Here is a 128,720-nt window from a genome sequence, read left to right as displayed (position 1 = left end):
TAGATTTTTGGCCGGTTGTACAAAAATTCCCCTAGGAAAGGAGGCTTTCGAACTTCACTCGTTTACTGGAACGCCGGTCTTGGCTACGAGGGCGACTCTTTGTGAACGAAGCTTGCGGAGCCCGAGCCTCTGGTACCCCGGGGTATACAAAAATGAACAGCAGAACAAAATTACTTTAAAAAACATGCATCAAAGGTTTTGACTACAGCCCATGGAAATAGAAGAAAATGGCGTAAATAAACTTTATCAAAATCATGTGAAATAAACTCTCACGAGTGTATTCTGATAATTAGGTATCACATTTTAGAATTTTTAGTGAATAATTATAAGTTGTAATAACGATGAGTAAATCTACAGGAAACCATGCATCTTATGTTTTATCAATGTAATTGGTTTGATAATCACAAACTTCTCAAATGGGCCATTTTCCAACGACTTTGTCTCATAACAAATTTATAGTAGCTAGTCCTTTATTGATATCCATAAAAGAATCGAAAAAGAAGCTTACCTCCATATTTTAAATCATACATCAGGGGAAACTTTAGTTTTGGACCGGGGAAACGGAAGAAGTTCGTTAGAACTCAGACAGTAAAACGACAAGCGATTAAAGCAAACGCCCTACTTATCATAAACACCAGGAGCTTGTGAATATATTCAGATATTTGTTTTCCTGTGTCAATATAAGATAGAAGCGCTGCTTCGATTGCAATGGGGATGATAGTCATTAACAAAAAAGCTTAAAGATTCAAGAATTTGCGAAAAACGTTTGAATAGTTTGGATTGTCCATGTTGTATTCATTTTTATATATTTTTTTTAATCTACACCTACACCAGAAGGCAAAGAAAGCGCTGTATTTGCCATTATTTTATTGCGCGGGGAATTGGGTCGAGTTGGGACGTTGGGGACGCAATATGGGACGTGAGTGATCACGTGACTGTTTAGGTGGCAAAATAGCCCGCGCTCAGGCTTTTACCCGTAAAATAACAGCAACAAAAAGCCAAAATTATATTTTTACAGAAAGGGTTTAGTTTCATTTCAAGATTTCATTTTTTCTCTGGTGTGACGGGCGCAGTCATTTCTGCTTTTTTGTTTGTTTGAATATTTTGTTTTGAATTTGCCTCTCAGAAAGGTCACGTGATCTCTTAGCGCAAGTCCCCTATAAGCACAGAATGTGGCAAAAACATCACAGATGGTCTATGGAGATCCTTTCGCCATGGCACTCCATCGAGGCAGAGTCGATTTCCAGTTTTTAATGTATTGTATTCATTGTTCTGGTACGAGATCGCGACAGTTTGGGCTTTTTGATTCTATAGGCCTACTTGCAGGCATATTCTTGGGTTGCAAATGACGTCACATCCGCCTCATTAGATAAACCAAAGTTGAAGTGGTGGTCAAAACAGACACGCGAAGATTGTCTAATAGTTCGAACAAGTGCCGTGCACCTGTTAAAATGTCATATATTTACGCTGTTCTCGATTGTACAAAGCTATGTATCCAAAAAGGAGAAAGTTTCTTCGGGAAAAAATTTACAGAAAAAAATTACAGAACGTGGTGAAAAGCTGCGAAATTCGTCTCTCCAAATGAAAAGTAGCCGAGTCGAAAATCGCAAGATTTTCCAGTTATTAGTTTTTGTAAGGTATGAAAACCATCCCAATGCCGTCATTGGTGTTGTTATTAATTCTGAAATGTGTAGTTACGCTGTAAATATAGAAATTCTGTTTTGTCACAGGTAGCCCAAGGCTACTGTCAGTGGTTTATAAAGGAATGTATGGGAGGATTACTATAAGTAACTTAACTTTGTTAGGAAGGATAACTATGTTAGCGAAAAAAATACATTTTCGGGGAAAAATAAAACTATAGACTTTGTAATACTGTGTTTAAGTCTCCCTTTATTTCGCTTTTGCCGATAGAATGTCAGTACAGCGAGTTTGAAACCCGCAACGAATTTAATTTTTTATAATTTTACTGTAAAAAAGATAGCATTCAGAATGAGACTACAAACATATCGGGCGTTGAACATGGTGTCGTTGAAGAAAGAGAAGGTTGTTTATTTCCCTTTTATATACCGAAATGATTACGTTTTTGTAATTAACTCATACATTGAAATTCACTCACTTTGACAGAGGTAACAGAGGTATCCTTCCAAACAGACATGACTTGTGATGACATTTTGTCCAGTGGATTAGGAACTCAGATGAATTGAGATAAGAGCTTTCTTCACATTATCCGAATTGTCGGCGACTGTTTCACCGTGAGAGGAAAGACCCTTGAGATTGAGATAAACTTGAGAAACACTGCGAGCTAGGAAGCCTTACCCAAGGAGAAATTGTTTACACTTAAATGATAGACACCCCCCCCCCCCCCCCCCCCACACACACACACACACTCAATCCTGGCTATGCACCTGTTTGGGGAAGTTCTAACAGCTGATATTACTAGTCCTAATGCAACTTTGTTTAAACTTTTCTTACTGTCACAGTGAACTGAATTTAGGCATATGAGGCTTCAATGTGATGCATAAAAAATGCATTTTCTCATTGAGTGGCCCCGAAGGGATATGCCAAGACCAACACTGCCCTTGGATTTTCGACTTGCATTTGGATCTGGAGTTTCTTGATGCTCATCAATTATGTCTAATTTCTAATCTCTTTCTACTTCATGGCTAGTATACAGCTCTTTCCTTGAATATAATAACAGATAAGAAAGGGCTTAAAAATGCTTTGTTGATAATGGGCAAATTGAATAGGTATTCTGGAATAACACTAATCCTTTAGATGTTAAGTGCATTGATAATTGGCTTTTTAAATATACTTGCTATAATGATATGCAGTTTCTAAAAAAAATATTAGACTAAAGAACAATAATGTTCTAAACAGAATATTGCATTATGAAAATATTGCTGTGTTCCAACAACATCACAAAACTGATCTCTACAATAAGTAGCTGAGCTTGGATTTTGTTAGAAGTAGACATGATCCCTACTGAGTTTTATGTCACCATCATCATCTTTTACCAGAAAGGAAAAGCCCGTTTGTCACTTGGTACTAAGGTGTTGACTAGTGCTGCAAACTGAGAAATTATCATATGCTTCACTCATGAGTTTTCTCTTGCATGTGTACAGGAGGGTGTACAGGATGCATGCTCACCCCCTTTGGCCACAAAAAAAAAAAAAAAATGGGTGATTTCTTATCCTTTTTCAATATACCTATGACTGCACATGCCCCCCTCAGTCAATCCTTGGTACATGCCTGTATATCATGCTTACAACCATTTCCACATTGACAGGACAACAATGTAAAAATATAGAAGGTAATCCTTTTTCTAGAATACTGCAATACTGTCACATTTAGCAGAAAGTGGAATTATACAGCACCATAGCAGGGGGTGGCGGGACATGTTACCCCCTCCCGCTTCAATAACTTTTGAAAGCCGTATAATTTCAGCTTGTAAAAAAAGACAATGGCGTACCCCCAATATTCATGACTGGACCGGATATATTAAAAATATGTGTGATTGATTATAAATATTGTAACAATCATATCTTGGTTTATTTTTATGACAGAAGGTGAAATTTATTATACCCAGGTTTCAGCAACCAGTGCATGTATATTCTGAGAAAATGGACTTTACTTACAGTTAATAACAGTGCCTCAGTTGAAAGTCAGAGATGACTATGGTTAATAAAAATCCTCGAAGTGTATATGTTATAAGAAATTTTAAATCTAGAAAGCAAATGTACCGACAAAATAAGCCCATCGGGTAAGATATGTACTTAATATAATTAAATCTAGGGATTAAAAATAACCTTATAACTGATAAAGAAAAGCGATGGGCTTCAGCATACTTAATAGCCTTAATAAAGCTTTTTTTTAGTAATAATGCTGGTCCTTGCAATTTATTTAACTGTGAATCTGCCATCTTTCCCCTGCTGCTTTGCAGGGCAAAGTAGAGAAATCACATTTCATCCTTTTGCAAAATAATCGCGTTTTTCGCCGAACAAAACATAATAAATACACTTACCAGAAGACAATCATTTTTCATCCGTTTAATACCGAGGTTTTCAATCATCCACAAACCAAAATTTGTAGGCAAAACATTGTATAACTGCATGTTTTATCGGGTATTTATATTTTCCTTTACCCGATAACCTGATAACGCTTTACCGGGAATTTATATTTTAAATAACTTTTACCCGATGAAATGTTACCGGGTATTATGCTTTTAATCTACTCCAGATTCATCGGGTATTAATAACCTTTACCAGATACCTTTTATTTATACCTGGTGGCCCTAAAGCTCAATTGATCCGTTTGAAGAATAGAAAGAGGACTGCAAGCGAAAGACGAGTGAAGGATAAATGTTGAAAATCTTTTGAAAAATCTACCTTTTTAGAATGCAGGGGTCAACTCTGTTACAATGACACATCTTTTGAAAGTAATGCTATCAAATATCTAGAGCGAAAATAATTGGAAAATACGGGAGTAACCCGGTTTTCGCCTACAGTTGCCGTTTTGTGCGTTGTGTTTTTGACCACCACTTCATCACCGGAAGTAAATTCACACGCCAAAAGTCACGTGACTGAAACCGAAGAATACCCGGTGTAGCTGTGGTGGAGGTTCCCTGCAAGCAGAGGCCTCTTTTCTCTGTATTTCGCTGTGCTGGCGTTCGCGAGGAAAAGAGACCTCTGCATTGGGTCGAAACTGTTTTTGTTGCGCATGCGTGAGCGTTAATAAGCGACCGACGAGCCAAAACCCGTACCATCGCGCGAAAGCTGTCAATATGCTAATATGCTTTGTATGGGTTTAGTCGGAAATCATGAGTCAAACTCCGGTTAGTTCTCCTCTTCGAAAAAAGAAAACAACTGTTCAATTTCAATCACCTAAAACGTCACTAAAAAGATTGAACAACAAACGCAGCAAAGACGAGTTTTGTCTTGTTTGTGGGATTAATTTCAAGACATCTGGGCAGGCGAGTTTCTTCAATGTAAATATCGCACAGTTGGACTCGAAGAAAATGTTACAAAACTTTTTGGTAAACTTAGATCAGCTATTTCCAGAAGAATATGCAAAACCTGTAAACCGAAGATTGACTCGTTAGTCAAAAGAGAGAAAATTCTGAATGAAGATAAGGCATTGAATGGCTTCTTTTATAGTTCGTCGCATGATATTTCTACGGAGGACGCCGTTTCGAATGCGGGTTTATTATCCCGCAGCGGATACAGTATACGTTTCACGCATGCGCTAGTCATTGTGGGCTCAAATAGTGGCCAGTAATTAATGAACGGAGCATGTGCTCTGGATCTCCCGTTCACGATCGTGGCAGGGGTTTGATCAAACGAACTTGCGACCCATGGCAGAGGTATCTTTTCCTCGCGAACTCCAGCCTAGCGAAATATGACAGAGAAAAGAGGCCTCTGCTAACAGGGAAGGGTGGAGGAGGAGATGGTGGTCAACTCCTGAACCCGGCGCATAGCGAAAAACACAGAATTAAACGCCTACAAGCAAGCTAGCAAAATGACTGAGCAATGTCGTGTAGCAGGGGTATGGGGCATGCTCTGAAACCCAGTGGCCTTTGCGGGTGCTCCTCTGCCGCAGGGTTTTGCGAAGCCTGAGTAGCAATCCTACCCTGGTTCCAGAGTCTCCTTTTCCTCTTCTCTCTGTTTAATGGCTCGAACGCTTTGCTCAGTGGTTGTCGCCGTTTCGCGGCTTCTTGTCGCGGCGCGTGAGTAGTGAAACTTGGAGCCTCTGGAACCAGGGTATAGCAATTTAAAAGGGTTGTCAAAAAAGAGAGACGGAGACGAGGCGCGCCCTCCATCCTTCTCTCCAGACGCGCGTTGTCTAGCCCTCGTTTTTCTCAGACCTCAGCTCTTTGCAAATGATTCGCAAGCTAGGACGAGAAAGCGCTGCTATCCTCGGCTGTGTACACGTGACCGTGAAAGTCGTTTATGTTTGACACGAACTAACAAAGCGCGAAGTCACGCGATTGTTTCTAAAAATCCGAACGAAACAGAAAGCACAAAGATTTTCTCTTAATATTCTGCAATTCATTCTGACGGCATTAGTTACTGAAAGGGTTCTCGTCAATTCGGTGGGTAAATGCAAACCTGCGCTTATGACCTTCTCTCATCAAAGTTATAGAATACTGAATTTTTTATAGTCGGCTTTCCTGTTGGTGAGATATTAAGATACCGATATGACTGGCGGAGGACTTCTTCGGTGACGATAAAACTGAAGCCATGTATTTCATTTCGGAGTTCTTGACTGACAAGCTTCTGGCGCAAATTTGACCTATTTGAACCTTTGGAATTTTTTTTCCATTTTTTTTTTTTGCCTTTGAAGTAGCGCCACGTTCACAAAAATCATGGCTCAAAGCCCAGTGCGTAGGACCTCACGTACAAGGTTAGTGTGTTTAGAATTATAAATTTTCGATACGATTTGAAAAGATTCTTAAAAAACATTCCATGAAACCCAGTGACCTGACTGTACCTGCCCATACTATCACGGGAACGTATTACGGGAGCGGTAAAAGGGAGAGACAAACGAAACCAAAGTCAATATAAGATAAATCTCTTTTTTTTTTTTAAAGAAAACTAATTCTATTCCATTTCATTTTAAAATAAAAATCAGACCAGCAGAGTGCACATTTTCATCCTGATCCTCTCTGGGCTCCTCTATATCGCACGCCCACACAAACCAGAAATGTTTAAATTTAAAATTAAAATTATCATCTTTCATACAATAATAAAGGATGTAAAGATTTCCCTTAGAATCCTAGAGAGTCATATGTGTATTTCTAGGTTTGTTTTGGATAATTATGTGATCGAAGGGAGTGCCAAGGAGTGCCGCCGTTAGAGTTCACTTTGTAGATGACTAAATATACTCAATAATTTCGTCATATCTAGAGAAAGAAATTTAATTTTAAACTTCAAGGGGAAACCACCCATTGGAAACTTAATTCAAGCTCTCATACTTAACAAAATAAGAAGAAGAATCACGCGAAATTTTATTACGTGATGCATATTATAGCGTGTTTTTTTCATTACTTGGCTATCACGAAAACGTTCGGTTGCGAACGTTTCCCGCGTTTGTTCATTCACTGTTCACGTGCGCCCCATATATAGACATGTAAATAAACAAAAGCCTGTCCTTGATAGCGCAAAGGTCATTTTTAGGTCTCCACTACACGTGTGTAGGGAAAAGCTACACGAAGTGTTCACATGTTACATCGATGCTGATTGGCTATTCTTTCCGGAAGTGCTCGCTGATTGGTTAAACCCTCGTATACGCCCCCTTTGGTGCATGATCATGGCGCTGATCTAAGTTCAACTTTACTAGCACGCACATCAACAAACTCGCTTTGCTTTCAGAATACACAAAATTTTCATAGATCATGAACGCATTGCCTCTGTCTCCACCCTCAACACCCTCCCCGACTCAAATCGAGATGGAAGTAAGTGCTCCGAGCCTGAATATCTCATAACTTTAATATCATACAACCCTTAAACCGGTAATTGAAGTTCCATTTCTGTAACATTCAATTGTTTACATCGTATTTTTAGGACGAAGTAAATTCGGAAATGGATTCCGTTAGCGAAACAAGTGAAAATGTCGACCTTGATGCTGTACAGTCTTTGCTTGCGATGAGTCAGTGGTCTCCGCCGACTCCCGAGAGAAATACAGCGAGTCCCGTGTCTTCGATAAGCAGAAATTCCTCCAGTGCCTCGCTAAGCAGTAACGTTTCTGCCGCTAGTTGTACCAGCTCGGATGATTCGCAGTGTGACTATGCGGAGAATCATTACAAAGAAAAGGTATGCGATTGCTATAAACTAAACCCTTTCACCATATACACTATTCGTTTATTAAAAAAATGTTACAGTATTTAGAACTTATGAGAGTTTCCGTCGGTTTGCTTTCAGATTACCAATGTGGACCCGAATGTAACGCGATCCACAGTAATCAAAACAGTATCCTCATTGGGAAAATGCAGCCCTACCTTGCCAACCAAATTCATACCAAATGCCGTTGGATACAGCCCTGTTCTTCTAGCTGGGGGATCAAACCTTCCCGCGGGAGCAGTCATGATTTTTTGCCCGGTTAACAGTTCTGGGATGGCACAACAAAGAGGTCTCGTCATCCCTCAGGCGAACATGTTCGCTTTGAGCCAGCAACAAACACAGACTGAAGGGACCAAGAGTAACGTAAACAGGAGAAGAAATCACATCTGTACCTACGAGAACTGTGGAAAAACCTACTTCAAAAGCTCCCATCTAAAGGCCCATCTTCGAACACATACAGGTACGAAATCTTTAACAATAACAAAGGGCCATGAGGATAGTGCACTTTGTACCCTAACCGTAACAGCGCTTATTCTAGCATTCTAAAATCATTTTTAAGGCACAATTATTAATTATGTTGTTGGGGTTTCCGATTCTCGCTTCGCGGTTGCGTTATCTTGTATATCCACTTGAGGCGAATCGGGGAAATTTATGTTATTTTTCGCATTTGACACAACCTCTCGCACTCCTACGACACACACCCCTCTGTTATTGTGACGTCTCGTCACGGTCAAGGCCAACACGTGAACACAGTGTGTTGATCAAGTATTCGATTTGCATACGCTATGATCTTTTGAATCATTGATAGCTAGCCTTGGCTATGTTTATCATCTAACGATCGGTCGAGTATTCTCAAGTGTAGCAATTCTTGCTCCTAATTAAATCAAAAATCGAGTTTTGCTCTTTATTTTCGCTGCTTTGGTTTTTATAGAAAATAGTACCAAAAACATTGGAACCAAAAACAGGGGAAACATCCCGGTGTCGCTCAAATTATTTTTTTTAAAGCAAATTAATTGCCATAATTAATTCTAAACGAATGTGATCGCTTTAGACAATTATTATGAAGATATAATTTGTGAATGAATTGTGGAATCTATTTAAATTTCTAAACATTGCACAAGTCTGTTTACTAGATTTGCCTGATTAACCTAACACAAATATGGTAATTACAATAGAATAATATTCTCATGGATTGTCATTTTCTCTTGCAGGTGAAAAGCCATTCCCTTGCACTTGGGAAGGCTGTGATAGACGTTTTGCCAGATCTGATGAGCTTGCTAGGCACAAGCGGACACACACAGGCGAAAAACGATTTGCATGTCCACTTTGCGGTCGACGGTTTATGAGATCAGATCACCTGACCAAGCATGCCCGTCGTCACATGACAGCCAAGAAAGTGCCAGGGTGGCAACTGGAGATGAGTAAACTGAATCAAGTCGCAGCAATGCAGTCGAACCAGATGCAAAATACTGTGAAATGTGCGGTGCCAGCTGGGCTTCCATCCATGGCTGTCCCCATGAGTACATTCAGCAGGTTGCCACCAGCTAAGGAGGTGCCCTAAAGCAATGAGGTGATCACATGGTGGTGGAACTTGAAGGGTATGCATTACCCTATTAGTGCACATTCTCCAGCTCCAAGCTAGCGGGGGTACCAAACTGGCATTTACTGCCTTACCCAGCCTTATGGCCCATGCCAGCGTTATTAGCATTACACTGATGTGTGAGAAGAGTTCCACTCTTCAAAAGACATACACAATAATGGAAATACACAAAACAGGCATCTGTTATTAAAATGATGACAACCATTTAGAAATCGCCATCTTGTAAGCATGTCCTGTCTGTACAGTAGCATAAATCTTTTTTTATATCTGCTTTATATCAAAATACAAAACAAACCATACGCAGTTGCTCTTTAAATGTAAGTAGTAAAAAACAAGCAGGAAAATATTACACATTTCATAGTAAACTGAACAAGTTTGGCAATTAGTCTTGCCTTGTGCTCAAATTCTTGTCCTGATTCAGTAAAACCAAGTTGTAAGTAATTAAAGTAAACATTGTACATAAGTTGTAATATATAAAGTGAGCGCCATTTAACTATATTAAAGCTACAAGCTGCTCATGTACTCAAGGATTTGCTTGGGACATCTCAGTAATGATTGTTTGAAATGAATGCATGTAGGCAAAACAAATTATCAGAAACAGTAAAGTTTTTTCTGGAAATATATATTTATTTATACAATAATTTTTATACAATGCATTGCAAAATACCATAGATTAAACCTTGACAGATGCCTAAAGAAATATATGATTAAAACATAGTGTGAAATAAATGAGTCGAGAAACTTGAAATTGGTCTTGTGATAAGATATCCTTTGCTTGAAAGGAATTTGTATACTCAGGGGCACGGCATCACAACTATCAAATCTGGGGGAGGTGGAGTCAAGACCTCTTCTCTTATTTATCTCTAGCTGCTTGTTCCCAGTGTTGCTTCGTTTCTAGGACCTAAAGATGTGTATAAGTAAGATGTACCGTGGTTAAATGGGAAAAATGTGTCCTTTATACCCAAACATGTGTTTAAGTGCATTTTTGCAATGGAACCGTTCTCAGATGGGATGCCATGTTTTGTTGTTTCCAAATCTTGAGTGCAATAATTTAAAGCTTGTTTCCATGCTTCTACACTAAGATACATTGATAGTGAAAGAAAATTGATCAGGCATTCATGGCAATCTCCATCAGCTGTTGGTCATCTACCTCATCATCAATGGCCATTTCCTGTGAAAACAAAAACACCATCTTTGAGGGTGTAGCCAGGTTGATCCCCCACCCCTTTCTATTACACCCCCTGATTGAACGTTATGGTAGATCCACCACTTGGCATGGAAGGTTTGACACATTCCAAACAGTCTTGTATTCTTGTTAACCCTTGGCACACAATTCTAGTGGACTGGTTAGGGTTAATTCATGTTTGATGCATTAAAAGATGGGTTCTTATTTTAAAATTCAGACATAAGCTCTAGGATCTCTTTTTAAACTCAGTATCCCACCCTCTCCCTCAATCACGGATGTTGAATGACCAGCTGGACACTGACCTCATTTGACTGGGTAGTGGAAGATGTTGATTCTCTTTTTACACCCTGTGATAAGGGGGTACTCTGTAACCCACTCAAGTTGGGTGTGGCACCTTTTCTGCTCTCCTCAAAGTACTGGTTAGGATGGTTGAAAGCAGACAAACCAGACACCTTAAATAAAAATACATAAATAATACATAACACACAATATTCGCTAATTACCATCATTAGTCTTTTCAGTTGAAATAATAGACCCTTTTTGACCCATTGTTATATTATTACTGTCAACAGTCCCATTTTGAAAAGCTGTATCAATTCCTTTAAATAGTGCAAAAATAAAATGATTTTGATATAATTGAGATCTTGACTTACATTATGAGTGACTTCAAAGAACCTGGTGCAAGCCAACTGATAATGTGTCTCCTTCACAAGTTTCATAATCTGAAAATAATATACCAGTTTGATGATGTAGATAGCTAGGGCCATAGCTACAGTAGCAAGTGGTCAGCTACCCTCCTTTACCAATAGAGTTGTAATTTTACAAAGGACATACGATAAAATAGTGTGTGCATACCATGGCACCTGGGTGGAGAAGGAAATAAAAGGGAGGGATGGGGTAGCGGCAGAAAACAAGAAAGGCTGATAAGTGGTTAGGACTGCGAGCTAGTGAAGCAACAAAAAGTTGAGAAAACAGCACATAAATAGATATATATGACAGTGAATCATGAATGGGGTATTTCATAGAGCTCTTTGAAATGTAATGATTGTATTCTAGTACAAGGTTTATAATTTAGAGAACAGGTACTAGTCAAATGCGAAGGAAAACATTCTATAAAAAGGGAAATGTTTGCATTTTAGATGTGTTTTAAAGTGATTGAGTGACTAGGCAATTCACCTTACACCTATATGTTATATTACTCAAAACAATACATGGGTACCTGAACAAGTACACCATACCTCATCCAGCCCTTCCTTGCCCAGCTTATGTCTGGCAAGATGCTGTCGTAGCAGGTCAGGGTCTGTGTGTCGGTATGGGCAGCCATGACAATCTCCCGGGCCAGGCTGGTTTGACATGATTATTTTCATGCAGCTGTATGGTGTGTAGTCTGCACGCTTGCCTTCTTTGCCGTAATTATGGCGAATATTGTAAGCATACTGCTTGTCAAACTGAAAATATTGAATGATCCTCTTGTAGTGGTAATCAGAGGAATAGAATGGGTTGAAAGGTTGTCTTGGCAACCCTGGGACATAGGAAGTACTTTTTTAAAAGCCTAATAAAAATATTGATGGTGCATCATCTCAGCAAAAAATATAATGGCATGCCATGGTGTATTGGGGTTCAAAAAGCTACAGAATGCCCTCGGAACCATACACAGTGTGTGACAAGAGAGAAAAAGAAGCATGAAACACTTTAGAAGGAAATTTAATTGTCATCATCATGTCCGTAAAAAAATTCACAGAGGAGCAATAAATCTGCTTCCATTATGCCATTGAGCATTTCTGTTTGATCCAGGCATCCTAGACAACCTACCTTGTCCAAGTCCATTATCCTTATGAACTCTGTTCTCCAGAATGCCAGAGACTCCTCCAGGGTTAAACCAATACCCTGAGATGAAAATAGAAAACAGATGACTCTGACATAAGATGGAAATTATACATTTTGTTTGAAATTCCGGCATAATGAAAATCCAATGGCCCAGATCTCATTGCTCAATCCAGACATGGCTGCTGAAATGATCCCAGACAGTCACTGGGATGATAACAGGTAGGTGTTGGAATGATTGAAAAAAAAAAATGGATGATGCGGTCCAGCAATAATTATCTGAAAACACAATTGTTTTAAAATGGCAATAAATTTAAGCCATTTCTGAGCTCTTTTTAATACTTTAGGTCAATTGACCTATATCTAGAACTAAACATTTTCTATCCAAATACATAGAAAAGTCATCTGATGTAACTATTCAATTAGTCAATCTATTAGCCTAGTGAATTCTTTATCTCTTCAAATAAACAGGGTGGGGCCACACCTCTTGTCACCCCACCCCCTCTAGCATGCACCCATTACCCAAATCTCAATACGGTAAATACCTTCGGGAAGGACTCCATATCAATACAACTCAATTCCATCAAAGCCAATACCCATATGGAAAAATTAAGCACTTCAATAAACAAAAAAGGCAGCACAACCTTCCTTTGGCATACTGTACCTTGAGAAAGAGTCCATATTGCATACGACCACCATGCTTTAAGTGATGGTTCTCTCTCAAATTCTGGTGAAGCTGACGCATACACAGGGGGAAGGATTTCTGGGAAACCTGAAATACAATAAAATAGATTATAAACAAATTAGAATCTTTATTTCTAGATCATTGTCATCGCAAGGAACACAGTACTTACAGCGTCAATCTGATCTAAGGTGATTTTTCCCCCTGCAATGTTTTTCTTTTGGCTATAATCTTGACCTAAGTACTGCCGGCTGAAATAAGGAAAAAATTGGTCATACATAGGCAAAGTGAATTTTGATTTTCAATATTTGGTATTTTGGTATTATTTGTGCAGGTTACTGTATGTGATGAAGATCTGCTGTCACAGAAAAAAACCCTGTAATGCAATTTTCCCTAACCCCCCCTCTCTCTCTTTCTTACCTCAAATTACTGAGTCTTGGAAGAAGTCTGTCATCCTCTTCAAGATAAGGCAAAGCGCGGGCCGTCACCTTGAGGATAATAAAACAGTCAAATCAATTCTCTTGAACACTTCACAATAATTCGCATTTTTTTGACCAGCTTAGAATCATAACCATGTAAAATATAGTGAGGGAAATGTAAATAAAAGAATTATGCTTTATAAAAGCATTGTCTGTGGAACCACAAGCATTTTTTGTCCTCTCTTGTTTTGAGAGGAACCTTTGTCCTCTCCATGGTTACAAGGAGTCTCTATAATTGCATGGAATCCCCCTTGGTCTGTACTAGGGCCATTAAATGGAAGACACAAGACTATTATACTTACAGCCAGAGCATGGGATAGCTGAGTCCTGAAGACATTGGTAATGATGGACACTAAACTCTGATGAGGAATGTATGCAGATCCCTGGTGTTGTAAAACACACACAAAAAATAACAATTCACTTAAGATCAGTTGGAGCATTTCACAGTTAGGGATATCAAGGGCAAGATTACGCTTTATCATACAAGATATTATTGCTCACCTCTCTCAAAAAAACCTTCCTAGATCGAACCAGATCAAGAGCTTCAGTAAAATGCACCTGTAGTTATAAAATCTTTGTAAGACAAGATTAGTCTACAAAAAAAAACAGGAATTTAGGAAAACTTCATTAGCTGTCATCTGTAACACCCATTTTGGCATCATCATCACCTTTCTGTCATCTCATCTATTTCAAGTAAGAGTTAGTTCAGGGCTTTCTGCTAATAAAAGTGTCTGTATAACCGTGTTTTCATTATCTTCTGCATATAGAGAACAAACCTTATAATACTTCGAGGCTAACACTGCTGCATCTGTCAAATTGTAACCAGAATCTCTGAGTTTTTCGAGGAATGTTGTCTTCTCCTCTTCTCCTATCTGTGTGGTAAACAAAACATACAGTAAAGCCGAAGCAGAAGAATGGATGGAAAAAGTTACTGGGTTGGGATGGAGTAGCGTGGCAATACAAGGAAGGCGAAGCTTTGAAGCTGGGATAGCAACTTACAGGGGTATACGAAAGGCTGTTGTGTTGTAAAAATTCCTCAACTCCCTTCCCTTCTTCTTCTGTGACAAAACGAAATCTGAAACACAGTGAGTCACAAACATAGTCAGGAGTCAACTATAAACATATTAAGGCCTAAAAATTTATAACTCCCTTTATATATCACCATATATTTTTTTCTCTGGGGCCTAGCCCAGCCTGTTGGCGATACCCTGTAAAGATTGATTTAAAGTTCAGGATAAGGGCAGAGTGGTTTACCGGAAAAGTTCAGATTCTTGGAGAAGAAACCATCTTCGCAAGTCCTCTCTGAAAAAAAATATATATATATACAATGAGAACGTGGGGCTGCACATGATCTCTGGCGTATGTGGTTAAGGAACTTTATAAACTTTTTCTCTTTAAAATAACTCCCAAAATTCGGGTAAGTCTTATACACTAAACAATCTCTTTAATTCACAGTTTTTTGACCAAGAAACCAAACATCACAATCTCCTTTAGTGATAGTACTGTATGAAGAACACCCCAAAAATGAAAAAAAACAAGTGGTGCTTCTATTACAAATTACAGCACCATTGAGTTATCACATGAAGCATAATGCACTTACGATCTACAGTATGCAAGGCGAAGAATGAAATGTGAAATGTGGTCCTTCCTCTTATCATCGTATTCATCATTTGCTGTACTCTAAAGGCAGCCAATAATAAAATTAATCAAACCTACTAGTGCAATATTCCAGTGAAAGATTTCAAGTATCAATACAGTTCTAACTAACAACTGTGAGAGAATTAATACTGCACAGAGTGAGTAATTAAGAAGCCCATTTTCCTTCAGTCATGCATTTATCTAAAATTTTAATCATGGCATAAGTTCTAGTTGCGTATTAGATATGACACCAACAGGTGATAATGTTAAGTCCAGCACAATCAGGTGTTACCATTGCTGACAAAGCCTTGCTACCCATCATGAGCAGCAGCTTCCAACAAGGTTCCGAACAGAAATCTTAGCGCTATTTGAGCATGCATGAATGACAGACTGTGATCTTTTCTGGAGGAGACTCTGTCTTACCTTTGAAGAATACATATTTGATATGTACAAATGTGGTAAAAAGTCACTCAGGTGTTTTGACATCTTTTCCTTGTATTCTTTACTTTCTCTCTTGAAACGAATGCCCAGAGTTTCCACTTCGCGTAAAACTGATCAAGGGAACAACAAATTAAGAATAGCATGGATAAAGAGCTGACTTATCCATGTGTTTCTAAACCATCTAATGTCTCAACTTCTTGTCAAGTCAGTATGATGGTAGCCAGGATTTTTCCATTGACAAAAAACAAGGTGGACACAATCCCAAACCAAACATATGACAGGAGGTAAACTTGTGAATTTAGCTTACATACATTCCTTGTAAGAATTTCAGTCCCACCAGGGGGGAGGGGGGGGGCTGGTGACAGGCAAGAAAGAATAAATAACGTGTATTTAATTATAGTCTTAATTAATAGCGATAGAGTTGAAATAATAACAAGTTCAATTATATTCAATGTTTATTACTTAAGGCTTGAGAGAAAAAGAATTTCAGCAGATTATAAACAAACATGCACTGTGTTAAACTGTTATAATAACAAAACAAAAAATTAATCCTACTAGTTGCGTCCTCTAATTTCTCCGTATCTTTCTCACCTTTCAGTCGCTCGATTGCTAGTTCCTCGAACTCTTCTAGCGAGATGTTGTCTGTCGGGGGGATCTTGTACATTTGAAGTCGATCAGGATATCGGCTCTCCTCTCTTCCTCCCGATAAAACAGGCTTCTTGACCAAATTTCCTCTTGCACTCCCCGAAAACTGCATGGTAGATCTATTTCCAGCCAATTAGAAAGAAAATCGTCGAGGAAGACGGTCAATGTCGTGAGGAAAGAAAGACTTCGTGATTTGTATAGGATCTCCCGCCAAATTTTACAAAATAGCTTAGTAACCATGCTATATATAGGGGCTGAAACCACAGGTAGCCCATGCAATTTCGAAGTCCGGGTTTTTCTAACAAGTACACATATACTTTATTGGCGACAGTGTGTTAAAGCAGGGACACTTCCCTGGTTAAAGTTACATAAAGTTTTTTAAGGTTATTCCTGTGAATTCCATGCCACAAGCTCCGCGCACGAGTACACGCTATTTTTGCCATATTAGGCCCCCTAAAATCGTCCCAGCATGCTGTTCGCTATCAACTGACGATCCTTTAATCCTCCTCCCCCTTTCTATTGCCACGCAACTGTGGTGCCACACAAATACAGAAAAGGTTGCAACACATGGTGTAAAGGCGGGTTTCCATGGCTTCCATATTGTCGATACGACCAATGTATTTAAGTTCCTGTCTGCTTCGATGAACCGGCACCCTACCGATTACATGGAAAACAGCCAGAAATTAGATAATAGCTTTATTATCCTAGTACAAGTTTATTTTCTATGCTTTTAACAGAAAAAAAAAATAAGTAGGGTAGAAATTAACGCGAAGCAAAGATCATAAGGCGATTACGTGCTGTCTTCGTGACAGCTTTCTAAAAATTAAGAATAGTGAATTAACGATCTCACGGAAGGCTTATTAAAATGCCGAAAAGCGACGAACTATCCAGCAGATCATACCACAAGCCTGACCAAGAGATCAAGAGCCCGGGTGTCAGAGTCTCGCCAAAAGCGTCCATCTCTGGCACCAGGGGTGGTCATCAATATATACGGGGGATGTAACTGCGCTAACAAGCTGGTAAATATAGTAAGACATTATGATTGCAATTATTATTTTTTTTAGTGTAGGACTTTTGCAAGCATCTGATATGCAAAAATGACGCAAAATTTAAATTTAAATTTAAATTTAAAGCTGTATTCTATTTTATTTTTTTTGGTGTTTGGTTGATTTCCATACACCAGTACACGAGATTTATACCAAAAGCTTCAAACCTGTTTGAACTTGATATTTCGCCTCTCATGGAAACTATACGATTACTGAATATTCACAATTGGGCATGATGGTCGATTAGAGAGTAGTGGTTAATTTATCAGGAGGCCATTCAGATGCTGTTCTTATTAATTCATCTATTAAAAAAGAGCGTTAGCTTGGAAATGGCGAATGCCAGATCTCAACGCAGTGTTACTCAAATGAAGGGGCTAAAGGCGGATTAGAATATTTGTATGACTCCACACCTTTGTTATTCCTTTTCAAGGTTGCCGCAAAAGGGAAAACACGTGATTCACAAACGATTGAAACGTGATACCCCTACTCTCTACAGTTGGAAAACGTTCTCAAAAGTCATAAAGATACTTCAAGTCTGGCTAAAACCAAACCTCACTTATTTCCTACTCAAAGTTCTAGCAGAAGTGACTCTCATCTCTTCTAATAAAACTAAGCGTGACCTGATAATCCCAAACGCTAAGTGGAAAAAAGTTATCGAGCAGAACTAAGTCATCAATAGAGCAGAGATTGCGATGCTTAAAGTAGATGTTTAGCGCATAGAAGACTTAAGGGAGCAACTGGGAGAAAACAGCCCTTTTCTATCGACACACATCAAGGCCCGCTTGACGGCGGGCGGGCCTATCACGCTCTACATGGCTATGACGTAACTGGCCCTTTATGCTCAGCATGAAGCGTCCGCCATATTGGAAAGTGTGAGTCTGCGCGCAAAGCATCATGGAGCTGACATCAAGGGAGTAGCCTGGGGACGAGGCTAGACCTTAATACTGAGGGTTTTAACGTCTCTTCTGATTGGAAAATCCAGTCTACAGTATCTGGCAAGAACAGAACAACATTGACAAGACACATGTTGATATTGTTGTACGAACTGTAACAATGCTGACTCAAGTTTATGGTGGTAAAATGTGCTTGCGAAATTGCCGTGCACCAGAATACGCCATGGTCCGTGACGAACAGGGTTGTTTGTACTAACAAACAACCACAGTCAAATAAAAGCACTAACCAGCCATATGACAAAAGTATTAACCAATAATGATTCAAAGTTGCAAGAATTGAAAGCACGGTAACAAATGCGATCAAAATTCTAACCAAACACAACATACTAACCAATCACAGCACATTGTAACATACTAACCAATTACAGCACATTGTAACATACTAACCAATTACAGCACATTGTAACATACTAACCAATCACAGCACATTGTAACATACTAACCAATCACAGCACATTGTAACATACTAACCAATCACAGCACATTGTAACATACTAACCAATCACAGCACATTGTAACATACTAACCAATCACAGCACATTGTAACATACTAACCAATCACAGCACATTGTAACATACTAACCAATCTCAGCCTATCATAAATTACTAACCAATCACAGCGTACCATAACATACTAAAAAATCACAGTGTACCATAAAATACAAACCAATTACGTACTAAGCCATCACAGCATGCTATAACATACTAACCAATCACAGCGTACGCTAACCTACTTAACAATACCTGCGTTCCATAATATACTAACCAATCACAGCGAACACTAACATACTAAATAATCACAGTGTACCCTAAAATACTAACCAATAACAGCGTACCCTTAGATACTAACCAATCACAGTGCACCATAACATACTAACCAATCACAGCGTACCATAACATACTATCCAATCACATCATAACATAACATGATAACTAATCACAGCGTCACTAACATGCTAACTAATCACAACGTGCTATTACATACTAACCAATAACAGCGTACCCTAATATACTAACCAATCACAGCGTATAATTACGTACTAACCAATCACAGCGTACCATAACATACTAATCAATCACTGCTTACCAAAAAAAATTCTAACCAATCACAGTGTACCCTACCATACTAACCAATTACTGTTCACCATAATATACTAACCAATCACAGCGTACCCTAACATACTAACCAATCACAGCGTACTCTAACATACTAACCAGTCACAGCGTATAATTACGTACTAACCAATCACAGTATACCATAACATACTAACCAATCACAGCGTACCCTAACATACTAACCAGTCACAGCGTATACTTACGTACTAACCAATCACAGTATACCATAACATACTAACCAATCACAGAGTACCCTAACATACTAACCAGTCACAGCGTATAATTACGTACTAACCAATCACAGTATACCATAACATACTAACCAATCACAGCGTACCCTAACATACTAACCAGTCACAGCGTATAATTACGTACTAACCAATCACAGTATACCATAACATACTAACCAATCACAGCGTACTCTAACATACTAACCAGTCACAGCGTATAATTACGTACTGACCAATCACAGTATACCATAACATACTAACCAATCACAGCGTACCCTAACATACTAATCAGTCACAGCGTATAATTACGTACTAACCAATCACAGCGTACCATAACATACTAACCAATCACAGTGTACCCTAACATACAAACCAATCACAGCTTACCCTTATATACTAACCAGTCACAGCGTATAATTACGTACTAACCAATCACAGCTTACCCTAACATACCAACCAATCACAGTATACCATAACATACTAACCAATCACAGCGAACCCTAACATACTAACCAGTCACAGCGTATAATTACGTACAAACCAATCACAGTATACCATAACATACTAACCAATCACAGCGTACCCTAACATACTAACCAGTCACAGCGTATAATTACGTACTAACCAATCACAGTATACCATAACATACTAACCAATCACAGCGTACCCTAACATACTAACCAGTCACAGCGTATAATTACGTACTAACCAATCACAGTATACCATAACATACTAACCAATCACAGCGTATAATTGCGTACTAACCAATCACAGCGTACCATAACATACTAACCAATCACAGTGTACCCTAACATACAAACCAATCACAGCTTACCCTTATATACTAACCAGTCACAGCGTATAATTACGTACTAACCAATCACAGCGTACCCTAACATACCAACCAGTCACAGCGTACCTTAACATACTAACCGATCACAGCGTATCCTAACATACTAAGCAAGTCACTGCATTCCATAACATAATAACCAATCACAATGTGGCCTATCATTCTAACCAATCACAGTGTACCATGACATACTGACCAATCACTGCGTTCCATAAATTACTAACCAGTCACAGTGTACCCTAAAATACTAACCAATCACAGTGTACCCTAACATAATAACCAGTCACAGCGTACCCTAACATACTAACCAATCACAGAGTATCCTAACATACTATAACAAATATCTGCGTTCAATAATATACTAACCAATCACAGCATGCTATAACATAATAACCAATCAGAGCGTATCCTAATATACTAACCAATCACAGTGTGCCCTAAAATTCTAACCAATCACAATGTATCCTAACTTCAAAACTAATCACAGCGTACCCTAACATACTAACCAATCACTGCGTACCTTAACATAATAACCAATCACAGTGTACCTTAAGATATTAACCAATCACAGCGTGCTAAAACATACTAACCAATCATTGCGTTCCATAATATACTAACCAATGACTGCGTTCCATAATATACAAACCAATCACAGTGTACCCTAACATACACTAACCAATCTATCATGTACAAACCAATCACAGCGTGCCTCAAAATAGCAACGAATAACATACACTAGCATACTAACCAACCACAGCCTGTCTTGACAAATTAACCAACCATAGCGCCTCATAACATACTAGCCAATCACAACGTGCCATACAGGGCCGTAGCAGGCGGTGGGGCACTGGGGGTACGTTACCCCCCAATTTTTTGAAAAATTCTAAGGAAACGACCAGTAGGGGCGTGGCTGTGCCCCCAAAATTTTCTTATTGTTTCTGTATTGTGCCCCCAAATATTTCGAGGCCTGCTACAGCACTGCAAATCACAGCGTACTATAACATACTAGCCAATCACAACATACCATATCATACAAGCCAATCACAACGTACCACAACATACTAACCAATCACAGTGAAAAAATAGAATACATGGCCGTAAGTAGTTGGGGTGGAGGTAGAGAGCCTCTCCCGTGTCCCTCCCAGAAGAGTCAAAATCTTACGAAATACATAAGGAAAGAGGGAGTGTCTGTCCCCTAACAAAAGGAAGGCCTGAATGAGGCTTACAAAATACTCTAGCTACGGCCTACGCAAACTACCTGACGCTCTTAAAGTTCCTTTTATTCACATGATAATATCACGTTATCAAAATAAAGATGTATATCATAAGGACAATCAAAATTACATCCAATGTTTATTTGAAAAAAAAAAAAAGAAATAAGTTTAGTCCTTAGCCATGAGTGTATCGTAGTTGACGCTCAGTTTAGCTTTCTCTTGCTGCCTAATTGTGTTCAAATAAATGTACGACGCCTTGTGCTGCTCGCTGGTGATATTCAGAGCAGAGAAGACCTCCGCGAGACCCGTGTTACGAGCATTCTCTACTTTCACGAGGGTATCGGCCTCGGTCTGAGCCGTGATGATAGCCGCGATGGACGTGGCATTTTGCGCGATTTCTGCAGCCTCGTTTAGGATCTCATTCTTCTGCCGTTCCGTCTCCTTGCGGACAACCTGTGCGATGTAATAGTAATTATCTTTGGATTTCCTTTCAAAAGAGCCTTTAGAGGCATCTGCGTCTGCTTTGAGAGTTTGACCAAACAGTAATAGGAGATCATAGATTGAATAAATAAATTAATGATCCATGCAAATTTGTAATATTTACGGATATTTTTTATAAAAATCTTTTTATAAGATTGATCAGCCTGAAATTTCAAGAAATTCTAAGGACATGCTAAGAACATGTATTGTTGTGTTAGTGTGATGAACTCTGTTATACAGAATCACACTGTGTTCATTTGTTGGTCTGTGTGTAATTATAATATCTAGTTTTTTTTTATATAAAATCATATATACGGAAATTTAGGGACGTTCAGAACATTTACAGCCTTTACATTGCTCCAAAAATAAAAGCGTCCCAATCTCAACTGAAAATTCGACGTTCTAGCCAAAAAAAGAGAAGGTGTATTGACTAAATAATTGAAAAATCAAGAGTTCCCAAGTCGTTACTGCTTAGTCCCATACCTTCTCCTGTAGCTCAAAATTGGCTTGTTCTTCTTGCTCTTTCTCCGTGACTTGACGTAAGTAGCGACTCTTTATATCTTCGTTGATGTCGAAGGCAAGGAGCTGAAAGTAGCGGACCTCCACGAACAGACCTTTGTCCGAGCGCTTGCACTGACTCCATGCGATGCAGTCCTTACAGGCGTCACCCGCACAGTTTTTGCGGCAACACTTGCCGCCGAGTCGGTCCGCAAGGTTCTTAAACAGCGCTGTTTCCACTGTGTCACGGTCCCTGTCATTAATCAAAATCAAAGTTTACGTTATTCTAAAAATAGCGTCCGCGACCGCTTCACCAATAAACTCTGCAACACCAGAAATTGTTGCCTGGGGAAAGTACGCTTAGGTGTGTCAGAAAAGTGTATCGTATTGATATTTTTCTGCCGACACTGCCCTCGTTGCGTTTGTTGGTCCCTATGTGTTGATGATGATGACGACGACGTTCGAGACAATATGTAACGATTATTATGATGATAATGACGTTTGTGAAGTATGGAGTATAATGATGATGTTGATACTGATGTTGTTTGACGACGGCGAGGATGGTGTTGGTGAGTGAGTGTTAAACCTTACATAGAGTTGTTCGGGTATGCTATCAACATCATCGTAATCAGATGATGATAAAATTGATGATGATAATATTGATGACGATAATATTGATGATGATGGTGATTATGATGATGATGGTGATATTGGTGATAATGATGATTACTATGATTATGATGATGTTGATAGCATACCCGAACAACTCTATGTAAGGTTTAACCCTCACCGTATAAACTGCGCAACCGATATCTGCGAGGCGCGAGACTTGACGGCCGCGTTAGCAGTTGTTCGTATGACCGGTTTGTAGTAGATGTCATACTCTGCGTGCAAATCTGCCAAATCTTCCTCCTTCAAGAAATACTGGAAAGAGCACGAGATGGTCACCTCCACTTTGTCCGTAGAGTAGGTCGTGATCTTGGACAGGGTCTCAAAATGGGCGTCGGCCCTGAAGGGTTTGAAAGCGTAGTCCGGTCCGATGAGGTGTAGGCCGGACGTGTACACCTTGGATAGGTCTACCTCGCCCGTGGACTTTTGCCGCTTGAACGACATCTATTGTAGTGATAGAAAAGTTAGCTACTGCAGAAGACGGTGACAGAGAATCAGAATGATGTCCATGTCCCCCCAGTCATGTTAAGACAAAGAATTTCAAACAAAATTTTGATTTGTGTACCCTGGTAACCATAGTAACCAAGTTTTGAGACAGGTTTAATGAAAATTAGGCAAAACGCTTTAAGTCGTTAAGATCAACTATTAATACGCCGTGCTCAACGTAAATCCATTTCATATAAACGTTTTATACCAAGTTTTGAAAAAACACAATAAAAATTTACATCTCTATTTTAGGGGGGGAGGGGTGGTGTTTTTTTGTGTCAATTTTTGACCTTCTTGAAATAGTGCTTGTAGAAATAGCAAAAAACATTCATATCCACCTGAAATCATTAATACAACTTGAAACGTAGATGAAATGTTGTCAAAAAGCTTTAGATTTTGCCACCCAGTTTTTATTGATTAAAATAAATAACTTTCATTAAATCCAAGATGGCGAATCCAAGATGGCGGATACTGATGTCACATAATTATCTAGAATGCGCTGTTTTTTTTTTTTTAAATAACATCTAAATTTGGCAAAATCCCTTTTATATTCCTCTATTTTAAATAAAAAGTAGAAAAAAACATTTTTTGGGAAAGATATTTAAATCATTACTTTAATTAAAAGTCCAGTTGCAAACTTATGCTCTATTCAAGGTACCATGCCAATCAATGACGTCACAGGTGTAATATATTGTTGTCATAGCAACAGTGTCACTAATAATTTAAGTCTACTGCAAGATTATCGAAAAGACATACAGAAATACACATCTAACAAAAACAGAAATATTGCTCGTTTCTGCTCACTTAAATGACGTCATCGTGACGTCACAAAGATAATTTTTTTGAAGAATATCGGTCGTTTTTTGAATAAGAACTGAATATGATAACCTATTTGGATTTTGGATGTTCTATGCAAAGGTTTCGAAAGGTAGGCTATTTATAACATTATGTCCTTAAATGACGCCATAATGACGTCATATTGTGTTGCTATGGCAACACAATATATCATTTTGTTCCTCTTTGTCAGATAATGATTCTTTGAAAATTTGGTCATAATAGCTCCAATGGTTCCAAGGTTACGGATGGGGGGGCCGAAAGAGCTCCCCCCGGTCAGAGGACTCCTCAAAAAGCCCGGTCTGTATAGGGTTAATAAGAAATGACCCGCTTGAGGGGGGTGTGCACTTGCCCTGCGCACCTCTCAGTGTACGCGCATGGTACGATTGTTATTTTTTACGTCGAGCTCTTGTAATAGGTTTAAAAGCACGTTCTCACAGTTTCTCTAAAGGACGGGGCATCTGGTTATCCTGTGGCTGAGATATGTCCTTATTACATATTGGTTTTGGTTTTTGTAGCTACTGTGCATGTGCGAGTAGCTACTATGTCATCACGTCGAAAAAAAAAGAGAAAAAAGTAATATTTGCCGCGGTGTTTGCTGGGAAAATTTGACTTCGGGATATGAACGTTACGAAGCGCCAGCCTAGAATCACTTTATAAAGAAGAAAATATCTAAATAAACAAAAGATTTTGGGGTTTGTTAAACAATTCTTACATATTCGCTTCTATGGAAGCTTGGTTTGATTAACTCGAACGCGGCTGGATTCCATTCACATTCCGAGTTATGATCGTTAAAACTTTACGTCAAGTTATTGATTTATAAAGAGTTTGCAATACGTGCCGAAACACACGAGCTCATGCAAACACGCTATCATTTGGTCATTTCGAGTATTTAAAGCCGCATTGTCATCAGTTTACTTCCGGAGGTCCGACGGAAACCTCAACCGTTAAAAGACAAAAGAATCTATTAGAATCCGAGATATTTAACAGGCAATCCGCTCTAAATTACCGATCACATCCTCGAAGAAACTTCCAATAGACACACTGCTTTCAATATTTTGAAATATTTTTCCCGTTTTCCGTTAAAAATAATCGGAAATTGTTACGTAATCGACCGGAAGTAAACTGGTGATAATGCGGCTTTAAGCTCAGGTTTTTTCGCCCGTCGTATCCGATTCCTTTTGACATAATCTAGTTGCAAAGCTTTATTGAGGTTATCTGTAGGTTTAAACATATTATCTCGTACAAAAACATGCCCCCGCAAATTTACTTATCGAATGATGATTTTGCAATTTTTATATATTATTATGCAAAATACATATTGTACAACAGTTATGTGATCAATTGTAGCAGATATTTCATCTTTGTGAAAGAAAAAGTAACTGGAATTCGACTTGCTCGACGTGTCTTTTCGAACAGCTCAATACAAACACTAATAAGATTATTTTTAGAATAAACATTTTATGATGTTGGCTTCGTGGCTAAGTGGTTTAGGTCAGTGATCTGAGTCCGTAGGTCACATAAGGCCACGGATTCGAGTCCTACCTATTGCATTTTGTTTTCTTTTTTCTTTCTTTTTTTTTAATCCTTGGGAGTCTACCGTTCATCAATACTTTTTATAGTATGATTATACTTAGAAATAACCGAGAGATATATGATAACATTACAGTTGTAAATACTTGCTGCAGACTACATGCACGAAACGGGCCTATTTTTTTGTATTCTGATCGCTGGACGCGTGGAGGGCAACAAGCCTTGGCAGCTGCCCTTGTGCACATCGTACATTCATCAAGTTCATACATACACATTTCATTATCAACACAAAGTAGAGATGAGGTACTTTATATCACCCATCAAGTTTGACTTCACCTTTTTGTTATGTTAGTTATCAAATGACAAACAGAATCGCTTGCATCTGTCAACTGAACCGTGACACTAAGGTATTTAGTACGAGGAGGTGAAAAAAAAAAAAAAACCGGGTATTTTTGCGGGACTGGGACTGGAATAATTTCGCTTCTACTCACATTTTGTGCTGGAAAACGTTTACAAAATACTTCAAGTATTGTGATAGACACACACATCGCATCAAATTACCTGCGGCTTGATATTATGAATGGATTACTTAGTAAAGAAAAAATAGGGGGGGGGGGGGGGTAAGTGGCTACTAGACACATAGCCAGTTTACGAACAACCATACATTCAAGTATCCTAAAACGATCGACCCAAGGCCTCCGGAGAAATAATTATTCAATACAGCTTTATTTAGATCAACGTAGTATATATTCAATTAACTGAATCAAGTACTGTAGCTGCCATCGTGTGGATAGGGGGCACACACTCGACACAGGTCCAGCCACCATCACACAATTAGTCACGCACCTAGCCGAGTGCAACAACAAGTCACGCACCTCACCGAGTCCAACAATCAGTCACGCACCTAGCCGAGTCCAACAATCAGTCACGCACCTAGCCGAGTCCAACAATCAGTCACGCCCTAGCCGAGTCCAACAATCAGTCACGCACCTCACCGAGTCCAACAATCAGTCACGCACCTAGCCGAGTCCAACAATCAGTCACGCACCTAGCCGAGTCCAAGAACAAGTCACGCACCTCACCGAGTCCAACAATCAGTCACGCACCTAGCCGAGTCCAACAATCAGTCACGCACCTAGCCGAGTCCAATCAGTCACGCACCTAGCCGAGTCCAATAATCAGTCACGCACCTAGCCGAGTGCAATAATCAGTCACGCACCTAGCCGGGTGCGCATAGTTCCCCCCCCCCCCCCCACACACACACACACGCGCAAACACCCTCGACACACATCCAGCTATCGCCACACAATCATCAGTTATGATTTGATGCTCCTAGCCCAACCATTTCTGATATGGAAACCTTTTTTCGTAGACCGATCGCCAAGTCGTCCATCTATGACGTGTGTAGCAGGTTCAATACTAGCCAATTCCAGTCCCAGCGTGCCTCCTTCCAGGAGAATGTACTGACCACCATGTCAAAGAGATTCGAGACGGTCCACGCCGACCTCACGGATCTACAAGTCAGCAACATCCAGCGACCCAAGTCCTACGAGACAGTGGTTCGTAACAAAGAGGCCGCAAAAGAGAACATCGCCATTGCACTGAACGAGCGTCCAAGACAACTAGTCCAGGCGAAATCCGCAAAGGAAGACGCGATCAAGAACTCGCTGATCACCAGGCAGAAGGCGGAGTCCAACGCGAAGATCCTCATCTCCAAAGCCGAGGCGAAAGTGTCGAGTATCTTGGCGGGGTACAAGGCCGAGGCGCGCGCGTTTGGCGATATGATGAAGCGTCAGAATCTGACGGTAGAAGGGCTGTTGTCATATCTGTCTACCCGTGCGATAGCCGATAGAAGCACCGAACTGAGCGTCTCCATTGATGCTCCTGCCAAGACTAAATACACATACACCTAACGCGGTACGGTGACGCCCAAATGGTGTGTTGGCATTGACTTGAGGTCAGAGCATTTTTTTAAACGTTACACAAGGTCAAACTAAATGTTCGTGTATTCTCAATAACAATAAAACACAATTGTATAAAATTGACTTTGCATATGATCCTGGTGCCGAAGCCTAAGAAAAATCAAGTGTTTAATGGGAAGCTATTTTGATAATCGAAACGTCATTATGACAAGGAACGAACTTTTTTATTTGCGCCCGTATCCATCATAGGGGAGCAAGATCTTATGGCTTTACTCCGGTGTAAGAACCATTTCCAGGAGACACCTTTCAATTTAGCGTTGTTTTCATTCGTTCCACCAATAAAAAGGTTTTGTGACGCAATTCGCAGGTTCTTACACCAGGATAGAGCCGATCTTATGAACAGCTGGGGTGTGGTCATACTGTTTCGTGTGGGCTATGAATAGCAGCCTTTTGATGAAGGGACTGCTTACCGGAGGGGGGGGGGGGAGAGAGGGGGAGGGGGGGGGGTGCTCCTTGCCAATATGTACGTTTGTCCTTTGCCAAAAATGGTCGATCTAAAGATATCCGTAGAGTTCGTGAATTCTGTAGCGACGGATTGCTCAAGATTTTAAGGTTGACTCGTAAGGCAATTCAAAGTGATTTTCACCCAATGTCCCAACCACCCTAGAAAGGCAAACACAGTAACACTTTCACACAGCAAATTTACTCAGTTTTTATCTTTCATACATGCATGTATGCCTATTTACAAACAAGGAACCACGAATTATGTACACTTTAAACAATAACTAAACGAGACTTTAACCAACTAAGAGCGAGGGTTTGCGACTAACGTTTTCACTAGAGTGGTGTCCGGCTAAAGTTTGGATCACACGATACATGACTGTCCTCATTTCTTTTTTGCTTACTTCACAAGGTTACCATGGTAACGCGCGGCCTACTGTAAGTACAGTTTAAGTGGATTTGATATTCATGTGATTTATATCTTGTGTGTATCCAATTGAGCATTTCGAGTTACAACTTGAAAGACCCTTCTAAAAGACTGTACCAATAATTACACGAATTATGGGTCCCAAAGGCAAGACAAAAGCAGTACTAGCGTTCGAGCCCCCTTCCTTGCATCTAGTTTCTTACACTGTGAACCTCGTTATGGCAATCACGTCTTTTATAACCGAACTTCCGAAAATACGCTTTTAGTAGGTTGCCCCCAAGTCAATGTTTCCCAGTTAAACTGGGGGTTTTCCGAGTATATCCTGGCTAGGATATCACATGCACTAAGGACATCTCATGACTCTTAAAACGAAGAATTTCGACCTCCCTCGACTCGCATAGTTAATTATTCGTTTCGTCTTCATCGTCGTCACTCAAAGGCTCGTAATTGTCCGACAAAATCGGCACCGGTTCGTGAGATCGAGGCAGTAACGAAGAGCTGCTTGGGGACTGGGCTCTTCCCAGGTTGAAGTGGACTGGTGACGAGCGCGCGCTGCTCGAAGCCGACCCAATGCTCAGTGACAGCGCGGAGAATGGGTAGGCTGTGTTTCGCTGGTTGGCGAGGCGAGATAGCGATAGGGTGGAGTACTGGGACGGGGAGGAGGAGCCCTGGAGGGTGTGCGAGAAGATGGACGAGCCCATAGTGTTCAAGGAATGCGATGTCGGCCAGGGGGGTGCAGGTGACACGGAATCATCTTCGGACTCCTGGTTAGGTGACTCTGGCGAGGGCGGAGAGATGGGGAATATCAGTGGTAGTGGGATATCGGTAGATGTCGCCAAGTGAGGGGAGGACGGACGGGAGTGCTGGCCCGTCTCTGTGACGTCTTCTTCGTCAGAGACGATTTCTCCATCAGATCTATCGTCTGTTGATTGGCGTGCAGAGCTGACTGCCTCACTCACTGGCGATTTAGAGCTATACCTAGATTCTTCACTCGTTGACGAACCTCTCTTTTCTACGTCACTCATGTTAAAGCCTGCTGTAGCTGTTTCACTCGTCAAAGGGTCGGAATCCGTCTTTTCCGCCTCATAGATTGAGGTGCCAGACACTACCCTAGCTGGTTCACTAGTTGACGAGTCCGAGGCTATTTTCAAAGCTTGACTCCTCGACGAGAATTCGCAAGCTGCCTCACTAGTATTAACAGCCGACTCTGAGGAAGCCTTGACCATGTCACTAGACGCAAAGTCCACCCTAAATGATTCTCTCGTTGACGTGTCAGAAGTTCTCTTGCCTACTTCACCCGTGAACGAATCAAATACTGTTTGAGGTTTTTCGCATGTGGACAAGTCTGCTCTACCAGGTTGGCTTAGCGATGACAGTTTTAAGTCTTCACTGACCATTTCGATAACTGTCGAGTGGGAACTGACCTGCCTATCAGCGTAACTGACTGTTTCGACTGCTTCACTGTCCGAGTCCACCCTGGCTTCTTCACTTGTTGAGGAGTCAGATCCTTTCCTTTGAACTTCATCCCTGGAGGAATCTACCACCAGGCTGTCAGATTCTGCTTGTGCTGGAGATACCGATTCCTCGTCTTGACTGCTTCCTTCATCGCGCGTACCCAGCTGATTCTCGAAGTTCTCAAGTCTGATCGAACTCTCCACCGTTTCTTCAGACACCCTATTACCATTTTCTTCTTCCATCTCGTTGACAACTTCGTCCCTGCCCTCTGAGGCTTGCATGGGTTCGGCCTCGCGGGTGCTGAAGATGGACTCCCTGGGTGAACTTGTAGCTGAATGCCTGCAGGTTGAGGTGACAGGATCTCTTCTGTCAGAGCTGGAAGGGATGAACTCGCCGACAAAGGTGGGGAAGACAGGCTGTTGCTCGTGCTCGCTGTCTGTGCTATCTGCCATCTCGTGATCTTGAGAGGGTGATACCACATCACCCGTGTCAGGAATAAAAGAGTCCTCATCGTCATCTTCAATGTTAATATGTGCTGATACTGCATGGTCGTCATCGGTTATCTGCTCATCATGCGAGTCCGGCTCCTCTATACTAGTGGAAGGGACTGGGGTGACCCTGGAGTCTGCTTGCGAGGTAGACACATTGCTGTTAGGCTCTTGTGATTGCGACACTGAACTATATTGGCCCTTGTCTCTCATGTCACTGCTCTCAACAGCTTCTCTGCTGCTCTCCAGCACTCCCTCCATGGGCTGTGGGATATTGCTATCACTTGAGTCGGCAGCCTTGGCACTGCTCTCCGGGGAGTGGGTCTGGGGTTGGTCCATAGCGGCAGCTACATCAGAAGGTGAGGGAGAGGCAATATCAAGAGACCTGAACCGCTCCACCGATGCACCTTCTAGTTCCTCTTGATGAGAGGAAACTGCAGACTCAGGTTGATACGATGTGGACGGCTCAGAAACATTTTCGCTCTGTCCTATCTCTGCCTCATGGTGTTGAAACCCTTGGACTGAAAGTGACGCAAATGATGGTTGGGGCTGCATGCTTTGACTAGCTGTTGGTTCAACAGCTGAGGAAGGTGGCTGGGTTAGCTCACTCGTTGACGGACATGATGGGCTCAAAGGCTGGCTCACACGGCTGCCTGAAGGCTGAGGGCTTTGAACAGAACTATGATCGGAAGCATCAGCTCTCACTTCAGATGATTCAGGCATCTGGATGACATCATCAGAGGATTCAGGACTTAACACGTTCCTCCTTGGGACGGCGGGGTGCTCATTTGGAACAGAGGGCTGTGGGGACATGGTAGTGGAACTTGAGGACTGTGCAGTAACTCTCTGACTGGAAGTCATACATGAGAGGGCATCAGCTATAGAGGGTGCTGGCTGAAGGCTGCTGCTAGATGCTAAGGGAATATCGCTGCAGGGGACAGAAGGCTGAGGACTGGACAGCACAGTATCGGTCCCTGAAGGCAGCATTTCAGAATCTATCACCTGAGAAGGTTCGTCCTGGACGGAAGGTGATAAGAGCTGCAGTGCTTCACTGGTGTCAACTTCCTGGTCTTGCTGATAGCTCATTGTGTCACGCCCTGGTATCCCAGCCACAGCCCTTTCAATGGACTCCTCGTTTTCAGACCCCGAAGCTTCGGCTATATCTGCTGTGATACCCTGTGAGCTATCCGGTATGATGTTCCCTACAGCTTGTGACCCTATGTTTTCATCTTGCATCTGTTCTGTCTGATTTGCTTCAACAGCTTGCATTTCCTGATCTTGATTGACATTGTCCTCGTAGGTGTTTTGAACGGCAGCCGATATTTCCGAGACCCTTGGTTGACTTTGTGCTGCGCGTTGCATCTCTCTCGCTTGATCCAGCGCTTGTGATAATCTGGCTAGCACTCCCTGTGCCTCGGCAGATGGATGCGTTACTCCAGAGCTCGGTAGTTGCTCCGAACTACTACTTGTAATGGCAGTCCTCTCTGGTCTTCTAGTGCTTGGTGCTACCTCTGATTCATTAATGCGACTTGTTATCGAATTATGTGGGGCCTGAGAAACTCTGCCGACGACTCTGGACGTGTCTGTGTTGCTTGGAGAACAGAAAGCTGCTGAGCTTGTGACAGAACTTGAATGAAGAGGGATATTCGCGCTTGTGCTACAAATGTTCTGTTCCACTCTACTTGACACTACCTCGAGGTTGCGTTCTCTGTTCAAATTCCCTGGATGCCGATGGTGGAAGCGGGGGAGGTTTTCTTCAACTGCCACTTGGTGCAACTGCCTCTCGGGCATAGCAGTGCTAATATACTCATCGCCACTCTCTTCCTGGAGATTTTCCGTCTCCTCCGCAGACTCGGTGTCACTATTACTCATTTCGCGATCACGACCTGGTAGATTACTAGTCTGGAAAAGACGATCTTGACTTTGCACGTCTCTCCTATTCATACTTCTACTCACTTGAAGCCTTCGCAAGTCTTGTCGTTGTTGCTCATCATCAAAATCAGGCATGTGTCTTTCAAGCTCCTGGTGTGCCGCATCTCGTCTCATTGTGACCGGTTGTTCTGGTCTAACAAGTGCTCTGTCCATAGCCTCTGCCACAGCAACAGGTACACTGCTAACATCGATCTCATCCTTTATTGGATCTGTTGACAGGCGTGAACGTTTCTTGAAAGGCACAGCTACTGACGGAACGCTTATTTCGTGAGGTCGCTTTAGAGATTGTTGTTGCTCCTTGACTTGTCTTAAAACTTCTTCAGTACGGGAAGCTGTAGGGCCTAGTAAGTACTCCGCAAATGATGGATTAGGTGCCGTGGGGACTTTGCATGTCGTGTCTTTATCAGCAGGGTTAGCACGCCAAGGCCTGATCACGGCTGCAGGTTCACCGATCTTGGTGTAGCCACTTGCTGATCTACCTTCTGATGCCTGCAAAGTTTGCGTGCTCCTGGGTGGCGAAGATTCCTTTTGTCCTTGATGAGTTCCTGGCATTACAAAATTGGACGGTCCGAGGTACGTCACAGTCTCAAAAATGTTCCGCACAACATTTTGCTGAGAAGACTGTCCATAGCCGAGTTGGTTCTTGTCCTCTTCAACGAATGGTTTTTTGTTAACATGACCTTGACTTGTTTCCGTCAATTCAATCTTCGCAGCATGCTCTTTCCCGCCATTTCTGTGCGCTGGTAGCTCACTTTCTTCCTGACTCAGATACATCTGAGTGCTCTGAATAACAGGCGATGCAGTAGCCCTAGGTATTAGAGGCGGTGGCCCGAGGGTACCTTTGCTTGCTGAGTACTGAGGTGAACTTATCACTGAAGGAATCGTGTGTGTAACCAGAGGAGGAGGACGTTCAGGGCTGGTACTTGTTCTAGATGGTTGGGATTCCTGTGGTGAGACAAGCTTTGGCGGGCTCTTGGGAGGCATTCCAGCCGTCCCGCCAGTAATGGACAGCACCGCTGGTGGCTTTGGGCTCGCTTCCTGCGAGGTTTTGGTACCTGTGATTGGCATGAGTGGGGGAGGTTTTGGTACGAGTCCTGTGGTGATACCATAGCGAGGCGAAGTGCTTGTCACAGCAGTGCATCTCACAGGAGAATCTCTCTCAACTCTTTCCTGCAACTCACGCTCCTCAGCCTCACGGCGTTCTCTCGCTACCTCTACTTTTGTTGCTGCAGCTGCGACGTCCACTAACGTAGCCAGGTTCAACATAGGATCATCAGAAACGCTCTTCTTGGGTTTGGTCTGTACAGAAATAGGTACTGCTGGTATCCTCTCTACTCTTCGTTCTTGTTCCAGTGTGATGACCGGTCTCTCTGTCCTTTCCACTTCGTTCGCTTGTTGCGGTTCAGATCTATGTCTTGAGTCAGCCACTGGAACTCCTTGGTGTAGGTCTTGCCTGGAATCATGGTGGGTGAAAGACTGGGGATCAGTGAACCTATGCTCGCTCTCTCTTATACCTTTGATAACATCCCTCCTTTGATCCCTGTGCGGCTGGGGATCAGGTCTCTGTTCTACACTCTTAACTCTTGCATCATATGGTGATATTCTACTGTCAGCAATTACCTCTGGCCTAAGCCCAGGGAACACACGCCCGTCTGGCGTTCGGTATTCAATCCACGCATCTGGACGCGGCTCAGGGTAGGGAAGTACTTGTACAGATGATCTTGGGATATCTGGCTCCATCCGTGAATCTCCAGGCCTGCTTGATCTTGAGTCTGGAAATCCATGAATTCTTCTAGGATCTACCCTTGAATCTGCTCTTTGTTCTGATTGTGGTGGCCGGTGACCGTCATGTAGAAGTTCAATTCCGGCTCGTGGCTCGTGCAGATGCATGACCCTTGTGGCATCTTTGCTGTCTGGTCTTCCTTCTCTTCTTTCCTGGGCAACCCTTATGTCATGGCGGATATCAGGCCTCAGCTCATCTGGGTGCCGAGGCCGTGTATCTCTCATTGTTTGTCTTTCTTGGCTCTCCACTCGAGATTCTTGGTATTTCGCTCGCTGGTCATGCTGAATTACTCTCTCACGAGAGTCGGGCCTGCGGTCTGTATGGACTATCACTCTACTCTCCCTAGACTCTGGTCTTGGTTCAGGTGTTCTTGAGTGTGACCTTTGAGCATCAGACATACCAGCACGCTGTGGTTCAGGGAATACCATCTCTGGTATGACTGCAGCTCTGCTCTGAAGCTCAGCCAATGAAGTTGGTCTAGTTGGACCACGACTTGCCTGGAGGTAAACCATGCCCGGCGACCTTGACCTTGGCCTGTCCGATGGGGAGTCCCGCTTACGCTCTGCTTCGGGGTAGGGTGAGTACCCTGGTTTTTGGGCTTCTCCGGGGGACAGACTATGCCCTCTGACATTTGTTATGGTGTGTGTCTGTCGAAGGTGGGGAGATGATCGCGCTAGGAACGGATGGGTCAGTTCGTGATCAGAGATATCTCCGGATCTACTGGGTACACGGTGTCCCTGTGCAAGCTTCTCTTCCGCGGCTTGGTGCGCGAAATATCTCGCTCTAGGGTTCATAGAAAGCTCTTCCAGAACTCTGTTATAACTGGATGAGGTTGATGGGAGACTGCTGTGGTATATAGGCCTTGCCTGGCTCAGGTGACTGAATGGGACGTTGAGTTTCATGTGCGAAGATGACGCTTCACCATTGTGTTGTTGCTGTTGCATCTCTTGCAGACTTAGCTGTTGGTAGCCGACAGGGGTGAGGACTGGGTACTCCAGGTGGTGGTAGGGCACACACCCACTCATGAACATTGGGTGCCCGTAGTTTGCTGCCGCCACCGCGGCTGCCGCATGTGCACGTGCTTGAGGATGTACATGCGCACCAGACAGCGCTTGTGCCTGGGCTTGGGCCTGGAGCTGCATCATGGCGGTATACTGATGATGAGACATGTACTCTGCATTAGGTGAAAACTCCCGTGGGACGGGAATGCACGATGGAAGAGCGCTGAACTTCCTAATAGCTTCGTTCTGCTCGTAAGAGTTCAACTTCGGGTCAGGATGCCTCGGTGGAATACATAGATCCTCGTGTTTCTTATGTTCTTTTTCTCGCTCTCTTTCTCTTGCTTCACGTTCATCTGGTGCTTTACCACTGGCCATTGCTGTCATAGCGATGGCTTTTAGAGCAGCCCTTGCGGAGGGCGCTTGCCCTGTACTCTTTAGATCTCCCACATGCTGCTGTTGAGACTGACCTCTCATCCCTTCCTGAATAGGTGAGCCTCCAGGACGCTCCCTGGTCAGGTCTACCATCGGTAATGCTTTGCTTTCCATTTCAACAGCATGCTGCTGGCCTTGCGAACTGGCTTTGGTATGTCCAAATACAGGCTCTGGCTTGTGGACACCACCTGGTGGTAACCTCTCTCTCTGGTCCCGCGGCGTCTCGACGATTGGGGACTTCTGTCCCAATGGTCTTGTTGGGGAAACTTGGATGAGAGGTGGTGGTGGTTTTAGACCCTCGCTATGCCCGGGGCGAGTATCAGAGCGAGGCTGGGTACCAGCAAGGGCTCCCAAGCTTGAGGGGCGTGCCGACGTGATATCCATGTGTGAATGCTTATCGTTTCCATAGGCGTTCATTCCATGGCCTAAAATTGAATGCGAGATTGCTAAGTCACCATCCAGAAGATGAGCTGTGTTACGAGTTGCAGTTTATGAACATTATATAATTATAAATAAATAATAACTCATAATTATTATCAAAAATAATAAAATAATTATCAAACAAAAGAAGCTGGGATTCTGTGCTTGTAAGTGAGCGATTGGGTTCGAAGGTGAGTGCAATGGATTGTGGGATCGTTTGACTGGACACAGGCCAAGATGTTGGTCTTCTCCAGAAAAGCGATCTAACAATCTCCTCTGGTTTGTTCAACCAAATGATGACATGATCCACTTAACAAGGTTCTTCAGCCCCAACTTGCAGGGCAAATGTCGGGTGGTGATTGATGGAGAGACTCACCAGTTTGCGAAGTCATCTGAGCCAGCATGCTAGACGTGACGTCTGCTGTTTGTTTTCTGCGCTTTCCATTGCCCTGTCGTTCTTCAAAGTCTATAACGATAACATCCTGGGCATCAGACGGATTGCTGGATGTGCCTTCAGATCCAGAAGAATACGGAACTCCACTAGGAGTCCTACGGCTACCTTCTGAATGAGGACTCTTGTATGAACCTGACAAAACATGAGTTACAATTATGGACCGAAATTTAAATGTCTGGCTTTTTTTAATCCTGTAGGTTGGGTATATTGCTTGTGGCCAGCTGTCACCTTGGGATAACGCTAAAATTTATATCTCTTCAAGGTTTGCCTATGAACTTATGTAGATATAAAGGTGCTATGCACTTCGACGAATAATACAAACTAGGAACTATGAATAAAACAAACTATGAGCGTATGTAGATATATAGATAATATGCACTTCCAGGAATAACACAAACTAGGAACTATGAATAACACAAACTATGAACTTATGTAGATATAAAGGTGCTATGCACTTCGACGAATAATACAAACTAGGAACTATGAATAAAACAAACTATGAGCGTATGTAGATATATAGATAATATGCACTTCCAGGAATAACACAAACTAGGAACTATGAATAACACAAACTATGAACGTATGTAGATATATAGGTGCTATGCACTTCCAGGAATAATACAAATAAACTCCAGCAAATAAAGCAGAGGCTGTTAGGACAACACAAACAGGGAGCTGAAAAGAATTCACCAATAGCAGAGGTGCAGTGTAAGCAGGCTCATACCTGGCTCGTGATGATGGGCCTCAGGTGCCTGGTTGCCATGCCTACTGGCCGAGTCTGGAGGGTGGTGCACCACAAACGGCGACTTCTTCATGTGAGGTGGGTACGACACTAAAGGCATTGAAGTACGAGGCATATCATGGGATGAAGTGACCTGCTGTGACGTCAAAGCGCGATCCTGATAGTGTCGAATGCCCGGATGAGAGACAGGTGGAAGCTGAGGCCCACCCGCGATACGTAGACCAGACGTTGATGACATCTGAGAGATGGGTACACCCGGGAGTCCAGTGATAGAGGTCAAAGTCGGGCGTGGCGCTTCCGATTTTGGCCCAGCCTCGACATGCGGTGAGGTTTGTCCAAAGTTCATTACCTTGCATGGTGACAAGGTTGAGCTGGTATGCATGGTTATCGGTGAGCCTGTTGTGGAAATGGAAGAAGGGCTTCCCTGGTGAACTGGTGGATGGCTTGGATTTCCCACTGGGGAGCCAGATGTCGAAGGTCTCTTGTCTGTGCTTGTTTGGGCGAGGTCTTCCTTACCATTTGGGTTATGGGTGGTGATTGCCTGAGCCCGTGCCGGACTGCTGTCTTGGCAACCGCTACTTGTTTTTTCACCAGCTAACTGGACACTTTTCATGCTAGACTGGCTATTGCTATCCTCCATCTTCTGTGCAGCGCGATTCATCTGTTAAAAATGAACAAAATAACTATTATAACAAGAAACACCTCTTAAGTGTCTACATCTTTAGCGTCGAAAGCAGCTCTTGGAAGGTTTATACATAATCAAGAGTATGAACTATAATGTACGTGTACCTTGTTAGCGTCATACTCGCATATCTTATGAGCTTCATAATTGTGTACTTATAAACTTTATACTCGTGTACCTTATTAGCGTCATAATCGCATATCTTTTTAGCTTCATAATTGTGTACTTATAAACTTTATACTCGTGTACATTATTAGCGTCATACTCGCATATCTTATTAGCTTCATAATTGTGTACTTATAAACTACATACTCGTGTACCTTATTAGCGTCATACTCGCATATCTTATGAGCTTCATAATTGTGTACTTATAAACTACATACTCGCTCACCTTATTTGCTTCATACTCGGCAACGACGTTCTCGAGATGAAACTTCTTTTTGTAATTAAAGTAAAAGTTCTTGCACTGAGCATCGGTTTTAGTCATCACCATACGAGATATTGCCGCCCAGTCACGACCGTGCTCACGCAGACCTGGAAGGACACGCAATAATATCAACAAACAAGCATATGCGCAAGCAGGAAACCCACAGCAACAATCAGGGAGGCCGCGAAATAACGACATAGGCGCGCGCTGTTTTATGTTTTCATGTTCAAGTGGGATATCACACGTAAACATCGACATGGGGCAAAGACATAACGACATACGAGAGTTTTTACTGTCATTATGTCAATATGTTATGTCACCAATGCGTTTTATAGAACGGATGGATCCTTACTAACCTTGTACGGCAATCTCCATGTCTTTTTCAGTCCAACGAGAGGTCTCAGCATGCTCTGTATGCGTCAATGGAAACAATACGGGGGGTTAGACCTTGGAAATCTTTAGTAAAACAATGAGCTACATCATACACAGCACTTTTACCGAAAAAAGGCATCAACGCCCTACTAACCTGTGCGGCGCGCAGAGGATGACGGGGCAGGCTGTATGACGGTGGGCGCAGTGGTGGCTGTAGTGGTGACCGTACTTATTGCTGGTTGGATATTTGAAGAAGAGGTCTGAGTTGTCGTGGAAGATCCGACTGCATTTGATGCGTCATCGTCATCGTCACGGTCACTCTCTTCTGCTGAATCAGTCATCTCTTCGTCAAAGTAATCAGACTCTGGTCGACTTTGCCTGTGGATAAGTGCAGTATCAGTTATTTGATAACTTTTTAACATACATATGAGCAGAGCATCAAAGAGCCTTAAAGGCCTATGAAATTAAATGAAGCACAGTTTTCCACGATTGTTCGGAAAACAAGAAAAATAGTTCCAAGCACTATTATTGGTCAGATGTTATATATGTCCTTTTTTTAATATGGCACCCAGAAGACACAACTATTTGTCATCGATGATTCGGAATCTAAATTTTTGGTGTTAACAGTCGCAAGAGTACTAAGAGCAATCGAAAGTGATACACTATATACAATCTCGCAATTAGATAAGCCACAGTCTAATAATCGATTTGTTTTTAAATTGCTGGAATCAATCAATCGATTCGAATATCATTTCATTATAATCCCTCAAAGATTACTATTATCAAGTCACTTTCGGATAGCTTTGATGATACAATGCATTCCTGAATTCTACTGAGAACTGGAATCATATAAAGATATAACAGGCTACCTCATCAGCAGCATTGCTTATTGTGCGCTTAATCACTCATGCATTTATTTACTTTTGATCCCTATGTCATTTTTAACAATTTTTTAACATTTTTTAACAAAGCATACATATAGGCTGCAGCCATGTAGCTATGACAACACCATGCACCAATGACAACACCATGCACCTATGACACCATGCACCTATGACACCATGCACCTATGATAACACCATGCACCAATGACAACACCATGCACCAATGACAACACCATGCACCAATGACAACACCATGCACCAATGACAACACCATGCACCAATGAAAACACCATGCACCAATGACAACACCATGCACCTGTGACAACACCATGCACCAATGACAACACCATGCACCAATGACAACACCATGCACCTGTGACAACACCATGCACCTGTGACAACACCATGCACCAATGACAACACCATGCACCTGTGACAACACCATGCACCTAGGCCAACGCCATGCACCTAGGCCAACGCCATGCACCTAGGCCAACGCCATGCACCTAGGCCAACGCCATGCACCAATGACAACGCCATGCACCAATGACAACGCCATGCACCAATGACAACGCCATGCACCAATGACAACGCCATGCACCAATGACAACGCCATGCACCAATGACAACGCCATGCACCAATGACAACGCCATGCACCAATGACAACGCCATACACCAATGACAACACCATGCACCTGTGACAACACCATGCACCAATGACAACACCATGCACCAATGACAACACCATGCACCTGTGACAACACCATGCACCAATGACAACACCATGCACCAATGACAACACCATGCACCTATGACAACACCATGCACCAATGACACCATGCACCAATGACACCATGCACCTATGACAACACCATGCACCTATGGCAACACCATGCACCAATGACAACACCATGCACCTGTGACACCATGCACCTAGGCCAACGCCATGCACCTATGACAACACCATGCACCTGTGACACCATGCACCAATGACAACACCATGCACCTATGGCAACACCATGCACCAATGACAACACCATGCACCTGTGACACTATGTACCTATGACAACACCATGCACCTGTGACAACACCATGCACCAATGACAACACCATGCACCTATGACAACACCATGCACCAATGACAACACCATGCACCTATGGCAACACCATGCACCAATGACAACACCATGCACCTGTGACACTATGTACCTATGACAACACCATGCACCTGTGACAACACCATGCACCAATGACAACACCATGCACCTATGGCAACACCATGCACCAATGACAACACCATGCACCTATGACAACACCATGCACCTATGACAACACCATGCACCAATGACAACACCATGCACCTGTGACACCATGCACCTGTGACAACACCATGCACCAATGACAACACCATGCACCTATGACACCATGCACCAATGACAACACCATGCACCTATGACAACACCATGCACCAATGACAACACCATGCACCTATGACAACACCATGCACCTATGACACCATGCACCTAGGCCAACGCCATGCACCTGTGACACCATGCACCTAGGCCAACGCCATGTAGCTAGGCCAACACCATGCACCTAGGCCAACGCCATGCACCTAGGCCAACGCCATGCACCTATGGCAACACCATGCACCTAGGCCAACGCCATGCACCTAGGCCAACGCCATGCACCTATGACACCATGCACCTAGGCCAACGCCATGTAGCTAGGCCAACACCATGTAGCTAGGCCAACACCATGCACCTATGGCAACACCATGCACCTAGGCCAACGCCATGCACCTAGGCCAACGCCATGCACCTAGGCCAACGCCATGCACCTGTGACACCATGCACCTATGACACCATGCATCTAGGCCAACGCCATGTAGCTAGGCCAACACCATGCACCTAGGCCAACGCCATGCACCTAGGCCAACACCATGCACCTAGGCCAACGCCATGCACCTATGGCAACACCATGCACCTAGGCCAACACCATGCACCTAGGCCAACGCCATGTACCTATGACACCATGCACCTAGGCCAACGCCATGTAGCTAGGCCAACACCATGTAGCTAGGCCAACACCATGCACCTATGGCAACACCATGCACCTAGGCCAACGCCATGCACCTATGACACCATGCACCTATGACAACACCATGCACCTATGACAACACCATGCACCTAGGCCATCATACACCTAGGCCAACGCCATGTAGCTAGGCCAGCGTTATACCCCTAGGCAGCGCCATGTAATTAGGCCAATGCCATACACCTAGGCCAGTGGCATGCATCTAAGGCCAGCACCATGTACCTAGGCAATCGCCATACACAGAGGCCAGCACCAAAGGCCAGCGCAACGAATTACTTGGCAGTCAATTCTGAATAAAAAGGGGTTGATTTTTATACCTGAACTCTAGCTGTCTTGGGCGCGGGTTGAACTCGGCCCGGCGGCTATCGGGTGCGCCATACCACTGGGGCCCAGTGGCTCTATATAGAGTTACATTAACAGTTTATCAATCATTACAGAACATTAAGATGGTCAGCTCCTTACGCATGCATGAGTTTATGGTGAATAATGCGATGAAATGTATGGCAAATTGACAATTTAACTGAGCACTGAGAAATATGATTGAGCCCTTGGGTGATGTGACAGGAGGTGTGCCACATGATAGCACTCACCCGCTGTCTGAAACATTTCCACGGGACTTGTCTCGGGAGTGAGCATCCCGCTGGTTGATATACTGCTGTGGAATGGAAAGAGGAAAGGCTTGGCACGTCTGCATCTATGAAGCACTTTTTAGACTCATAGGGGAGGCAGGGAAGGTGGGAAGAAAGATGGGGAGAGGGGGGGGGGCAGAGAAAAGGGGCAGGGAGAGAAGGTGGAGAAGGTGGAGAAGGTACGGAGAGGGGGAAAGCAAAGGGAACCCCTCATGTCCTTTTTGTTGAATTTGTAATAGAGGTGACAGCTAACCTGCTCGCCCCGGCGCCGTCTCTTAAGGGTCTGCTTTCTTGCTAGCTGCTTGTAATTCTCCTTTTTCTTTGACTGGTAGTAGAAGAGGATACACTCTGACACAGACTAGGGAGAGAAGATTTGACAAATTAACATTCTAAGTCAGGTAGAGCAAGATAAGTATCTTTGTATTTTACTGCCTGCATGTAAAATATCAACAATGACAATGAATTTCTCTATGGATCTACCCTACTTGGGTACCTTATTTTCCAAAAATGCTGCAATGAGCTCAAAGTCTTTAGGATGCTCAATGTACCTGCAAGTTCAACATTGGATTTAAAAGCAATGCATTCCATGTAAAATATAATCAGATTTGCTGATCTGGGGCTTCCATATAAAATGTCATCAGATACAGCTAATATGGGGCCAGAATAATATAGTCAAGGAACCAAGATATGCAGCACGAGATACAGGATAAATTCTTTCAAGAGGGAACTCACTTTTCTTTGAAAATCTGCTTCTCTTTTTCAGTCCAGATGTTCCGATACTTTCGCTCGTTCAGGGCAGCCAGGGGATCACGTATCAATCCTTAAGATGAAAAAAAAAAAAAATAACAAATCAGGAAAAAAAATGTCTATACATGTTTCCATACAAATTCGACCCTGCAATAAGAACATTTTCGTGTTCCATGAAATGTGATACACATATGACGACACAACAGTGTTTTGAAATTGGAATTACGAATGAATGAGATAGGGACAGAGAAGGAAGAGGAGATGCTTTAAATTTTTACACAAGTGCAAGCTGCTAGCAGTCTCTTTCACTTATTTTTATTGACAAGTAAAGCCAAACCTTGTGTGGATTTTTGCACTGATGTCCACAACACAATGATCACAATACAATTGTCAATGAAAGCCCCACTCCACAGGAATCATGTATTCCATGTTGAAAAAACATTCACAGTGAGCCCATCATTCCATAATGAAACAAAGGCACCCCAACACAGGTCCCATAATAACATGCCACAGGGAGCCCACAAAACATACAACACAGGAATCCCATGAATTACCATTTCTGTTGATAAAGACCCGGCGCCTCTCATACTCATCAAGCATCGGAGGGGGATCAACAGCCAAAGTGCGCATGTGCTTTTCATTGGCTTCCTGCTCATTCAGATTATCAACAATCTCGTTAAACTCTGCCTCACTACGGGCTACTATGCCCCAACTGCTGCGCGAGCCCATCCTGAAATGACATGACGACTGATTTAAATGACTAGGATACATTTGCGATGTCTAAAATAACTAAAACATCAGAATATAGAGGACAAAGGTAGAGGGTACATGCTCTTATGAATGTCCTCTTACTGGACGTAACGTGCTGTGTCTGACAGCTAAGAAAAGGCACATGACCAGACAATGTCATTGGCCTACAAGTGTAAGATGACTATATCAATCATTCCACTTGGTCTCAAAGCCAATTGAACAGTTATTCCTCCCACTTAAGGTTACATACATATTTTACATAATTACATATTTTATTTTCACACCTTCACACCTTCAGTTCTGGTTACAGATTTTGGGAAAAAAAGATTACAGTTAATAGTTTTTTTTTGTAAGGTGTCCAGGAGCTAAGTTAACACAAGGTTTTCTAGTTAGCTCCGGGTTATGGTTCATATTTACCCCCAAAAAAATGTTGAAAATGTTTATCAGCAAATATTATTCATTTTGGTCATTATCAAATAAAGTGGATTTGACTGATAAGCAAGATGCTATTAGGTGCGAAATTTTTGGAAAATTTTAAAGTTAATATGGGACCTTTACAGGTGCATTACAGTGAAACTAAAAGGCAACAAACTTTTCAAATGATGGTACCATAGAATTCGTCTGTTTTCCGTATACTGTACAGACATGGGTAGATGCTCGATTTTATTACAAATCAAGGTATGTGCGGTTTGCTGCTGTTACCCAAAATCTGGCATGCACATTTTATTTCTAAAGTGACACAGTCATGAAGGTGAACCATAACCTTAATTAGGTAAATGACCTCTAAGTTTATTAAGTTAATGATGATTGCAAGGATAAGGCAAGTGGGTGTTTCCTACCTTGAAAACCGTTCAGCTTGCTCTCGCTGCTTTTTAATTTCTGGGAATATCTTTTCATAAAAGTCCCTCACTCTTGCTTCCTTAGCCCTTTAAAAGGAAAGTTCAGATGACAAAACTGTCAGACTTGTCACACTTTTTCTTAATGAAATAAACATTACCAGTATTACTTATCAACCAGTATTACTTAAAACAGCAAATCAAATGTGGCAGTATTAATCACAAATCTTTCTTGATTAGTCACTGCTTTTGTGGCCTAGCTAAATACCAAGTATTGAGAAAGATTCCTTTTCCATCTGCTACTCAAAGCCATTGAATTTTCTTTTAATTCTATATAAACATAATAACAAAGGTCTGACAGACAAGGGCTCTATAATCCTGCCATCAGCACCCGACCCGCACCCGCAGACAGCAGTCAATTTAACATGGGTAGTCACAGAGTGTACCAATATAATAGCAGCCAGCATCAGACTAATGATTCATATGTCTTAATCAGCAAAGCATGATATGAACAAGACAGCGGCGTAGCCAGGATTTTTAACAGGGGGGACCAAAAGGCCCTTTTGAGGCATTTTCTCCTGTATTTTAGATAATGTCTCATACATTCACTGTATTTTTGGCTGCTAGAAGGGGGGGGGGGGGGTGGGGGCCCGGGCCCCCTTGGCTACGCCCCTGGCATCATCTTGCCCCACCTTCTCTTTGCATTGTTTTGCTGACGCTGCAGTTTCTTTAGCCAAGCTTTCTTGAGTGACTTATATTCTTTGCACAGTTGTCGATTCTGTAGAGAAACATACTGTATGGTTAGTGATGTCTTTTACTATTGCCTTTTTATCATTTATAAATAATAATAATAATCTAATAAATGGTATTTAGAATGACTAGCAAGATCAATGAAAAACTGGAAAAAAAGGCTGATGGTTCCAAGAGGGGCTGCTCCATAGCTTCTGAATTTTGGGTAAGGATGTTTTAAGAGAAGTATGTAGCCTTTGAAAAGAAAGAGGATGCCTCATGAGAAATGTATGTGTTGTACCACTGTCAGTTGACATATACCTTGATTTCTCTGGCTTGTTTTCTTAACTGGAAGTATTTCACCAGTTTGGCTTTCACAGCTGGAGCCCTATAAACCAAAAACAAAGGAAAGAATCCAGTATAATAACAGGGCTTCTGGAATTACGTGGAAAAAAACTCAAAATTACGCGGGATTCTTTTCTAAATTTTATTATTAGTCCTAGGCCTTCGCGGTTTAGCAAAGAACGCCTAGTCATTTTATTTGTTTTCGAAATTCAGTTCGAAACATTGCACTTTTACGAAGAATATCTTTCTTTTTTTACAAGTAATAGATGTAAGAACCCATCAGCTGTGCAATTAAATGTTTTGTCTTTTGAAATTTAGCCAAATTACGCGGGATTACGCGAAAATTTGTGGATTACACGGAAAAAGCCAAATTACGCGCTTCCGCACAAGTGCGTAATTCCAGAAGCCCTGTAATAAGAACTACAGTAACTTATGCACTGAAGTTTTCACGACAAAAATCCGGATACAAATTTTTTTTAGTGACCTCACCAATAGGTGGACCACCATCTAGTTTGAGCCGAAAGGAAAAAAATACAAAATGAAATTACCAAATATTCATAATTCATATAAATCCAGGATGTACTGTATTTAATTTTCATGAAATGATATTCAAATAACCATCCTCCTGGTAGCACAGCATAAAGTAGAAGCGGTAAATACAAAAACTGGACTGACCCAAAATCCAATATAAAATGGCAACATTTAACATGTTGATATATACCACAATTTTAGTTTATTTGATACATCACCTGTGTGAACATATTACCTTCTGAGGTTTTCATGGTAGATGGGTAAGTCTGATGGTTGATTATACAATGGCTAATAAAACACAATCAGAGAACCAATTAGTTAATCTTGGAATGCAATTAACCCAAATAAAACTTGCACTATAGTGTACATCACTAAACAACTTGTAACAGGTCACCTATTTCTTCATTACTTTGAGATCAATAGAATGCAAAAGCCCTCCAAAAACATTCTTGGTGACTCAAACCATACACCTCCCCCCAACTCAAATGCACCCTACAGGCCTGCATATACCCCTCCCCCCAACTCAAATGCATCCTACAGGTCTCCATATACCCCTCCCCTCAACTCAAATGCATCCTACATGCCTGCATATACCCCTCCCCCAACTCAAATGCACCCTACAGGCCTGCATATACCCCTCCCCCCAACTCAAATACACCCTACAGGCCTGCATATACCCCTCCCCCCAACTCAAATGCATCCTACAGGTCTCCATATACCCCTCCCCCCAACTCAAATACACCCTACAGGCCTGCATATACCCCTCCCCCCAACTCAAATGCACCCTACAGGCCTGCATATACCCCTCCCCCCAACTCAAATGCATCCTACAGACCTGCATATACCCCTCCCCCCAACTCAAATGCATCCTACAGGCCTGCATATACCCCTCCCCCCAACTCAAATGCACCCTACAGGCCTGCATATACCCCTCCCCCCAACTCAAATGCATCCTACAGGCCTGCATATACCCCTCCCCCCAACTCAAATGCATCCTACAGGCCTGCATATACCCCTCCCCCCAACTCAAATACACCCTACAGGCCTGCATATACCCCTCCCCCCAACTCAAATGCATCCTACAGGTCTCCATATACCCCTCCCCCCAACTCAAATGCATCCTACATGCCTGCATATACCCCTCCCCCCAACTCAAATGCACCCTACAGGCCTGCATATACCCCTCCCCCCAACTCAAATGCATCCTACAGGCCTGCATATACCCCTCCCCCCAACTCAAATGCACCCTACAGGCCTGCATATACCCCTCCCCCCAACTCAAATGCATCCTACAGGACTCCATATACCCCTCCCCCCAACTCAAATGCATCCTACATGCCTGCATATACCCCTCCCCCCAACTCAAATGCGCCCTACAGACCTGCATATACCCCTCCCCCCAACTCAAATACACCCTACAGGCCTGCATATACCCCTCCCCCCAACTCAAATGCACCCTACAGGCCTGCATATACCCCTCCCCCCAACTCAAATGCATCCTACAGGTCTCCATATACCCCTCCACCCAACTCAAATGCATCCTACATGCCTGCATATACCCCTCCCCCCAACTCAAATGCACCCTACAGGCCTGCATATACCCCTCCCCCCAACTCAAATGCATCCTACATACCTGCATATACCCCTCCCCCCAACTCAAATGCACCCTACAGGCCTGCATATACCCCTCCCCCCAACTCAAATGCACCCTACAGGCCTGCATATACCCCTCCCCTCAACTCAAATGCACCCTACAGGCCTGCATATACCCCTCCCCCCAACTCAAATGCACCCTACAGGCCTGCATAATGTTGATCAAAAAATAGATGGACACATACAGTATCTGATCAACATTCACAGAACAAAATATATCACAATTTTATTTAAATTTGGGTATTTAAATTTGGGATATCTGGGATATCTAAAATAAATAAACACCATCCTGTCAGGCTAGTATCCAAGTTTAAAGAGTCTTTTTTAGTATAAAATATTTTGGTTTTGAGAATTTGCACATTGTGGTGTTGCTGCTAAAGTAGTTATTATACCTTGCCATCTGGAAGAGGATATCCAAATTTGGCCAGTTGGGCATGGGCAGCTTGAGCCTTTTTCTTAAAAAAGGGGAAAAGAGAACACAATGAAGAGATGACCAGTTGATTATGGTGTATAGGTGATTTCTTGTGACATTGTCAACATAAATTATTTCACTCACAAACCAAACTTGACTTGACTAGGAAAAAAAAATGGAAATTCATTATTTCAATTTGAACTCACCTGCTGAGGTAAAATAAGCAATATTTCTTGTGTTCAATGTTACACTATATTTTATAAGAAGTGACAACCTTTTTAAAGAATGTCCATCCTTTGATTTCTCCAAATTTTAAGAACATTAAAAAAAAAAAAAGAACAGCCCAACCTCAACTGAAAATTAGATATTCTAATAAAAAAGAGTATATTCAATTCCACATGAATCAATCAACGGGCTTGAGAGTGTTAACAAGCATACACTGTTGATACATACTCTATTCTCCTCATAGACAACCTGCACTAGACTCTTGGGTTTCTGCTCTGGGGGAGGGGAGGGTGGTTTTGGTGGCTCTGTCTGCGCTTGTTGTGCATCTTCCTCTAACTGGCTCTGGATTGAATGAGAAAGCACACATTTGTTCCAACTACACAAAAAGACCAAGAATTAAAGCATGTGTAATATAAGGTGTGATAGCCTCTAATTTCCAAGCCCCTGATGATAATCAGATCAGAGCCCAGAGCAAGACCATATTATAATTGACATTCTTTGTTATAACAGATGTGGACTGGACGAAGCTTCACAAGCTGTCTGACCTAAACATAGTTTGGAGTTTGGAAAAGTAACACTAATGCTCATCTTAGGTGGTTAGTTATGTTAACATGTCAAAAGCTTTGTTCATTTGTAAGACTTGATCCCACAAGTTTAGTTTAACCAAAAGTATCCTCAAATGCTGTTGGTTTAGCAGTTTGATATAAAAACCTTTACCCACTTAAAAAAATAAACTTTCTTATTTGTTACTTACAGTGCTGTAAGTGGGTAAATGTCTCTCAGTATCTTTCACTTCCCTTTCCAATCATGTTAATATACCACCAAGCAATGAGTACCTGTTTTTTCTTTAGATTGGCTATTTGTTGCTGTGCTTGTGCAATTTCTCGGTCAAGTTTATCCATGCTTTGGATCAGTTCCTCTTTACTAATGGTGCTTAACAACTGGGATTTACTCTTGTCTTCAGAAGCTGTTTGCGAGAACATGGCAATAAGTCTTTATACAGAAAACAAAATATAGAAAGGGCTTAAAATGAACATTGGTTTGGTCACAAAATTGCCTCAACTTTGCAAAAGATTGTATGCTATAGTTAATACTATATATTTCAAATATGGTTGCACTCAAGAATCATGTACATGTCTCGTAAATCACAGTGATTTATGAAAATTGTATAAATGGCTAAATCCTGGTCTCTGAAAGCCATATGATTGTTTAAAATCACAAAAAAAATGCCTTTATGTTAGAGGGATATCTATTCCATTGGCCTTTCTTTAGAATAATTCACGTCACCTGGCTTTGCTGGAGAAATATCTTCAATCATTGGAGCAGCAGCCTACAAAAACACCAAATGGGCATATTTAGTGATAATAGTGTCACAGACCTATTAGTATAAGGTGGCTAATCAAATAAATATAACATGACAAAGCATATGAATAAATACACGAGTATACTTGGTGACAGAACTTACATTGTGGCCTGGCTGCTCCAGTGCTCGCATCTGATCTGCAGATTTTTCCTGCTTTATCTGCTCCACCTCTCCACGAGGAGGTGTCCTTGGCGATGATGGAGCTCCGCCTTTTTGTGAAGAGACAGGGGGTGATACCAGTGGTTGAGAGGTGCTTGATGCAACACCCATGTCTGTTAATTTTTGGTGCTTGTCAGGCTGTTCTTTCCCTATTTTTACTTTGTCTTTATGCTTGTACATACTGCTAGCTTCAGAGTCCCTGCACATAAGAAAAGAATCATGGTAAATTCTAAAAACATATAATCAACAACCTTTAATGGGACTAGCAGGGGTTTCATTAAGTTTCGGAGTAGGCGGTGGAAATTCATTAGTAGGAGAGGAAGTTATTAGTTCAAATAAAACATTAATAGACTTTTGTTTTAAAGTAGCCAGCGCTCAGAATATAGTAGCTGGCAGTTCCACCAGCTGCCGGGCCTTAATGAAACCCCTGGGACTAGGGCATAGAGCCCTATGAGTGGCAAACTGTCATCAAATTCATTTGTCCATTGGTTTGCATTAGCATATTTATTGAGATCTGAGGGCAAAGTAGAAGTCCCACATACTTATCAATCTTCAGATCTTCATCACTGACAGAGCTGAAGTCATTAAATTCTCCAAGTCCTACTTCCTGCAATTGAATGAACATTAGTCAAAACTTCAAACAAAAAAACATTAGTCAAAACTTCAACACTCAATTCTTGAGCAAGTCTTGCCTGGAATCGATAGTTGGGCAAATCACCATAGTTTCCTGAGTGTGAAAGTCCATCTTCGCTGTGACGGCGGTGGCGTTTGTACGGGGATGGATGGGGTGCTTGGTCCCTACTTCTGTGATAAAGGCCATGGGGATGTCTGTCATATAAGCATATCGTAAGCAACGGTAGACATTATATGCAATGTTGTTTTCTACACCACAAGGTCTTTCAGGCTGGTAACAGATTGAAACCTAATCAAGACAGGAAATAAAATAGCCAAAAGAAAAAAAAATCTTACATCTAAGATCTTTCAAAATAGCTCCACCTGATGATAACTGAAAAAGTCAGCAAAACTGTTGTTTAGTTATTAATTGTTTAGAGCTGCATAACCCATGAGTAATCCATTTATATGGTCACTAAGGGGTTGCCACTGAGGAAGGGTGGAAGAGATTGGAAGAATCAGCTCATTAAATATCATCTGCTGGATGAAGGAATTTATTTTTCACTTTCCAGTTTTTCTTGCTTTTTAACCTCGTCACAATGATAAAACAGTGAAATGGTAGCTTTTGTTTAAATTATTTCTATTTCTATTTTCACAATCAGCAACATTGCATAGTTTATACAAAGCAATAATAATCATTCATATTGGACCTTTAGATTTTAAAAAGGTTTTCCATTTCAGTAAAACAAATGCTAATTAGCATCCTGTTTTGGCAAAAAAAATATGAGCAGAACCTCATGGAGAAAATTATCGCCAGGAATATCTATAGCAAAAAAACCAACATTTTCATCTTACATCAAAGCAATCATCTAAAACACCTTGGCTACAAGATGGGAAATAAATTCTGTAGCTTAAATATCTTTTTATAATGGAAATCCCATTAAAATGAAAACTCATGACTAACTTTAATGACTTTTTGGTTGTTGTGATCTAAAACATATGGTTAGCACTCACATATATTTTAGAAAAGAAGCAATGTGTCGTGATAGTAAATCAATGTTGCTAAAATGCTTAGAAGGAAACAGTGAATGTGAGTGCTATGGAAAGGAGTTAGGATGACATTTAAAAAGCCTGAATATTGCATAAGTAGGACATGGAAGAATAAGGAAAATAGGAGCAATTCCTGTTCAATGAACAAAATTCTGCAAGACTTCTGTAATACAAATAAAGGAGGGGATGTTCAATCTTATTTCTACATGATAAAATGGAGGCTGTAACTGATCTGCTTTACAAGTTACGCTATATTCCTCTAAGAAAATAAAAGAGATTGCATGACTTTTTATTGATTTATTCATTTAGCAGGTGATATTTAGCTAAATTAAAAATTGGTTTAAAATGAGGAGAGAGATAAAAAAGAAATAAAATGATGATAAAAAGAAGATGAAAAAATTGATGACCCTGCTTATTTACTGACCGATATCAGTGAAATCTTATGACCATGATGAAATGTAAATGAAATTTGACTTGTCAGATGTTTACAAAGAGAACACAATTACTCATGGAACCTTCATCAGTGCTAAGATGATAAGCAGAAAAGAGCTAAGGTTGAATTGAAAGGCGGGAGATTTCTTTTTTTGTGTACTATGGTTAACTACGTTTGGCAGTAAAAATATAAACAAACGCCTACACAAAAAGCTTAATTCAACAAATTTGACAGGAGGAAGAGAAGGTGGAGGAAAACAATTCTGAACAAAAGGCGAAGCATTCATAAAACATGTAGGCTGTAGCCTCAAAGAAAACTCTTAGAGCAATAAAACTAAAAAATCGTTTCTACTTGATTTAATATAAGTAACACACAAATTCGTGGGGATATGCGTACACGTTTTACCCGATAAATCGGGACGAACTTCCACGATGCCTCTCTGAAGCAGGCTGGAATCTTCAATACAAGAAAATAAGCCATGATTCAATGAATTATCAAGGACGATTCCCTCAAATACCTCGATAGCGTATTCAACTACCTAGAAATCATTGCTTATTTTAGTCAGTAACCAAACAGAAGATCACATCAGTAAAATCGATTCTGTAGGAATATTCGATTAATCTGCTTACAATAAATGGTTAAAAAATACATATCCAACGCTATTTTTGGCCTCAAAGATGTCTCAGACCTCAAGTGAACGTTAAACAGAGGTTTTTATCGGCTTTATCACAGGTCAAAGCCATCGCTGACACACTTTCGCCTCGAACAAATTCACTAAAGGGGATTTATGACTAAGATTGTTTGCGTCCTTACCTATGAGAAGAGCCTCTAGACATAGTCTACAGGCAACAACCAAGTTTTTGGATCACATTTCGGGCCATTTAAGGTGTGTTTCCTTCTTTGCCTCGCTCGATTATGGTAAAATGGCGTCGATTATTCTCTCCTTTATCAAGTACACGCCGCCATGTTGGACGGGAAATGGGTGGACTGGGCATTGGAGCGCTAATGTTTATGTCGATTACCATTCGGTCATCAGTCGATAAGGTATCGTTAAAAGTCTTCGAGTGATGTCTTACTTATCAACCTCGTCCCCAGGGTCTTCTGGGTAATTTTAAATATGGCGTCTTAGCTAGACGACACATTGAAAGTTACCCAGAAGACCCTGGGGACGAGGTTGCTTACTTATAACTATACCTTTTGTTAGTGTTTCATGGAAAAAAAAAGACCAGTGTTGTACTCTGGAGGGTGGGTGGGTGGGTGGAGAGATATTCAAAGATTATTTCAACTCTGTCTTGCCTGTCTGGGGTTGGAAAAAGAATATCTCAATTATGGTTTGAGATTCTGTATTTCCTTCGTTTAAAATTATGAAATTAATACTAGAAGCTTCAAATAGAAAGTGAATGCTCTGAGGACGGGACGAACATGTTTCAGTACAGGGGTTCTCGAAAAAGACCGCTGATCAGCATGAAATCATAATACAAATCAGCCGACTGGGAAGCCTGTGGTGTGAACAGGATGCATCCATATGAAACTCGCACATGCGCTAAAACACCGCTGATCGATATGAAGTCAATATACAAATCAGCCGACTGGAAAGCCTATGGTGTGGACACGGAAAATTGACTATATGAAACTCGCGCATGCACTAAAAAAACACAGATCAGCATAAAATCAAAATACAGATCAGCCGACTGGGAAACCTGTGGTGTAGACACAAAAAATCACATCCACTATATGAAACTCGGGCATGCGCTAAAGACCGCTGATCTGCATGAAATCAAAATACAAATCAACTGACTGGGAAGCCTGTGGTGTGGACACGAAAAATCATATGCAATACCAAGATTAGACTTGCTCTCCGGTCGCTGCGCTCCCTCCGGGCAATGAGTGGATAATTTTTTTCTGGAAAACATAAACTTTTAAAGGTTTTTTTTATTTATAAATAAATATTAGAAAAACACAGATACAAATCAATTGATGAAAGGAACATTTTTTCCAAAACAGGAACATCATTTTGTTATTATTGTATTATTTACAGGCAATATTATCTTTCATTAATTTCTACACCATTTCAATAATATTTATAGCATCAATGGTCTAAATAAAAATTATTATGAACTATGCAATCTGAAAAACTGATGAAAGCTGGACAAAAACAGGATTACTCCAAAAAATTTTACTACACCATTCACTAGAAAATTAGTCTGCTGATCTGCCATAAGCGCCTTTATATTTACAAGCCCAGCTCTGGAGACAAACATAAATTGACAACATAACAGCGCGAGCAGTAAAACCGTGAACACTCAAAATATGTATGGAAGGTTTCTTCCAATCAATCACTTACTAGATATTCAAACATTCAACTAGAAACATGTCTTAACAAGTCTCAGTGTGTGAATTCTCAAGTCTGATTCATAAGAGGCAATAAACATTCCACACATATCTTAAGTGTTCACAGTTTTATTGGTTGCGATGTAAAATTATGTGAATTGTTCGAGACATAGACATATTGCCATATAACTGAAATTTCGACACTAGAAAAGGATAGAAAGATTTGATCAAACCTTTCTAGATCTGCCACTACACTAGTAAAGTCTACAAAGATTGTTAAAAGCTATCTAGATTTGCGTGTACGACTTCTTGATGGGCCTGCAACAGGTGGTGATGGGGTGCTCAACTGCCGACTATTTTCTATAAAAGAAATTGTTTTTTATTTTATTAGCCTCTAATACCTAAGAGGCATTGGCCACACATTTTATGCTAAGGGCCGAAGAGTGAGAATACATATCTAAATATTGGGGTATTGGGGGCTGAATTATAGAAATTGTATTTGCCATAGGGGGGGATGAACTGTTTGTCTTACTGTAGCAAGTGTTTTTTCAACTTGGGTTCCTCTATACTTACGTTGAGGGGCAGGTGGTAAAGTAGGGACATGATGTGGCCAAGGTGCATTACAGTCCATGTTGGGGCAAACATGCTGTGTTCTGTTAAAGAAGGAGGAATTAACATTGCAAACTGAAGAAATAAAAAGCGTTTACATAACAAAGTATAAGTGCCCATGTCATGTAACTTGCACCAACAAGGTCAGTTAGATCACTATAACTGTCAATGTTGGCATCCACTATGTTTCTTTGCTGGTTATAAAGGCCTACCTTCTAGAAAAGAAAACCACAGCACAGTATTTATGCAGCCTACCACTACATTGTGGACATGTCTGTCCCTGTAGAAAAAAGAAATTGTATGTTTAAAACTCCAAGGAGCACTGTGCTTAGCTAAAAACTTTGAAATGGAGAAAGAAGAAATGTTCTCTATACCTACCTTAATTACAATCTGTTTGCACATCATGCAGTCTACAATATATTCTTCTAAGCTCCTCTTTAAATATGGTTTTAGCTCAAGTAATGCCCTTCCTCCTAGAGAATAGATGCCTGAGGACTAAAAATATTGAAACAAATCTGATTTATTGTAACAGTTGTCAAAAGCTTCTGCTTTTAATATATATTATACTTGTCTCTACAGTACATGCATAACTATGACATTTTTACATTTAAACAGTGAGCTCCTTGCCTTGACACTTTTTTTCTTGTAGACATTCACTGAAAAGTATACTCTATTATTTGCAAGCACATGAACTGAAACACTGAAGCTAAACTAAGCAAGAAAACCCTGGAAAAGTGTTACAGTATGTTACATATATTTCAAAATGCTTCTAAGAAGAAAGGAGGCAGATGGCTTAATGCACTTGTCATTGGAAATCCCAAACCCACTTAGCCCGACCAACATGGGATATGGTTTGGGCTTTAATGGATTAGTTTTCAGCCAAAGTTTTGACCAAATCCAGGATTACAGTAGCAACAGACGAGTGGTCTTTTCATAACATTAGCTCTCTCATTCTAAATATACAAAAGTGATAGCAAACTTACCTCCTCTAGCCATTTGTCCTTGGTCAGCTTATTCATCAATGTCTCTGTGTATGAGTTGCTCATTTTCTTCTCTAGCTCACTCCCTAACTCAAGCAAATCCATGGAAGACACCCAGCCATCATCTGCGGCAACAACAAGCTCAATCTAAAAATAAAAGAGTACCAACACATTTTCTTTAGATCAATAATGTCCTTACCATGTTATGTCTTGGCTTTCATCTTTTTTACTTACAGCTTTTTTGAAGAAAGTAATGTCATTGGTGGTGTAGTCAGTCGCAAGCTTGGAGTGTTCATCTTCAACGTTATTTACCTGCAAAATATGGAATCAGAACCAGAGGTCTCAGCTAGAATATGGTTCCTGCATCTGAATAGCCAACAAATTTAAGACTTTTTTAGGACTTTTCAAGACATTGAATTTCAAAATTTAATACCAGTATGAACTTGAACAAATATAAAACAGAAATAAATCGAACATAGCATAGTATTTCCTAGAAATCGAATTTGGGATAAGACTTTCTAAGACCATAATCAAACTTTTCCCAAATGTAAGACCTTTATAAGGCCTTACAAAAAAGTAAAATGACATTCAAGACATTTTATGACCCACGGGGGCCATGTAGAATAACAAAATGATGCTCTCAGTTATTAATCATTTCTTTATGCCTTTAAATATTAAAGCGATGTTGGGAGGATTTGACCAAAACTGGGAGTTATCTCTTAATAATTATACTGAGATTCTTGGTCACATCAATGGCCATATTAATGTCTAATAAAGTCTGAATAACATATTGGAATTGTTGCCTACCAAGCCATAGAATTTGGTGCCATCATCTTCAGACTGGGCTTGTCGGACCTCCATAAACAGTGGTCTTAGGTGCTTATTGATGGTGTTTATGAATGGTTGAAGCTCATCTATGTTTGCATCCTCTGACAAAAAGTGGATGAGAGAGAAGTAAAAACTGTTAAAATAGCATTAAAATACTAAAGTAAGTTAGTGTTTAGTGTACAGTGGCTTGAGCAAGAAGGACACTCCTGAAACTTCAAGATGGAAAGGATGTACCAATGATAAGGTCCTCCTCTGGATGGTTTTGGGAAGGGGGCCTTTATTATTGGGTACATCCTTTCCATCTTGAAGTTTCAGGAGTGTCCTTTATTGGGTACATCCTTTCCATCTTGATGTTTCAGGAGTGTCCTTCTTGTTCAAGCCACCTTTGACACGACAAAGACCTGTGCCCACACTTTCAACCTCTGGGCAAGAGCCAGAGCCCTTTCTATAACACCCAGCCCTACCAATCAATAAAAATCGATCATCGGAAACTAATCGAGTTAATCAATATTAATTGATATTAATCAGTTGATTATTATTGATTGATATCGGAAATCGATAATAATCGATACTCACAGCCCAAGAGTACTCAATCATATTGATCATTATCAATTAATATCGGGTTTTATCGATTTCTTATGTTTACTGTCAAATACATTGTATCGCGACGCGGCATTTTCAAAACCTCTATTTGTTTTTGCCTTTTGAGATTTTCTTTTCCACCAGTCAAATTATTCTAAGCCAATCAGGTTCTTGCTATCTCTCGCCTATTGCAGTTGCCTGGCTTTCTGTCACGACACTGTCTGGATTTCGTCCAGAGGATAGCCAGGGAAGTGCACAAAGCGAGACTTTGATTGGCTAAGAATGGTTTTACTGACTGGTTTTTCTTAAACTACCACAAACACATCTCTACAATCATGGTAAAATTCATTGGGACATTGTTGTAATTTGTCCAAATTTTGAAAACAATAATCCATGCAAGAACACAAAATCCGTAAAATAATATTTACAACCCCCCTTAGAACCCTCCCCCCTTCAATGTTGCGTCAAGTGTTTTGGCGTTGGCATCATCCAACATTGAAGAGGGGGGGGGGGGGGGGAAGACGGAGGGGGAGGGGAGACGGAGGGGGCGGTAAATGGCTCGTTCCATAAAGTATGTAAAAGCAGTACTCAAGGCCTTATAACTTGGGTGTTAAAACTCTTTTCGTGAAGTCCATAAACGCTAAGCTAATATTCAATAAAACAGTCCTGATTTGCGTTATTTTGACATTAAAGGTTCTATAGGAGCATTCAACTCAAAACAAAAATAGATTATGCGCGCACGCTTTTTTAAGCGCACCGGAACCCTGTGTCCCAATGCAGTGTGACCACGATTGTAGTATGAGTTTCGCGCGTACCTTGGCATGCTTCGCACGATCGTTGATAAATCTCCTGGATTTCGGCCTCGGAGAGATACTGTCGCGACATGAACACTCTCAAGAACAGTCTGTGACTGTCCCTCATTGACATTTTTTTCTAGATCTATTAGAAATAAGAAAAAAAAACACGTACTAAAGCTCTCCTTACCAAAAGCTTTTCGGAAAGTGGCGCGAAATGAACATGTGTAAAGGATTATGGGTAGTAGTTCAAAAAACACAGGGAGCCGTTAGTTAGTGCGCTCGCCGTCGCATTTCCCCTCAAAATCATTATTTTCTATTTCTTTATCACGATAATTACATGTATACACAAGAAGATCAGGTCCTGGATAACGTATAAAGAAAAAGGCTATAAGAAATTAAAAGGAAAAGAAAATTATTTTTACATCCGGGTATTTCAGTCCCAGTCTCTATCTTCTGCTCATTGAAGGTGAAGAAAACAAATGGCGGACACTAAGGTTGAGTCGGGAACCGAAAAAATCCCGAAATCAGGCCCTTCTCCTGCCGCTAAATCCTTGCCATACCAAGTGCCTTCATGGTTAGAGATATTTTCTTTGCGGGAAACAACTATTGAGGGTCATTTTAGATGTTTTGAGGCTGTTATTTGTTTTTTGTAGGGCCGGCAAGCCTACACAAGGCCTTCATCTAGATGTTATGAAAATGGACAAACTAGTCGAGGTATTTTTCATTATAATGTGAATCATATTTAGTTGTCTGAGAAGCCATATTAGCCTATATTTTGTGTCACATAGTAATAGTGATCTGCTGTAAATACTACTTAGAGTCGTATAGAATAGCCCAGATGCTAAGTAAAATTTTGCTGAACCTTTCAAGTTTACCATGTACAGATATATTTGTAGTGTCGCAACTTCCAGACATGTAAGAAATCAAACCACCCTGTGCAATTTTGAATACAAAATTTGTATTCAAATTGCCTATGGCAGGAAGAGAGCAGGTGCAGTCATAGGTATTTTATGGAAATAAGAATGCTACTTGAAGATTAAAATCATGTATTTGTGTTGATTGTCTATGTCATACCACCCTACATGGGCTGTTGTGGCCACCAAGAAATCAGTAATTTTATGATTGACAGCATTTTAACCAATTATAACTTACCCCAACTGAAAAATGGACAACATAACTAGCTACCAGAAAAAGCTAGCTTTACAGTAGATAGAGGCCTTAACAAATCAAGATGATGGCCTTGACTCCGCATGTAGAGAAACACATTGGGTAATCAGCGGGCTATTTCATATATGCTTTTCCCCTATAAATGAACCATGCATTGTTGGAACTTGAGGCTTGTTTTACAACTATAAGTCCATACATATAGGTTTGAAACCACCGTCACATCACATCTCACCAACAGATATAGGTGGCTTGTTTAGCTAACATCACATTATCTTATAGAAACTCATCATAGATGAGAAGCCGTGTTATTTATTTGGGAGAAACAAGGACGTCTGTGACTTCATGGTGGAACATTCCTCATGCTCGCGTGTTCATGCAGCTCTGGTGTTTCATCGGCACCTCAAAAGATGCTTCTTGGTGGACCTTGGAAGTAGTATGTAAAATCATAGTCTTCATTTTGGTGTTATTTTTTCATTAAAAACCCTCCTCTGGTAAATTGACAACATGAAGCCCTGTTTGGATACCCTAAAAAAACTTAAACTAAACAGTTCAGCCCAAACCAAAAAACTTGTTTGTACATTTCATCCTCCTACCTCCTTGTCACTAAAGTCATGAACTACCCTACTACCTTGAGCCAAACCTGAACAGCTCACCTGTCAATGTGGCTATGTCACGAGGTTTTCCATTCTGACCTCTGTCACACTATGCAAACATCCCCTTCCCATTTCAGGCAGTTTGTTTGAGTCACCTGTTTTTTAACATTCTTACACATCTTACTATTATATTTGTCACAGCTCATGGCACCTACATTGGAACAATAAGAATTGAGCGTAACAAACCCACCCAAGTTCAAGTTGACAGTGTGATACGGTTCGGTGCATCAACTCGTACATATACTCTCAGAGAGAAGCCTACTGGCTCAGGGAGCAAGGTGGAAAAGGGAGATGGTGATATTTCACAAGACAGTACTACAGGGGGACTGCTAGGATTACCAGAGTCAGATACAGAGCTTGATGTGAGTTCCAAAGTACTGGAAGTGCACTTATGTGAAATAGACTTCCCATTTCTGTAAACAGCTTTGAGTCAACAAAGCATTGTTCCCATTTCTGTTATCCAGTGGTGTTCAGTTAAGTTTTGATTAAGTTTACTTTGTAAACATAGTTGACATTTAATGGTCAATTTGTTTTGGAGGTGTTTCTTTGTGAAGTCATTTTACAATTGTCATTATGAGCTTTAGTTCTTCCTAGTCTTATCCACATTTTTTATTTTTAAAGGATCTCACAGAGTTCAACACTGCCCACAATAAGCGTCTAGCGTCAGTTGGTCTGGAAGAGTCTACAAGTAGTCTTAGTAGTTTATCTTCCCTCAAGCGCAAGAGACGAGCATCACATATTGTGGCTTTCAAGGATGTAGAAGAGATTATTAATCCAGGTACAGTAGAGAACTTCCTTCACAGGAATTCATTTATCCACAAACAAACATGAAACCTAAGATCCAAGTTTCCATATTCTATTAACATTGCTATGATTTCTTAGGCTTGGCATGAGATGTTTCATTGAATCTAGAATCATTAAGGCCTTTGATGTTTCAGTGCAATTTTAATATAATACAATATAAAGCCAACAGTACAGAAAAAAAATAAATGATTCTGTAGTGTAATGTGGAACCTGTTATTGATTTTTTTTTTTTTGCAGAGGATGTTGATCCAAGTGTGGGGAAGTTTAGGAATATGGTACATACTTCAGTTGTTGTTCCAACCAAGGTTAGTATTGGGCCCAGTTATTCACAGAAATCTGTGATAGCTTCGATAACCCTATAACTTTATTTGCTTGTTTTCTCTAACAGAAAATGCGAGGGGCTGGACCTGGTGGGGGACCTACTATGACGGAAAACATCACAAAGCGACTGCAAAATTTTCCTTACTCTCAAGGCTTATACACCAATCTACCATCAGCAACAGGGGAAGAACCTACAAGTCCAACCTCCCCTACTGCATCCCTTCCCAAACTGAACATCACATCAGCTCCCGAGGTCATTTCTCCTGACCAACAACAGATAAACATTGAACCTCAACCTTCTGTCGTGCAGCCTGTAGCTATGCCAGGCGTACCAGCAGAGGCACCTAAGAAGAAGTATGCCAAAGAGGCGTGGCCTGGCAAAAAACCTACACCGTCACTACTGATATAATAGTCTTTTTCCTTAAAGTTTAGATAGGCTCATTTATAGGCAATGTTCTTGGATGCATGTCTAGAGGGGGGTCAGAGGGGTCTGGGGAAATGAGTTCGACTCTGCTCAACCCTTTTGTTGGCAGAGAAGATGGTTAATTTTATGTGTGTATTGAGAGCGCAAATTTCTAGATGGATCTGTTCACCTATTACAAGAGCTAAGGGTGCCGATTTGAGGTTGAGCTTGATCTGTGACTTACAGTACTACTGGACCCCAGCCTGCCTTTGCCTCTGTTACTTCTTGTTTAGTTCAACATCGTGAGGTAGGAGGGTGATGCTTTAGAGTCCAAAGTGCCAGGTTAAACAGTGATGAGAATTAATTATAACCACCAATAATCTGTTAAAATTTCATATAAGCTTTCTTTCAAACACTTCAACTTTATCTCAGTACCAAATGAGTAAATTATAGGCATTATCTCTCAGGTTCAGCGGATAACATTTGTATCACCCTTTTAAAAGGCTCCCTCTGGGGTTTGTAGATAGCTTTGACTAGCTGCCCAACCTTTTGCAATATCATTGCTTAAATGTTCTTAATAATGGCACACAGCTAGATGCAGGGGTGCCCCCATGGGTTCAGTAGAACTGTCTCTAACCAAAAGGTACTTTGGGATAAACAATCATAAAAATCACCTTTTAAATGTTAGTAGGAATTATGTGTTATATGTTAGTTTGCTAGCTAGTTCATGTCTTATGGGAGTGTTCTTTAAATACCCTGAGAGGGAAGAGGGAGGGAGCGAAGATATTGGGGGATCCCAAAAACTTTAACCACCCAAAGCTCCGTAAAAAAGGGCTTTCTAAGGGGTGACAAATTTTTGTATGAGTTCTACTGAAATCCTGGGGGTTGTTAAAGGGGGGAGGGGCTGCACATTTGTTTTCTTTACACTGAAGAGTTGGGATCTGAAATTTTAAGGTGAACTAAGTCAAAATCTCTTCCTCCACCCCTCCCCCTTACTCGGGATATTTAATGAACGTAAAGTAAGATTACCCTTTTGTGGTAAATAAATGAATATACCCCCTTTTCAATAAGAACGGAATATGGTGAATTTTGGATATTTGTTTATTCAGAAATTGTTGAAGGTATTAGGTACATAAACATTGTTTTGTGGTTTTCTTGTCTTCACTATAGTAGTTTTGTCAAACAAGCAATGTGCTGTATAGTCTGCTAGCCGGCTCTCCAGTGGGTAAATATGGAAATTTCTGTTTTGGGGTGTCAGGATTCCTTTCCCCCTCCCCCCACTCTTGATTTTTTTGCGCCACGGGGATCCTGAATAACGAAACAACACAGGAGAGCTGGCTCGCAGGCTTAATCCTACCAAGCTTTCTTCTTATTTCATTGGCTGGCAATGTATGTCATGTCTGTTATGAGAATTCAAATACATACTAAAAACTTTTAATCTAGAAACATTATGTATGACGACAAGAAATATTTATCTGGGTTATTGTTTTGTTGCTCTGTTCTTTTTCTTGGCAAAATATTCATCACTTTTATCAGCTGCAATTGCCTGAAAACGGAAAGACATAAAAATTTTACACTCTAAATTGACAGCTCTCTGCCACAATACTTTAATCAAAGCAATATATTGTGAAGGAATCAAATAGCATGCAATGCATCCAATCAGGAGCGTACCCAGGATTGGCTAATGTGGGGTGCGCAGTCATACATATTATATGGAAAAAGCATAGAAATGACCCACTTTTTGGCGGCCAAGGGGAGTTGCCGCACCCCCTGTGTACACGCCTGTCAATCACTTTATATATTGAAGTGATGATGTCAATAAGCAAATTAACTTTTCAATAGGGAAGCTCCATTCAGAACAACGGTTGGGAGCCTGTATGAAACATTTTATTAATTTCATTTCTTATTGAAATTTTAAGTTTGCATTGTGCCTATAACTTTTTACATGTAAAAAATATGCACATGCAACTGATATTAGTAAACTTCACATAGTTTGAGTTTCCTAGTATTTTTATACATACAAACCTCTGAAAGCAACCTATCACCCTCCGGATCTACGTGAGATAGTTTCCTGAATGCTTCATCACCAACAAAACAGATCTCATGTCCATCCTAGATTAAAAAGAATATTTTCAGATCTTCATGGCATTTGAAGTTTAGATGGTGCAACTGAGAGCACAAACTCTGCCATACCTGAAAATGTTATTAAAACATCCTACATGCCAAACCTAACCCCAGCATCTTATTCTAAGCTTTTATTTGGAGCCAGTTATAGGAACTTCTTGTTATAAGAATACTTGGCCTTCTTTGTAAGCATACTAAGCATACGCATAATATTGCCTAGTGGGGTTACCATCCAACAGGGGCAGATCTAGCTTTTTGCCAAAGTTGGGGTTGACCCAAAAATTTTCGTCATTATTTTACCTTCGTAACGATTTTGGAATGAACAGACAGAATGAAAATAAGAAATGGCAGCCTGTGGGGGGATTAACCCCCCCCCCCTCCCCCCAGTAGATCTGCTAGTGACCAATTGTCTGGCACTTACTGGGTCAGCCAGTATGACGACATGCACCGTGGCCTTGCCAGGCGTGTCCAGGCTGATGAGGGGTGTTAAGATAGTGTGACCAGCAGCACGGGATTCACTTTCAATTCCTGGTAGGTCATCCTTGGGGCATGAGAATGCTATCCTGCCAAATGCTGTGCCGTGATCTACTTGTCCAACCTGGACTAGCTCTAGCTTGCATTGCTTGGCATCATAACCAAGAATGGCTGTGGTGTCCGTCTGACTGAAAACCTGCATGCCAAGCAGCTTGTTCCAATATTCTAGTGACTTTGACAGGTTGGAAACTCCAAGGGAGACCTTCTTTACTGGATCTAAACAAATAACTGTTACTTCCCCATAAAGTATCTTCAATATTTATTTCTTTGTTATTATGACCTTTTTTTGGAACAGAATTTCCAGTGGGCCTAGGATTTAATGGGATGTCCTGAAACTAGTCCCAGCCCCTGGTCCCATTGAGCAAAACCCTGGAAAATCTATGTCAACCCCCCACTGGCCTCCTCGTCAGCAAGATGGAACCCCACCCCTAAATAAATGTTTTCCTGTCACCACAGACTCCCCCCCCCCCCATCCATAAGTCTCCTTATTGGCAAAATGTCACCACAAACCCCTCCCCCTCACTTACCCCCACTGGCTTCCTCATCAGCTAGATGGAACTTGTACCCCCCTGGTGAGTGAACAGTGTAATGTCCATTGGTGCCTTGTTCCATGCTGTAGTTATGCTCCTTAGCTCTGGATACTACATCTTTGGAGTGCAGAGTTAATCCCTAGAGTAAAAAGCCATATTTTAATAACCCTGCCTGCAAACGTGGAGAATCTCTAGCTTTAGCAAACAGCCAGACAAAAGAATAACAACAACAGGTGAACCTCTCCCTACACCCAATAAAAAAATAAAAGAGGGGAAGAAAAAAAAATCTACAACAAGGTTACAACAATATAATAGATTTAGGCACTGCCTAAAGGGGAATAAGTATTTTATCCTCTAAATTATTAATATAGAATAGAAAGGATTTGACAGTTCCATAGGCAAAACCCCTTCCCCTTTCAGGTAATCCTACCCCGTGTCTTGGTGGCTGCAATTCTGGCTTTTTAGATCTGTTCTGATTATGCAAGAGGCAGATCCTTTGTTTTACCTTATTTTTGCCATAAAAATATCAAACTGCTATGTTTAAGTATTTGTTTAGAGTTGGCATTAACTGTGCTTCTTTGATAAAGCACCATCAAAGGCCTGCTTGCTGGCAAGGCATTACCTGAAAGTCATTGCCCACTTTGTATTCCTTGATTCCATAATTGTATGTGAGTTCAACAACAAAATGATCATCCTCTGGCCCGTATCCAATCATGGTCTTGCTCCACTTACCATCGTAAGGACTAATGAGAAATAGCATATTAAAAGACCACACAAAAGAAGGGGGTTTGCATTCCTTTAATTTCTTGTGGCAAGCATTCAATCACAAAAAATATATTACATGCTTAAAACCATATGCAGGTATGTGTGCGTTGGCCTAAAATCACAAGCACTTCCAATTTTATGGGGGGAGGGGGCAGTTGGGGCCCCATTCAAGGCCACATACAGGCCTGTGGGGGAGGTGGATAGCTAAAAATTAGGGCTATGGGATAGTCAAAGATGGGGGAATGGGATAGTCAAAGGTAAGGGGTAGGGGGCAGGCAAAGATAAGGGAGGGATGTCCTCCCTAACAAACCCTCCGCCCAAACTCCTGGCTATGGGCCTGCTAGGCCATCACTGGCTCTGCTCTTCCCTAAGTTGTACCAAATGTAAGAAAGCAGGACTATAGATAAACCGAGATTTTACAAAGGGCATGATGTACCCCCCCCCCCCCCCCCCGCCCCTCCTCGCAGCAAATAAAAGGAAAGTAAGGCAATGGGTAGGTTCTATGCACATACCCGTTGCAAGCAGCATCGCATCCTTTCTCAAACTCTTCGTGGCGGAGCACCTAATGGATAAACGTTAAGTAATACATTAGGAGAGGGTACACGATTCGTAAGTCTTATTTAATACAGGTTAGGCATGAAGGGGTGAAGGCACATTAGAAATGTACGGGATATGAGTAGCTCTCATTTCCAAGATAAAGGCCTGCTTCCCTAATGTACTTAACAGATTTAACACCAGTTAGTTTATCATCATGGAACTAGGCGTTACACACGAAAAACAGGTAAGCCTGTACAGTAAGGTTATCAAAGGCAATTATAGAGTAAGCTCGAAAATTTTGAAGCTGACCCAAACGCAACAAAATCTAGTCTTTAGACTAAACTAGATGCATCTTACCTTCATTCCTAGAATTTCACGGTAAAACTTTGCAGTCTCGGTTCGGTTGGCCACTTTAAACACAAAATGCAGAGCTCTTTTCGATGCCATGTTGCAAAGCAAGACCGCTACGATTACAATAACAACTCACCCTCCCCCTCCCTAAGAACAAAGGTTGGACGTTAACCACAGGGAAACCAAAAGATAAGCCTTTAAAAACAACACAGAATATTAACGTTTAATGTAAATATTTCTAAAAATAATCATAGGAAGCTGTTTAAAACAATCAGTTTTAATAGACTTTCTGGAAATTTTCTGCCATTTATTGTCCTAAAATTTCCAAAAATTATGATGCGTTGTCGTGTCTGATGCGCTATCTTAGTGCCCAGTCTTTCTCGTTCATATCGCACGTGTTGCAATAACAAAATCCAGAGGCTCCTCGTCTTTTCCTTGAGTTGTAAATACAGGCACAGAAATGGGGAAAAAAGCCAAGGTTGGGAAGCGAAGAAAGGATAAATTCTATCACTTGGCAAAGGAGACAGGTATAAGGAAGTTTTGGCTTAGATTTTATGTGATTCCACTCGAATCTTAGCGTTGTTTTTTTGGTTCTATTTACAGGTTATCGTGCTCGATCAGCTTTCAAATTGATCCAGTTGAACAGAAAGTTTGGCTTCCTACAGAAATCTAGATGCCTTATTGACCTTTGTGCCGCTCCTGGGGGATGGTAGGTTTAATTTGTGTTCTGCTGTAGGCTTTTATGGAATTCTTGAATGAGAAAGAAAAAAGGAATTATTCTTTACCTTTTAAACGGACCTCATGTCATTGTGTGTTTTAAGGCTACAAGTTGCATCCAAGTTTATGCCAATGTCAAGTATTATTGTTGGTAAGTTATCCTTTAAATTAAGATAACATTTTATAAGCATAGAGTAACAAATCTTGCTGTGAATGGTTTGAAAACATTTTTAATGCTGCTGTATTTTGTAGGGGTCGACTTGGTGCCAATTAAACCTATCAAGAATGTCATCACTTTCACTGAGGACATAACAACTGAAAGATGTAAACAGGTTAGTATAACAGTCCCGAACCTTCCAATCTAATGGAACCAACTTCTGCTCTAATGAAGGAAAATTGAGAATTACTTGTGAGCTAGGACAAGCTACCTTAGAGAAAATGGTCTGCTAAAAGTGTAAACATCCCCCCCCCTCACCCACACAAAATTCTGGCTATGAGCTTGCACATAATGCTGTTACCACCATCCATGGTAACACTGAATATAATGTGGACTTCAGGCGCGTTCCCAGTATTGGCCGAGGGGGCAGTCATAGGTATCATCTGGAAAAAGCATAGTATTTGAAGATTCCTTAATAAGAAATGACCCACTTTTTGGCCACCTAGGAGGGGTGCACACGAACCCCCCTGTGTACACACCTGGACTGTGGTGACACATATTCCTTTGGTTTGCCTTTTGTGTTCTTAAAAAGTCATAAACATGAATTAGTAGCTAATGTTTATAGCGACTGTGGTGAGACTTTGTGTAGCCTCACAATCAGCCTTCACATGTGCTGTCTTTTTGACAATATCTTTTCAGCTTTTGAAGAAAGAGCTGAAGACATGGAAGGCAGATTGTGTGCTTAATGATGGTGCTCCAAATGTAGGAACAGCCTGGGTCCAAGATGCATTCACTCAAGGTATTGATCATTTTAAGCAGTTATCTGTTGCAGTATATATAGTATATACCCCAGACATATTCTATGTCTTCCATTGATCAATTGCAGTTTGTACTGTACAGTGTGTATCATTTTTAATATGATCCCATAAAGTTATTTGTTTCATTCTAACATTTTGAGAACTAAATCACCTTTTTTAACTTTTAGCTGAGCTTACTCTAAGTGCTCTAAAACTCGCATGTGAAAATCTCAAAGAAGGGGGCTGGTTTATCACAAAGGTGAGAGCAAACCCAGCATTTATGTGTCATCATTTTATTTGTTTAGCTGTCACTCAGTCACTCTCATTACTAAACAGGTGTTCAGATCCAAAGATTATCAGCCACTTCTGTGGGTTTTCCAGCAGCTCTTCAAAAGTGTCCACTCCACCAAGCCACAGGTTTGTGGGCCATGTTTTAGGGATTCCATTGACTGTACCCTCCAACTAATTCTGAGGCTTTTTAAATAGGCATCAAGAAATGAGTCAGCTGAGATTTTTGTGGTTTGTCAGGTAAGAAATGGAAGAGAAATAAATTATTCTAACTCTCTAGTGTTGTCCTTGCCAATGACTGTGACGGATAAGTTGTACAGTATCAGTCTTTGTTAGACGATAATGCAATTGGATGTGGCAAACAGGGACATAGCCAAGGGGAGGTCCAAGGGGTGCTAGTCCACCCTTATTTCCAGCCAACATGTATAGTTGACAGGGGGAGCAAGGAAGAACCCTCTTTTAAAGAATCCTTATATCCCTACACTCCCCTGCCACTCACTGCTGACATGTACTGTATATAACCACTATCATGGACTATATACATGGCCTGACATAACTTCTCCCTGACATTAACAGTAGCGTGATAGCCTCTATAGCCCAAGAAATTCTTATTTTTATTTTTTATACTGGATGTGTTGCTGGATAGGGTAGGTTTTTTTTACCTTCTCTATCCTAGACATGGTGTATCGTTAAAGCTTGAACCCGGTATATATTTAACAAGCCTCAGCTTTGATACTCTACCTATGTCTATCAAGGGCTATATAGCTCCAAGTAAAATCGACCCAAAGATGCTGGACCCCAAGTTTGTGTTCCAAGAGGTGCAGCAGCTTGATCTGAAGAAGCCAACTCTATTGAATGAGGTATGGATGATAATGTTATTAGCCATTTTGATCTCTCTTTGTCAGGGTTGGACTTTAGATCAAGAACACTTAAAAACTATTGAAAAACTTGATTGATTCTAGAGACTCTTCTCTAAGCCACACTTGCTCTAGTCTGGCCTTACACAACACAACAAGTGCGACAACACAAAAAATGCAACAAAATGTGCAAAAAATAAAGTGTGCAACAGTGCAACAATGCAACACAATTGATGCAACAGCAATACAACATAGGAAGTGTATAGAACACTTTCCCATTTAAAAATGTACTTTCCCATTTAAATGTGTACTTTTGCGAGAGCGTTGTTTTCACGTCCTCAAACAGCGGGTCAACCAATCAGAGACCGTCACTTCAATAGCCTTAATTCAACGCGTCTGGAAAACGCCAGTCAGCCAATGAAATGATCTTGAAATTTGAGCCTTCGTGATTCCGCGTTCTTCCACGCGACCTGACCAATCACACAGAATCATTCTTATCCCGCAAAAAGGGCAATACAAATAGCCTTCTGTCAACAGATGCAGATTGCCGGTGATAACGATAATTAACGCGGACTAGGGGTCAGAAGAGATCAAATGGAGAAGATGACTTTAGAAAATAAAAGGAGTAGCCTTCAAAACTACGTATAGTACCCGAACTTTAACAAGTCATTAAACAAGCTATTTCTAAAACCAACACCAAGGACACTCGAATTGGCTTACCCTAGTAATGACCTTTTTCTTCTTTGCACAGCTCTCCCAGAATCTCTTTTCGCTAAACCAAATATGTCATGTCTTTCTGTGAACAATTCACCAAGTGGGTATTTTTAGTGTTCCCAGGTCGGACTAATCATACTTGATCTCAATGAACCAAAGACTTGTGATGGCGCGAAACGAAATTGGCGCCCTTTTAGTCCCGTTGGCTCGAACACGGCTGTATCCAGCCCAAATTTGTCTGCCATCCAAATCAAATATTGTTCTTTTTGCCATCGGTTTCATCCAAGAATGACCCATTCGTATTGTTCTCATTATAAAAAGATGCAGGAGAGAAATCTTCTAGCTCACGCTGCACATGATGCCGTGTAACACGAGATCTCAGGGTATGGAATGAATTGATAAACAATTTACTGTTTCAACAGATTCGGATTATACAGCAAATCAAAGTGCGTTTTCGAACGCAGAACGTGCAATCTGTAATATAGGTGAACTCGAAAAATACCACCGTGTTTCGAAGCAATCACATACGAAAAACCTTTAATAAAGCAAACCTCTAACTACTGAAACATCTCACCGAAACGTGAAAGAGGAAGATAGTATACAACATCATCATTTATTACAAGGAGAACGAATAAAAGCCAATCACATTCCCAATCAGTGCGTTTGCAGACGCAACGAGTGTCTAGGATCGATTTACAAAGATACATAGGCATGGAAAGCCGGTAAAAATTTTAGTGTACTATGTATCTAAAGTGACTAGCCTTTAAACAATATATCGGCGTTTTCTTACTTTGTAAGTCAAGCAAGCAAAATGTTTTCTTCATTTCACAGAGATTGGACATAGCCATGCGTTATATTTTCTTCTCAATAGACACTCAAGAGTAGGCTTTGAAAACAAACCGGAAACTGTGCGTTTTAAAGACGCAGGCTAGTCAATAGTGTGAAAGAATCTAATTTTCGGTACGAGAAACACATTATGGCGTTTGTAATTGGTTGTTAGAAGACGAGGTTGATAAAACTTTCTTATTCAAACATCAAAAGCAAGCTGTTATAAGTTGATTTACGTCTAGTTATGTGCTTTGGGAAAGCACCCGACTCCGGGACAGATGGAGCACCAAAGGTTGAGCTCTCTGTTGGTGGTCATATGATATGATTAACAAACTGCTATCTTGTAAGCTAGGAGATAAGGCCCGAGCTAGGGAGCTTTGCTCTTGGCACACAAGCATTCCAAGCACCAGTCGAGCAAAAGAGCGCATCAATATAATTCTAGAGAAAAATCAAAAGATTTGAACAGATAATCTGTTTAAAAGAATTTAGCCTATTATCATCCTACAGTATCGTAGATTCATGCATAGGGACAGTCGGATATTACAGCTTGGTGTTACATTTTTTCAACTTGACAAAGTTAGCACGTGGGAGCCCCAGCACATATACCCGCGGCTATTTACTCAAGTTGTGGTTGCTTCGAAACATGATGGTATTTTTCGAGTCCACCTATATTACAGATTGTACGTTTCTGCGTTCGAAAACGCACTTGCTACGTTTTGATTTGCTGTATAATCAGAATCTGTCAATATTTAATTGCAACAACAGCAAATTGTTTATCAATTCATTCCATACCCTGAGATCTTGTGTTACACGGCATCATGTGCAGCGTGAGCTAGAAGATCTTTTTATAATGAGAACAATACGAATGGGTCATTCTTGGAGGGAACCAATTGCAAAAAGAACGTGAAATCTGTGATATACGTAAGGGGTAACGATGGGTACCTTAAAATTTCGAAAATCTCGCAAAAATTTCGCAAAGTCTCGGAATCTCGGCGTTTTTACGAAAGTCTCGAAGTCTCGTTTTTCCCCACGACATTTTAGGATCTTGGAGCCTCTTTTTGTACCACGTTCTCGGAGTCTCTGTTAAACGCGATCTGTTTTATGTTGTTACTGCTAAGGGTTTCCCTCTTTTTCGAGTCTCGAGTCTTAAGCCTTTCCGCTCTAGCTATTCTTTTTCAACTAATGTTTATGACATACCTCGAGCAAGTTATCTGATGTCCGAACACAAGCTAGTAAAAGCTCGGACACGGATTCCGAAATTTGACTTAAAGTCTCGGGCTCGGATAGTAATCTGGCGGTGTTTAACGTTTGCGAGGATATAATATTTCCACTGGCTTTCCATGCCTATATCTGTCTCTTGATCTCGTGCTTGCATGAATATCTAGACCGTTGCATTTTCGAACGCACTAATAGACATGCGATTGGTTTTATCCTAAGGGATAAATTACTTGACATTGTTATTTATACCCTGCTTATACTCAAGCTCACCAAACTATAGACAAAAATGCTCAATGAAATAAATTGTAGTCCACTACTTTGAATGTAAACCCAGGAAAGTGACATGAATGTAGGAAATATTATGAACTTATACCCAAAATTAAGCAAACCAAAAGCACATAACTAGCTTTAAAGACGTAAATCAACTATAAATCAACTAATAACAGCTTGCTTTGATGTTTGAACAAGAAAAATTATATCATGTTCTTACAAGCAATTACAAGCGCCATGTGTTTCTTGTACCGAAAATTAGATTCTTCTACACTATTGACTAGCCTGCGTCTTTAAAACGCACACTTTCCGGTTTGTTCGGGCCTTATCTCCTAGCTTACAAGATGGCAGTTTTTTAATCATATCATATGACCACCAACAGAGAGCTCAACCTTTGGTGCTCCATCTGTCCCGGAGTCGGGTGCTTTCCTAAAGCACATAACTAGACGTAAATCAACTTATAACAGCTTGCTTTTGATGTTTGAATAAGAAAGTTGTATCAACCTCATCTTCTAACAACCAATTACAAACGTCATAATGTGTTTCTCGTACCGAAAATTAGATTCTTTCACACTATTGACTAGCCTGCGTCTTTAAAACGCACAGTTTCCGGTTTGTTTTCAAAGCCTACTCTTGAGTGTCTATCGAGAAGTATAACGCATGGCTATGTCCGATCTCTGTGAAATGAACAAAACATTTTGCGTGCTTGACTTACAAAGTAAGAAAACGCCGATATATTGTTTAAAGGCTAGTCACTTTAGATACATAGTACACTAAAATTTTTACCGGCTTTCCATGCCTATGTAGCTTTGTAAATCGATCCTAGACACTCGTTGCGTCTGCAAACGCACTGATTGGGAATGTGATTGGCTTTTATTCGTTCTCCTTGCAATAAATGATGATGTTGTATACTATCTTCCTCTTTCACGTTTCAGTGAGATGTTTCAGTAGTTAGAGGTTTGCTTTATTAAAGGGGTTTTCCGTATGTGATTGCTTCGAAACACGATGGTATTTTTCGAGTTCACCTATATTACAGATTGCACATTCTGTGTTCGAAAACGCACTTTGATTTGCTGTATAATCCGAATCTGTTGAAACAGTAAATTGTTTATCAATTCATTCCATACCCTGAGATCTCGTGTTACACGGCATCATGTGCAGCGTGAGCTAGAAGATTTCTCTCCTGCATCTTTTTATAATGAGAACAATACGAATGGGTCATTCTTGGATGAAACCGACGGCAAAAAGAACAATATTTGATTTGGATGCAGACAAATTTGGGCTGGATACAGCCGTGATCGAGCCAAGCCACGGGACTAAAAGGGCGCCAATTTCGTTTCGCGCCATCACAAGTCTTTGGTTCATTGAGATCAAGTATGATTAGTCCGACCTGGGAACACTAAAAATATCCACTTGGTGAATTGTTCACAGAAAGACATGACATATTTGGTATAGCGAAAAGAGATTCTGGGAGAGCTGTGCAAAGAAGAAAAAGGTCATTACTAGGGTAAGCCAATTCGAGTGTCCTTGGTGTTGGTTTTAGAAATAGCTTGTTTAATGACTTGTTAAAGTTCGGGTACTATACGTAGTTTTGAAGGCTACTCCTTTTATTTTCTAAAGTCATCTTCTCCATTTGATCTCTTCTGACCCCTAGTCCGCGTTAATTATCGTTATCACCGGCAATCTGCATCTGTTGACAGAAGGCTATTTGTATTGACCTTTTTGCAGGATAAGAATGATTCAGTGTGATTGGTCAGGTCGCGTGGAAGAACGCGGAATCACGAAGGCTCAAATTTCAAGATCATTTCATTGGCTGACTGGCGTTTTCCAGACGCGTTGAATTAAGGCTATTGAAGTGACGGTCTCTGATTGGTTGACCCGCGGTTTGAGGACGTGAAAACAACGCTCTCGCAAAAGTACACATTTAAATGGGAAAGTACATTTTTAAATGGGAAAGTGTTATAGGAATGATTTAAACTATTCTCTAAATGTCCATTTTTTGTAGAAGAAAAAAAAACGTGCCGAGGGTTACAAAGAGTGTGACTACACCCTGCACACGAAAACCCCAGCCTCTGAGTTTATCCAGAGTGAGTCGCCACTGGAACTGCTAACAGAGACTAATGAGGTGAAGAGAAAGTAACTATAGATGTTCCAATATTGATATGGTCATCGTTTCAGGAGCTTTCAATAGAAGTCTGTCATAGACCAAAGAATGCAAATTAACTTACAGAGTATCATGTGCAAGTGAATTGTGTCAATTAAAAGTCATAGACAAGAATAATAATTTATCAGTAAAACTCTAAAATCAAATTAAAAGAAGAAACATAAGAATTGAGGAAAGAATTTACTGGTGATTATACTGCATTTTAATATTGCTTTATATATATATACTCTTTTTTCTGTGCAGATTGTGTTTGATGATGACAAAATTTTGAATCATACACTGACAACAGAAGACATCAAAGAATGCTGTCGAGACATCAAGGTCCTAGGAAAACCAGATGTCAGGTAGATAAACGTTTCTGAAGGAGCAAAAAAATTCAATTCCTTTGTAATGACTGCTATGGGAGCAGGCACTTATCCAAGTACATTTTAAGTTATAAGATTAAAAGTTGTATTTTAACATATCATTGGTTCAGTAGTGTGCACAATGTGACTCTGTTTAAAGAGATTAAAATCAATGATATATCAAGTATTATAAACTTTTTCATTTCAGGAATCTGCTTGCATGGCAAAGAAGTTTGGGGAAAGAATTTTACCCAAAAGAAAACAGCAAAAGGTTAGGAACCTAGTAATAACTTACAGTGTGATTGTTTTTATCTTCTACTGTATGTTGTTCACTAAAACTTCTGAAATGTTTTGCAGCTCTGGAGACAAGAAGCAGGAAGAGCCAGAGGATGAAGAGGTTTGGCTCAGTAAACTACTATGATTTGTTTTTTATTAATTGTTTTTTCAAACTGGGATTGAGATATAGCAATGATGTACAATGCTTTTGACATGTTTCCTACTATATTTACATCTAGGAGGCAATTCAGAACTCTATCCTCAAGTTGAAAGAAGAGGAGTCTGCAGAAGTCAAAAGGTAATTCCCAATTGGTAATTCCCTTGGTTGACTGAGCTGTAAATGTGCAATTCTCTGTGGCATACTCTAGGCCAATGGCTGCATCTCGCACCTACTCCACCATTTGGTTGCTGTTCTTTTACATATCATTCAGTATTTAAAGAAAATATTGTGGATCTTCCAAAAAATCCACTCCTCTACCCAAATCCAGGCTATGGGCCTATGCCATGAAATATCAACTATACATGACAGCTATATCCAAGACGTTGGGGCCTAAAGTGGTGTGGTAGTGAGGTGGGTGTGATCATATGGTATGGTGATGGTGAAGGATGGCTAGTAAGGTAATGTAGAGTGGAGATGCTAGTAATGTAATTACGGTGAAAAGGTGGATAGGCTAGGTGAGTTGGTGAAAAAGAAAAAAAAATAATAATAATGATAATGATAATGATAACGATAATATTAATGATAATGATAATGATAATGATAATAATAATAATAATATGGTGTGGTATGGAGATGGCTAATGGCTGTGTTGGTGGGGAATAAAGTGGTATGGTGTATAGGTGAGAGTGGTGGTGAGGGAGATGTGGTGTAGATGAGGCTTATAATTTAGCGTGATGGGTCTGTGTGTGTTAAAATGGTAGTGGTGCGGAGGTCGATTTAAAATTTGAGGTTATGGTGTAAATGTGGGTGATAATATATTGTTATGAGAGAGTGAGTGTGGTATTGTAGTATATAGGAAGGCCGCGATAGAAGATGAAGATGGTGATAGGTTGAGATAAGGAGGTGGAAAGGTGGTTGTGTAGCGAATGGTAAAACTTAATTTATGTTTGTGAAGTTGCAGTGTGAAAGAAGGGAAAAGGGTGATAGGGCTATCAGGTTATGTTCGGGTGGTTAAGATTATGGATTATGAGACAACAAGTTTAGGGTAATTATAAGAGATGGGGTTGGTAATAAAACGACATGAGAGTTATGAATAAAGGGTTTTTTGTTGAGTGGAGAAGGTAGTTAGTGAATATGGTATTATGTGGAGATTGAAACAGTTGTAATTGGTAACTTGTGGGGAGTGTTGTGTAGCGAATGTGAAGAGGTGATAGCGGCATAAGTGGACTCTGATGAAGGGAGATAATGCGAGTGTGAACAAAATAATGAGTAGGGATATTGTGACAAGACTGTGTAGTGTGTTTGAGAAAGTGTGTTGTGTGTAGGGTAGGAAAGTAATATGTAGGATAAGAGAAAGAAAAGTGTTTAGATTGTAGAGAGGAAATAGTGAGCGGTAATGGAGAGGGTGAGGTATGTGTGCAGGTATGTATCTAATGAAGTGTGTAAAATATGATTGACAGGTGAAATTTAATAATAATAGAGATTGAATGAGTGTTGCGAAAACGCAGAGAAAAAATATGAAATACTGTAGCGGTGAAAGGAAGCATTGCGGACAATGGAGAATGATGCTAGTAAAAGGGCGAGAAGAAGATGAAGTAGGGGCGCGGGAGGCGACAAAGGGAGCGCGGTGAGAGTGGAGATGACACTAAAACATTAACTAGACAGGGAGGATAGTTTACCCTAGATGAAGCGATAATCGTTGGTAAGAGATAATTGGAAAAGGCAAAGGCATGAAGAAAACAACCGGCATGTATATGTAAAATAAACATAACCAAATAAATAAAACCGATTAGACAAAAGTGTGTAGGTCATTTCAAAGAGCTCTGCGAAATGTAGAACTAGAAGGCATATAACACCAACCAAGACTTCTCATCAGTGGGCAAGGTCTATTGGTTGGTCATATATGAACCTGGAGCATGAAGCAGGGAGACTTAGGTGAAAGCTAGGGGAAAAGCGGCGATGATGGTGGGAGTAAAAGGGGAAAAAACTAGGGAGACGATTCGTATATGAAGCATGTTTCGAATGATAAGGCCCTCATCACCCGCCCCTACACCTGGCGGGCTGATAAAAGGAGATACACAAACACAAAGAAATAAAACAATGTGAGAGATTTCATAAGAGCTCTTAGGAATAAATGTGCCACCACACTAATTCTAGCCATGATTTATTGTTACGGAGCAAGATCGATGGCTAGTCAGACGCGGTTAGGGAGGTATCGAGCCGCGCTTTTGCCATGCCAAACCTAATTGTTTAGTATTGAAGTATATTGGCACATGAGAAGCTCGACATCTAAATTAATTATGTGCGGCACTGCAAAAGTTCGACACTGTTTCAAACATCGTGACCTTGTTGTGCCGCATTTATTTTGATTTTCGCAATGCAACAGTAACTTTTTTACCCCTTGGAACGATGCAATCGGTACGGCATCTGAATCAACATTGTGTCCACCTAAATTAAACTTTAAGCAACGGCAACAGCAACGTGGATGACAATGGCAGAAAACAGTCTGATTAAGTATTCAAAAGCAGCACATGGAAAGGCATTCTGTCTGATACATTTTAGCCGTTTTCCATAAAGCCACGACATGAAATCTTTAAGTTTCAAGTCATTTGAGGACACAGACGTTTGCACTGTAAATTCTACTCCACTGCGTTCGACCTTGCTATCGCCAAGTGTTTAAGCGAATTTAACAAGTACCTCAGCGACTGAATGGAGAACGTGATCCCCAATAGAATAGCGTAATTTTCAGCACACTTTCCCGTCCTTGCTAGACCATAAAACTTTTCACAGCAGAATCTTTGAATTTTTCAATTGTTTTCTGCCATCACCGTTCACATTGCCGTTGCTTAAATTCCCTATTCTGTGTCACACCTGCCTAGACATAGTCTTCTTTTGTCAGTCGATACCTAAAGCATGCAATAAATCTTAGAGCAGGCTGTGAACAAGAGATTACTTTCATTTATTCATATTCAACAGAGATTACAAACATGTGTCACATGATATACCACCAAAAGATTTGTTGTGTATCACCATAAATACAGTACCATGGTATTTATACAGAAGATGGGTTGCTATTATACCTCATTATAATACAGCTTTATAATATAACTTTTACAACTTTTTGTTTTTGTAGGCAAAAAAGGAAGGTGCAACAGCAGAGGCAGAAACTGCGTGAGAAGATGCAGCTAAAAATGATTCTCCCTGAAGATGTCAAGGAAATTCAGGAAGATGCGGAGATGTTCTCTCTTGCTAACATAAGAAGCAAAAAGGTATGTCTATGTTATTCAAGAAATCAAAGAACTATTGTTTATATGGGAAACTTATGAAATGAGAGGTCTGATGTGCAGTATGCTTTCAACTGTCTTTCTAATTTTTGCTGGTGCCATATTCATATAGTAGCAAGTCTCTAACAACTTGCTCAATAAAACAGACAGTTACCCACAACTCTAAACACTTTTCAAATCTCTGAAAAAAGGCTGCAATTTGCACTCAGTTGAATTCTGTTTTCAGCACTTGGAGGCAATTGATGATCTGGGTGCCAATCTTATGGATGATGGCGCAGTGATTAGAGAAGATGATGATGGTGCACTTGTCCTTGAAGAAGGTTCAGATGTTGAAAATGATGATAATGAGATGGAATCATCAGATGGGGAAGATAACCAAGAGAGTGTGGACACACAAAAAGAAAAGTATGTAGCAGAAAGCAGTAATTTTTTTGTGTCTCTAATGATTTGCTCTTTATTTGTACCATGCAGTGGTGAAGATTTCAGGTTTGGGTTGTCTCTCAAATGATTTGCTTTTAATTTGTACAGTATTGTTCGAAAAAAATTGCATTTTATTGGGTTGTCTCTCTAAAGATTTTCTGTTAATTGAGTGTCTCTAATGATTTCGTCTTTATTTCTACCCTATAGTGTTGAGAACCCACTTCTTGTTACTCTTGAAGAGAAGGAATCCGCGAGTGCGAAAACAAGTAAATGGTTCGAAAAGGTATATAAAACCAAGAGATGAATATATCTTCTCTGGTGGACTTTTTGAGGCATTGTACTGTAAAAGCATTGTTGGCAAATTATTGGGCCAGGAGTTGCGAATGTGTAAATACATAGCTCAACAATTAAACAATGTTTACTCAGTGTAAATTGAAGTTGACACATATTCAAGTCTTGCACGTGCATCACGTGTGACGACTAAACATGCATTTTGCAACTTGTCCCGACACTTACTGAAAATGTAACACGCAGTCTACACAGCACAAAAGCAGTTGGCCCAACAATGTTGCATGTCATCTTCAACAATGTTGCCCCAGTTGGTTTTAGGCTAACATTTTTACCAAATAATAATTTTATGTCCCTTTTCAAGCAATGTTCACCATGTTTATACAAGTATGTGATGTTTTTCAAATGTAGTTTAATTATTATATTTTAGGACATATTTCAAGGGCTAGAAGATGATGTTGATGAAGATGTTGAAATCAGCCAAATGCTACAAGACTACAAGAAAAAGGGTGGAAAGTTGATAGGTGGGTACACACCAGAGTAACATATGATGTATGTAACATCTGTGGCATTTGTACTTTTGGCTTACTGAAACTTACTTTCATATTTCACATATGCCAGGGGAAGACGAAAATGAAGAAGAAAAAGCTGGTGTCTCAGAGAAACCAATGCCTGAATCTGCAAAGACAACCAAACCTACTAGAACAAAGAAACAAACTGACAATGAAGATGATGATGATGAGAGTAGTGACGATAGCAGTGGTTCTGATTCTGATGAAGAATACGACATGAAAGCCATGGATGGGAAACAGAAAAAAACTAAGGGGGACCAGGGATTTGAGGTCGTGCCACAGGAATCAGCAAGTAAGACACTCACTAGCCTGCACATCTTGTTACTAGCCTGCATATCTTGTTACTAGCCTGCACATCTTGTTACTGGACTGCACATCTTGTTACTAGCCTGCGCATCTTGTTACTGGCCTGCACATCTTGTTACTGGCCTGCACATCTTGTTACTGGCCTGCACATCTTGTTACTGGCCTGCACATCTTGTTACTGGCCTGCACATCTTGTTACTGGCCTGCACATCTTGTTACTGGCCTGCACATCTTGTTACTGGCCTGCACATCTTGTTACTGGCCTGCACATCTTGTTACTAGACTGCACATCTTGTTACTAGACTGCACATCTTGTTACTAGCCTGCACATCTTGTTACTAGCCTGCGCATCTTGTTACTGGCCTGCACATCTTGTTACTGGCCTGCACATCTTGTTACTGGCCTGCACATCTTGTTACTGGCCTGCACATCTTGTTACTGGCCTGCACATCTTGTTACTGGCCTGCACATCTTGTTACTGGCCTGCACATCTTGTTACTGGCCTGCACATCTTGTTACTGGCCTGCACATCTTGTCACTAGCCTGCACATCTTGTCACTAGCCTGCACATCTTGTTACTGGACTGCACATCTTGTTACTGGACTGCACATCTTGTTACTGGCCTGCACATCTTGTTACTGGCCTGCACATCTTGTCACTGGCCTGCACATCTTGTCACTGGCCTGCACATCTTGTCACTGGCCTGCACATCTTGTCACTGGCCTGCACATCTTGTTACTGGCCTGCACATCTTGTCATTAGCCTGCACATCTTGTCACTAGCCTGCACATCTTGTCACTAGCCTGCACATCTTGTCACTAGCCTGCACATCTTGTCACTAGCCTGCACATCTTGTCACTAGCCTGCACATCTTGTCACTGGCCTGCACATCTTGTCACTGGCCTGCACATCTTGTCACTGGCCTGCACATCTTGTTACTAGCCTGCACATCTTGTTACTAGCCTGCACATCTTGTTACTGGCCTGCACATCTTGTTACTGGCCTGCACATCTTGTTACTGGCCTGCACATCTTGTTACTGGCCTGCACATCTTGTTACTGGCCTGCACATCTTGTTACTAGCCTGCACATCTTGTTACTAGCCTGCACATCTTGTTACTGGCCTGCACATCTTGTTACTAGCCTAACATCTTGTTACTGGCCTGCACATCTTATTACTGGCCTGCACATCTTGTTACTAGCCTGCACATCTTGTTACTGGCCTGCACATCTTGTTACTAGCCTGCACATCTTGTTACTAGCCTGCACATCTTTTTTACTATGTGGTGCCTTTTCCTCTCTATATGGTTCCTTTCATGCTTTACCTTTTACTGTAAAAACATGGCAAATCTTTTGTCTTTCTCACACTTTATTTCTGTTCAAAGTGTTGGCTTCCTCTAGAAAGAGGAAAAGAGATATTATAGATAATGTTTTCTATTTGAAATCATTGTCCCCTGCTTCCACTTATAAAACACAGACCCTTTTAAGTCTAACCAAGTAAACAAGTTAACCTATTTTCCCTGAAGATTTGTGGCCTGACTTGTTTCCTGGTTGTTGACATGTTTCACTAACTAAACTCATAGGCTCATATGCAAAGAAGTTGACTCCAGAGGGAATGGCCATTGGAGCTCAAATGGCTTCCTCTAGAAAGAGGAAAAGAGATATTATAGATGATTCTTATAATAGGTAAGGTACCTAAGAGTTTTTTTATTCTGGCCATGCCCATGTGCAATAAGCTTATTTATGTGTACTGTATCATGAATCATGAAAATAACATTTCTTGGCTAGAATTATCATAGGTGACTTTTTGTAATGGATTGTGTGATGGATTTTGTTGGAGTTAGGACCTTGGGACCCCCACCCACAAGGGGGCTGGACATGATCACCAAATTATCTATTGATAATTATTATTATTATTAATTTTATTAACTTGCCTATGTGATAGTGATTATATATGTATCATCAACACATGGCTAAAGATGTGACATTATCTCTAAAGCATATGTATGTCCCCAGGTACTCATTCAACGACCCCAGCCTGCCCTCGTGGTTTGTTGAGGATGAGGCACGCTGCTGTAAGCGCCAGCTGCCCATCACTAAAGCAGAAGTAGAGGAATACAGGGCCAGACTGAAGGACATCAACGCCAGGCCCATCAAGAAAATCGCAGAGGCTAAGGGTCGAAAGAAGAGGAAGGTATATATTAGTTGATATGTTCACAGATGCAGGAACCTATGGAATATAAAATTCCAGACTTCACCCCTCTCACACTCAAAGCTCAAAAAGAGATAAGAGGATCAAGGAAATTCAGACTTGCTTCCTAGAGTCCAATGTGTATAAGAAATTGCTTCAAGCTAAATTGATTGCACTAGCCTTGACTTTAAATAAGAAAAAAAAAACATCGCATTTTGATCTCCTTTGAGATCTGGGCAGATGCTTGGTATTGCTTTTCTCATTTGCTTTGTCACCTATTCCATATGGCAGGAACTTAAGCGTGTCGAGAGAGCTCGCAAGAAAGCAGAGGCAGTCTGTGATGCCCCAGATGTCACAGCACAGGAGAAAATGAAGCAAATCCAAAAGTAAGTATAAAAGCAACCATAAATTTGCTACTAAGTGGAGCATCTTTGCAAGTTTTCTTGTTGTCTACATGTAAAATTCTGCGTGAGATGATACCTTGTTTCTTTTTTGCAGCTTATACAAAAAGGCTTCCATAAACAAGAAGAAGGAGATTAAATATGTTGTGACAAAGAAACACCAGAGTAAGTTAGAACAAAAGGGGATAGTGACCTACAGTAGCAGTGGACTTGTATAACATCTAAGGGGAGGGGTGGATGGTAGTGCAGGAGTAATCTAACAATGGACTTGTATAACATCTAAGGGGAGGGGTGGATGGTAGTGCAGGAGTGATCTAACAATGGACTTGTATAATAGAAGCAATGGACTTGTATAACATCTAAGGGGAGGGGTGGATGGTAGTGCAGGAGTGATCTAACAATGGACTTGTATAACATCTAAGGGGAGGGTTGGATGGTAGTGCAGGAGCGATCTAACAATGGACTTGTATAATAAAAGCAATGGACTTGTATAACATCTAAGGGGAGGGTTGGATGGTAGTGCAGGAGCGATCTAACAATGGACTTGTATAATAGAAGCAATGGACTTGTATAACATCTAAGGGGAGGGTTGGATGGTAGTGCAGGAGTGATCTAACAATGGACTTGTATCAAATCCAGTGGAGGTAGTGCATTAGCAATGGGGCTTGTATCACAACTTTTGATACCTTCTTTTTTATGAATGTTTTGCAGAAGTAGCAATTTCTTATAAAATATTAATTTCGTAACACATAAGGCTCTATCATGGTCTTCTTCTTTTCCCAGGCGCAAAAAGGATGAAAAGGCCGGCAGGAGTTAAGGGACCATTCAAGGTGGTCGACCCAAGAATGAAGAAAGACATGCGTGCAATGAAGAACAAAGAAAAGACAAAGGGGCGAAAGGGCAAAAAAAGATAGCATTACACTTTGTCTAGACTTGTACATAGATATTTTAGCTAATAATGATGGTACTCAACCAATAAATTGCAAAACACAACTATGAGTTAAAACCTTAATCTAATAATTTTATAAATACTGATGCACATAGAAGGGGGAGGGGTTTGCACAATACATGTTTACTTGGCAGGAGTACCATATTGAAAAAAAAAAAAAAAACCAGGAGAAACATATTGAAAAAAAAAACATTGAGCGATGATCCATTAAGGGTGTTGGGACATTTCTCTGAGGGCTGTTGCTAGGAAAACTTCAAGACGTTATAAATCCACCAAACAATTTGTGAAATGGAATGAATTTAGGCATGGCATCATTGTTTATGAATCTCTAAATTTTGATGTCATCAGGCGATGGCGTCATCACACGTCACAACAGAACTATTCTATAATCTTAGCTGTTGAAGTATCGGCAATGGTAAATGTAGCTTTAAAACATTATTCAGGAGGGTGCCTACAAAAGTACGTATGCGTTTTTGAATAAATAATAAAATTTTCGAACATTTTAATTTTTATTTTTCCACTCTTACCTAAATAATTTTTTTAATATCGAAAAATCAATAAGGAGTTTTGTAGACAGCAACTAGGTAAATATTCCTTGCCTAAAAAAATCGCGATCAGTCCTGTCTTCTCAAAGATTATAGAGTTGGAAACGCAACCAGAAGTAGAATTATCTAGCGAATGTTGTGAAAAAAATTTTGTTATCAAAATATATATATCGACTATTCAGATTCTATCGCTTTTTAACAGTGAAATATGCATTGAAACAACTTTTTTCTTTCTCAAATCATGCTCGCCAATTTTTTTTACAGTATTTGCTGTTTTATTACGTTTTTCTTGCCAGTTTCGGCGTTTGTTTTCGATGTTTTCCGGGAAAATTCCCGCCATTTGATTTTCTCGCCTAAAAGTGTGAAGTTCCCGGATGATCGCGTGCATGCCTAACAACCGAATGGCCAAGTAACGAGATGTCCCAACACAGCCAAGATAAATTGAGTCCGCAGGAGAATTTCATTTACGAAATGTTGCGTCATTGGAGTTGTATCATTCTCTGGTTATTTTCTGGCGTTTTTACTGCCCATGTCTATCGCCCAAGGGTTATGTAATGCTCAAGAATACCTCTTCTAATGTAAGGGAGCTCTCTTAGGAGCTAAAAACAAAGAGACCAGCATTATTCTGGGTCGCTACCCCTTCCATTCGTGAGGGAGCTGTCCTAGCAGCAAAAAACTAAGAGACCAGCATTAATCCGGTCGCTTCCATTTGTGAGGGAGCTGTCTTAGCAGCAATAAACGACAAGACCAGCATTAATCTGGTCGCTACACCTTCCATTCGTGAGGGAGATGCCCCAGCAACCGCTGTTTTTAAACAGCAGTTGCTACTTAAAAGTAGCAGCAAATAACCTCTTGGCCGACTCTGGGTTCAAGACTGACCTGGGAGACCTCACAGGGCACACCCCTTGGTGAAACTATTTGCCTATTTTACCAGAAATCTCTCGGGTGCAACCTCACCTCGTCAATTGGACTAAATGCAGTGTTTGTATGGGGAATGAATGGGAATATGTTTCTTTATCTCCTAGAAAGCATACAACAATGCAGTGGCAGGTATTAAAATATATTTTAAATTATTTATACTTCTTCAAAATGTATTTACAAAAATACATATGTACAAGAGACATAGCCATGAATAATATTCAAATAAAATTTTGTTTTGGTTCTCTACACTGCAAAATGGTCTACTGTATGTTTAGTGTTGCGTCTCTTTAGTTGAGCTTGATCTCAAAGCAGATACAGTTAATGGTGCTGCAGTCTGGAAGGTTACAATTGCAAGCACAGTTGCAGTCCCCACACTAAAACAAACAACAAAACATAGGTCATCCAATTTACCATAGAATGGACAGCATTAGTAAGTTGGAAATTTTTTTAAAACACTGATTAGAACTGTCTGTCTCAACTAACATGATGTCTCAAATAGCATAACATAGGTTACTGAAAAATAGAAAAAGTGTTAAATAAAACAGGAATTATCAGTCTGAAAAGATTTGAAAAAAGCATTCTTGGTATTAAATTTAGTTAAGAAGGTTAACGTTTGTTAGAGTGGCTTTCAAAATCCTGTGAAATACTATTTAGTCTATTTAAATACACTAATGTCTTTGTTTTCTTTTGTTCTGGCTTTACTATTACACATTAACAACTGCATTTTGTTGCACAGGATTTTGAAAACCACTATTTTTTATATTTTAAGAAATCTTCAAAATAACCAACCAAGATGAAATTTTCATACTTTATATTGAAAATATCTAAATTATTATCTTTAACATTGTTCCTGCAGCCGAACAGCAAACAAATTTAAGACCTTTTTAGGACAGAGAATTTCAAAATCTAACCCCAGCATGAACTTGCACAAATACATAAATCACAAATATACAAATTAGATATCTCACCCCACACTCGGGTCCTTGACAATCCTGACAACACTGCCCATCCGGCCCAGCATACAGACAGCAGCAGACATTCTCGTTGCACCACTAGATAAACAAAAGAGGTAGATTTTGTAAGACAATAGAACTATGACAGAGAAGAGGGACTAGCTATATTAATTGCAAACAGAATTGACAAGTAAACAATATGAAAATTTTAACATTTAGATATGATAACATTTGCAATGGAAAAAAAAAGGTGGGAGGGTGCAAATAATTAAATTTTGTGGAAAAAAGTCATATACCTGTTTACTTGGACAAACTGCGTCCATACATGACTTCTTACTGGGTGTGGTGCAGTCACAAGCCTCGGCAAATGACACCAAACATGCACCACAGCAGCTGCTCTCATCCTCATTTTTGTTACAACAACTACAGCATGTCTCAGAGACCCAGGCAGGACACAGGCTCACTCCCTGGTTCTGAGAGATTAGATAAATTAACTTGGCAATAGCATTCAGGGTCCACATAAGGAAGGATGCCAGAGACCCAAGTGGTACACAGGCTCGCTCCCTGGCTCTAAGAAATTAGTTAAATTAATTTAGAAATAGCATTATTGGTCCACAGATGGGAGGATCTCAGAGATCCAGGGGACACACAGATTCACTCCCTGGCTCTAAGAGATTGTTTATTTATTCATTTATTTAACTTCGTCCACTATAAATTAATTAAATAACACAAAAGTACAAGTACTAGACTGGGACACCACAAACAGCTTAACCAATTACTGTGGGCCCAATGTTACGAGTTACAAAACAAAAGTAAGACAGAGAACTAAAAGCTAATTAACAAGTCAACATTATTGAAAGCTAAAAACAACATGAAATGGCTGTGTCGAGCAGACTAGATTTGTGACACTTGATGCAAATTGTCTTGAACGACCTTGGATCATCTACGTTGTAGGAAATAGTCAGCGCTCGGCTGTAATGTTGTAAAAGCAGGCACTCAAACTGATTTAAACTTAGGCTCTTTAGTCGGAAATGATCAGGCAAAGTGTTACAGGTGCGCGAGGCACGGACGAAAACTTAGTACATTTGGATTAAAAGTAGATCTAGTGGTTCTGACTGGTTCAATACAAGTAGGGAGGCATTCCTGAGATATAAAAACAAGGCCACTAATGGCTTTATAGAAAAAAACTAGATCTAAGTGCTCGTGCCAATAGCACAGTGGCAACAAGTTAGTAGAGAGAAGGCGTTCAGTGTAACTCTCTGTGCAAAGGAACGGAAGGCTTAGCATATATTTGGTGGCTCTTCTTTGCACTCTTTCTAACTTTTCTATAAGTTTAACTGATTGTGGGCTCCAGACCTGGGTAGCATAACCCAAGGCTGGACGCACCACTGCCAAATAAAGGGTGCGGCGAGTTCGTATGCAGCCGAAGTCCACGGTGGTTCTGCGCTGAAAGCCCAACAACTTGTTAGCCTTCACGCAACTCTCTGTGACGTGCTTTGACCACGTAAGGTCGCTGGCGACCCAGACCCCCAGATCTTTCTCGTGAGAGGAGACTGTTAGCAGCGACCCGTTCAGATGGTATGGGACTTCGATGGGGTGGGACTTCCGTGTGACTTTCTGACACTTGCACTTGTCTTGGTTGAACATTAGGCCAGATGTTTTTGACCAGTTTTCCAGGCTGCTGAGACCTTGCTGGAGTAGGGCGGCGTCTGAATCCGAGTTCACGCACTTTACTAGCTTTGTGTCGTCTGTGAAGCACGCAACTTTTGAGTTGTGCACGACATCTGGCAGGTCATTTGCATAGAGACAGAATAATATGGGCCCCAGTAGGCTACCTTGTGGGACGCCGGACGTAACTGATGCCTCGGATGACGTGAAGCCAAGAACTGTTACCCGTTGTCTTCTGTTGCTCAAGTAAGATTGGAACCAGCAAAGAAGGGAACAAGAAATGCCGAAACTGTGCTCCAGTTTGTAGAGAAGTGCGGCATGGTCCACCTTGTTGAGTGCGAATGTCGAATTGACATGTCCATGTAGATGACGTCCGTTTGTTTCCCGTTATCCAACAAAGAATCGATATGGTGCAATACCTCAAGTAGCTGGGTGGTACAAGATTTTCCAGGTAGGAATTCGTGCTGAACGTTGTTAATCAGAGTTGTTAAATGATCCCGTATGTTGGCAAGTATGCACACTCAACTCAGGGGAAAAACTCAGCAATAACACTCAGGGGTTGGGGAGGGGTATGAGTCATAGGCAGGGATAACTGCTTTACTGTACACCCAGGCTCCTGAGAGATTAAGGATGAATTGGGTGGGTGAGAGTCAGAGATTAGAGGTGGGGAGGGTGGGAAAGATTAAGGGGGTATTCATATAGGCATTCCCAAATTACCTTTAAACACAGCCTTATAAGTAGAACTATAACAACAAGTACAACGTAGCCTCCAACGGCTATCATCACAATGGCTGCTGTCGATAGAACTGGCTCAGACACTGATATAGCATTTGGGGTGGGCTGAAATGCAAAATGTCAAGGTTAATTATTTTTATTCAGTAAGGATAGCAAAATTAAGAGTGGTTTTCCATTGCCCTGTGCTCAAATTGCCTTATTTTGACCCAGCGTCACATTTTCAGTATTAAGTAATTATGGAACTTGTTGGCTGATATTAAAGTGACAAATCTCTAACTCTTTTGAAATTTTAAGTATGCAGACTACCTTTGATAAACAACCTCTTGCTTCCTTACTAGCCATATCCCATTGCTAGATCCCTAGGGTAAGTTATTATCTCCATTGTTTATATAAGATGTGTCTACTCACTGGTACGGTAGGCGCCATTTTGTTTTACTAACACTTGACAGCAAAACAAATTTTCAACAAGCAGTTTAATCTTTGGCGTTTAACTTCCTTTGCAAGTATTTCCAATAGCCATAAAACGCCATTGAAGATCGGTTATGCGATGTTCCAGTATCGTGTTTAAAACAAGCTTTGTTGTAGAAAAAGATGAGCACGAATTGTCAAAACAACTTGTCGTTATACCGATTACCACGATAGACTTCCGTAGCGTCCTCTCCGTTACAATAACACCCGTCTCTGGTTTACTAACATAGCTGTATGGTTATTACTTGTGGTTCTTACTGCTGTAGTCGGCTATTTTCTTAAGGTTTTTGACAAAAAATGAACGCAAACATTTAAAAGTTTCAAAATGCTCAAACAACTCGGCTCAGTCTCTTGCGCCGGTCTCTCAACACAGGTGTACCGACGATAAGTAGAAGTTGGGGGAGATCTGTACAGGACCCGAAATGATCCCAGGACCCGAAACGATCCCAGGACCCGAAACGATCCCCAAAAGTACCCCAACTGATCCCGGGACCCTAAACGATCCCCAAGAGTCCCCGAAATGAACCCCAAGGAATTACAGTAATGGACAACTAAAGGAATGTGTAAGGATTGGCTTTCATTTTTAAAAACATATGAAACATTTAGCTTTGTTTGTGTTATTAAAAGGAAATTTACATTAACTAAAACTATAGTATTAAGATTTTTATATACGACTGCGGGGGAAATACAGTGGTTGAGTCAAAAATTGGGGTCAACTAACAACTCATGTGATAGTAATTTGAGGAGCCCGGCGTGGATAAATCATTTTTACATAACAAGCCATAAAAGAAAGTCTTTACAGATGGGACATGCTGCTTTACATAGGAAGCGAAATGTTTTAAAGTTATTTTTTGGCATGTTTGTTTTCGGTAAATGAAAGACCTATCATATCGTGAGATCATGCCGGGGTATACGCACGACTACATGAGGAAATTCAAAACTCACATAATATTGCTTTCACATCCTCTTAATATTTTGCATCGATAGTAGAAGGGTTGTTCGAGTGTATTACTCAGTGTGCTTTTGTCATTCCATCTTCTCGGCCAAACCGGCTGCCTAAAATGTGTAGGTAAATATTCGCTCGTGTGAACAAGGATTTCGTGGTGAAATACATGTTTGGTTGTCAGATGAATATTAATTTTTAGGGGTGATGTTTACCGGAAATGAGATTTATAGTGTCGGAGTCATGTGTCGGAACCGCAAAATGTTAAGAGTGTAATGGAAGGTCAAAAGTTTGGTTGATCTGAGCAAAGCTGTGCTATGTTTATGCTGTATTCCTTTCAGTAGCAATTTAAAGTTGTGTATTTGTTTTGGACTCTGTTTATGGGTTTAACGCCGGGCAATGTAATAAATAGAAGTATTGTGTTGGAATTTAATATTTTTAAGTCACGTTGTTTAGAAATCGAGTCGCTCTTAACCCTTTATTATGCTTCAAAACTTGCAAGTATTTCTTCTGCTTTCCCTTTGTCCATTACCGCAATTCCTTGGGGTTGATTTCGGGGACTCCTCGGTATCGTTTCGGGTCCGAGGATCAGTTGGGGTACTTTTGGGGATCATTTCGGGTCCTGGGATCGTTTCGGGTCCTGGGATCATTTCGGGTCCTGTACAGATCCAGATCTGGCATCAAATTATTGACTAAAAATAATAAGAAGTGGATGAACAAAAAAGAGAGGAAAAAATAATTGTCATTTAAAATTGGAATATTGATGGAGCTTGATCAGAAAAGATTGGTGGTTTATCACCAGGTCCATGATTTCCCACGTTTTGTTCGTGAATATTGGGGGCAAATCATCGCTGTTTTTTAATACGTAAATAACAGTTAGAAAAACACTGTTTGGCGGTGACTTTGAATGTCATTTGGTGGGTAGAGGGGATGGCCCAATGCCCAACCCCATGCTGCGGCTCGTGAAGGGAACTCTCCCGAGGATGCAGTTTTGCGGCCAAAGAAAAGAGAAAGCGGAAGTATTATTTTCATGTCAATCATCACCTCTGTAATCCAGCTCTCATTCGAATGATACACGAGCCCAAGACAAATCCAGCATATCCACAAGACCTCTACTCTCGTGGTACGATTCTATCTTACGTGTGATATGGCCGTGTTACGATTGCTTTTTTTGACAGCAGCTGTTTTGCTCTATGAATTTTCGTGTTTTGGGGTGAACACAGGTCCAAAGCGAGCTGTGCGATCAATTTTCCCCGGCACGAATTGGTGTGGTAGCGGAAATGATGCCAAGAACTTTGACGATTTGGGTAGGTATACACTACATAGTGGAAATATGAGATTTAATGGGTGTGATCCAAGAGATGGTACGGTTCGATTGTTTTTCACCTTCATTTTCTTTAGAAACAGTAAACAGTATAAACGGCAATTACGAACCCTGAAATTTTTTAGCCTCAACCTCAAAGACGCCATGCATAGTTATTTTATTCTGTGTTCTCGAGCAGTAGAATCCTACAAGGCACAATTCTATTTCTAATGTGTGAAAAATGATGCAAAATAGTTATGATTCCTAAGTGATATTACGATATCAAATATACCTTATCAGCTATAACTGATATAAAAGCGTCACGCACGGCATCGACCCAGGTCTAAACGTTGCTTGATTCTTTCAGGCGAATTCAACAAAACCGACCAATGCTGTCGGGAGCATGACTACTGCCCAAACTGGATCCCTCCTTTTGAACGGAAGTTCGACTTTTTTAACTTCTCCCCGTTCACATTACTGGACTGTAAATGTGAGACTCGACTATTCAACTGTTTGTGGGGCGTGGACGACGAGCAAGCGGCAATCTTTGTGGGAAGGATGTACTTTAATTATATTAAGGTAAGATTATTACAGGGAAAGTGGGCAAGGTCCCTTGCCCCCTGTCTCCACCCAGCCCCTTGCCCCTGTCTCCCCTTGCCCCCTGTCTCCAGTCCCTTACCCCCTGTATCAAGTCCCTTGCCCCCTGTCTCCAGTCCCTTGCCCCCTGTATTCAGTCCCTTGCCCCCTGTATTCAGTCCCTTGCCCCCTGTATCCAGTCCCTTGCCCCCTGTATCCAGTCCCTTGCCCCCTGTATTCAGTCCCTTGCCCCCTGTATTCAGTCCCTTGCCCCCTGTATCCAGTCCCTTGCCCCCTGTATCCAGTCCCTTGCCCCCTGTATCCAGTCCCTTGCCCCCTGTATCCAGTCCCTTGCCCCCTGTATCCAGTCCCTTGCCCCCTGTATTCAGTCCCTTGCCCCCTGTATTCAGTCCCTTGCCCCCTGTCTCCAGCCCCTTGCCCCCTGTCTCCAGTCCCTTGCCCCATGTCTCCAGTCCCTTGCCCCCTGTCTCCAGTCCCTTGCCACCTGTCTCCAGTCCCTTGCCCCCTGTCTCCAGTCCCTTGCCCCCTGTCTCCAGTCCCTTGCCCCCTGTATCCAGTCCCTTGCCCCCTGTCTCCAGTTCCTTGCCACCTGTCTCCAGTCCCATGCCCCATGTCTCCAGCCCCTTGCCCCCTGTATCCAGCCCCTTGCCCCCTGTATTCAGTCCCTTGCCACCTGTCTCCAGCCCCTTGCCCCCTGTATCCAGTCCCTTGCCCCCTGTATCCAGCCCCTTGCCCCTGTCTCCAGTCCCTTGCCCCCTGTATCCAGTCCCTTGCCCCCTGTCTCCAGTTTCTTGCCCCCTGTATCCAGTCCCTTGCCCCCCTGTCTCCAGTCCCTTGCCCCCTGTCTCCAGTCCCTTGCCCCCTGTCTCCAGTCCCTTGCCCCCTGTCTCCAGTCCCTTGCCCCCTGTCTCCAGTCCCTTGCCCCCTGTATCCAGTCCCTTGCCCCCTGTATCCAGTCCCTTGCCCCCTGTATCCAGTCCCTTGCCCCCTGTCTCCAGTCCCTTGCCCCCTGTATCCAGTCCCTTGCCCCCTGTATCCAGTCCCTTGCCCCTCTGTATCCATCCAGCCGAAAGTGCCTACCTTATAGTCCGTACTTATCTTAAATCTAAGACTGACTCCAACGACGGCTGTGCAGATGACTATTCATATAGAGGGTATCCGATGTAATCAATATAAAAAAAATTTATAAAATCTTGCTGGAAAATTATATCTTTTGGCCAATCACACCTTTTTATGTTAACAGTTGAAGTGTTTTAATCTGGTTGAAGTAAAAACGTGCACTAAGTCACGCTTCAGCTGGAACAAGTTCAAGAGAATCTGCATACAGAGCCAGTCCAAGTTGGTCGCTCGCACTGTGCCTCTGCTAATGAGGTTTGATAAGGCCTTCTGGTCCTCCAGTATTATCCACCCGATATCTTCAACGAACACGTCAATACAGCACACGGTGAACTCGACCGTCCAAAGTTCTCTGAATTATTCCAGATCAAACTTTTAGACTACGACCAGTCTGCCATGCTCGTGATTTTTCACGCCAAGCCCGTGACCAGCCCGTGTCGTATCTGTGACCATCCCGTGTCACGCCCGTGATCATCCCGTGTCGCATCCGTGACCATCCCTTGTCACGCCCGTGACCATCCCGTATCGTGGTTGTGACCATTACGTGTCGTGTTCGTGAACATCCCGTGTCACGCCCGTGACCATTCCGTGTCATGTTCGTGACCATCCCGTGTCATGTTCGTGACCATCCCGTGTCACGCCCGTGACCATTCCGTGACGTGTTCGTGACCTTCCTGTGTCGTGTTCGTGACCATCCTATGTCATGTTCGTGACCATCCCGTGTCGTGTTCGTGACCATCCCGTGTCGTGCTCGTGACCATCCCGTGTCGTGTTCGTGACCAACCTGTGTCGTGTTCGTGACCATCCCGTGTCGTGTTCGTGACCATCCCGTGTCACTCCCGTGACCATTCTGTGTCGTGCTCGTGACCATTCCGTGTCACTCCCGTGTCACGCCCGTGACCATTCCGTGACACTCCCGTGTTACGCCCGTGACCATTCCGTGTCGTGACCATCCCGTGTCACGCCCGTGACCATCTAGCCTGCTAAAAGACTCGAAAAGCGCCCTAGAAAAGCTCCCGGAAAAGCCGTTCTATTGGACGTAGCGCTCAGAGGATCGGCTCCGAAATCTGCCCGCTATCTACTTGTCGTTCCTGTTAGAAAATGTGCATGTGTTCCAGCTCTCTGCTGAAATCTATTGTAAGGAATCAAAACAAAAACATCGAAGAAAAGCCCCTGGCATCTGAGGTGATAGTTTTAAAATAAAAAACTGAACTGAAGATTAGGAGCCAGCGGCACCTCCCTTTACCGATGTACAGCATCTGGATTTTATCTCCTTTTGCTGTCCCTGAGACTCGAAAGTGATGTTGTTTGCTAGGGGTAAAGGAGCTCGGTTTGACTATGCACTCGGACATTGTTTGCTTCACTTTTACTTATCTTCACGCCTGACGACCTTAGCGAGATATGGCATGGTATTATAATCCGACATTATTGATTTACAATCAATCAGAGAGCAAGGCTTTTTTTATGAAAAGAGATTATAATCATGTGAGGAGACGGACCATTAGAAAAGTGAAGGGGGAGGGGGAGTTTCAGTTGTGCTTGTCTTTTTTTTGTCTCAAAGATGGGAATGAATTTTTTTTTAATCGTTGTATGCATTTTATTTCCTGTCTGGTTTGGGCTGCATGCATTTTTTCCCAGGCTTTTCATCGTGTATGAATGTTTTTTTTTTGTTGTTGTTGTTTACCCCCCCCCCCCCCTTTTTTTTAATTGTCCGTGGATGGTACAGAGAGACGCGTAAAGGAAGAACGTTTTCGCATCGTAATATCAAGAGGTTGAAATAAATTCTAATCGAAAATTATATATTTGTTCATAAGCGGACTTTAGATCGATATTATTTTCTATATATTTAAGGTGGGCGGGACCTGAAATCGTTATACCGTGATATTATGGTTATATCGAATATCGCGATATCGAGGTTCCACAGTATCATAAAAAAAACAAGTGCAACCATACGACATCCCGCCCGTAACCTTATAACCTACATTACCAACTTGAGGACGGATTCAAATTGCATTTTGTAAGATTCGCCTTCAAGCACGTTCGGTGAGTATAACCACTTATTATACTTGTGGGGAAGTCATGCATGACACTATATGGGCTGCTAAGCAGACTACATAATGTAAGGCTCAATAAGATATTTTGTTCAACAATAGAATTAAGCGCATCACTTGCATCGTATCTACGCCTCAGTACCTGAAAGGAGTGCGCTTTAGAACCATGGATTCCAGCGAGAAAGAGAAGTTGCGCGGGAATCGTCGCGAATTCGACGAAGTCTTCAAGATAGTTCGTGAGTTTGGCATGTATCAGTTTGGGTTGTACATGCTGTGCTGTACGGCTCAGATCCCCTTGTCACAAATGTTCCAGCAGTCCCTGTTTGCGTTTGGCTCGCCAATGTTTCACTGTGATGATGCCAACACTACATGCCCCCCTTCCAAGTGTTGCGATAACTGTACCACGTACGCCTTCGACGGGCCCTTCACGAGTACTGTGTCTGAGGTAGAGTACATAATTGCATGGAAAATCCTTATTATTACATCTAGATTTAAACTGACACTGTCAGAATACGCCTTGGAGAAAGGGGGGGGGGGGGGGATGGAGTGTTAGAAACTCAGAATTAGAGTTTCGAGGTTCCACTATGACGATTTCTAGGACAGTAGCGTAGCCAGGATTTTTAACAGGAGGGGGGGCCAAAAGGGACTTATACGGCATTTTCTCCTGAATTTGGATAATGTCTCATACATTTACTGTGTTTTTGGCTACTAAAAGGGGGGGCGGGCCCCCTAGGCCACCCCCTGACTACGCCCATGATTAACTTATTTTTTAAAAATCAAAGCAATGAAATATAACAATAATATTGTCAGATCAAACTGGCCAATAAAAGAGCAAAACAATTAGTAACCACCCCTTCAGTTATCAAAAACGGAGACTGCAATTGTCTTCTCAGTGGAATCTGCTGTGTGACCGCGCCTACTTGGGAGCTGGTATCCAGTCTAGCTTCTTCGCCGGTATGCTCATAGGATCACTGCTGAGCGGTTGGCTTGCGGACGCATGTGGTCGACGGACTTGTATGTACCTTAGCGCCGCATTTATGGTAAGCTTCAGCTCCAAATATCATTTATGGTAAGTTTTAGCTCCTAATAGCATTTATTTATTTATTTATTTATTTCTTTATTTATTTATTTATTTATTTATTTATTTATAAGGCTTCTACCACTATTACACATATTGAAATAGCATTTATGGTAAGGTTTAGCTCCTAATAGCATCTATAATTACCATCATCATCATCATCAACTTTTAATAATCATTATCATCATCATCATTTATCTTTTAATCATTATCATTGTCATCATGATTATCATCCAAGAGATCATGGTCTCATATCATCTTATAATCATATCGTCGTAACCATAATCTTTTAATCGCCATCATCACAATCGCCATCAAAAGTCAACCATCAACATCACCATCGACATCATAATTATTTTCATCATTATTTCACCGTTATCATCGCTACTGCCATAAACATCCCCATTGATAAAATCACCATCATTTACACAATCGCCAATACCATTCCCATATCTCTCATTACCCAGGGAGCGTTCAGCTTGGCCCAGTCCCTCGCGGACTGCATGTCCTTGCTTATGCTGATGCGGTTCGGAGTGGGCTTTTCCCTGGCTGGACTTATGCTGACGGAGTTCGTATACTTGGTGGAGATGGTAGGACCGGGGGTTCGGACACACGTAGGCAAGACCTACGGGGTTTTCTGGAAGTTTGGTGCTTGGATCAGCGTACTTCTCTCGTACCTCGTCCGTGATTGGAGGCTTATGGTTTTGATCGGGAGCCTGCCAATATTCTACATATTCGCTTTTTGGAGGTAAGGTTTTTACTATGGTAGGGTATCAGCGGCCAAGTCCCTGCGATGTTAGTATTTTATGTAGCCACCATAATGTGGTGGCTTAAATTAGAAATCCGGGTAAGACCGCCTGGGACTTGGCTGGAGTAACAGTACTTAATTAGGGACAATGTTTGGCGGTCATATCACCCATTTGTTTAAAAAAACGGTCAAAAAAATACGGACAAATTTAAGTATTTTGTTGTTTACGAAATTCCTTTGCAATCAAGGAATATAACACATACTTTTTGGTCTGAATATCTTGCTCGCTCGCGCTACCTGTGTGGATATTTGCGATATAATAGATGTGTTATTGCACGCTCTGTTAGGGAAATCCATATCTCATAGACCACTCTATTAAAAGCCAATTATAGGGCGCGTAATAAACCGCTAGTAGCTATAGCCATTCAGAGCACACGGTGAAGAAAATTTCACGCGTGCACTTACCTCACTGCCACGCCAGGCCAAAAACAACAGTAAGCGGACGTCGATCGAACGAACTTACGTCCAGCAACTGAGGCAAAATTCTCACCTGCTTGAACTGTGAGTTTTTGAGCTCGCGAGGCAATGAGAAAAATGCACGCGTGAAATTTTGCTCACGAGTGCGCCGGGCTTTAGTTCTTAATTCTTTAGTGGTCATTCGCAAAATCGGAGCTAATACGATATTACCCGCCCCAGGGTATTTCCAGAAACAGCCCGCTGGCTCATGGCACACGATAAGCTGGAGGAGTCACTTGCAGTGCTCACAAAATGTGGGCCTAAAAAAAAAACAGCGAGCTCGACCAGCATGCTTTGCGCACTTTACTGGAGGAAATCAGGCAGGACGAAAAAGAGCGCGAGGGGGGACTAGGTACCAGGAAGCACACGCCATTGGACCTTGTCCGCACACCGAAGCTGCGGCGATGGACCATTATCACGTGCTACAACTGGTAAGGGTGGCCGGGTTACGGTAGCACATGTAGCCACTTGTGCTATATCAACTAGCCATTGAATCAGAGATAAATGCAGGCGCGTACGCAGGGTTCACTACCCCCCCCCCCCCCCCCCTCTGGCGGCCAGAAATGGGTCGTTTCTTATAAAGGAATTTTCAAATACTATGCTTTTGGGAATGGAAATGGCAACCGCCAAAAAGTGGGTAATTTCTGATTTAAAGATCGACAAAATATGAAACTTTCTTTCACATGATATCTTTGATTTTGCACCCTCTCTCAGCAAATCATGGCTTCGGTCTGTGTATTCATTTTTCCCAATAACCCAAGGGAGAAATAAAATAATTCAATTTTTCGAGAATTCAAGTTTTCAATGATACGAAAAAAGAAAATGGGGTATAGAAACCATTAAGTGAGCGAGTTTCGAGTCGAATCATGGGTATTACCGTGGGTTTAAAGGGTTTCTTTGCTCAAAAGGTATTGACCTCGCAGTAATGACTACTGATATTTACATATTTTACACGATTTTCAGGTTCACAGTATCTCTGGTGTACTTCGGGTTTGATCTGTACACCACGCAGCTCCCAGGAAGTATCTACTTCAACTACTTTATCATGAATCTTATCGACATCCCAGTACTCGCCTTTAGTTGGTTTGTTCTGTACAAGTACGTATCCACGGGGAGGGGGGACTTAATCATGAATCTTATCGACATCCCAGTACTCGCCTTTTGGTTTGTTGTGTACAAGTACGTATCCACGGGGAGGGGGGGACTTTATCATGTATCTTATCGACATCCCAGTACTCGCCTTTAGTTGGTTTGTTCTGTACAAGTACGTCTCCACGGGGAGGTGGGGGGGGGGGGGGGGGGGGGGACTTTATCATGAATCTCATCGACATCCCAGTACTCGCCTTTAGTTGTTGTTTTTTTTTTCTGTACAAGTACGTATCCACGGGGAGGGGACTTTATCATGAATCTCATCGACATCCCCATAATACTTGCCCTTGGCTTGATCTATAAAGTATATCCCTCGTATGGGGGGGGGGGGGGGGGGTACTTTGTCATAAAGTCTCCCCATCGTACTTTTGTTTTGGCTATCACCAAATTACAATCATAACTATGTATTTTTATTCGCCTCAGGTTAACCTCGAAATCAAACATAGCTTACTTATCAATGTGTCAACAATACGTACCCACGTAAACTCTATTTCAACGCACAAGCACGTTTTTGCTCACATTGGCCCGCGTTGACCACAGGTAATCCATGACAATTGGTGTTTAGGTATGGACGGCGTCTTTCGTACTTCGGTTTCATGGTCTTCGCTGGGGTCGCCTCGTTCATTGTAACTGGTCTACCTTCCGGTGAGACATCAATAATGACAACTTAGCAACAAGGACAACAGCAATTATGACGACGACATGTACAACAACAAAGACGACATGATAACGACAACGGCATCATACGACTACGACGTCAACAAAAACAAAGTCGACATAATAACAACAACAACATCAATACAACGAGGACATAACAACAACAAAGACAACATGATAACGACAACAACCTCAAAATGGCGACGACAGCATCATCAGCAACCAAAACAACATTGAAATAAAGACAGCCACAAGAGAACAGCAACAAACAACAGCGTTAACAAGACAACAAAGACAATGACGACACGAAACAACGGATTTTGCTTTGCTGTTTCGGAGTATAGTCTGTAGATAATTCCAAACCTAGGGCCGTCCTGAATGCAACGTGTTTTCCAGAGTACGGCACGGCTACCACAGCTTTAGCAATCATTGGCCGCTCGCTCGTGTGGAGTCAGTTCAACAGCATTTATATCATTACTGGAGAACTTTTTCCTACTGTGATCAGGTAAATGTCGAGTTTTATCCATAAAACATGTTTTCATTGCTGCCCTACTTATCCTTTTACGGCAAATTATTTTGAACAAATGCATATCAAAACTATGTCTATTTTACTTAGAAACACGGCCATGGGTCTCGCGTCCCTCTTCGCTCGTGTCGGTGCCATTCTTTCCCCATTCATCGTCATGGTGGTAAGTACAATATTACTGCTTACTCTTTACAGTACGTATGTAGCCTTTTTTGGATAATGATCTGATTCTGAACATTTATTCTCTAACAGGCTCAGCTACCAGGCCTTAGCATCACTCTCCCAGTGACTATATTTGGAGTGCTCGCTCTAGGCTCTGCGGTAGCCTCGCTCTGGCTCCCAGAGACTATGAACGCTGACATGCACCAGACGATTAACGAGGCCGAGAGCGCCAAAGAGGATTTTGGGATACCTTGTTTGAAACGGAGGGAAGCAAACGTGGTGGAGCTAGATGACATGCGCGGGGATGACGTCACCCAGGCTGAACAAGACGTCAACGCGTAGATGAATCTCGCCACATTAATTCCAGTACCGCGCGGTTAAGCCAAAGTTTTCATTTAAAATGCCGTTGTTTTACCGGCAAATTCTTATATTTTTAGGAAAACCAATAAAATTTGAGATCTGCACGTGTATCACATCAAGTGTCAGTCTCATAAAACAAAGATATTACTACTACTTTTACTACCGCTGCTGCTACATCTACTATTACTACTACTACTACTTCTGCTACTGCTACTCCAAGGGAATTCGATAATAGTTCGAGTTTCGGGTGGGTAAACTTGTTCATCAAGGGTAAACATATATAGAAATTGCAAAAATCATTTTGACTAATAGGGAGCTTCGAGTGAAACGTGGTCCCCCCAATGTATGCAATGTAACTTTTTTTCAATAAAAGTTCAAAGATACAACTCAAATAATGAAACTCGTAATTTTTCGTGATACTATATTTTTGTAGAATGTTCTGTTTTCACCAAAAGCGAATCAACATGATTTTTAAACACTTTGAGCATTTTCTTATTTGTTCTTTTCAAAAACATGGATCTCTGCCTCGTATCACCTACAAGGAAGCAAACAAAACCTTGGATTAGCCATAGGGAAAAGTAGCGCGAAGCAAAGGCGGGATTACCAGCGCCATTTGAACAGTAACACTTTTATGGGACAAAACCACGAGTTAAAACGAAGGGTTCGGTTTCATGTTCCTAACCATCCCGTGTCGTGTCCGCGACCATCCCATGTCGTGTTCGTGACCACTCCGTGTCGTATCCGCGACCATCCCGTGTCGTGTTCGTGACCATCCCATGTCGTGTTCGTGACCACTCCGCGTCGTATCCGCGACCATCCCGTGTCGTGTTCGTGACCATCCCGTGTCGTGTTCGTGACCAACCCGTGTCGTGCTCGTGACCATCCCGTGTCGTGTTCGTGACCAACCTGTGTCGTGTTCGTGACCATCCCGTGTCGTGCTCGTGACCATCCCGTGTCTTGTTCGTGACCATCCCGTGTCGTGTTCGTGACCAACCCGTGTCGTGTTCGTGACCATCCTGTGTCGTGTTCGTGACCATTCCGTGTCACTCCCGTGACCATTCTGTGTCGTGTTCGTGACCATTCCGTGTCACTCCCGTGACCATTCTGTGTCGTGTTCGTTACCATTCCATGTCGTGCCTGTGACCATCCCTTGTCACTCACGTGACCATTCCGTGTCGTTCCCGTGACCATCCCGTGTCACGCCCGTGACCATCTAGCCTGCTAAAAGACTCTCGAAAAGCGCCCCCAAAAACAAGAACCTCCAAGATAGCCTCTGTTATATATTAGTTAAATATTAACTACTTACTAACCGAGAGTGAGGTCATGCCAGGAAATATCAAACTGAGGCTTTGGCGTATCGACCGAGGCTTTGCGAGGAAGGCAATACGGGAATGTTATGACAACCAATAAGCCAATCACAGTGCGCGTATTATCGTAGCCATATAATAAATATATATACTTACATCTATCACGAATCTCGCAATTGTCGTTGACGTTCGTTTACTATCTATTGACTCATAGAAAACTCGAACTCGTAGTCTTATTGTTATATATATAATGATAATAATATTAACTCGACTATTTTAGAACTAGTGACTGATATGTATACATGATTAGGCGCCATCGGCACCATCCCTTCCCTGGTGCTCAGCATAAATAACTGGGTTTGATATCCTTTCCCTGTTCCAGAGATTCGAAAGTGTTTTTACGTTCTAATTCGTTCCTCAAACGAACGTAAAATATTTTGCACTTAAATGCAAATAAACAACAACAAGCACACATAATTATATGGTTTGATACACAGACATCCGACCGTGTTTAATTGCTCTAATGCTCTAATTACAACCCCAGCCCTGCTGATACATCTAGTCTACTCTCGACGCTTTCCAGTACATACTGTACATGTCATTCGCCACATCCGTTTCCATCATCCGTGCAGTTTCATTACTCTACTTGAATTTTGACTATCGTGTTCACTATTTGCAACTTTTGTATGCGCCCCCTACTCGCGGACTATGTAAACCAAGGCATTTTGGATCATACCCTATAAAGCTATACATATGCAAGCCCTTGCAGGAGTTAATAATCTGAAATACACGTACCACAAAACAAACATATTTGAACACTTTATGTGAATAGCACTAGTCTTCCGTGAAACAACCCTAGTTTATTCAGCCAGCGCTCATCCAGCGGCCGCTAACGAGGACCCGTGCCTTTTTTCTGTTCTGAGCCAGTGAACTTCAGCCCCGATGGACCAGCGTTCCAGCGCATAAAGGTAATGGTGAGCGGCCGCTAACGAGGACCCGTGCCTTTTTTACTGTTCTGAGCAAGTGAACTTCAGCCTCGATGGACCAGCGTTCCAGCGCTTAAAGGTAATGGTGAGCGGCCGCTAACGAGGACCCGTGCCTTTTTTACTGTTCTGTTCTCATTTGACCAGCTACTATGTACCGATCATCGACGAGAAATTATTACTCGCAGGTATTTAGGCGGATTGCTTAAAAACTCGATTCGGAGATAGTTCCATCCCTCTCCCATCCTGTACCGGTGTCAGTGATTTAGTACTGCTTAAAATCCGCAGAAACATACTGTCTCATTAACATACTAAGTATCGACTCAATCAGACAAACTTATATCGCTCTAAACTCGTAAAATTGAGCTTCTTAGGAAGAAAAACACACTACAAACGGATACATTTACATACCAACTAAGTTTATTTCATTAAATCCTTCAATGACGCGGACGTGGTAAAGCCTGTGGGTCGAGGAGCTCGATTTGAATATGCACTCGGAGTGTTCGCTTCACTTCCTTTTCTCTTCACGCCTGATAACATTTTTATCAATCTGAGAGCGAGACCTCTGCTTTTTTTTGCCACAGATTATAATCGTGTGCCCCTCCAGGCATCTAAACATTGACAGAAAAATAGAACCAATTCAGGTAAGAATTATACTTTATTATCCAGAAACTATTTAGAATAAAATGGTTTTGGTACGGTAGAGACTTGAGAAGGCAAGGAAAAATTTGCATCGTAATATCAAGAAGTTGAAAACGCAGTTATTTTCTATATATCCACGGTGGGCGGGACTATACTTTCTTGATAACGGGTTCAAGTCGAATTTTGTAAGATCCGCCTTAAAGCACCCTCGTTGAGTATAACACTTAATATTTTATGTATCCATGTTTGAAGTACCATAAATACTTAGGCATCTCACGAAAAAGCATACAAGGATCAATAAGATATTTTATAAGAAAAATAAAATAAATTAAGCGCATCACTTGCATCATATTTACGCCGCTGTCATAACTAAACGAAGTACGCTTTTCTTTTTCAAGAAACATGGATTCAAGCGAGAAAGAGAAGTTGCGCGGAGAGCGTCGCGAATTCGACGAAGTTTTCAAGATAGTTCGTGAGTTTGGCATGTATCAGTTCGGGTTGTACATGCTGTGCTGTACGGCTCAGATTCCCATGTCACAAATGGTCACGCAGTCCCTGTTTGCGTTTGGCTCGCCAATGTTTCATTGTGATGATGCTAACACTACATGCCCCCCTTCCAAGTGTTGCGATAACTGTACCACGTACGCCTTCGACGGGCCCTTCACGAGTACTGTGTCTGAGGTAGAGTACCGAATTACATGTGCGAAATCGTGATGATTACATTCAGATTAAATAGTAAACTAACACATTCAGAATAGGGGTAGAGGGAGGAAGGGGGTAGGGCAGAGCTCTAAGGCTAGATTTCTATGAAGATTTCTAGAACACTATATAATCATATTAAAGTGAAATATCAAAACAGAATGATACTGTCAGATCAGGAAAGAAATTCCAGCAACAAATTGGCTAATAAAAGATATCGAGCAAAACAATCAGTAACCACCCCTTCAGTTATCAAATAACCGGAGACTGCATTTGTCTTCTCAGTGGAATCTGCTGTGTGACCGCGCCTACTTGGGAGCTGGTATCCAGTCTAGCTTCTTCGCCGGTATGCTCATAGGATCACTGCTGAGTGGTTGGCTTGCGGACGCATGTGGTCGGCGGACTTGTATGTACCTTGGCGCCGCATTTATGGTAAGCTTTAGCTCGTAATAGCATTTATGGTAAGTTTTAGCTCCAAATATCATTTATGGTAAGTTTTAGCTCCAAATATCATTTATGGTGAGTTTTAGCTAGTAATAGCATTTATGGTAAGGTTTAGCTCCTAACAGCATCCTTATCATCATCATCATCATCATCATCATCATCATCATCTGTGTTATCATCATCATTATCTTGTAATGTCATCATCATCAATCATCTTCATCGTCATTATGATCTTTTAATCATATCTATCTACACCAGGGGCTCATATTTATGAGCCCCTGTCTACACCATATCATATTTATATTGTCATTATCACAATCGCTCGAATCATTATCACATTCGCTCGACATAATACCGTCAAACCTTCAAACGATCAATATATGGTAGGTGAAGAAATGGAAGATTAGATTGATGAAGAATAGACAAGAAAAGCTCTAGATTTCGTCTAAACCTTGTCAAACTGGTATAAAATCCGACGAACTGTTGCTCATATTTAGAAGATCGACTGCAAATTGAGTCCTTTGCTTTGGGATCAAATTGAAAAGATACCCTAGAATCTTGACAGGACAATGTCTTATGACGAAGAATTCGAAGTATAAAAGTATTTGTATTTTGTCTCTATCAGAACGATGGTAAACTTGTGTAAGACTTTTAAATTTAATAAGATAATCAAATTTCAGAAATTTTATTCCTTGCGTTGTTTTTAATGTGATGAATTTCCCCTAGCCTTCTCCGCAGGCAACTCTACTCTGTAAGGGCCTTTCCACATTTATATCAATCAATGGCTGTCGTTTTTCTAAATGGTGTAAAAGAGCCTGGAGCGAGACGCAAGATGGCTGCCAGCAAAATCGTAGTAAACACGAATTCCTGCAAGTTTACGTGGAAATTCTCGACTTACAAAGCTCTAGAGCGATAAAAAAGCGAAACGATGATTGAAGCGGACTCACAAATATTGTATGTAATGCCTAATAAGGAAATGACCGAGCGGAAATGACTAACTCTGTAATTGTATCTGATTCTTCTTCAATGCATCAATGCATTAGTATCAAGCGCCTTTTCTTATTCTGTTTGGTTGATGTATACCACAATGCACATCTTATTTTCATGTTTACTTAGTAATATTTCGTATGCGTATTTTGTAATTTGAGATTTTTTTCGAGAAACGGCAAGAAACGAAAGGTGTACAAGCGAGTAAGCACAAACTTAACCCTCAGGGTATATAATCAAAAACAAGCCACCACTCAATAGCATTTCATTTGAATGAAATAATTGTTATGAATCTTCTTGTCCCTCAACCCTTCTTTCATAGCACAGCATTTAGATTTTTAGAATAAAAAATTAAATTGTCTCTAAAATGATGGCTCCGCTTTAGGCTGTGTCTAAATCTATATATTATTTTTATCATCATTTCATCATCATCGCTATCAACATCACCATCATTATTACCTTCATCATCATTATCTTCCTTACTACATCAACATCCCCATTGTCAGCATCACCATCATTTGCTACCTCTTATTTACCCAGGGAGCGTTCGGCTTGGGCCAGTCCCTCGCGGACTGCATATCGTTGCTTATGCTGATGCGGTTCGGAGTTGGCTTTTCCCTGGCTGGACTTATGCTGACGGAGTTCGTATACTTGGTGGAGATGGTAGGACCGGGGGTTCGAACGGCCGTAGGCAAGACGCACGGGGTATTCTGGAAGTTTGGTACATGGGTCAGCGTACTTCTCTCGTACCTCATCCGTGACTGGAGGCTTATGGTGTTGATTGGAAGCCTACTAATATTCTACATATTCGTGTTTTGGAGGTAAGGTTGCGACTATGGTAGAGTATCAGCGGCCTGGTACCTGTGGTTGGCAGTAGGGAAAGAGGGGCTGGGGAGAGGCAGCCAGCCAGCCCAATCAGAAATCCGGGTAATAACGCCTGGGACTTGGCTGGAATAACAATACTTGATAGGGACTGTGCAAAAATTAGCAGGAAGGGTGGTGTCCGTAAAATGAGCTTCAAATGATAGTAGTACGGAGGCCCCCCAACAGCGTCATGTTTAGCTCTGTGACCCCCCCCCCCCCTTTCTGTCCTTTTAAAAAGACCCCACTCCTACATTCTACCTGTAGTCACGTGCTTCCTAATGCATTCTACTTCGGCATGAGGATAAACATCAGCACTGCATAGCTTAATTCGACTAAACCGCCAAATTTCCGGGTTGATGAAAAATTACATCAACAAGCTCAAAGCGTTTCATTGGAAAATCATCTAAGAGATATACCTCCCCTTCATGCGTGACAAATCTTATCCTCTTGTCGTCTTGGTGTGGCCGCTATAATAGGGATGCTTACGGGAGTCCGCTTTCTGCGTTTGATCTCAGGCGACTGGGTAACATCGAGCTCATTTTACCGATAAGAGTTGAGAGATATATAGCGTTTTATAGAATAATAGGGCGGTCCTTAGTGAGACTGCAAAGAGGTTATCAAAGTCTGCGCCGATTCCGTGTTTAAAGGTAAAGGTGACATTTTTACCGGATACAAAACAAACATTTTGATGTCAATTTAAGTAAGCTTCCCCCCTCTTATGCGAAAAAGTTAAGGTTGACCCTCCTATCTTAGGAATATTTTAACTTAGTGCCCCCCTCTGGTTTTACACCTCCCCCTCCTGAGAAATAATTGCACAGTCCGTTAGGAGCAATGTTTTGCGGTCACCTCACCAATTTTTTTTTAAAAAAAACCGGTCATCATAAATACGGAACATTGAAGAATTTGGATGTTGTTTACCTAATTCTTTTACAATCATAGAATATTACACACGCGTTTGGGAGCATCCTTACCTCTCAGGATACCTGTGGGTATTAGCCGTACAAGTAACAGAGCCTGCCTGTCTGTTTTATATCGCTCCCCCTCTATTAATTTACTGATAATTTCAAGCAACCTAAATAAAAGATGCACGCGCTGTTAGCGAAGTCCATAAATTATAGACCACTACATTAACCCAATTAGAGCGCGCGTAATAAACCGCTAGTAGCTTTAGCCAATCAGAGCGCGCGTGATAAACCGCTAGTAGCTTTAGTCAATCAGATCACGCGCCATAGGCCGCTGGGCGCATAATCGGAGCTAATACGATATTACCCGCCCCAGGGTATTTCCAGAAACAGCCCGCTGGCTCATGGCACACGATAAGCTGGAGGAGTCACTTGCAGTGCTCACAAAATGTGGGCCTAAGAAAAAAAACAGCGAGCTCGACCAGCATGCTTTGCGCACTTTACTGGAGGAAATCAGGCAGGACGAAAAAGAGCGCGAGGGGGGACTGGGTACCAGGAAGCACACGCCATTGGACCTTGTCCGCACACCGAAGCTGCGGCGATGGACCATTATCACGTGCTACAACTGGTAAGGGTGGCCGGGTTACGGTAGCACATGTAGCCACTTGTGCTATATCAACTAGCCATTGAATCGGAGATAAATGCAGGCTCGTACATTAGGGGGTACGCAGGGTGCGCTAACCCCCCCTACCCCCCCCCCCCCTGGCGGCCAAAAAATGGTTTATTTCTTATTAAAAATCTTCCAATACTATGTTTTTTCCATTTGATGCATTTTGACCCCCCTCAGCCAATCCCGGATACGCGCCTGAATCGAAATGGCAACCGCCAAAAATGTGGGTAATTTCTGATTTAAGGATCGACAAAATATGATTCTTTCTTTCACATGATATCTTTGATTTTGTACCCTCTCAGCAAAACATTATGGCTTCGCCCCTGGGTAGGCAGTAAACCGCATCCTATAGAAACAGTGTTGATTCCAAATAAAAAAAAATAGAAAATAAAGTTTTAAAGATACGAAGAAAGAAAAATATTTAAAGAGGAACAGAAACCACCTTAACGAGGTTCGAGCATTTTTTAATCATGGGTATTACAGTGGGTTTAAAGGGTTCTTTGCTCAAAAGGCATTGACCTTGCAACTACCGATATTACATATTTTACACGATTTTCAGGTTCACAGTATCTCTGGTGTACTTCGGGTTTGATCTGTACACCACGCAGCTCCCAGGAAGTATCTACTTCAACTACTTTATCATGAATCTTATCGACATCCCAGTACTCGCCTTTAGTTGGTTTGTTCTGTACAAGTACGTATCCACGGGGAGGGGGGGACTTAATCATGAATCTTATCGACATCCCCGTAATACTTGCTCTTACTTTGTTTGTTCTATAAAGTATATCCTCGTGTGGGTGGGTGGGGTGGGGGGTACTTTGTCATAAAGTCTCCACATCGTACTTTTGTCTTGGCTATCACCAAATCACAATCATAACTATGTATTTTTATTCGCCTCAGGTTAACCCCAAAATCAAACATAGCTTACTTATCAATGTGTCAACAATACGTACCCACTTTACGTAAACTCTATTTCAACGCACAAACACGTTTTTGCTCACTTTGGCCCACGTTGACCACTGGTAACCCATGACAATTGGTCTTTAGGTATGGACGGCGTCTTTCGTACTTCGGTTTCATGGTCTTCGCTGGGGTCGCCTCGTTCATTGTAACTGGTCTACCTTCCGGTGAGACATCAATAATGACAACTTATCAACAAGGACAACAGCAATGATGACGACGACATCTACAACAACAAAGACGACATGATAACGACAGCGGCATCATACGACTACGACGTCAACAAAAACAAAGTCGACATAATAACAACAACAACATCAATACAACGAGGACATAACAACAACAAAGACAACATGATAACGACAACAACCTCAAAATGGCGACGACAGCATCATCAGCAACCAAAACAACATTTAAATAAAGACAGCCACAAGAGAACAGCAACAAACAACAGCGTTAACAAGACAATAAAGACAATGACGACACGAAACAACGGATTTTGCTTTGCTGTTTCGAAGTATAGTCTGTAGATAATTCCAAACCTAGGGCCGTCCTGAATGCACCGTGTTTTTCAGAGTACGGCACGACAGACAACGGCATCATACGACTACGGCGTCAACAAAAACAAAGTCGACATAATAACGACAATAACATCAAAACAAAGAAGATGTCAACAACAAAAAAGACGACATGATAACAACAACATCAATACAACGAATATGTCAACAACAAAGACAACATTATATTACGAAAACTACATCAATACAACGAGGACATCTACAACAACAAAGACGACATGATAACAACAACAACATCAATTCAACGAATATGTCAACAAAAAAAGACGACATGATATTACGACAACGACATCAATACAACGATGACAACAACAAAGACGACATGATAACAGCAAAAACATCAATACAAAGAAGATATCAACAACACAACTAAGACAAAATGATATTACGACAACAACATCAATACAACGAGGCCATCAACATCAACAAAGACGACAACAACATTAACAACCAAATCCGTATTAAAACGAAGACAGTCACAACAGAACAGCAACGAACAACAGCGGTAACAAGACAACAAAGACAATGACGACTCGAAACAACGGATTTTGGTTTGCTTTTTCCAGAGTACGGCACGGCTACCACAGCTTTAGCAATCATTGGCCGCTCGCTCGTGTGGAGTCAGTTCAACAGCATTTATATAATTACGGGAGAACTCTTTCCTACTGTGATAAGGTACATGTCAAGTTTTATCCATTAAAAATTTTCATTGCTGCCTTACTTATCCTTTTACGGCAAATTATTATGAACAACTGCATATCAAAACAATGTTTATTCTACTTAGAAACACGGCCATGGGTCTCGCGTCTCTCTTTGCTCGTGTCGGTGGAATTCTCTCCCCATTCATCGTCATGGTGGTAAGTACAATATTACTGCTTACTCTTTACAGTACATGTAGCCTTTTTTGGATTATGTTCTAATTCTGAACATTTATTCTCTAACAGGCTCAGCTACCAGGCCTTAGCATCACTCTCCCAGTGACTATATTTGGAGTGCTCGCCCTAGGCTCCGCGGTAGCCTCGCTCTGGCTCCCAGAGACTATAAACGCTGACATGCACCAGACGATTAACGAGGCCGAGAGCGCCAAAGAGGATTTTGGGATACCTTGTTTGAAACGGAGGGAAGCAAACATGGTGGAGCTAGATGACATGCGCGGGGATGACGTCACCCAGGCTGAACAAGACGTCAACGCGTAGATGAATCTGCGAAACCGGTATTCAATACCATCACCATTGTGTTACCGCGATAGTGTTGAAAATCGCAACGCTAATTCCAGTACCGCGAGGTTAAACGAAAGTTTTCGATTTGTAATGGCGATGTTTTACCGGAAATTTGAGATGTGAAAATAGAGATATCACAGTACTTTTACTAACGCTACTGCTACTTCTACTATTACTGCTGCTACTGCAAAGGAATTTGATAGCAGTTCGAGTTTCGGCTGGGAAAATATGGGTTTATGGAGGGTAAACATATAGAAAAATACTGAAATAACGTTGAGTTAGCGGGAGATTCGAGTAAAACATGGTTCTAATTCCTGTTAAAACTTTATTTTTGTTCAATAACTTGAAAAATACAACAAGTAATGAAATATCGAGATTTTCAGTAATGATATATTTCCGTATGACATTCTGGTTTCACAAGGAGTGCATCCACGTGATATTAAAACCCATATTTGAGAAGGTTTCTTTAAAAAAGCATGGTTCTTCTGCCTCCAGTCACCTACAAGTAAAGCAAACAAAAAAATATTGGTTTTGCTAAAGGTAGCGCGAGGCAAAGGTGGCACAACCAGCGCCATTAGATCAGTTATACTTTTATCGGACAAAACCATGGGTTATAACGAAGGGTAGGGAAGTGGGGGGGGACTTACACCCTAGGGGGGTCCGTCTTCGTTGCCGCTTTTGTTCCCAAAGCCGTTTTTCCTAACATTGTTCTACCTCATTCCGTTAATTAATAGCCCTTTTTTCAGTAATGCAAACCCGGTTCTCCCGACACTGAAAAAAGCCATAGCCGGTTCCCGTTTTAGACCTTCAAGACCTTGTAGAAATATGCTTCTTACTACCACAAGAAAGACAGGTCGTAGAAAGCACATGCGACTATTCCCTGCCAAAATGAAAAAGTATTTTTTCGCATCTAAGACTTTCCAATAGGGCATTTCTTTTTCAGACTCTGTTTGTAACGTTCACGCTGAACCCCCTCCCCTACCCACCTGAACCCACTTCCCACACCCACCTGAACCCCCCACCCACCTGAACCCCCTTCCCACACCCACCTGAACCTACTTCCCACACCCACCTGAACCCCCCACCCACCTGAACCCCCCACCCACCTGAACCCCATCCCCCACCCACCTGAACCCCCCCCCCCACCTGAACCCCATCCCCCACCCACCTGAACCCCCCCTCCCACCCACCTGAACCCCCTCCCCACCCACCTGAACCCACTTCCCACACCCACCTAAACTCTTCCCCACCTACCTGAACCCCCTCCCCACCCAGCTGAACCCCATCCCCCACCCACCTGAACCCGCTCCCCCACCCACCTGAACCACCTTCCCCACCCACCTGAACCCCCCCCCCCACCCACCTGAACCCCCTTCCCACCCAGCTGAACCCCTTCATCACCCACCTGAACCCCTTCCCCACCCACCTGAACCCCCACCCACCTGAACCCCTTTCCCCACCCACCTGAACCCCCCCTCCCCACACCCATATCTCCTCCTCAACCGTAGATTACCTGTCGATCAGAACTCCCCACTCCCCTCCTCACAGTCGACATTGTGCGGCCAGTCGCACACCTTGGTGCTAGGGTTGAACATGGTTCCAGGCCCGCACGCCTGTTTGTAGGTCCGCCCGCCCGCGCAGTTGATGAACCCATAACACGTGTCAGGGTCTTTGTACAGGCCATCCTCCTGGTCTGCACAGAATCCTACGAAAACGACCGATGAGTTGTTAGGCCTTGGGGAGGGGTTGGAGGGGAGGAGATGGAGAGGATTTGTGGTTTTTTTATACGATTTTAAATAAGAAAACAAAATAAAATGAAACCAAACCGGCGCGTTTCGTATGCGAATCGTTGCTCTGTGTAAAAGTTGGCGTCCTTTGTCTATCTCTAGGGCAGGGTTTGTTCAAATCAACTGGGCATGCCTGCCTCCCCCTCCCCCAAGGGAAGAGTTTATTCACATCGAATCTGCTTACCTGCGGCTGCTATCGTAGTCAGCATTCCTGAGCGAAAATAAGCAGAAAATTACTAATTACCACATAAAACGCGACAAAAAGAAAGAAAATGTCGTTTCTGGTACATTTATAATTTAGCCTTAAATTTATAAAAAAAAACCTCTTGAGTGCAAGAATATTACTTACCTGCCAACAAAAAAGACAAGAAAACAACCAATGCCAGTCTCATGATAGCGGCTAGTGAAGATTACTTTGGTTTTCGGTTTGGGTGCTTTTATAGCGAAAAGACGTACCTTAAGACAGGCCGAACGACAACTGAGAACACACAAGTTTCGCAGGTGGTACGGGTGGGGCAGATGGAGCAAACAAGAGATAGCAGAAGTAATATAGAAGACAAATATTTGTTGTAAATGAAGGAATAAAAAAACGAGCAATCAGGACGGGGATTGGCGGTAGAGGGGATCAGCTACGCAACTAAAAGCTGCGTTTTAAAGATTTCAAGGATTTCCTAAGGGGCATTCTCCATTATCCCCATTCATGGTTATGTAAAAAGATTGCCCAAAGTTTCGCAAAACACACAGAAACAGGCCTAAATCATAATTATAATAGCTCTTTCTCTTTGGTTTCTAAGGAAGGACTAGTTTTTTTATCTATTATCTAAAATGACTTCTTCGGGCAACATTAATAGTAGTATAGATTTGAATTATAAAAAGGATGCGATTATTTTAAGAGCAAAGTTGTACTTGAGTAAATGTCCTTGCTAGGTAACTACCGTAAGACAACTAGAGCTTTACGGAGATTTATCGAGATTTCGGCCCCACTTTCTAGTGAACTGCGCAATACAAAGGCACCTAAGGCACCCGCGCATTAATATGGAGGCAATAACCACATGTTGCTAGCCCTGTCTTAGTCAGTTACGCCACGCGTAAATGCTGCTGAGATGTACACTGAAAAATAACTGGGTCTTTCCTTCGCTTTGAAAAAGAATTTTATTCCCGCTCGTCTCACCCTCTTCCTTTAGAAGGACAATCGAACTTTAGAAGGACAATCTTTAGAAGGACAACCGAACCAGCTGCGTAGACAGTGCTGAAAAGCGCAAGACTAGTTCCAGTACCGCACGGTTAAACCAACCATTTTGTTTTGAAATGGCGGCGTTTTACCTGCGAACTGTCACAGTAGGGTTTGGCACAAGAGGCGCGGTCACCTTACTCGGCTGACTTTTCTTAGACCCTGTCCCCACGTATCCGTTTTCGTTTGAAAACGCAACCTTTTTGTTTCGTTTTTAAAAAGATCTGCGTCCACACGAAGAGTTTTCATTTTGATACGACCAGTCCCCACGAAAACGCAGAAACGATAGGAAAACGATTACAAGCTGTACAGCGCATGTGTACTCGCGCTCCAAGTGGACCAGACCTGAGTTATCACGCCATCGTTTTCGAAAGGTTCCGTTTTCGTCCGTCCCCACGGCACCGAAAGAGTATCGTTTTCAAATTGTTCCACTCTGGAGATCGTTTTCAAATCGTTCCGTTTTCGATCATCGTTTTCGCGTTTCCGTGTGGACGATACCCGTATCCGTAACAAAAAGGTTGCGTTTTCAAACGAAAACGGATACGTGGGGACGGGATCCTGCATAGACCCATCGGATTTCGTACCCCCCCCCCCCCCCCCCCTTCGGTACGGGCCTGGGTATCCGCGCATTAATGGGAAGGCAATAACCGGCCAGCCCAGTCTTAGTCGGTTACGCCACACGCAGCTCGATGAGTTGTCGACTGAAAAATAACGAGGTCTTTTTCACACTTGCTTCTCCGGAGGCGGGGTTGAATGAGATTCGTAGTTTGCCACTTGTTTAATATTACCGCTGGAAGGCTTTGAAGACAACTATTACAGTACGATAAGAAAATTAACCGTGCATGTTTTCGCTACGACGTCAAAAATCATTTATTAAATGTCTGTTAGCAAGTTAGATAGTAAGCAGCCATTTTTTCATATTTTCTTCCTTTCTTTTCAAGTAATCGCGCTTTTTTGTTTTAAAATTTGAATATCGCATAGTTCCATATCTATGACAATCCATTGAGTTAATATTTAATGGTTCTATGCATGGTTTCTAGGCGCCTAATGTCAAGAGAACCAATAGAGAGCGATCAAACTTGCAAATTAGTTCGAAAAATCTTTTCAACTTTCAGAAACCGCGAAAGTGCTTTCTCAAGCTAACTCGAGAAATTCTACTTAAATACTACAATCAAACGATAAAAGGTGACCTAGGGAAATCAACAGAGAGATTCAGACAAAAAAGAAAGAATATTTGAGGATTTTCCGTGAAGCAACGGTGTAAATACACAAGATGGCGGATATTGTTATCGGTGAAGACTGGCTCATAACACTATCTGTGCTCTATGGTCTCGGAGCAGTCGTCTCCATCTGGCTCACTCTCTTCTCTCCAATGATTCTAGACTGGTGGGACACTCCTGGGGGATTAAAAAAGAAAAACCAGCGAGATTGGGCGACTGTATTTCTCGCGTTGCTTCTTATTCAACCGGTTACGTTTGCAGGATCGGCGATTGGGATGTGGTGGGTCAGTCCGTTGGTTTATATCCCCCCGGCTCACTTCATCCTCACCTTCATTTCGTTCTTGGCCATTGACTTCTTTCGGCCCGATACCGATGTGTTTAGCAAGTACAAATACAATATTTTGATGTGAAGTAGAGCTGGGCACCTGCGCTGTTGTCGTCAAGGGAACACAGGATTGCAAATTAACTTTACTTCATACATAAATTAACGCTGGAAGACCCAAAGTTTGTGATAACTTTAAGTCAATTTTAGATTACTTAGATTCTTGATGTAATAACTATACTCTTGTATGCTTTTATTATCATTTTTCTCGGATTGATTATTGTTGCATGTTTTTCGTTGCTGGTCATCTAATCGTATAAAAAATTCGCTGTAATTTTTGAATTGGCGTAGAGCATTTTATTTGAATAGGATAAATAGAATTATATGTTAAAGATTGTACAATTTTTTTTCCACAATAAAAAATAATGTCCAGCTTCTGATGACTGTATTATTTCAATTCGAAATCTACGTTTTAAACTTGAAGCTCTAAAACGTATTTTAAAAAAATATTTTTTGTGCTTGGTTACCCTAAAGACCTTTTCGCATCTTAAAACTGATTATATGTTTGATCAAATCAATTTAGATATGTTGTTTCAAAAGACCTTGTTAAAAAACATCTGTGCATCTAGTATGCGTAACAGTTTTCCCTTGTTTAATGTTGAAGTCCTAACACCCTTTGACTTATAGCAATCTAGCAAAAACAGCATAGATTGGATAACGACTTTCTAAGTATACGGAAGACGCGATATAGACTTTCTAAGTATAAGGAAGATGGGATAAAGACTTTCCAAGTATAAGGAAGATGTGATAAAGACTTTCTAAGTATAAGGAAGATAGGATAATGACTTTCTAAGTATACGGAAGATGGGATAAAGACTTTCCAAGTATAAGGAAGATGGGATAAAGACTTTCTAAGTATACGGAAGATGGGATAAAGACTTTCTAAGTATAAGGAAGATAGGATAACGACTTTCTAAGTATACGGAAGATGCGATATAGACTTTCTAAGTATAAGGAAGATAGGATAACGACTTTCTAAGTATACGGAAGATGGGATAAAGACTTTCTAAGTATACGGAAGATGGGATAAAGACTTTCTAAGTATACGGAAGATGGGATAAAGACTTTCTAAGTATAAGGAAGATAGGATAAAGACTTTCAAAGTATAGGGAAGATGCGATAAAGACTTTCTAAATATAAGTAAGATGGGAGAAAGACTTTCTAAGTAATAGAAGTTTCTAATAGAAAGAAATGCTGCGACAGTGATATACAGTTGCTTCAGTGTTGTTCCAACGCTACATGGTATACATGCAGCCACAATCAGCAACAAAACCTGTTAAAATGACATCTAAAAAGTAGTCTTACTGAAATAATTTACAATATGGGAACTTTTTATTACTCACATCCCCCTTCCCCCATTCAAAGTTGCTGTCTAGGGTTGTGAGTAAAACAATCCAACATTGATTTGGGGGAGAGGGGGTTGGGATGGGGAGGGGAAGATATCAAAGTCACTATGCTACGTAATTTAGACTCTGTAATTTAGATTTCCATCTGAAACTGCATTTGAAGCACTAAAATTTTCAACAGTTTTGTCGCTGATTGCAGCTAAGCTAGAAATTTTTAATAATAGCGAGAGAAGTTTACCTTTAGGCGTTTTTTTTTTTTTTTTTGTTATCGAGATTTGAATAGCTGGCACAATCTTAAATTTTATTTGGGAATGTTGAATTCCTTGCGCCCGTGGTCTTACCCCTGCTACTCATCTTGTTTCTGTCATTTTGAAACAAACACAAAGATGGCGGCAGCTTATCGCATCGCGCTGAGTTTTTCTTCGCTAAAAATACCAATAAACGTAAGGTTTATTAAGGTTATACGTATTAGTCTCTATTTTTTATCCAGAGTCATGATTGGTAGGGATTTTTTCCATTTCCTCCCCGTCCTATTTGGTCAGTTTTTAAAACAACACAACAGCCTGGATTTATGAACAAAACGATATAATAATCTGTTTTGATTGTTTTACAGTATTTAGCTTTTCTGTCAAGGTGTTTTTCAGTTTTTAGCATCACTTGGGTTTGCTCAAACTTGTTGCATGCTCTTCAGCAATTACTAGAAGGCATTGGGTCATTGTTTTGAACTGATAAGTTTTCCCAAACGCCGTACAGTCCATAGCCAAGTGAGCTAGAGTATTTAGGCATTGAGTTAGGATGCTCGTTTTGCTTGTTTAGTGTTTAATTTTGTCGAGATCTCAATCGACTGCGGAGGGCGCGACCATGGCACGTGTGCTGGTACGAATGGTACGCTTTCGACCCGGTTCAAAATCGGCCTGAAACTGTTATTAAATTCTCCTTCAACACTCTTTGAAAGCTGTGGTAACTCGTCCCCAGTAAATGACGAGTGAACATTTTTCCAAACTTACTGAAATGTGCTCTAAAAATCTTGCTTGTGCACTCCTCTTGTTGATTTATTGACCAGGAACACCGTACGAGAGATCACGAGTCCCATGTCAAAACATGGCACAATGTTCGATTGTTCGTCTGTCAAAATCTGTCAAACTGAAATTTAGTCCTAGTCTCTCGCTGCCTCATTTTTCAAAGTGAGGCTGCGGAACAAGACCCCAATTGAACCAAAATCGAACCAAACACCCGCATATATTCGGCCGCGGATGCTCGTGAATGGAAAGGAAAGAGAGTTGTAAAAAGCGATGTCAAGATTAGTATGCTTCTCCTGCGTCGCAGCAATAAGGAAGATAGGATAAAGACTTTCTAAGTATAAGGAAGATAGGATATAGACTTTCTAAGTATAAGGAAGATAGGATATAGACTTTCTAAGTATAAGGAAGATAGGATATAGACTTTCTAAGTATATGGAAGATAGGATATAGACTTTCTAAGTATAAGGAAGATAGGATATAGACTTTCTAAGTATAAGGAAGATAGGATATAGACTTTCTAAGCATATGGAAGATAGGATATAGACTTTCTAAGTATAAGGGAGATAGGATATAGACTTTCTAAGTATATGGAAGATAGGATATAGACTTTCTAAGTATAAGGAAGATAGGATATAGACTTTCTAAGTATATGGAAGATAGGATATAGACTTTCTAAGTATATGGAAGATAGGATATAGACTTTCTAAGTATAAGGAAGATAGGATATAGACTTTCTAAGTATAAGGAAGATAGGATATAGACTTTCTAAGTATAAGGAAGATAGGATATAGACTTTCTAAGTATATGGAAGATAGGATATAGACTTTCTAAGTATAAGGAAGATAGGATATAGACTTTCTAAGTATATGGAAGATAGGATATAGACTTTCTAAGTATATGGAAGATAGTATATAGACTTTCTAAGTATATGGAAGATAGGATATAGACTTTCTAAGTATATGGAAGATAGGATATAGACTTTCTAAGTATAAGGAAGATAGGATATAGACTTTCTAAGTATAAGGAAGATAGGATATAGACTTTCTAAGTATATGGAAGATAGGATATAGACTTTCTAAGTATATGGAAGATAGGATATAGACTTTCTAAGTATATGGAAGATAGGATATAGACTTTCTAAGTATAAGGAAGATAGGATATAGACTTTCTAAGTATAAGGAAGATAGGATATAGACTTTCTAAGTATAAGGAAGATAGGATATAGACTTTCTAAGTATATGGAAGATAGGATATAGACTTTCTAAGTATAAGGAAGATAGGATATAGACTTTCTAAGTATAAGGAAGATAGGATATAGACTTTCTAAGCATATGGAAGATAGGATATAGACTTTCTAAGTATAAGGGAGATAGGATATAGACTTTCTAAGTATATGGAAGATAGGATATAGACTTTCTAAGTATAAGGAAGATAGGATATAGACTTTCTAAGTATATGGAAGATAGGATATAGACTTTCTAAGTATATGGAAGATAGGATATAGACTTTCTAAGTATAAGGAAGATAGGATATAGACTTTCTAAGTATAAGGAATATAGGATATAGACTTTCTAAGTATATGGAAGATAGGATATAGACTTTCTAAGTATAAGGAAGATAGGATATAGACTTTCTAAGTATATGGAAGATAGGATATAGACTTTCTAAGTATAAGGAAGATAGGATATAGACTTTCTAAGTATATGGAAGATAGGATATAGACTTTCTAAGTATATGGAAGATAGGATATAGACTTTCTAAGTATATGGAAGATAGGATATAGACTTTCTAAGTATATGGAAGATAGGATATAGACTTTCTAAGTATAAGGAAGATAGGATATAGACTTTCTAAGTATAAGGAAGATAGGATATAGACTTTCTAAGTATATGGAAGATAGGATATAGACTTTCTAAGTATATGGAAGATAGGATATAGACTTTCTAAGTATATGGAAGATAGGATATAGACTTTCTAAGTATAAGGAAGATAGGATATAGACTTTATAAGTATAAGGAAGATAGGATATAGACTTTCTAAGTATATGGAAGATAGGATATAGACTTTCTAAGTATAAGGAAGATAGGATATAGACTTTCCAAGTATAAGGAAGATAGGATATAGACTTTCTAAGTATAAGGAAGATAGGATATAGACTTTCTAAGTATAAGGAAGATAGGATATAGACTTTCTAAGTATAGGGAAGATGGGAGAAAGACTTTCTAAGTATAAGGAAGATTGGAGAAAGACTTTCTAAGCATATTAAGGGGATAAACTTTTTAAGTATATGAAAGATGGGAGAAATAGTCTTTCTAACATTGTATAAAGAACAGCACTGTCCATGTAATTAAGTTTTATTCTCTTTCAAGACGCTACACGATTCTGAGTTCTGCAACAATGAGAGGATCATGTTCTTTACAGTCTTGCAGCGACTTTGTGGCTTTTCGCTTTCACGCATTCTCTGTTCTCGCATACCATTGGCGTCTCTCTACACAGGCATTCAGCATCTATGGTGCAGTCTTTCTTGAACACGTTTTTGCACTGCAACAAAAATACACTCAAAATGGATGTTTTTTTATTTATGAGCGAGGTAAAGGAATTGTAGGTGATATACACCTTCGAGCTCCCGCTCCCATTAAATTTCTCTAAAATCCAAGTCTACCTGCCACTTAATAGATAAAGTTTATCAGTTACTTGTTGTTAGTAACTTACTTGTTGCCTTGACACGATGTCGATAATACTCATTTTGTTGCACTTCCATTTCCAGTTGCAGATGAGCTTTCTATCCGACAACAGGTCTGGGACACATTGCTCGCACTGTGCATCATCCTCGCACGAATCACCCCGGATTTCAGAGCACTACAAGGCAGGGGAAACATTTATTACGCTGGGTTCCCTGTGGTGCAGGCCAATATCCCCATGTGCTGACTTGACGGGTTTCCCGTGTAATTGTCCTAGGGAAGGGGAGGGTGACTGGTTACTTACTGTCGGTAAATTCGTGTTTTCGTAAAGTGAGGCTCCACTGGACGCCGCAAACATCGCAAGGAAAATCAAGGAGAACGTCGCCATTTTGTTTTGCTATACAACTTCTCTCTGAAATAAAAGGAATACGCCATTTTGTTTTGCTATACAACTTCTCTCTGAAATAAAAGGAATACGAATGCGACTGCCAGAGATCCGGGAGAATGCAATGCTACTGTTAAGGCTTATCAGAGATGAAAACCATTTGATGAAAACCACCTAATTTGGAAAGATGGCAGCTCATGACAGTGGCATAGTTATGTGAATCTTAAAAGTCCAAGCTTCTTAGAAGGGGGAACCAATTTGGCTACAGGATAAAAAGCCCTTCCGCACTCAAAAACGTCAAAAAGAAAATATCAAAAAACAGGTATATAAACAGGCTTCTACCCAGCAAGTCTCACATCATCCATAACTAGGTGATGAAACAGCTGTTCATCTCTCCCGCCATGAAATCATCTAAAAATCCAAGTCTCTGATCTCCCGCAAGGCGCCTGCTATGATCAGACCGATCCGATCACGTGATCACATGGATCCATCCACGTGATCTCACCTGGTAATAGCGGGCGTAACAGGGGCCTTGTACACAAACACAAGGTTAACAAACTCATATGACAATCTTTAGGTCTATAATCTTGCAGTTTCTGTTTTTTCTCTCTTTCATACTCTCCTGCACACAGCTTTCTTTGTCCACCCGTTTCTTTTGGATCAAAGGAAACGAGCGATCATAGAAAGCTCTGCGCAGGAGAGTATCTCTCTTACAAACCTAGATATTTTTGTGCTAATAACATCGGGCACACATATAGGTGCAGGAAAAGACGTCTTTAGTAATATTGAAATTGGTATCCGATTATCAAAAGCACCAAGGTAGACGAGATCATAAGACATAATCTGTATCCAAGACTTCACAGGGGCAGATAGTATGGTTGAGCAAGTATTGAAATGTGCTCGTTTAGTAAAATGCTCTCGTTTTTTTAAACAAAATTAAAAATGCAGGGGTTGGGGTGTTGGGGGCACGTGCCCCCCCCCCTTGCAATATTTGAAAAAAAAAAAAATATAGGGAAATTACTTGTAAGGGCGTGGCTGTGCCCCTGATATTTTTTTAATGTTTTTGTATTGTGCCCCTCTAATACCCCGAGGCCTGCTACGGCACTGAAATGCACTTTGCACTAAATGAACTTACAAGTATGTTGTTGCAGAGGGAGATTCAATTAAGAGAAATGGCTAAGTCTGCCTTCCCAAAGATTTGGACTCTAATTTTCTAAATGGTTCCAAATGGCATCCTTATATTGTCTTCAGACTTAGCTAAGTTGCTGTGTCCCCGCCTTTATAAAAGTTACAGTTATCGCATCAAGTTTTAACTGTGCAAGAGGTACTTTACAAGTAATCAGAGTAATAATTAATCATTATAAATTATTATATATTTTGAGCTAGATGTACAAGGACAGAAAAAAGTCAAAATCCGCAGAAATCCGTTAGAATAAAATGGATCTGGTTCACACTTACTATTAACATCGATGTCTTGTTTTTTATATGAGTCGATAACGCTGGTTTCTTATGGCGATTTCTGGATCGCTCCCCGTGCATTTATGAACTCAGGAATTTAGGTTATTGATTTGTACACCAACGCGTTGGTAATTTAATAAGAACGAGCTTTTGGATAGCGTGATACAACGCCTCCGCGTGAGCCTGCGAAGGCAAAGGCCTGCTTTTGTGGCTGACCATACCGGAGAGGGGCGGATCCTAGGAAGGTAAATGGGATGATTTGCCCCCGCACTCTTCGTAATCTCGACTCCTTAAATATCCATATAATTTCTCTTGCCCTGACCCCCTTTAATTTGGCATTCCCTCGATTTTTGAAAATTATATTTAGGACGACAAGGGAAACTCAACCTGAGCAAGGGCGGTAGGAACAGTGTTTGTTAGGCCTCTGATAATAAACCACGAATTTCCCTCCAATTTGGTTTAATTGTGCCTTGTTTGCGACTCTCCATGTTTGATTAGAATACATAACATTGAACAAATAACTAGTTTTATTAGTCGGGCACGTTTCGGCTAGCGAGTCGGGGGTAGTTCTCGCGCAACGGGGTAGTAGCTCAGATTACGCAACGTGACTTGACCGTGTTTTCTAATCAAACACGGAGAGTGCGTAGCAAACAAGGCACATTTAAGCCAAATAAAAGGAAAATTCGTGCTTTATTATCAGAATTTAGCCTAACAAACTTTTTTCCTACCGCCCTTGCCTGAGTTCAACCGTTTCAGGTTCAGCCTTTTCGCTTGGCGTCTCGTCGTTGTAAAAATCAATCTATAGATCAATTCTTCAATCTCCATCTCTCAAAAGCCATTCAATACGTTTGTAGTATTTCAGACTGTAACATAGTAGATTTTAGGTTCCGGTTCCGGTTAGGTTATTTTTAGGACACAAGCAGCAAGTGTCGGAAGGTACGGGCGAGCCGCCATATCCTAACCGGGAATTGAGCCCACGGCCACTGCCCAAAACAATCAGCGGGAGATTTGACAAATGACCGGCGCGCCTAGATTAGTTTTGAATCTGCGATGATAATTTATACAGTTATATCCATGCAAGCTATTACGTTCTGTGTACTATGAGAGCGTATATGCATATGCCCATTCCCCGTAAGTGACGATTCCACGTAGGCGAACCAAAAATCGAGGCATATGTTCGTGTCGTTCGGACCATAAAGTATTTTTTTTTTCTGCTTTTGCTATCACTTTCAGCAATTTACAGTGACATCATCCAAACAGGTTATCTAAGCGTGTAATGTAAAGCATACCCAGGCTTAAGAAAGAAAGCCGTTTAACATAATTGATGTGAAATATTTTTACTTTTCTTAGTGCAACTAGGGGTAATCTGTAAATGCAATGTTTGCCGTATTTCCTTTTTAAACAGAATCAGGAAACTTAAATCAATCAAGCGCAAATATAAAAGAATAACAATTTAAAAACATTTTCATGCTCATCAAAACAGGCCTCACAGAGAGTTTTTTGTACTTCCTAAAACGTACCGTCAATAAAGAATAAAAACGTAAGTGTTTTTTTTATTATCGATAGAGCGTTGCGCAGTTCACAGGTGTAATGTACTGTTTTGATAAAATGCCGATAGCAGTAATCGATGGTCAACGTTTTTTTTGATAAGAAATACATTTAACTCCCCCTACTCTGGTATTCAGAAGGAGACGTTTGCGGCTAATGAGAATTCCAAGCCTGAAGCTCAATAATGCTCCCAAGACGCTTGAAGCACAGACGACTAATGTAATAAAAAGTGCTAAGTTCGATTTTAGATAGGGCAACTGAAAAGGAGATTTACTCATACTGGTGTAAATTTAAAATACTAGGAATAGGTTCTCGGTTAATTAAACTTTGAAAAACAAACGTATTTACTCTTTGAGTAACAATTAACCAAAGCTACATTAAAGACAATTAAACTGTCTCATATTATTCTTATGTACAACAAAGAAAGCCACCCAAAATACTAATTACAAGTGCATAGTGTGTTAAGGGGGATGGGATCTGGGCTCTGTTAAGAACCAGGAAATTAAAGTGTTTTACCTGATGGATACGTCTGCCCTGTACTGTTGGCTTCTTCGTTGTGATGGACCGAGCGATCTACATGCACAATTATACTCCCAATTTCCCTTACAAAAGGCTCCTATCACAATGCTAGATGATAACTTCGTAGGACAATAGACATACAACCTCGCGCACACACGCCTTCCACAACAAAAACTCAATGCTTTTACAAGAAATGATTGATTTTTTAAACATTCAAACACGCAGCTCTGTTTGTTTTGCCGTCATATCTATTAGTCTTATTTTAAGCAAAACCTCTGTATGTACGATCGGGCTCAAAAGCGTAGGTGTTGGCAATACCAAAGCATTTTTACATGGCCTTACTCGATCTCGTAGTCGCATCTAAACGCTTCCGATTATAATAGCGTAGCATCCTAAAATGATAGCAGCATTAATCATTAAAAATAGGGGGACTTTGTCGCCGTTATCGCAGTATATAAAATTGTGAAATAAAAAGGGAAGCCCACGCGGAGGGGAGATCACTTAGAGAGGGTATGCCGTTAATTGCCATTTTTGGTCAAAGGGGTGTTTCTGAAATGCTTGTTTGAGACAAAGTCATCTTCTGTTTTAACCATCTTTTTTTTAACACGGTACACATAGAAGAAGAAGCGGAATATTAGATAGTTTACAAGCAAATTAAATCGAAGTCCATTTTGTTAGGTTTCTCTGTTGCACGAGATGCCGTCTTATCGTTTTTTCCCTAACTAAAACCATTTTTAAATACCTTACGTCATTATATTACTTCACTAATTGAAAGGTATACTCTATTTTATCTATCTTTCACCGAGGTAACCTTTTATTTTTTTCCGCAGGAACATCCCCCTTTTTTCCCGTCGATCTATTCAGCAATTATAGTTAACACACCTAACGGCGTAACGCCTTCACGGAATTAGCACTTGTTTGCCATCAGTGTCTGCTCTACGACGACAGGTAAACTAGACGCGATATATCCCTATCCCTTATGAAAACGCCTGGCAGTCTACCTTATGACAATGCTTTGATTATTTTAGTGAGGTTTAAAGGGTACAATTTCCGTGTTTAATTTGGAGATATGTACATCTCAGCCATACCTAGATAAATTTCGGAGATTACAAGTCGAAGTAGAAGGCTACTCGCACAAGTCCAATTCTTGATTTGATGTGTTAGCACGCTATGACATCATGCAAGGATAATTTAATCATTCTGAGTTATTTCTGTCTAACTCTGGGCTATATTGAGTCTATCTGAGCATCTTGAATCTATCTCTGACATTGTTATGTTTAATGACGCACCATCTGATTGTTTCCAAATCTCCATAATCAGCATGACGTCACTACCAAAGGCGGGCTCGCTGTGCTTGCACAGAAATCATAGACCACCTGTCAACGATTAGGTTCGCCTGTCTGTGTGTGTGTGTGTGGGGGGGTGGGGTGGGGGCATGGGGGGGGGGGGGGGGGGGCAATGAACAGAAATAAAAAAAGACTCCACAAACTCATTCTGTCCTTGTCTGGTACAAATACAAAAAATATATCCGTGTTATGATTCCTTGCCTGTTATATTTTACTATCTTACTACTGAGTATAACCGTACATTTATTTCAGCATTCCTACGCAAATCTTATAGACTTGACGCATCTTAGCAAGCGCAAAGTGTTAAGGAGATTAGCGATTTGGTCGCGCGCGAAGTGATAAATGGGAAGAGAAAACGAGGAGAAGGAACTATTTCATTTCCCCTCCTTCTTCTCCTCCACTTGTTCCTTGCCCCTTGCGCTTGCCGCACAGGCTATGCAATATTTAAAATTAGTAAGGATAATGTTCTATCTAGATTGTTTATTATCTGGAACTTTCATTTGTCAAACAAAAACAAATTTCTACTTAAAACTCTGCTTTAAAAGAATTTTGCCGCTGAATGAAAAAACAAACACACGGCGGCATTAGGCGGTCAGACAAATGGATAAAAGGAAAGTGTTTTTTCCGCTCTTCTTTTGTTTAAAAAAGCTTACCTCTCTAAATAAGCTAAGACTCATGGAAGCGAAGCAAAAAAAAAATCAACATCCTTACCTCGGATAAAAAGATAACCAATTGATCGCTAAAAAAATTAAAATAACTTCACTTGAGATTGTTTTTGCAATTTCAAAACCTTCGTTTATAGTAATTTCAATCAAAAGATATATCAGTTAAATATATTCTCATTGGATTTATAGAACAACCAATTGATTTATTACCTGACGATTTTAAAAATGAGAAAGAAGTTGCTTAGTTATTAACTTACCTCTCTAAATAAGCTAAGACTCATGGAAGCGAAGCAAAAAAAAAATCAACATCCTTACCTCGGATAAAAAGATAACCAATTGATCGCTAAAAATATTAAAATAACTTCACTTGAGATTGTTTTTGCAATTTCAAAACCTTCGTTTATAGTAATTTCAATCAAAAGATATATCAGTTAAATATTTTCTCATTGGATTTATAGAACAACCAATTGATTTATTACCTGACGATTTTAAAAATGAGAAAGAAGTTGCTTAGTTATTAACTTACCTCTCTAAATAAGCTAAGACTCATGGAAGCGAAGCAAAAAAAAATCAACATCCTTACCTCGGATAAAAAGATAACCAATTGATCGCTAAAAAAATTAAAATAACTTCACTTGAGATTGTTTTTGCAATTTCAAAACCTTCGTTTATAGTAATTTCAATCAAAAGATATATCAGTTAAATATTTTCTCGTTGGATTTATAGAACAACAAATTGATTTATTACCTGACGATTTTAAAAATGAGAAAGAAGTTGCTTAGTTATTAACAACATATAGTTACTTTTCTGAAAAAGTGCTGCTACTTGACAAATTTCTATGTTAAGATTTAGAGAAGTTATATTTATTGTATTATACTACATCTATTAGTAAACTTTGCCGGATCAAACCTCCTTAGAATAACCCCTTTCAAATCAATTGATCGCATTTTACCTTTTCGAGTCCTGGACGGCAGATGAAGTTGCTCGGAGTATTGTTTAACCAACACTCGCCTAATTCCCATTCTCTTTTCCTAAACTACTTGCCAGTGTAAAACATTAAGCCAAGGCAATCCAGCAGTTATGAAACAAAAGTGAGTGCATATCTTGCACCACAGCCAATCATGACTCTCGGATTATACGATGACATTTAAAATTAACTTGTTTGAAGAACATCGAATTTTTATTTAGGAATCGGTATTTTCATATGAATTATTGAGATCAGCCATAACCCAAAGAGCTAATCGAGAGCTGTAAGTCCATACTCCACTTGAAAACATTTTGAAATGAGGCGGTCGAGACAATAGACTTGGTGACACTTATCTTCAAATTTTGCTGAGGCAGAAAATTCACAATCCTCCTGTAGAATTTTTCTCTATAATTTATATTCTCTTTATATTTTAACCCCACTATCGCATTTTTTTTATCATTCTCTTCTTTCGCGACCTCTATTTCTTTCCCTTGCCTTTTCTTTAAACTGCCCCCGTAGATAGAGGGCTGGATTTTCATCAAAAACAAGATAAAGGACGTCTAACCTCCAAAATGACAAGTGGTGCCCGTTTATCTATGCCTTCTATTTTACTCGACGCCTCGGCAACCTCAACACTACCCTTTTTTTAAAAAAACAGATAAAAAACTCGCTGATTATCAATTGCTCAGCATTAAACTAGGAATCAGAAGTAGAGGTTCCACAAATCCTTTTCCTCTGTGTGTCAGAAAAAATATCAATTCGTAGAGATTTACCATTTGACAGTTTCCTAGTCTGTCTTCGTCTAGTTTCGAATTTATAATTCGCAGGAACTTTGACCACTATAACCATGACCATGGTGAAATCGCCTATCAGATGATACTCATTGAAAAACTAGATAGAATATGAAAGAGTACATACCAACTGAAGGTTGGAGCAGATTTTGAAAGTAGCTAGGCAGCACACAATACCAGTTCCCTTGCACTTACCTCCTCTCACTTCCACTAGGTAACTCGCGTTCCTGCCAAGATCTTTATGCTCGACTCATCATAGCGGGTCATGTGACTAACTCGCTGTCATTCACACGGTGGGGTCGGGAAATGAATGGTGATCCGCTGTGGTATTTTATATTGAAAAAAATCCGTCATTAATTTGGCAAAACGAA

General features: G+C 41.0%; 16 protein-coding genes and 3 long non-coding RNA genes across 31 annotated transcripts; 10 read left to right on the top strand and 9 right to left on the bottom strand.

The window, feature by feature from the left end:
• Positions 1–7,296: 7,296 nt before the first annotated feature.
• LOC5519712 (Krueppel-like factor 11) lies at positions 7,297–10,183 on the top strand. The gene is made up of 4 exons (XM_001639547.3): positions 7,297–7,450; positions 7,560–7,808; positions 7,917–8,295; positions 9,047–10,183. The coding sequence occupies exons 1-4, from the start codon at positions 7,391–7,393 to the stop codon at positions 9,394–9,396; spliced, it is 1,038 nt and encodes a 345-aa protein (XP_001639597.3). The 5' UTR covers positions 7,297–7,390; the 3' UTR covers positions 9,397–10,183.
• LOC5519621 (DNA primase large subunit) lies at positions 10,042–16,567 on the bottom strand. Its single transcript, XM_001639450.3, has 16 exons — positions 16,277–16,567; positions 15,668–15,795; positions 15,207–15,286; positions 14,861–14,908; positions 14,606–14,681; positions 14,383–14,478; positions 14,108–14,164; positions 13,909–13,989; positions 13,548–13,615; positions 13,300–13,378; positions 13,110–13,217; positions 12,434–12,508; positions 11,860–12,069; positions 11,275–11,343; positions 10,924–11,073; positions 10,042–10,606 (listed from the first exon to the last, which is right to left on the bottom strand). Exons 1-16 carry the CDS (start codon positions 16,440–16,442, stop codon positions 10,544–10,546), a joined length of 1,554 nt encoding a protein of 517 aa, XP_001639500.2. The 5' UTR covers positions 16,443–16,567; the 3' UTR covers positions 10,042–10,543.
• A 189-nt stretch (positions 16,568–16,756) lies between these two features.
• LOC116603358 lies at positions 16,757–21,865 on the top strand. The gene is made up of 2 exons (XR_004290565.2): positions 16,757–17,349; positions 17,807–21,865. It is a non-coding gene; the product is annotated as an uncharacterized LOC116603358 (long non-coding RNA).
• LOC5519620 lies at positions 21,788–23,866 on the bottom strand. The gene is made up of 3 exons (XM_048727133.1): positions 23,508–23,866; positions 22,703–22,970; positions 21,788–22,192 (listed from the first exon to the last, which is right to left on the bottom strand). Exons 1-3 carry the CDS (start codon positions 23,828–23,830, stop codon positions 21,908–21,910), a joined length of 876 nt encoding a protein of 291 aa, XP_048583090.1. The 5' UTR covers positions 23,831–23,866; the 3' UTR covers positions 21,788–21,907.
• Positions 23,867–27,576: 3,710 nt separating this feature from the next.
• Positions 27,577–28,280, top strand: LOC116603383. Its single transcript, XM_048727132.1, has one exon. It carries the CDS (start codon positions 27,592–27,594, stop codon positions 28,150–28,152), a length of 561 nt encoding a protein of 186 aa, XP_048583089.1. The 5' UTR covers positions 27,577–27,591; the 3' UTR covers positions 28,153–28,280.
• A 565-nt stretch (positions 28,281–28,845) lies between these two features.
• On the bottom strand, positions 28,846–53,726 carry LOC116603357. Of its 9 annotated transcripts, XM_048727131.1 has the most exons (26): positions 53,547–53,725; positions 53,139–53,189; positions 51,608–51,644; positions 51,331–51,466; positions 51,181–51,245; positions 50,582–50,837; positions 50,404–50,446; positions 49,953–50,083; positions 49,345–49,458; positions 48,872–48,934; positions 47,062–47,114; positions 46,272–46,338; positions 45,914–45,999; positions 45,225–45,311; positions 44,190–44,365; positions 43,621–43,708; positions 43,382–43,436; positions 43,142–43,246; positions 42,850–42,914; positions 42,577–42,657; positions 39,432–39,655; positions 39,262–39,315; positions 38,870–39,012; positions 37,779–38,457; positions 36,977–37,186; positions 28,846–36,605 (listed from the first exon to the last, which is right to left on the bottom strand). In XM_048727131.1, the coding sequence occupies exons 6-26, from the start codon at positions 50,816–50,818 to the stop codon at positions 29,491–29,493; spliced, it is 9,876 nt and encodes a 3,291-aa protein (XP_048583088.1). In that variant the 5' UTR covers positions 50,819–50,837; positions 51,181–51,245; positions 51,331–51,466; positions 51,608–51,644; positions 53,139–53,189; positions 53,547–53,725; the 3' UTR covers positions 28,846–29,490. The 9 variants fall into 9 exon arrangements, with proteins under 9 accessions (XP_048583088.1, XP_048583080.1, XP_048583081.1 ...); XM_048727123.1 differs by lacking the exon at positions 51,608–51,644 and having other exon boundaries at positions 53,547–53,726; XM_048727124.1 differs by lacking the exon at positions 51,608–51,644 and having other exon boundaries at positions 42,850–42,911; positions 53,547–53,726.
• A 921-nt stretch (positions 53,727–54,647) lies between these two features.
• On the bottom strand, positions 54,648–59,092 carry LOC5519618 (non-structural maintenance of chromosomes element 1 homolog). Its single transcript, XM_001639447.3, has 8 exons — positions 58,879–59,092; positions 57,461–57,582; positions 56,888–56,965; positions 56,657–56,800; positions 56,052–56,168; positions 55,886–55,953; positions 55,638–55,717; positions 54,648–55,424 (listed from the first exon to the last, which is right to left on the bottom strand). The coding sequence occupies exons 1-8, from the start codon at positions 58,988–58,990 to the stop codon at positions 55,348–55,350; spliced, it is 798 nt and encodes a 265-aa protein (XP_001639497.2). The 5' UTR covers positions 58,991–59,092; the 3' UTR covers positions 54,648–55,347.
• Positions 59,093–59,296: 204 nt separating this feature from the next.
• On the top strand, positions 59,297–63,361 carry LOC5519617 (nuclear inhibitor of protein phosphatase 1). The gene is made up of 7 exons (XM_001639546.3): positions 59,297–59,434; positions 59,514–59,574; positions 60,307–60,460; positions 60,822–61,042; positions 61,302–61,458; positions 61,722–61,789; positions 61,873–63,361. Exons 1-7 carry the CDS (start codon positions 59,340–59,342, stop codon positions 62,212–62,214), a joined length of 1,098 nt encoding a protein of 365 aa, XP_001639596.2. The 5' UTR covers positions 59,297–59,339; the 3' UTR covers positions 62,215–63,361.
• Positions 63,292–67,214, bottom strand: LOC5519616 (glyoxalase domain-containing protein 4). Its single transcript, XM_001639446.3, has 7 exons — positions 67,056–67,214; positions 66,674–66,723; positions 66,019–66,139; positions 65,394–65,535; positions 64,754–65,082; positions 64,234–64,320; positions 63,292–63,754 (listed from the first exon to the last, which is right to left on the bottom strand). The coding sequence occupies exons 1-7, from the start codon at positions 67,143–67,145 to the stop codon at positions 63,689–63,691; spliced, it is 885 nt and encodes a 294-aa protein (XP_001639496.1). The 5' UTR covers positions 67,146–67,214; the 3' UTR covers positions 63,292–63,688.
• Positions 67,215–67,418: 204 nt separating this feature from the next.
• Positions 67,419–84,293, top strand: LOC5519710 (pre-rRNA 2'-O-ribose RNA methyltransferase FTSJ3). Its single transcript, XM_048726169.1, has 24 exons — positions 67,419–67,576; positions 67,653–67,758; positions 67,871–67,917; positions 68,019–68,098; positions 68,623–68,722; positions 68,909–68,979; positions 69,057–69,137; positions 69,207–69,248; positions 69,764–69,868; positions 74,901–75,020; positions 75,303–75,403; positions 75,612–75,674; positions 75,761–75,800; positions 75,919–75,977; positions 78,973–79,108; positions 79,350–79,528; positions 79,751–79,826; positions 80,262–80,355; positions 80,453–80,695; positions 82,292–82,394; positions 82,725–82,902; positions 83,191–83,285; positions 83,398–83,465; positions 84,084–84,293. The coding sequence occupies exons 1-24, from the start codon at positions 67,510–67,512 to the stop codon at positions 84,212–84,214; spliced, it is 2,385 nt and encodes a 794-aa protein (XP_048582126.1). The 5' UTR covers positions 67,419–67,509; the 3' UTR covers positions 84,215–84,293.
• Positions 71,315–74,899, top strand: LOC125561784. Its single transcript, XR_007307495.1, has 2 exons — positions 71,315–74,402; positions 74,624–74,899. It is a non-coding gene; the product is annotated as an uncharacterized LOC125561784 (long non-coding RNA).
• Positions 84,294–85,838: 1,545 nt separating the features above from the next.
• On the bottom strand, positions 85,839–89,897 carry LOC116603361 (keratin-associated protein 5-1). Of its 2 annotated transcripts, none has more exons than XM_032364457.2 (5): positions 89,480–89,897; positions 89,054–89,176; positions 86,965–87,141; positions 86,684–86,767; positions 85,839–86,089 (listed from the first exon to the last, which is right to left on the bottom strand). In XM_032364457.2, the coding sequence occupies exons 1-5, from the start codon at positions 89,495–89,497 to the stop codon at positions 86,003–86,005; spliced, it is 489 nt and encodes a 162-aa protein (XP_032220348.1). In that variant the 5' UTR covers positions 89,498–89,897; the 3' UTR covers positions 85,839–86,002. The 2 variants fall into 2 exon arrangements, with proteins under 2 accessions (XP_032220348.1, XP_032220347.1); XM_032364456.2 differs by having other exon boundaries at positions 89,378–89,488.
• A 1,587-nt stretch (positions 89,898–91,484) lies between these two features.
• On the top strand, positions 91,485–95,296 carry LOC5519708 (phospholipase A2 isozymes PA3A/PA3B/PA5). The gene is made up of 3 exons (XM_048726393.1): positions 91,485–91,789; positions 92,153–92,364; positions 93,626–95,296. Exons 1-3 carry the CDS (start codon positions 91,630–91,632, stop codon positions 93,875–93,877), a joined length of 624 nt encoding a protein of 207 aa, XP_048582350.1. The 5' UTR covers positions 91,485–91,629; the 3' UTR covers positions 93,878–95,296.
• A 148-nt stretch (positions 95,297–95,444) lies between these two features.
• LOC5519707 (organic cation transporter-like protein) lies at positions 95,445–98,321 on the top strand. Its single transcript, XM_048726392.1, has 5 exons — positions 95,445–95,541; positions 95,659–95,994; positions 96,443–96,589; positions 97,095–97,375; positions 98,072–98,321. Exons 2-5 carry the CDS (start codon positions 95,716–95,718, stop codon positions 98,241–98,243), a joined length of 879 nt encoding a protein of 292 aa, XP_048582349.1. The 5' UTR covers positions 95,445–95,541; positions 95,659–95,715; the 3' UTR covers positions 98,244–98,321.
• Positions 98,322–98,507: 186 nt separating this feature from the next.
• Positions 98,508–100,727, top strand: LOC125561783 (solute carrier family 22 member 6-B-like). The gene is made up of 6 exons (XM_048726168.1): positions 98,508–98,524; positions 98,855–98,989; positions 99,606–99,685; positions 100,094–100,202; positions 100,314–100,386; positions 100,476–100,727. The coding sequence occupies exons 1-6, from the start codon at positions 98,508–98,510 to the stop codon at positions 100,725–100,727; spliced, it is 666 nt and encodes a 221-aa protein (XP_048582125.1).
• A 2,266-nt stretch (positions 100,728–102,993) lies between these two features.
• Positions 102,994–121,104, top strand: LOC5498986 (organic cation transporter protein). Of its 4 annotated transcripts, XM_048726391.1 has the most exons (12): positions 102,994–103,117; positions 103,620–103,679; positions 104,076–104,358; positions 104,662–104,808; positions 106,348–106,628; positions 107,950–108,201; positions 108,803–108,937; positions 109,291–109,370; positions 110,348–110,456; positions 110,566–110,638; positions 110,726–110,994; positions 120,757–121,104. In XM_048726391.1, exons 3-11 carry the CDS (start codon positions 104,080–104,082, stop codon positions 110,975–110,977), a joined length of 1,608 nt encoding a protein of 535 aa, XP_048582348.1. In that variant the 5' UTR covers positions 102,994–103,117; positions 103,620–103,679; positions 104,076–104,079; the 3' UTR covers positions 110,978–110,994; positions 120,757–121,104. The 4 variants fall into 4 exon arrangements, with proteins under 4 accessions (XP_048582348.1, XP_048582345.1, XP_048582347.1 ...); XM_048726388.1 differs by lacking the exon at positions 120,757–121,104 and having other exon boundaries at positions 110,726–111,369; XM_048726390.1 differs by lacking the exon at positions 120,757–121,104 and having other exon boundaries at positions 102,995–103,223; positions 110,726–111,369.
• LOC116603406 (acidic mammalian chitinase) lies at positions 111,307–113,256 on the bottom strand. The gene is made up of 4 exons (XM_032364536.2): positions 113,138–113,256; positions 112,973–112,999; positions 112,515–112,706; positions 111,307–111,500 (listed from the first exon to the last, which is right to left on the bottom strand). The coding sequence occupies exons 1-3, from the start codon at positions 113,178–113,180 to the stop codon at positions 112,522–112,524; spliced, it is 255 nt and encodes an 84-aa protein (XP_032220427.1). The 5' UTR covers positions 113,181–113,256; the 3' UTR covers positions 111,307–111,500; positions 112,515–112,521.
• On the bottom strand, positions 114,865–115,849 carry LOC116603425. Its single transcript, XR_004290604.2, has 2 exons — positions 115,568–115,849; positions 114,865–115,416 (listed from the first exon to the last, which is right to left on the bottom strand). It is a non-coding gene; the product is annotated as an uncharacterized LOC116603425 (long non-coding RNA).
• LOC5519706 lies at positions 120,328–121,087 on the bottom strand. The gene is made up of 3 exons (XM_032364593.2): positions 120,975–121,087; positions 120,702–120,848; positions 120,328–120,530 (listed from the first exon to the last, which is right to left on the bottom strand). The coding sequence occupies exons 1-3, from the start codon at positions 121,056–121,058 to the stop codon at positions 120,405–120,407; spliced, it is 357 nt and encodes a 118-aa protein (XP_032220484.2). The 5' UTR covers positions 121,059–121,087; the 3' UTR covers positions 120,328–120,404.
• Positions 121,105–128,720: the final 7,616 nt, after the last annotated feature.

This window comes from Nematostella vectensis, chromosome 4 (assembly GCF_932526225.1).
Source record: "Nematostella vectensis chromosome 4, jaNemVect1.1, whole genome shotgun sequence".
Taxonomy (NCBI): domain Eukaryota; kingdom Metazoa; phylum Cnidaria; class Anthozoa; order Actiniaria; family Edwardsiidae; genus Nematostella; species Nematostella vectensis.
This window is presented reverse-complemented; position numbering and strand designations above follow the sequence as displayed.

What these genes read in the sequence shown, in the direction of transcription:
- LOC5519712 (XM_001639547.3), top strand. Translation starts at nt 7,391, where the DNA reads ATGAACGCATTGCCTCTGTCTCCACCCTCAACACCCTCCCCGACTCAA. An exon ending in CGACTCAAATCGAGATGGAA is followed by an intron (nt 7,451 to 7,559) that starts GTAAGTGCTCCG and finishes TCGTATTTTTAG; the next exon opens with GACGAAGTAAATTCGGAAAT. An exon ending in AGAATCATTACAAAGAAAAG is followed by an intron (nt 7,809 to 7,916) that starts GTATGCGATTGC and finishes GTTTGCTTTCAG; the next exon opens with ATTACCAATGTGGACCCGAA.
- LOC5519621 (XM_001639450.3), bottom strand. Translation starts at nt 16,442, where the DNA reads ATGCAGTTTTCGGGGAGTGCAAGAGGAAATTTGGTCAAGAAGCCTGTT. An exon ending in TCTTTGAAGTCACTCATAAT is followed by an intron (nt 11,074 to 11,274) that starts GTAAGTCAAGAT and finishes TTTTTATTTAAG; the next exon opens with GTGTCTGGTTTGTCTGCTTT. An exon ending in CCACTACCCAGTCAAATGAG is followed by an intron (nt 10,607 to 10,923) that starts GTCAGTGTCCAG and finishes TTGTTTTCACAG; the next exon opens with GAAATGGCCATTGATGATGA.
- LOC5519620 (XM_048727133.1), bottom strand. Translation starts at nt 23,830, where the DNA reads ATGTCGTTCAAGCGGCAAAAGTCCACGGGCGAGGTAGACCTATCCAAG. An exon ending in TCGGTTGCGCAGTTTATACG is followed by an intron (nt 22,971 to 23,507) that starts GTGAGGGTTAAA and finishes GATTAATGACAG; the next exon opens with GGACCGTGACACAGTGGAAA. An exon ending in ATTTTGAGCTACAGGAGAAG is followed by an intron (nt 22,193 to 22,702) that starts GTATGGGACTAA and finishes TACATCGCACAG; the next exon opens with GTTGTCCGCAAGGAGACGGA.
- LOC116603383 (XM_048727132.1), top strand. Translation starts at nt 27,592, where the DNA reads ATGGAAACCTTTTTTCGTAGACCGATCGCCAAGTCGTCCATCTATGAC.
- LOC116603357 (XM_048727123.1), bottom strand. Translation starts at nt 53,569, where the DNA reads ATGTCTAGAGGCTCTTCTCATAG. An exon ending in TGGAGCAGCCAGGCCACAAT is followed by an intron (nt 50,447 to 50,581) that starts GTAAGTTCTGTC and finishes GTGTTTTTGTAG; the next exon opens with GCTGCTGCTCCAATGATTGA. An exon ending in TTGTCTATGAGGAGAATAGA is followed by an intron (nt 48,935 to 49,344) that starts GTATGTATCAAC and finishes CCCTTTTTTAAG; the next exon opens with AAAAAGGCTCAAGCTGCCCA.
- LOC5519618 (XM_001639447.3), bottom strand. Translation starts at nt 58,990, where the DNA reads ATGTCAATGAGGGACAGTCACAGACTGTTCTTGAGAGTGTTCATGTCG. An exon ending in TTACTTTCTTCAAAAAAGCT is followed by an intron (nt 56,801 to 56,887) that starts GTAAGTAAAAAA and finishes TTTTATTTTTAG; the next exon opens with ATTGAGCTTGTTGTTGCCGC. An exon ending in AGGACAAATGGCTAGAGGAG is followed by an intron (nt 56,169 to 56,656) that starts GTAAGTTTGCTA and finishes CAATATTTTTAG; the next exon opens with TCCTCAGGCATCTATTCTCT.
- LOC5519617 (XM_001639546.3), top strand. Translation starts at nt 59,340, where the DNA reads ATGGCGGACACTAAGGTTGAGTCGGGAACCGAAAAAATCCCGAAATCA. An exon ending in AGAAGAGATTATTAATCCAG is followed by an intron (nt 61,459 to 61,721) that starts GTACAGTAGAGA and finishes TTTTTTTTGCAG; the next exon opens with AGGATGTTGATCCAAGTGTG. An exon ending in CAGTTGTTGTTCCAACCAAG is followed by an intron (nt 61,790 to 61,872) that starts GTTAGTATTGGG and finishes TTTCTCTAACAG; the next exon opens with AAAATGCGAGGGGCTGGACC.
- LOC5519616 (XM_001639446.3), bottom strand. Translation starts at nt 67,145, where the DNA reads ATGGCATCGAAAAGAGCTCTGCATTTTGTGTTTAAAGTGGCCAACCGA. An exon ending in AAGTGGGCAATGACTTTCAG is followed by an intron (nt 65,536 to 66,018) that starts GTAATGCCTTGC and finishes TTTTTACTCTAG; the next exon opens with GGATTAACTCTGCACTCCAA. An exon ending in TCGTCATACTGGCTGACCCA is followed by an intron (nt 64,321 to 64,753) that starts GTAAGTGCCAGA and finishes TTTTTAATCTAG; the next exon opens with GATGGACATGAGATCTGTTT.
- LOC5519710 (XM_048726169.1), top strand. Translation starts at nt 67,510, where the DNA reads ATGGGGAAAAAAGCCAAGGTTGGGAAGCGAAGAAAGGATAAATTCTAT. An exon ending in TCACTTGGCAAAGGAGACAG is followed by an intron (nt 67,577 to 67,652) that starts GTATAAGGAAGT and finishes TTCTATTTACAG; the next exon opens with GTTATCGTGCTCGATCAGCT. An exon ending in GGGGCTGGTTTATCACAAAG is followed by an intron (nt 68,980 to 69,056) that starts GTGAGAGCAAAC and finishes ATTACTAAACAG; the next exon opens with GTGTTCAGATCCAAAGATTA.
- LOC116603361 (XM_032364456.2), bottom strand. Translation starts at nt 89,413, where the DNA reads ATGGCTAGTAAGGAAGCAAGAGGTTGTTTATCAAAG. An exon ending in TTATAAGGCTGTGTTTAAAG is followed by an intron (nt 87,142 to 89,053) that starts GTAATTTGGGAA and finishes CTAATCTCTCAG; the next exon opens with AACCAGGGAGTGAGCCTGTG. An exon ending in GTCAAGGACCCGAGTGTGGG is followed by an intron (nt 86,090 to 86,683) that starts GTGAGATATCTA and finishes TGTTTGTTTTAG; the next exon opens with TGTGGGGACTGCAACTGTGC.
- LOC5519708 (XM_048726393.1), top strand. Translation starts at nt 91,630, where the DNA reads ATGGCCGTGTTACGATTGCTTTTTTTGACAGCAGCTGTTTTGCTCTAT. An exon ending in CAAGAACTTTGACGATTTGG is followed by an intron (nt 91,790 to 92,152) that starts GTAGGTATACAC and finishes TGATTCTTTCAG; the next exon opens with GCGAATTCAACAAAACCGAC. An exon ending in TGTACTTTAATTATATTAAG is followed by an intron (nt 92,365 to 93,625) that starts GTAAGATTATTA and finishes TTATGTTAACAG; the next exon opens with TTGAAGTGTTTTAATCTGGT.
- LOC5519707 (XM_048726392.1), top strand. Translation starts at nt 95,716, where the DNA reads ATGGATTCCAGCGAGAAAGAGAAGTTGCGCGGGAATCGTCGCGAATTC. An exon ending in ACCTTAGCGCCGCATTTATG is followed by an intron (nt 96,590 to 97,094) that starts GTAAGCTTCAGC and finishes CTCATTACCCAG; the next exon opens with GGAGCGTTCAGCTTGGCCCA. An exon ending in TACATATTCGCTTTTTGGAG is followed by an intron (nt 97,376 to 98,071) that starts GTAAGGTTTTTA and finishes TACCCGCCCCAG; the next exon opens with GGTATTTCCAGAAACAGCCC.
- LOC125561783 (XM_048726168.1), top strand. An exon ending in AGTTGGTTTGTTCTGTACAA is followed by an intron (nt 98,990 to 99,605) that starts GTACGTATCCAC and finishes ATTGGTGTTTAG; the next exon opens with GTATGGACGGCGTCTTTCGT. An exon ending in CTTTTTCCTACTGTGATCAG is followed by an intron (nt 100,203 to 100,313) that starts GTAAATGTCGAG and finishes TATTTTACTTAG; the next exon opens with AAACACGGCCATGGGTCTCG.
- LOC5498986 (XM_048726391.1), top strand. Translation starts at nt 104,080, where the DNA reads ATGGATTCAAGCGAGAAAGAGAAGTTGCGCGGAGAGCGTCGCGAATTC. An exon ending in ACCTTGGCGCCGCATTTATG is followed by an intron (nt 104,809 to 106,347) that starts GTAAGCTTTAGC and finishes TTATTTACCCAG; the next exon opens with GGAGCGTTCGGCTTGGGCCA. An exon ending in AGTTGGTTTGTTCTGTACAA is followed by an intron (nt 108,938 to 109,290) that starts GTACGTATCCAC and finishes ATTGGTCTTTAG; the next exon opens with GTATGGACGGCGTCTTTCGT.
- LOC116603406 (XM_032364536.2), bottom strand. Translation starts at nt 113,180, where the DNA reads ATGAGACTGGCATTGGTTGTTTTCTTGTCTTTTTTGTTGGCAG. An exon ending in CTTGTCTTTTTTGTTGGCAG is followed by an intron (nt 113,000 to 113,137) that starts GTAAGTAATATT and finishes ATTTTCGCTCAG; the next exon opens with GAATGCTGACTACGATAGCA. An exon ending in GACTACGATAGCAGCCGCAG is followed by an intron (nt 112,707 to 112,972) that starts GTAAGCAGATTC and finishes TCGTTTTCGTAG; the next exon opens with GATTCTGTGCAGACCAGGAG.
- LOC5519706 (XM_032364593.2), bottom strand. Translation starts at nt 121,058, where the DNA reads ATGGCGACGTTCTCCTTGATTTTCCTTGCGATGTTTGCGGCGTCCAGT. An exon ending in AAAACACGAATTTACCGACA is followed by an intron (nt 120,849 to 120,974) that starts GTAAGTAACCAG and finishes CCTGCCTTGTAG; the next exon opens with TGCTCTGAAATCCGGGGTGA. An exon ending in ACATCGTGTCAAGGCAACAA is followed by an intron (nt 120,531 to 120,701) that starts GTAAGTTACTAA and finishes TTTTTGTTGCAG; the next exon opens with TGCAAAAACGTGTTCAAGAA.